Source organism: Sus scrofa, chromosome 18 (genome assembly GCF_000003025.6).
Source record: "Sus scrofa isolate TJ Tabasco breed Duroc chromosome 18, Sscrofa11.1, whole genome shotgun sequence".
In the NCBI taxonomy this organism is placed as follows: Eukaryota; Metazoa; Chordata; class Mammalia; order Artiodactyla; family Suidae; genus Sus; species Sus scrofa.
Window position 1 is genome coordinate 51,864,766 of NC_010460.4, and position 144,179 is coordinate 52,008,944.

General features: G+C 43.4%; 3 protein-coding genes across 9 annotated transcripts; 2 read left to right on the forward strand and 1 right to left on the reverse strand.

The window, feature by feature from the left end:
• Positions 312-44,526, reverse strand: MRPL32 (mitochondrial ribosomal protein L32). 4 transcript variants are annotated; one of them, XR_002340469.1, is made up of 4 exons: positions 44,358-44,524; positions 42,520-42,701; positions 39,246-40,064; positions 35,380-38,719 (listed from the first exon to the last, which is right to left on the reverse strand). XR_002340469.1 is itself a non-coding variant. In XM_021079164.1 (3 exons), the coding sequence occupies exons 1-3, from the start codon at positions 44,485-44,487 to the stop codon at positions 331-333; spliced, it is 582 nt and encodes a 193-aa protein (XP_020934823.1). In that variant the 5' UTR covers positions 44,488-44,526; the 3' UTR covers positions 312-330. The 4 variants fall into 4 exon arrangements, 2 of the variants coding, with proteins under 2 accessions (XP_020934823.1, XP_003360256.3); XR_002340468.1 differs by having other exon boundaries at positions 35,774-39,137; XM_021079164.1 differs by lacking the exons at positions 35,380-38,719; positions 39,246-40,064 and adding an exon at positions 312-600 and having other exon boundaries at positions 44,358-44,526.
• PSMA2 (proteasome subunit alpha 2) lies at positions 44,634-55,094 on the forward strand. The gene is made up of 8 exons (XM_003360207.5): positions 44,634-44,764; positions 48,298-48,374; positions 49,096-49,228; positions 50,567-50,689; positions 51,689-51,770; positions 53,515-53,588; positions 54,666-54,723; positions 54,809-55,094. The coding sequence occupies exons 1-8, from the start codon at positions 44,724-44,726 to the stop codon at positions 54,923-54,925; spliced, it is 705 nt and encodes a 234-aa protein (XP_003360255.2). The 5' UTR covers positions 44,634-44,723; the 3' UTR covers positions 54,926-55,094.
• Positions 59,520-63,389, forward strand: C18H7orf25 (chromosome 18 C7orf25 homolog). Of its 4 annotated transcripts, none has more exons than XM_003360210.4 (3): positions 59,521-59,779; positions 60,359-60,462; positions 60,635-63,389. In XM_003360210.4, exon 3 carries the CDS (start codon positions 60,656-60,658, stop codon positions 61,919-61,921), a length of 1,266 nt encoding a protein of 421 aa, XP_003360258.1. In that variant the 5' UTR covers positions 59,521-59,779; positions 60,359-60,462; positions 60,635-60,655; the 3' UTR covers positions 61,922-63,389. The 4 variants fall into 4 exon arrangements, with proteins under 4 accessions (XP_005673410.1, XP_003360258.1, XP_003360257.1 ...); XM_003360209.4 differs by having other exon boundaries at positions 59,622-59,779; positions 60,291-60,462; XM_013985837.2 differs by having other exon boundaries at positions 59,645-59,779; positions 60,329-60,462.

A 144,179-nucleotide genomic window follows, 5' to 3' on the forward strand; every position in this document is an offset into this window, starting at 1 on the left:
CTGGCTCAAAGTTTCTGATTAAACAGAGTCAATGTGATGGACATTTGCAACCCGCTGACCAAAGCACAGCTGGGCCAAGTCCAGATCACATGTCCTTCTCTCCAGGGATGTAGGGCAGATCATTTAGCACAGGGTGGGGATGCATAATCTGATTTCAGAGAAAGAGCAAATATTTGGAAACAATGATATAGGGAATATAGATTAGGGGACGGACGAGGAAGAAAGAGTTTCAGTTACTAGAGTGGGGTACAAAGTAGGGTCTTGTCCACAAGGAATGGACAATAACTCAATTAATAATTTTCACACACATATGCACACACATATCTTTCATTACAAGCAATAGACACCTAATACAAATAGGCTTTCCCACAAGTAAAAGTCCAGACAGGGTTGAGGCATGCCAGCTCTGTGCTCGCAAAGCGGGTTACTAACCTGACTAGTATCTATGAGGATGCCGGTGTGATCCCTGGCCTTGCTCGGTGGGTTAAGGATCTGGTATTGCCGTGAGCTGTGTTCCAGGTTGCAGATGCAGTTCGAATCTGACGAAAGATCTTGACAAGCCACCGCATTGTGTGAGCAGCTCCTCCAAGGTGCCCTTGCCTGTTTGTGTAGGAATAGAACCTTACTTCCAAACCCTTTTGTTTCCTAAAGCATTTTTTTCTTTCTCATGCTTTCAAAAAGCAATCAACACAATCAATTTAAGGGCTAATGGCAGAAGCAATGAGACTCTTTTCTCCATTTTTCCAGTGTCTCTCTGGAAGGGGGCCCTATGTGAGGCAATCACAGGCCTTGATTGTTGACAGTAATGAATTGATGAATTTTACCTGAAAGAAAGATCCAGCATTAAAAGCATTCTTTTAAAGAGAGAGGAATTTTTAAAAGATGTTTTCCTAGGAGTTCCCGTCATGGCGCAGTGGTTAACGAATCTGACTAGGAACCATGAGGTTGCGGGTTCGATCCCTGGCCTTGCACAGTGGGTTAAGGATCTGGCGTTGCCGTGAGCTGTGGTGTAGGTTGCAGATGCAGCTCGGATCCCGCGTTGCTGTGGCTCTGGTGTAGGCCAGTGGCTACAGCTCCGATTAGACCCCTAGCCTGGGAACTTCCATATGCCGCGGGAGCGGCCCAAAGAAATAGCAAAAAGACAAAAAAAAAAAAGATGTTTTCCTAGTGTTTAATGATAGGGTTATGTATTTGTGAGTAAATTAGGTTCAAATTTACAAAACCCCCAAAAAATGCACATAATTCTTCAAAGTTCTCCTCATCTTTGCATATAGGACTCATTGTACTGGTCCTGTCCTCATTCTGGTGCACTCAACAGGCTGAGTCAGCACCTCGTGTTTACTGTATTCTGCTAATGTGTGCACTGCTTGGCACCTGTTCTCTTTCTAATAAGGGCACAAAGAGGAGCTTAATCTTCCCTGTGCACTGTGCACACATATCCTGTTTGCAGAGGCAGAGCTGGAGGCCGGTTTCCTTCCCCATCCAAAACTGATCAAAGAAATCATATTCTCTTTCCACTGTGATCATCAGTAAGACTGATAGGCTGTTTTTCAAAGGTAAAAGTAGAATAGGCATCTGTTGAAAGAATTGACAAGACTGCTTATTTTATCTTCCAGCCAAAAACGAGAGGTCATACATGCTGGCACATGTTTGGTTTGGAGCATCATTAGGATAGTTTAGTTTTGTTTTTGTCTTGTGATCTCTCCACCAGATGTCTACTGCACATCCACCTGTCTGATAGTGCACATGCCTCTTCTACAGTATTGAGAATGCATTGGAACCCCAATTCCTAGGCTCTGCTGGCCTAGGGAAATGTGAAAGAAAAGAAGAAAAAATCAATAGAAATAATAGAACTACCAAGTACTATATACAGTTTATATAATATAAATATTTCACAAGAAGTCCATTGTAAATATTAGAAACTACTTTGATCAGCTACGGCTGGGATTAGAGGAAGGTTTGCTTGAATGGACTGAGAATTCTTGAGGTTGACCAGATGTCTGTGATCCCAGCCAGGAGCAATGCTGTTGCTCTCCTTTCTCTCCAGGTGGAGATGGAAGGATGCCTGAAGATGGGTTGTGGTGTCAAAGAGTCACAAGAAGGTATGACCCACTATTCTTAGCCTTTCTGGCTTCCACGAGGAGAGATATTTCTCTGCCTCAGCCCAAGCCTCACCAGCAGAGAAGCCAACCACCATTCAAATACTCATTGTCAGAACTTGGGCAAATTCTGTTTCCTTTAAGCCTGGGTCTCCTCCTCTGCAGGATGAGTAGGTTTTCCCCTGTGATCTCTAAAGCCCCTTCTAGTTCTAGAATTTGATTATTCTTTTTATCTAGGGACTTGCCCTCTAAAATAGTTTTTCATACCCCATGAGAAATGAAGGACAATTATGGTTCACCCTCCTCAAGGATGAATAAAGAAAGAAGAAGGAATTAATTTTTTTACTTTATACGTAATAACATAGCATTAATGAAATAACCAGAAATAGATTACAAGTCCACAGATGACTTGACTTCAAGTCAGGTTAGCATCTAGCTTTAGTAAAGTGCATGCTATGAAAGATGAGGACAGAGGTCAGAGGTAGACAGGCAGGAACCTGAATTCCAGTCCCACCTCCATGTGAGCTCAGCTTACTTTCCTCCTTGTTTGGAAAAAGAGAGACTCTATGCAACTCAGAGTTTTTTGCAGAACTGAAATTATTAAGCTATGTAACTAGTATGATGTCTGGTGTGCAGTAGTTCTCCCATTATCACCCTCCATTTTTCTGTTTAACTTCATTTCACTACATTTTCTAGGGGCTTATCCAGGAAAACCTTTCATTTTTGTAATAGTCTTTGTCCATTATTACGTGCTGACTATGTGCCTGACACCATGCTAATCCTTTACCTGAATTTCCTCTTTTAATATTTACAAAAACTCCCTGAGGTAGACACTGTTCTTATTACCAACATTTCCTAAATAAAGCAGCTCTGTGTTTCAAGATGTATTATTCCCCAAGGTCACACAACTAGTGGGTCCGGGAATTTGAAAAAATTCACTTAAGTACCAAAGTACATGCATTCAGCCACTACAGTGTAATTTATTATTTCCTATCTTGAGAGGCATGGAATGAGAGACCTTCGTTCTTTTTCCTAGTGGAAAAAAATATCAAATTAGTAATCAACTGCACTGTCAGCTTTGGTTTTGTAATGTAAAACTAAGAAGGTTTTAGTTTAGACATTAAATATTCATGAGTGAAAAATGTCCAGATAATTTTCTGGTTCTTGACTTTTAGGTCATATTTCCAGTGGCTGTAGTCACTGGACAAAGTACATGCATTCCAAGGGTTAACTGTTATCATTCAACTAAGAGAAATACAAAAAATAAAAATAATAAATTTTTTTTAAAAAGACATAATAGAAAAAAGGGGGGTGGTAATAGGAGTTCTCTTGTGGTGCAGTAGGTTAAGGATCTGGCATTGTCTTTGCAGTGGCTCAGGTCACTGCTGTGGCAGGGGTTCGATCCCTGGCCTGAGAACATTTATATGCTGCAGTCACAGCCAAAAAAAAAAAAAAAAAAGACTTAATAAAAGAAATACACATTTCTTTTAAAGACAAAGAGAGAGATAGAAAGAGGTTACAATATAATTAGTAATTCTGCCAGATAGAGACTCTTTGAAAACTGGCTGCATACTGAGTTTAATAAACAGTTATGCACTTTCTATTACTGGTATTATTTTAAGTAATAATTCTTACATGCAGAAATGAATGTGTAAAACACATGTGAGTTGAAAGATTTTTTTCTGAGATGTGCATTATTACCTGAGGACACTGGAGTAAGTTTCCTTCTTTACCAGGAAAAACATTAAAATGGTTTGATTTTGCCTAAGGCTGTTCTGCATTAAATTAATGGATGTATTTTCCTTAAATGTAACCTTTGCTTAATTAGAGGAGAAACTGTCTTATAAGGGCAAGCATATCATGGTATATGCCATGATAATGTGTGCCTTAGTATCAGACAAATGTAGTTTCACCCCCTACTTATTGAGTGGCCATGAAATTTCATATATAAAATTAGCACAATTATTCTTAGTGTTATTGGGAGGAAAAAAAGGGCTTCAGGTTGAATTTGGGAGCTTAGGCACACATCACCTACTCTCTCCTGTGACCCCATCAAAATGGGAGCAATAGAGAAAAATCGCACAAACCCTCAAGGGAAAAGAGAATGAGAAATGGAAGGATAGCAGATGAGGGATATCAACACATTTTCTGGAAGATGAAAAGCGGATGAAAAGGTGGCAAATTACAAGCAGAGAAAGTTAAATCCTACATGTTCAAAGAAGGGTGAGAAGCAAGCGGACTGTGTCACAGAACTCCAGAAAGACCCAGGAACTGGAGGCACAGTTGGGGACTGTGCTAAACGCAAGATGATGTATTAGGAACCTTTTCAAGGAACACCTAGACCCATAAATCTAACTTCTACCCCTGCATGGTGAGGTGACTTCCTTCTCCTACCTCATCATGAGAAGAGAAATATCTTCTCTAATGGAATTGAGCACAGGTGGTGAGGACCTCAGAAGCAACAGGTGTGGCAGGAGATAACTGCAAGGAACACAGGTAAGCAGGAAGGTTAAGGGAAAGTCTACTTACTAAATGGTGACACCAGCATGACTGATGTAAAGATAGACACAGTTAGAGAATGTAAAGTTTCATTTACCGTTTGGCAAATATTAAAAAAATAGGAAGAGAATTACATGAGCAGAGGACAATATAGCATGAGTCCAGATGGAAACAAAGGCATCTTGGGATGCCTACATGCTCTGTAAAAGGTCACAAGCAGCTGCTGCTATCATTTTCCAAGTGTAAAGGAAGGACAATCCAGTTCTCCTAGTGGGGTTTACCCTCCATATAACCTCGTTCTACTTCAAAGTTCTGCAAATGGCTCGCAAATCCACATGGTCATGGTATATAAGCGAATACCAAAAAGAAAATCCAATTATCTCCCTGAAGTTTTACTAGAACTGGATGGACTGAAGGTCAGTTGTCCAGTCAGAGCACACCTCAGCCTATGAGGTTCTTTTTGAAGCCACCTTCCATAAAACTGAAAATTTCCCTCCAGATTACTCCACTTAGAAACTCACAAATGACAAGATATGACCACATAGAAATTGTAATCAGTTTTTAACTGCTTTACTCTTAAATAATAATGCACAATCCAAGAGTTCCCTGGTGGTCTATCAGTTAAGGATCTGGTGTTTTCACTGCCGTGGCTCTGGTCACTGCTATGGTGCAGGTTCAATCCCTGGCCCTGGAGCTTCTGCATACTGCAGGTACAGCTAAAAATACAAAAAATGCACAGTCCAGAAGAATTAGTCATATGAAAAAATTGTCTAATTAAAAACAGACTAATTTTTAAAAATAAAGAAAATCAGAGACAAAAAAACAAACAAAACAATAAATAATGACAACACAAAGAACACAAGAAAGTTACATAAAATGTATGTACATATATGTGTATATATGCAAATATGTGTGTTCCAGACAGAAACTTAATAAAAGATCATGGAACATCAATAAGGTGCTGTATAAAAAAAGAAAAATTAGAGGTCAAACTCTTACCCCAAAAGAATTAGAATGCTAAAAAAGAAGTATATAAAATCTGCTTGTGTGAACCAAGAAGGTGAAATACTTATACACCGAGAACTATAAAACATTGCTGAAATAAATTAAAGAAGACTAAATAAATGGAAAGGCATCCTACATTAATGGGATGGAAGACTTAATACTGTTAAAATGCAATACTACCCAAAGCAGTTTCTAGATTTTATGCAATCTATCAAAATCTCAATGACTTTTTTTTTAAGAGAAAGAAAATCCACCTAAAATTCATGTGGAATCTCAAAGGATCTTCAAATAGCAAAAACAACCTTGAAAACAAAGAAAAAATTTGGAGAGCCCACACTTCCTGATTTCAAAATTTACTGTAAAGCTATAGTAATCAAAACAGTGTGGTACTGACATAAAGACAGATATATAGATCAATGGAATTTAATAGAGAGCCTCAAAACAAACCCTCACCCACAATGGTTTTTGAAAAGGGTGCCATGATCATTCAATGGTGAAAGAGCAGTGTTTCAACAAGTGGTGTTGAGAAAATTGGGTATCCACATAAAAAAAATAATGAAATTGAGCCCTTACCTTACACCATATCCAAAATGAATCAAAGATCAAAAGTAACAGCTAAAACTGTAAAACTCTTAGAAAAACCAACAGTATTTCCCAACACATGGGGGAAAATTTCATGACTTTGGATTTGACAATAATTTCTTTTTTATGACAGTAAAACACAGGCAACAAAAGAAAAAATAGACAAAATGGACTTTGTCAAATTAAAAAAAAACCTTTTATGTATCAAAGGACACCATTACAGAGTAAAAAGTCAACCCACAAAAATGTGAGTAAATATTTGCAAGTCACAGATATAATAAGGAATTAATAACTAGAATATATAAAGAACTTCTAAAACAACAAAAAACAAGCAACCCAATTAAAAAAGGGCAAATGACTTGAATAGACATTTCTCCAAAGAAGATATACACTTGGCCAATAAGCACACGAAAAGATACACAACATCATTAATCATTAGAGAAATGCAAATGAGAACCCCAAAGGTGTACCATTTCACACCTATTTGAACAGCTGTGACTTAAAACAAAACAAAAAAAAACCACAAAAAAAACAGAAAACAAATGCTGGGAGGATGTGATGATATCAAAACTCTTATGTGCTGTGGACAGGCATGTAAAGTGGTGCAGCCACTGTAGAACACAATACAGGAATTCCTCAAAAACTAACATAAAACTACTACATGATCCAGCAAGTCTGTTTCCAGGTATATCCCCCAAATAACTGAAAGAATGGTCTTCACCAGATATTTATGCCCTCATTTTCATGGCAGCATTATTCATAACTGCTATGGTAGAAGAAAGCCATGTGTCCACTGATGGATGAATGGATAAACAGATTATGGTATACATGCAATAGAATATCATCCAAGTTACCTCTATGGAATTTTTTTTATTTATTTATTTATTTTTTTTATTTTCCCACTGTACAGCAAGGGGGTCAGGTTATCCTTACATGTATACATTGCAATTACATTTTTCCCCCACCCTTTCTTCTGTTGCAACATGAGTATCTAGACAAAGTTCTCAATGCTATTCAGCAGGATCTCCTTGTAAATCTATTCTAAGTTGTGTCTGATAAGCCCAAGCTCCCGATCCCTCCCACTCCCTCCCCCTCCCATCGCTATGGAATTTTTAAATACAACTCTTGGAATTCCTGCTCTCCCACCAGAAAAAAAGGAAGAGAGAAGGAAGGAAGGAAGGAGGGAAGGAAGGAAGAGAAAGAAAGAAAAAAGAAAGAGAAAGAAAAGAAGGAAGCAAGCAAGTCACAATAGGAGCCAATACTCACAGACTTGTGGTTGCCAGGGTGGGCGGAGGAAATGGGTGGGATACACTGAGAGGTTGGGTTAGTAGATGCAAACTATTACATTTAGAATGGAAGAATAATAAGGTCCTTGTGTATAGCACAGGGAACCATATCCAATCCCCTGAGATAGACCATGATGGAAAATAACATTAAAAAAAGAATGTATGTATAAATAGGATTGAGTCACTTTGCTGTCCAGCAGAAATGGCACAATACTGTAAATCAACTACATTTTAAGAACAAAGAAAAAAACAATAAGAATCAATACTATATAAAAGAGAATCAGCAGAAACATCAGACAGTAGAAACAGCTCTGTAGCTCCAGACATTGCAATTATTAGACATAGATTTTAAAATAACTGCTCTTATTATGGTCTAGGAGCTAAACCACAAGATTGACTATTTGCGCAGAACTGGAAAACAAAAAAATAAATCTTTAAAAAGAACATTTAATTATAGAAAAAATTAAAATATAATAACTAAAATTAAGAACTCAATGTTAGGTTTTACAAAATGTTAGAATAACTTGAAGAGAAAATTAGTGAATCAGATAGAAGATCAGGAGGGATACATCCAGAAGAAAACATAAAAGAATGAAAAACACTAAAGAGAAGGTTAGACAACACTGGGAAAACTGTTACAAGTCATAACATACATAATGGCTCTGAACTTTCCAAGATGAATGGAAAGCATCAACTCACAGACGCAAAAGTTCCGAAGAAAATCCAAGACAAAAAGCCAAAAAGAAACCCACACCTTAAAATACCAGAGTAACACTGGGGGCAGAGGAAGAGAGGGATAGAGAGAGAAGGGATAATAAAAGGCAAAAAGAAGAAATCATAGAAGCAATCAGAAAAATTACTTTCAAAAGAACAACGAAGCTTAAAGTTAATGGGGTAATATCTTCAATGTTCTAAATCCTGTTCTGTAGCAAAAACATCCTTCAAAAATGAAGGTGAATTAAATATACTTTTAGACAAACAAAAACTGAAATAATATATTACTAGCAGACCCGACTTACAGAGAAAACTTAAGGATATTCTTTGTGCAGGAGACTTATTCCAGAGAGAAAGTTTAAGATGCAGGAAGAAATGAAAATAATAAATACATAGATAAATCAAAATAAATATTGACTGTATGTTTTTATTTTCAGAAGGTTTATGTTGTAGGCAGAATTAAAATTGCAGATGAGAATAAACTAAAGTATTCAAATGTCCTTGTGATGCCCAGGAAGAAGGTAAATGAGTCAGGATGCATGCTGTGATTTCAGGAAGAACTGCTAAGAGTGCATACCTTCTACACTGCCAAAAAAAGTGAAATAATTTTTTAATTCAAAAAAAGTTGAGAGATAAAGATTATGGAATAAGTAAGAAAATAGATATTAAATAGGCTATAGAATTATACTCAAATGTAATATTTGTATGTTGTAGTCAATATAAAAGAATAATAACTCGAAAAGACAATGCTTATAAGTATGATAAAAAGTCTATGCAATTTAGGGAAGACACATCTAAAACACAAGGATACAGAGAAATTGAAAGTAAATTAATATAAAAATATTTCATGTAAACACAAGCTAAAATGAAATAGGAATATTAACATCAAAGTAGAATTCAAGACATTAGCATTACTAGATAGGAGGAGAAGCACTTTAAAATAATAAAATATATGATTTACCCAGAATATATACTAAGTCGACACATGTATGTATCTAAGAACATAGCATTACAACACATATAAGAAAAAGTGGGAGAAATATAAGGAGAATTAGACAATCGGGGTAAATGATAAAACGAACAGACTAAATACCAACAAAGATTTAGATTTGAATACACACTCAGCAAATCAGATCTAAAGAATGTCTATAGAGTACTGCATCCAACAGCTGCACAGGGAGCATCATTTTCAAGGGCAGATGGACCACTTAGCAAATATTGATCATATATTGAGTCATAAAGAACAAGCCTCTACAAATTGCAAAAGATTAAAAGCATACAGTGTCTTCTCTGACCACAAAGCAATTAAGATAGGAATACATTTTAAAATAGTTATCAAAGCATTGTATGTTTTGAAATAAAGTTTGTAAATATCTAAAGGTTAAAAAAAAAAAGAAATGCGGTAAGGAATTAAAATAACGTTGAAATTCAAGAGAAAAGAAAATTAAAAATCAGGAGTTCCCATCGTGGCTCAGTGGTTAACGAATCCAACTAAGAACCATGAGGTTGCAGGTTCGATCCCTGGCTTTGCTCAGTGGGTTAAGTATCCGGCGTTGCCTTGAGCTGTGGTGTAGGTCGCAGATGCGGCTTGGATCCCACGTTGCTGTGGCTCTGGCGTAGGCCGGCGGCTACAGCTCCAATTCGACCCCTAGCCTGGGAACCTCCATATGCTGCAGGAGCAGCCCTAGAAAAGGCAAAAAGCAAAAAAAAAAGAAAAAAAGAAAAAAAAGAAGAAGAAAAATCAGAAAATATTTCAAGCTAAATGTTAATGAAATATTCCATATCAAAACTTGTGAGAAAAGAAGATACACATAACACAAAATTTTCAGCTCTAAATGCTATAAATTAATAAGTAGTGACATCAATAAATCAGAAAAATAACAACAAAATGCACAAAAGTGGAAAAGGCGTAATAAAAAGCAAAAATCAGCAAAATAAAAAATAATATACAAATAGATTCAACAAGCCCAATGTTGTTTTCAAGCTGATTTTTAGTAAAGCATATTGTACATGCAGAAAAGCTCACACATGAGTGAGTGTACGGCTCAATGGACTTTCACAAAGTGAACATCCTTGTAAGCCACACCCCGATCAAGAGAGTACTCTCAGCACATACGATGCCGTACTATGCTCCCAACCCTTACTACGCCCTCACGAGAAACTGCTGGCCTCATCTCTGACAACATGAATTATCACAGATTAATGGATATGGATTTTTATTTATATTAATGGATAACAATTCATTTCTTCAAGATGAATAAAATTGACATATCCCTGGGGGAGGGTTATCAAATTAGAAAAAAAAGAGTAAGTACAAAAATGTCAAGAATGGGAAAATCAACATCATCATAAATCCCACAAAATAAGGTAGTAAGTTAATATTATTAAAGTCTTGCATGGGATAGGAAATTATTTTTTCAGTTCCATCTTAAGAAAACAGAAACAAGGAAGAAGAGAAATCTGAATAATTCTTTAACTATGAATGAAATCGAATATGAAATTTAAAACTTTCATGACAAATCTCAAGGGCCATACGACTTCAAAGGGAATTCTTCAAACATTTATGGATGGAATAAGTTCCAATCTTATGTAAACTCTTTCAAAATATAGGGGAAGAGGAAATAGTCTCCCATTTATTTTATAAATAAAACTAAACTATGTTACCAAAACTTGACAAGGATATTATTAGAAAGAAAATGTATTAGCTAATGTCATCATGTTCATCAGTGCAAAAATCCTAAATACAATATTAGCAAACCATATTCAGTGAAGTATAAAAAGATGATAATACAACAAAATTAATTTTATTTTTTCCACGAATACAAAGTTGAACAATAGAAAAATCAATTTTATTTGCACAAAATCATGTAATAATAGCAGTAAATGAATATAGTCGATTGACTCATTGACCTCAATTCTTTACTCATCTATTAGGACTAGCACACATCTACATTTTTGCCATTGCCACACTGAACTCAGCCTTGTGACTTATTTTGACCAATAAGATATTAGTACATGTGATATAAGAAAATACTTAAAATGTGCTTGAATAGTTGGACTAGCCTTCCTGCATATCTGCCATCATCATGTTCCGAATGTGTCCCCAAGAAGCTTGCTGGTCCCAGAATGGAAACATGAGGAACAGACTCGAGCTTAGTCCGTATGTAGTTAGTTCTGAGACCAATAAAGCCCAGCAGGGCCCAATCTAGATCAGCTGTTCGGTTGTCATAAGCCACCGAGTTTCGAGTTTTGTTGTGGTTTGTCCCTACACTGCACTATTACGACAATGACTGATGGATACAACACATGAAAGGATTTGGTAAAATCCAACATTTTGTTATAATAAGAACTCTTAGCACACTAAAAGTTGTAGAGAAGTTTCTTAATTTGACAAAGAACACCTACAGACTCCTAGAGCTAATATTATACTTAATGATATGTAGAAAATCCAGAACCATCTATAGATAAATGACTAGAATCAATGATGAATTTGGAAAGATTGCTGGATACAAGGCCACTCTACAAAAACAAATTATATTTCCTTATACTAGCAGCCCGGGTAGAAAATATATGTAACATCAATACCATATACTAGCAATAGCTTTAGAAAGATAAATTTTTAACAAGAGATTATTTGCAACAGCATCAAAATAGTTATTGGGAATTAATCTTTTAAAATAGTTTTTAAGACTTCTAAAAAAAAATTTAATAATACCATGTTGAGAAGGATAATGAGACCTAAATAAAGAGATCAGATGGTGTTCATGAAATGGAAGACTCAATATTGCAAATATCTTACCCAAACTGATATATAGATTCACTGCAAACCCATAAGAACTCCAAGATACTGTTTTTGTGTTTATGCATGTGTGAAGCATACTTCGAAATGGCTATTGCAAGAAGAATTGGGGAATATTTGCTCCATTGAATACAAAGACACAATAAAGTTGTGTTGATTAAGATAGAGTAGAATTGCTGCATGGAAAGACAAACAGACCAGTGCAACAGGATCAGAAGCCCAGAAGCAGAAACATGTATGCATGAGCACTTGAATTATAATGAAAGTAACACTACAGAGAAGAGAATAAGGACAGATTTCAATGACTGACTCTGCTATAATCATATATTCTCATTTTAAAAAACTTGGCCTTGCCCTCACATCATCTATAGTATCCAATTCTAGCGAATTTTAACCTAAATGTGAACAAAACCTAATCAATCACAAATCAATCACAATCATTTGTCCTTAAGAAAATAACATGTAGGAGTTCCCGTCGTGGCGCAGTGGTTAGCGAATCCGACTAGGAACCATGAGGTTGCGGGTTCGGTCCCTGCCCTTGCTCAGTGGGTTAACGATCTGGCGTTGCCGTGAGCTGCGGTGTAGGTCGCAGACGCGGCTCGGATCCCGCGTTGCTGTGGCTCTGGCGTAGGCCAGGGGCTACAGCTCTGATTCGACCCCTAGCCTGGGAACCTCCATATGCTGCGGGAGCGGCCCAAGAAATAGCAAAAAGACAAAAAAATAAGTAAATAAATAAATAAAAAGAAAATAACATGTAAACCACAATAAATTACCATTGTACACCCCTAGAATGGATACATTTAGAAAGAAAGGTCTAAGTGGTTTTTTTTACGTTTTTGTTTGTTTTTGTCTTTTTGCCTTTTCTAAGGCCACTCCCACAGCATATGGAGGTGTTGCTGCCTACGCCACAGCCACAGCAACACCAGATCCGAGCCACATCTGTGACCTACACCACAGCTCAAGGCAACGCCGGATCCTTAACCCACTGGGTGAGGCCAGGGATTGAACCCGTAACCTCATGGTTCCTAGTCGGATTCGTTAACCACTGAGCCATGACGGGAACTCTAGGTCTGAGTGTTGATGAGGAGCAACTGGAACCCTCACGCTGCTGGATGGAGTGAGAATTGAGGCAACGTGTTGGCAAACACTGATATTCATTACTCAAGTGAAGCTATGCTGACCCTATGATGCAGAAATTACTCATCGGTATATGTGTAACGTAAATATCCATCGACAGTAAAAGGGTTCACACGTTGTAGCATATTTATACAATAGAATGCCGTAAAGAATAAAAACGAACTTATATGCAGCGGATGAATTTGTCAAATATAATGTCGAGCAAAAGACTAAAAATGACATCCACAGTATAATTCCAGCTATAATTTTTTTTTTAAAAAAAGGCAAAACTTAGCTGTAGTTTTAAAGAATGTGTGATGTATAACCGTAAAGAAAGCAAGGACATGGCCATCTCCAAGGTCGGAGAGTAGTTACATTTACAGTGTGAGGAGCAGCTGTGTCCGGGGAGGAGAATCTATGCGGGTATTGGGGCAGCTGGCATTGTTCTATTTATTATCTAGACTGGTGGGTACAGGGAGCTTAATAATTCATTAAGATGGACATTTATTATTTATAAACTTATTCTCATGTGTTGTTTTACAATTCTCTAAAAAGTTTAAAAAAGGAAAAAGTGGAGTTCCCATTTGTGGCTCAGAGGTTAACGAACCTGACTAGTATCCATAAGGACGTGGGTTTGATTCCTGGCCTCGCTCAGCAGGTTAAAGGATACGGCATCCACGAGCTGTGGTGTAGGCCACAGACATGGCTCAGATCGGCTTGCATCCCGAGTTGCTGTGGCTGTGGTAGTCTGGCAGCTACAGCTCCGATTTGACCCCCAGGCTGGGAACTTACATATGCTGTGGGTGCAGCCCTAAATTAAAAATAACAAAAACAAAAACAAAAACAAACAAACCCTAAAAGCTAAAGTATAAAACTTCCAAAAGAAAGTATAATAGGAAATCTCTACAACTTTAGAATAGGCAATTTCTTCGACAGTACAAGCTATTAAAAAAAACTTGATAAATTGGGCTGCAATAATTTTGGCTAAATTCATATTGCTCTGATTACCTAGCTTCATAGTAACTCATAAAGTAATGGAGTGTTAAGTTTTTCTCTTCTGTTTTTTTTTTTCCCCAAGATTGCCTTGGATAGTCTAGGTCCTTTGCGTTTCTGGAGTCATTTTAGAGTCAACTTGTTACTCTCTACCAAAACAGCCTGCTGAGATTTTGACGATTTATTTTACTAAAAATATATCGAAGCTCTTGAGAATTAGCCATAAACCCCCAAAGTTTCGTGTCTGAATTCTGCTGTTAACTAGGTATGTACTTGTGAATTGAAGGTGCGGCTTCGTGGTTAGGATCCGAGTGCCAAGCTAGAGGCTCCAGATCCAAATGCAGGCTCTGCCATTTACTAGCTGTGCGATACCCACATGGGCTGAACTCTCTGTGTCTCCAATGCCTAATCTGTAAAAACAAGGATAATAATTGTACCTAGTTCAAGAAGCAGTAGCAAGGTAAATGTGCTAATGTATAGAAAAGCCTTAGGTCAGGGACTGGCATGTATCAAGTACTATGTAAATGTTTACTCTTATTTTTATTTATTTTTTTGGGTCTTTTTAGGGCCACACCTGCGGCATAGGGAAGTTCCCAGACTAAGGCTTGAGTCCGATGATGCAGCAGCTGCTGGCCTACACCATAGCTCACAGCAACACTGAATCCTTAACCCACTGAGCAAGGCCAGGGATCGAACCCCCACATCCTCAGGGATACCAGTTGGGTTCATTTCCACTGAGCCACAATGGGAACTCCTGTTTGCTCTTATAATTATATACTGTATATATTTTTTTCCTTACCTCACTGCAAAATTTGTTTAAGGTGGCTTACCATGGTACATAAAACATCAATGTAGCTTCAATTAAAAGTTAGGACAAAAGCAAAGAGTAAATAACTTGCGCTGATTCTGGGTTTTTTTCCATATTTTCCAAAAGTTCTCATTAAAGATACTTTTTCTCTCTTGTGGGCATTATTTTTAACAGGAATTATGGCTATTATGGCTTTAGATACATGGATATGAGAGAAAGTAGATCCAAAAGAAACAAAAATGTGAGCAAAGCCTCAAGGAGGCCTGTGGCCGAACAGAGCCAGCAGACCAGCCAGGGAAACAATGCTCGTGAGTGATGGGCAGGGAGAGGAGCTCCCTGGAGTCACTCGACAAAGAGTGTGGAGCTCAGGCTGAGGAATCCCACCCAGGGGAAGAGAAAGTGAAGGCTTTTGAGGAAGGAGCTGGCATCACTCAAGGAGTGTCTCACAATATTAATCTGACTTTGGTCCTTATTAATTTCATAATCTGACGTGTAAGAGTCATCATGGCAAAATCCAAACTGTTTTAGTGAAAGGCAGCAGAAATATGAAATAAAGTAAAAGTAAGGAGATCCAGTTCTGCTGGCCACAGGATGGACCGTGCGGAGCAGGCTGGCCATCACTCATCTTCAGAAACCCGGGTCTAAAATGCTTGTGTCCTTTGGGTAACTTTGCTAAGCATCAGAGGGAAATATTTCAGGACCTCAGAGTTCTTGACTCATTTTTCATATCGTTTCCCAAGCTGCAAATAAATTTAATGAAAAGAGAGAGAGCCAGTGTTCCTGAGAAATGGCTTTCCTTTTTCACCCCTCTTGCAATTAACGTTGAAGTCACCTGGAAGGCATTAACCCTGGAGGTTCCAGTGACCTGGGGCTCTCACTGGTCCACCTAGTCCTGGGCAGCTGGTTCCGTTTACACTTTGCTATAACATCACACCCAGCACGGGAACAGAAAACCCCTGACCACCCCGAGGGGGGATTTCCTCTGTCCCTAATTTCCTAGGGGTAAACAGGGAAGTGATGGTAGCTAAAACCTCAGCACGGAGGGGCAATACTCTTTTTTTTTTTTTAATTTTCTTTTCTATAAAATTCTCCGGAGAGTCACAAAGTTACAGAAGCATCAGAGGCTTGATTAGACAACCTAGAAAAAAAGACATTCCCAATGGCTGATATGAAACCAAAAATATTTTATTTTTTATTTAAAAAAATTTTTTATTAAAGTATAATTGATTTACAATGTTGTGTCAAATACTTTCAATGTAGGAAATATAAAAGAGAACAGAAAGGAAGTGGTGTAAGGTCCAGTTCTAATATCTGCATCCAAACCTACAGATTAGGGGAACTCTAACTATACAACTAAACGGATGCATGTTTGTTGATTTAAAAACAGAGGGCAGTTAAAGATAAATAAGATTGGCTAAGAGACTCTATCCCACCTTAAGGTGAATTTTAACTTGGACCGAAATAGTACATGCCCTTCCTCCAGAAAGTCATTTCATAGATTTCCTTCTGAGAGGAGAACAATTTTTTCTTCTTCTGGAAATAACAAGCATGTCTTTTATTTTTCATAGAATTCCTCACTTGAATGCCTGAGCTACATCCTATGCTTTCCGAGTCAGAATCCCGAGGCGAAGGGATTTCTCCCCAAAACTGATTCGTGGGGCTTCTCCAACAACATTCCAGGGTTGGCTGAGAACATCCTAAGGGCTGCATCTGATTTTCAGGCTCTAAAAGCCTGTTTCGTTTTTTAGCCAATACTTTCCCTCCCCTCTAACCTACAAAAGAATCTGCTTTTCTCTCTCCAATTTCACCTGGATATTTTTCAAAAGCAAATGCGCTCTGAGGCAGGAGAGGAACCGAAGGGGATGAGATTCAGTGAAAGGGTTTTATCGGCCTGGTGAACGTTAATTTCAAGGTAAGATTTCAGAGGAGAGTAAGAGCATTTCTCTTGCTGTACGGTAGGACCTCATTTCATATTTCATTTATTTGGGTTCACTCTCTCTTCTTGGTGAGCCTGGCCAGAGCTTTGTCAGTTTTGCTTACCCATTCAAAGAACTGGATCACTATACCATAGAGCAGAAATTGACGCAACATTGTAAATCAACTATACTTTAAAAAACATTTCTAATATGAAAACTAAAAAAATAAAAATGGAAATAAAAAGAATTTATTCTATCCAGTTTCTTCCAGAGGTGGGAAGAAAATTGAACAGCTCTTAAAAACAAAAAACCAAACAAAGCAAAAAAAAAAAAAAATCAAAACCAAAAAACATTTCCTGACATGCTGAAGCACTGTAAGTAGACATTTCATTGTAAATACATTTTGCATCTTTTGGTGACATTTACAGAAATAAAGAAAAGGGAAGCTGTGTGACTCCTAGATCTCAACTTAGCTTGCTGTACAATGAAAGGCGGAACGTGGGGGAAGTGTGTTGACGTTGGAAACCTATTACTAATTCAGGAGCAAATGCATGAGGAGGCGTTTCAGTGCTGCGGTCCCATCAGATACTATCAAAGAGCTGCACAAGGAGACAGTCTCTTCATAGCTCATGGGGCAATTCCATGTTCTTTGCGGGGGAGAAGGTTTCTTATCAACAGAAGTGTGCCCTTGTGAGTGAATTGTGAGGAATAGCAATTATGTGCTGGACTACTTAATTCTGCAGATATTCTTAGTGAGGTTGTGAAAGTGTGTAGCTAATCAAAATCAGATTTCAGCGTCTTCTTGCAGTGTCATTCTTCAGTAGCCCCAGTCTTGCTAGCCTGGCTTAATGCAAAGTAAAGTTTATTAGGAATTTTTTCTTTGATGTTCAAATTAGCACTAAGACCCATCCAAAAGAATCACTGAAGTATCAGTGCTTCAGCCACTCGCCCCCACCCCCTCAGAATACTTCTAACTTTGATACAAGAAATGCAGCATTTATTTTTTATTTAGTATTTAATGTTCTCTTTTCTTGACTTAACAATAAAAATAATGTCCAGCTAATAGTGCTGATGAAATCAAGTAAATTCTCGTACAATTGTCTATGTATTTAAAGATGTTAAAAAGAACAAAGACTTGGGTTTTAGATGGAGACTTATTGCCCATATATACATCTTAATGACTATGCGGTTTCTAAAAAAATGTTTTCCATCTACTGCTGAGAGTGACTGAGCTTGAAGTGTACACTTGCTGGAATTCAGCTCAGTACTTGCAGCATCTAAGCACATAGTCTCATATAACTTAGTTCGGTTCACAGGGCAAAAAAAGTAAAACCCTTAATTGTCAGACAATGAAAAGTCTACATAATCTCTGAGATTTTTTAAAAACCCTAAATATTAGATCCCCTGCTAATTGTAAGATAAAAGGACTTATTCCTTTTCTCAATGTAGGAATAATTCTAGGAAATCAAAAAGAGCTTTGAAAAGAAGATGCTTAATGGAAAATAGTCTTCCCAAAATTCATTTTGGGGAATATTTTACTGGGACATACCCAAATATCTTTTTATTTCCAAGAATGTATATTTTAGATTTCTAAAATAAGAATGTTTTAGAAACAGATGTCAAAATCAATGAGTGTGATATACAGTCACCAGAAAAATGAGGTCTCTAAGATTTATTTACACTCTGAGAACTGAAAAGCAGGCATGAAATAAGAGGAAGTTTGGGACATAGCTTTTTTGTTGGGGGGGGGCAGGGGTGTGACCTAGAAATGGCCAAAGCATAGGACCCATGGATTTGGGGGAGAGAGATTTCCCAGGTAAATGGAAACTAGCAGAGCCTACTTTTCTACCAAAAACACAGAAAGAATCAAGATCCTGCTGTTACGCAAGAGGGCAGATGCCAGCGTCCCAGAAGAAACTGCAGATTTAGGAAGAGATTCCCCATGATTGACATGGGTGTAGTTCACTGTCCAAGTCTAAGAAGCCCCTGGAAAAGCTGAGCCTGACTAGGGGGTGACTGGTCTGGAGATGGAGCCACGGCAGTAGAGCAGATCTTAGGCTGGGACGCGTTAGGGAGAGGACCAGAGATTCAAGACCTGGATGTGGGATGTATCCAATTTTACAGTAAAAGGAAGGTGGAGGGACCTAGTGCCAGAAACAGGCTTACCCATGGATTTTAATTCAGTGCCCATTTAATTCTCTGTATAGAGATTTATTTAGAAAGTTGGGTGAGTTTCTCGATATTGGGTAGGGAGAATTTCTAAGGTTTGTGTTCATCTCTAAATTGCTTTAGGCTTCCAAATAACATGACATTTCACACAGACTCCCATTGCATGAGCTCAGTGTAGTAAATAATGGAATGCTGTTCACCCAGGCAGGGTTTTGTTGTTTTTTTTTAATTGAAGTACACTTGATTTACAATATTATATATGTTTCAGGTGTACAAGACAGTGATTTGAAATTCTGAAAGCTTATATTCCATTTACAGTTATTACAAAATATTGGCGATATGCTCTGCAGTAGATCCTTATGGCTTGTATACTGACACCTAGTAGTCTGTAGGAGTCTAGCAGTCTCAATGTTCTAGCCTTACCTTACTCTTCACACCTTCCCTCTCCCCACTGAGAGCCACTATTTTTTTTTTTTTTATATCTGTGGGTTTGTGTCTTTTTTGCTATATTCACTGGTTTGTTTTACTTTTAAAATTCTACATATACATGATATCATATGGTATTTTTCTTTCTCTACCTGACTTACTTCATTGAGCATAATACCCTCCAAGTCCATCCATGCTGTTGCAAATGGTAAAATTTCCTTCTTTTTTTTTATCAGCCAGACAGTTTTCCCCCTCTACTCATTATCACTTCTAACGTTGAGCACTAATTTCTTCCCAAGGCAAGATTATCCTCTATTTCTTTATCTTCCTCACAGGTTTTGAGAATAGAATTAATTCTTAAAATTGAAACAGTCAAAGATTGCTGACTTGATACAGTTTTGTGTGTTTGGGTTGTAATGGTATTGGTTCCTCCAAGAGATTTTCTGCGTCTGATTGAAGATAAGTTCATGGCTCAGTTAATATTACCAGATTCTCATAGAATGCCTTTTTATAATCCGAAACCCTCAAAGGACAATGTGATTTCAAATCCCATATTTAAGACTTGGTTAAGAAATAAAAATCATCCAAATCCCTAATAAGGTGATTGCCCTTGTGGCCTTACACTCACGTGGCCACAGCAATAAATCAAAGGCAATTTCACCGCTTGGGGATGGAAGGCTAGTTTTACTCTGTTTGTACCGAACACGACAGATAGTCGCCTCTATCCGAGCCCTGGAAGAGATGATTCTCTCTGAAGGAAGACGCCAGAGGAGTCATGTGGCTGGAGAGAGGTTGGGTGTCTCAGATGGGGGACAGGAAATTGCCGCCTGGGAGAAAGGGGGAAAGTGGAGAATGGAGTAGTTGGCAAATCCAGAATCCATAAAGGAAATGTGGGGTCAAATGCTTGTGGGGGGGATGGAGGGGGTTGGATAGTGGAGGTAAAAGTGGAGCCCAGTCAAGATGCAAGCTGAAATTTGAGCTTGGGAGGTAAAAGGATGTGAATGAAAGATCAGACAAAGGGGTCCCAAGCTGCTTTCTGGAAAATTGATTTCTGGAAGTCTCCTTTGACTTCTCTAGCCAGGTCTCCTCCTTTAAACCCCCCTATTAGAATCTTTTCATGGCACAACTAGTTCTGTGCTTTGATCTCCTCAGGGTGTATTCACCTCGCCAAGTTTGCAGGGTCTGTCACCCTGTATCTTGATAAGGTAATAAGGAGATAAGAAAATGGGCATTTATGGATAATAAGGAGATAAGAAAATAGGCGTTTACTGCCTGCTAGGCTGTAGGTGCCAATAGCCTTTATGCATTATTTTTTTCTATCTTTCTTTTCTTTTTTTCTTTTTAGAGTCTCACATGGCATATGGAAGTTGCCAGGCTAGGGGTCAAATCGGAGCTGGAGCTGCCGGCCTACTCCACAGCCACAGCAAAGCGGGATCCAAGCCACATCTGCAACCTTCACCCCAGTTCACGGCAACACCAGATCTATAACCCACTGAGCGAGGCCAGGGGTCGAACTTGCTTCCTCATGGATACTAGTCAGATTCGTTTCCACTGAGCCACGACAGCAACTCCCTATGCATTATGTCTTTAAACAATTTATATAATCAACACATAAGGAAATTGAGACTCATGATCATTGAACAAACAATCCAGGGAGGAGCCAGGACTGAGTTCACACCCCACCCCCGTGGTCTGCTTCTCACAGCATCATCAGCCTGCTGGCCATGGATGAGCGATCCCTGTTTGGGGATCCTCTCTGTTCAGGCTCCTGAAACAAGAAGAGACCCTCAAGCCACACCTAACTCCTGCATGCTCCAGGGCAAATGCTCCAGCTTGTGCATTATTCAACCCTGGCTTCTTCATTTACCTCTTCTCAGAGTTTTGATTCTCTTATTCCATCTTTACTGTGATCTTCACCCAGGAAAGCCAAGGCAAGACCAAGGAAGGAGAACTCTGTTGTGGATTTTACTCTTGTTGGAAGCCCTGGAGAAATTTTGCAAATAGAAAGTATTTGCTTAAGCTAGTTTTATAGAGTAAATTTCTGGCCTCAGAGAAGTTTTGAATTTCCTATTTTGAAGGAGACTAAGAGATCATCTGTAGTATCCATTTTCCCAGTTCTCAGAACAGATTAAGGTGACTAATGAGCATTCTCTGGAGATCACTGGGGTTAGAAGCCTTTTATTATCTATTGCAGAGAATATCCCGTGATTATTAGTTTTAGAAATCTCTCTGTCATCTTAATAAAGAAATGGGGGAAAAGCAAAGTATCTACAATACCTTCCTTTTTGACTGTTGAACCTCAGGAGGTAGGTAATTAGCAAGGAATCTGCTAAACTACAGACTAATTCCCTCCAACTTTGGTTAAACTTCTGACCCTTCTATCAAAACCTCTAAATGCAAAGTCCTCAGAAACATTCATTCCTAAGCGGAACCCCTGATAGTCGTGTTTGGGGCACAAAGGGCCTGTGCACAAGACGTGCAGCATCATTGAGAACCTTTTTGAACTTCTCATTCTAAAAGATACTTTCTCTTTGTGGCTTCCATTATTATTATCTGACCGCAGGCTCTGTCTCCTCTGTAACTTCTCAGGCAAGTAAAACCCACACTGTTGTCTTTGAATGCCAGGAAATGAAATGAAAAGTAATGAGGCATTTCTGCCAGAGAGGTTTTGTTTTGATGCTTTCTTCCACCTTCCTTTACCTCCCCTGTAGGGAAAATTAAGACAATGTATTTATCGGCTTTCATTACCTTGATTTATAACCTTAGGTCACAATTAGTAGGTAAAACATAAAGGCACAGATTTAAATGGTGTCAGCTGCGCCCTCTCCATTTCATTCTTTTCTCCCTTTTGCCAGAAATGAGATTCCGCCTTCCCTGTAGTGGTAGATACATCTGCCAGTGTGGAGAATGCATCCTTTCTCCCTTGTCTTTGCTTAATAGTATGCTTTTCTGCATTAACCCGCACACTGTGCATGTGTGTCACTATGTGTTTGTTTTGTACCCATTCAATTAGATGTAAAATGTGTCTCCCATAGTTTAATAAGTTGATTATGACAAGAGTTGTGATGGATGACATTCGGTGGCTTCAACTGATCATCAAGAAATTCCCATTTGCCACCATCAATCAGGGAATTAAAAGAATAGGTAGTAAATGGACCTATCGTGAGTCTTCATTCTTTTGTGCATCATTTTACATTCATTATGGTTCAGAGTACGGAACGACAGCATTCATCCAATCATTCACTCATTCAGACAAGGTTCGCTGAGTGTCTCCTATGTGCCAGATACCAGTCAATGTTCAGGGTCACCCCTGAGTGGCAGTCATGTGGCTGATAAGTGAGGGGCAGGAAAGATAACAGACCAATGAACAGTCTGTTTGTAACACATTCAGAGGGATGACAATGGGCAAAGAGCTCATGAGGCAGGGAAGCATATTCACCAAAATTTTAACATTGGTTAACAATGATTAATTCTGATTGATAGGATTGTAATAAACTCATATTTTACTTGTTCCTTTTCTCTAATTTCTCAGTGATAAATGCATATTGTTCATTTTATAAAATAGGTACTTTCAAGGAAGAAAGCCTAGGGATAGGAGAAATAATATAAACTGGAAAATATGGGTACTTAAGTTATTATGCTAGTATCAAATGACAACACTAAAATAATTTAGTGATGAGTTTGATGCCTTTTATTCAAGAGAAGGCAATCCATGTATTGGGGGAGTACAGTGCCCAGAACTCCCCAGTCTCTGGAACTGTGAGAAATACATCTCTTGTTTATAAGCCACCCTGTCTAGTCTGTGGTATTTTGCTATAGTAGTCTGAGAGGACTAAGACTATACATATATATATATATATATATACACACACACACACATATATATACACACATATATATATATATAGAGAGAGAGAGCAAAAGGGGGTGGGGAGGGAGTAGAGAGAAAGAGAGAAAGAGGGAGATTAATCTCAGAAATCCCACTCCTGGGCATATATCTGGACCAAACTTTCACTGAAAAATATACATGCACCCCTGTGCTCACTGCAACACTATTCACAGTAGCCAAGACATGGAAACAAACTAAAAGTCCATCAACAGATGAATGGATTAAGATGTGGTATATATACACAATGGAATACTACTCAACCATAAAAAGAACAAAAGAATGCCATTTGCAGAACATGGATGGAACTAGAGACTCTCATACTAAGTAAAGTAAGTCAGAAAGAGAAATACAAATATCATATGATATCACTTATACCTGGAATCTAGTCTATGGCACAAATGAACCTATCTACAGAAAAGAAACAAACCCATGGACTTGGAGAAAAGACTTGTGGTTGCCAAGGGGGAAGGGAGGGAGTGGGATAGACTGGGAATTTGAGGTTTGTAGGTGCAAACTATGACATCTGGAGTAGATAAGCAATGAGATCCTGCTGTATAGACAGGGAGCTAGAGCTAGTCACTTATGATGGAACATGATAGAGGATAATGTGAGAAAAAGAATGTATACATGTATGTGTGTGTATGTGTATGAATGGGTCACTTTATGTACAGCAGAAATTGACAGAACATTGTAAATCAACTGTAATAGAAAAAATAAAAATAAAAAAAAAAGAATTGGCTCCCACAATTATGAAGCCTGGCACACCCCAAATGTGCAGAATCATCGTATGTCCCAGTTCAGGTTTAAAGGTTGGCTGTAGAACCAAGAAGAGCTGCTGCCCTAGTCAATGGTCTTCAGGTTGGAGAAATTCTCTTCCTTGGGGAAGGGCCAGCCTTTTGTTTTATTTAAGACTTCAGCTGACCATATGGAGTCAGGAAAGGCCTCATGGACAAACAGGCTTTTGAAACATACATTTCAACTGCAGGTGGGCTACAGATTGTGGAAAGCCCTGAAAAAAGGACAAGCTTTTATGCATGAATATGCCTTTTTTATGCCCTCACCTGCAGCGTGTGGAAGTTCCTGGGCCAGGGATCTAAACCACAGCTGCAGCAATGCCAGATTCTTAACCCACTATGCCACAGGGGAACTTCTTTCTTCTTATGGCCACACCCATGGCATATGGAGTACCTAGGTTAGGGGTCGAATCAGAGCTGCAGCTGCAGGTCTATGCCACAGCCACAGCAACACTGGATCCAAGCCACATCTATGACCTATGCTTGTGGCAACACTGGATCTTTAACCCACTAAGCAAGGCCAGGGATCAAACCCACATCCTCACAGAGACAACATCGTGTCTTTGAGCCACAATAGAAACTCCCGCACAGGAACTTCTGATGAATGTCTTAATCGGAGCTCCAGATACTAGAAGTTCGACCAGAGAGAGAGTGAGGAAAGGGAAACCAAATGGAGCGATTATGGCTGGGTCCAAAGGAAGGTAAACGGGATCCAATGTGGCTCCAACTGTGGGAACAGAAAGGAGCTGGTCAATTTAGGAGGCACCAGGGAGTGAACTGACAGGATTTAGAAGCTGGCTGGATGGAGTGAAGACAGACTCAAAGGATTTTAAAGGGTTTCTAGGGGTTTTAGTTTGAGAGGCTTGAAGGATAGTGTCCATTTAAAGGAAAGACAAAAATAACAGCAGACGTGGAGAAGAAGAAAATGTTAAGTTTACGTTACCCTCAAACTGTTCTGGACGGAGCATCTGGAAGGCCTTGGGAAACACACACATGCTATTTGGGAGGGTGCCTCTGATTAGAGATGCAGATGTCAGAATCCTTGTCAAGGCTGGGAAACAGCTGGAGTCCTGGGTGTAGAAGAGACCGCCGAGGAATGAGGAGGGCGGGGGCTGAGGGTGGTGCCGGAGGAGGACACTAGTTGCAAAGGGGCGGGGGCAGGAGGAATGCCCTGAAACCAGAGAACTTCAGGAGGTCAGAGGAGACCTGCAAAAGAGCATGTGGCTGATGCTCACTCAGCACCGCCCTCCACCTTCTTGAAGAAAGGAAGCAAAAAGAGAAACAATAGACCCGCACGATGTACTGTAACTGATACGTCTAAACCCAAACGTCAGGAAAGAAGGTGCACGGCCTCTTGGGAAGTTCTTCACCTCAAGTAAAAATGACCATTGACGTATGGTTAAAAAGCTGAAGGCAAAAGCAGCTATGATTTTGAGGAGAGGGCAGCTGTTGACGTAAAGAAGCGAAGATTATAATAATAATTTCAACCTAAAAGTTTCAAATAAAAGGAACAAAGATTGACTCATTGGACTCATGGTACATTTACATTTATTCTTATTTGAAGAATAAGCAGAAGTTATTGTTTTATCCTGTTTAGCATATAAACTTATCATCCACTTGATACCCTTAGAAGTAAACGGTATTAAACTTAAATGTTTAAGGCATGATTTCTAACATCTACACTACTTCAAAAGAGAACATAAATGAAGCATAGCCTATGTTAGAGAGAAAACACATTACAGGAGTTCCTACCGTGGCTCAGCAGTAATGAACCCAACTAGTATCTGTGAGGATGCGGATTCGATCCCTGCTCTTGCTTAGTGGGTTAAGGATCTGGCGTTGCCACGAGCTGTAGTGTAGGTCGCACACACCACTCTATCCTGCATTGCTGTGACTGTAGTGTAGGCTGGCAGCTGTAACTCCAATTTGATCCCTAGCCTGGGAAGCAAAAAGAAAACAAAGAAAACAAAGAACAAAGGAAGGAAGCAAGGAAGGAAGGAAGGAAGGAAGGAAGGAAGGAAGGAAGGAAGGAAGGAAAAGAGGCAAAAACAAGCAAACAAAAAATAATGGCCCAGGGAGTCCCAGCAGAGGGCAGAGCAGCTCTGGTCAAGAAACATCCCCCGGGAGGAGGTCCTCACGGGAGCTTCCCCGTGGGGTTTCAGAGATGCTCTGAGGTTGCTATGTCCCTTGCATTCGTTCACTTTCCAAAGGGGAATGCCCACTATGATGACCAAAGTCCATCCCCCCGCTGCATGCTGAGCATTCGGAGGAGCAAGTAGAGGATTGGATATCTTGTCTTTTGGGTTCATAACTCTCTGGGTCAAGGAAAACATAGCAAATGTGAATAGATACAACCACGTTAGAAAACTGTTTACTGGAGTTCCCATCATGGTGCAGGGGTTAACGAATCGACTAGGAACCAGGAGGTTACGGGTTCGATCCCTGGCCTTGCTCAGTGGGTTGAGGATCTGGCATTGCCGTGAGCTGTGGTGTAGGTTGCAGACGCAGCTCGGATCCTGCATTGCTGTGGCTGTGGCATAGGTCGGTGGCCATAGCTCTGATTAGGCTCCTACCTTGGGAACCTCCACATGCCAAAAATCAAAGAAAAACTGTTTACTAGCTAAGCAGAAATACAATACAGATTATTGAAAACCAAATCTATTTCAACCCCTAACCTAGCAAATTTTCTCCTAGATAAAAAATATAACCATCAAAAGACAGGTACAAAAATATTCACAGGATCTTTATCCACGATAATCTCAAGTAAGAAACAGTCCAAATGCCCATCAATAGCAGAAAAAATAAATAAACTGTGGTGTTTATACAATAAGATAGTGTTCAACACTGTACAGGAATGAGCTCTTACTACATAAAAACATGGATAAATTTCACAGCTATGATATTGAGTGAAAAAATCCAAACTTAAAAAAATTGTGTACTGGAAGTTTCCATTGTGGCTCAGTGGGTTACAAACCTGACTAATATTCATAAGGATGTGTGTTCAATCCCTGGCCTCGCTCAGTGGGTTAAGGATTCAGCATTGCCATGAGCTGTGGTGTAGTTCACAGATGTGGCTCAGATCCAGCATTGCTGTGGCTGTGGTGTAGGCTGGTAGCTGCAGCTCCAATTCGACCTCTAGCCTGGGAACTTCCATATGCCACAGGTGTGGCCCTAAAAAGACAAAAAAGCGAAAGCAAAAGCAAAAAAAAAAAAAAATGTACACCGTATGAATCTATTTTTTTTCCTTTTATGGCCCAGGCTAGGGGTTGGATTGGAGCTGCAGCTGCTGGCCTATGCCACAGCCAGAGTAACAGCAGGTCCAAGCTGTGTCTGTGACTGACACTGGCAGCTCACAGCAAGCACTGGATCCTTAACCCACTGAGTGAGGCCAGGGATCAAACTCACATCCTCATGGATATTAGTCAGGTTCTTAACCTGCTGAGCCACAATGAGAACTCCCGTTTGAAAGCTGATGTTCTGGTTTTGATATTATACCATAGTCTTACAAATGTTACCATTAGAGGAAAATTAGTAAAGTGTATGCGTAGTCTCTCTATAGTATTCTTACCATGTGAAAAATAGCCTATCATCACAAGAAATTTTTAAATTTTCAAAACACAAGGAGAAAACTTCAGAAAGTCAACCATGTATCATGGAAAGCTGTGACACATCACCCCTAGCCTCTGTTCACTGCAGCTCTATTCACAATAGCCAAGATATGGAAACAACCCAAATGTCCATCAACGGATGATTGGATTAGGAAGATATGGTATATATACACAATGGAATACTACTCAGCCATAAAAAAGAATGAAATAATGCCATTTGCAGCAACTTGGATGGAACTACTTCATACTAAGTGAAGTAAGTCAGAAAGAGAAAGACAAATACCATATGATAGCACCTATATCTGGTATCTAATATACAGCACAAATGAACCTTTCCACAGAAAAGAAAATCATGGACTTGGAGAATAGACTTGTGGTTGCCCGGGGGAGGGGGAGGGAGTGGGATGGATTGGGAGCTTGGGGTTAATGGATGCAAACTATTTCTTTTAGAATGGATTAGCAATGAGGTCCTGCTGTGTAGCCCTGGGAACTATGTCTAGTTACTTATGACGGCACATGATATAACAGGAGAAAAAAGAATGTATACAAGTATGTGTAACTGGATCACCATGCAGTACACTGGGAAAAAAACTGTGTTGGGGAAATAACAATTTAAAAAAGGAATAAAAGAAAAACATATTTAGAGACTAATTTTATTATGGTTTATGAAATAATAAGGGCAAAATGCTGATTCATGAGTTGAGGGTAAAATTAATTTATAAATAAGCATAGAAATTGCTTCTTTTGAAGTAAGCATAATGCAATAGAAACACATCTGTAAATGTATTCAGGTTGGTGATGTCATAGTGAGATGGATTTTCATATATAAACCTGGGGAATATTAAATTATCATTCATTTAACTATTATTGGCTTATGTATAAAATACAGGAATGAGTACAGTAAGGACAGGTCGAAGATCGTCAGGGGAATATTCAAGGTGAACTCCATTAACTCCATTTAATTCCTGCCCAGACCAGCTCAGCAGGTGAGGGCTGAAGAATGGGTGCTGTGAGACTTAAGAAAAAGTCGACATAAAACAAGACACAGGGACATTTATCTTAATTAAAGGTGGGAACCGGGGGACTCAAGGTCTCAGGGACCAAGAGCGCTGCCTCATGACACCACACTGCTTTTATTGTGCTCTTTAGGATTATGTCAAATGAGGAGGGGGTCGTAGGTGCAGGATATAGTTCTTTTATTGTTTTAGAAGTCACACGGCTGGTAGCTGGTTCAGCTTTTATTCTGACCTTTAGGCATTTAACAATCATTAGCATTGAGGAAGCTTGGTGTTAGCTGTCCATGCATAGCATCTAGAGAATCACCATTGTGCTTCCGCAGGCGTGCCTATCTGCAGCAACCGGCGTGCCTAGGTTTCCACCTTGTTCTCCTTGCTAAGGCACATCCTGCTAATGACCCCGCCTAAACCCCATGGGGCCAGGAGGCTCCTCTTTCTCTTATTTTAACAGGACATATCTTGCTGTGCAAACGGCGGCGTGCCAATCTGCACAGGTCCGGTGTGCCTAGACCAACGCATTATGTCCTCATTCGGCTGACCACATGAATAACGTACGCCTTTAGGTCTTTGTTCTTAAGCTTAAGTCATTTGCCAGCACTGCGACTGTTTTTCAAGCAGGAAGATGGGGTAAAGTAAAGCAGGACAAGATGGAGCTTTCAGCAGAGAAAATAGCCGCAGAGGGGTTAAGAAAAGACTGTAGAAACGTCTCTCCCGACAAGTCCTTGATCAATATTCTGCAGAGCGAGGCTGTCCCCCAGGCCTTTCTGAGATACTGGAAATGTTCTCGTCTGTATAATTCAACATGGTGTTAGACGGAAAGCATACTTGCTACTTTTTGTATAAACTGGTATCATAGCCATGGGAAAAGAAGTATTGTTACCTCCAGCAGTTACAATGAGAATGTGTCATTATCTCAGTTTTCGATGATACTTGATATTTATGTTATTAAAAGAATAAATATTTTAAAAGTCAAGAATGGCTGAGATTATGGTCCAGGTACTAAACCCATCTCTAACATTCACTAGCTTTATAGTCTTGGGTAAGTCCAAACTTAAATTTCCTGAGTTCCAAATGAAGCCACTGGACTACATCATTGCCTTTCAAGTTTGAACAATCTATTCTACTATAAATATCCATATGCCATCTGGGAGGCTGGCCAACTTTTGTTCTATAGAATTAAACGCTGTAGCCTGAAGACGAGCACACAGAGATGCTGTGGGGGCCGTGAGGCTCACAGGAACCGGAGCCCAGGTGGCCTCAGACACTAGCTCCCTGCGTGAGCTCCAGGATGGGGCCGAGTATGTGTCACATTCACGGTCTACAAACCCTATGGCACTATCACGGTGACAGCGCCTTGGATTTCAGATTTAGAATCAGCTTAGGCCCCAATCCTAACCCCTTTGCTGGTCTGATATTAGCCAGGGCTTACTTCTGCGCAGGGTGGCAGGCTCCACGCCATCAGAGGACAGACCCAGCTGCCAGTTCAGGGTTCATAGGTCCCACTCTCCCCGACCACACACATGCACACCCCCACCACACACAGCACCCTGCCCTGTCCAGGAATGCCTTTCCTTTTTTTCTCTTTAGATTTTGGAGGGTTTACCTGGTAACAAGAGAGAGGACATGGGGCTCTCGGTGTCCACTGAGAAGCCATCATCCTGTGTGGCCCCTGGTTTTCTGTCCTTGCTACCTGGAGTGTCACCTTTGGTTCCTGCCAGCAAGAACCATCAGGACCAGACATTCTGTGGTTCTTCACCCCTCTGTGATACTGCAAAAGGCCCATCTGCCTAAAAATACTACATGGCCACTTCTTGCTGGAGTCTTTCTGCCTTCCCGAGGCTGGACCCAAGAAGCAAAACTCCAGCCTTCCCTCCAAGGGTAGAGTTAGATTGCAGACTGCGTGGGGCTGGCAGGGCACGGGGAACTTCCTCAGATGCCTATTCTTTGGCCCAGGACATTTATCAAGTCCTTGGGGTAAGGAATCCTGTTTACTGGCCTGTGCCTTCCCTAAGACTTTTGTCCTTTGCTTTCTCCCTTAGAGGCCAAGATTTATAAATGCCTGGCATATAACAGATGTTCAGTAAATGACCCCCATCATATTGAAGAAAAATGCGTGTAAGTTTAACATAAAGACTAATTCTGCTTTTGAATGATGGAGTTAACTGGAAATAATAATTTTCTTGGGGAATTTGTCTCTCCTGGTGCTCACATTACCTCCTATCAACCGCATCCTGCGCTGGCTCCACGTGTGCACTTAGATGTCCCTGGCCTTCCTATTCTCGAAGGTTGTATCAGCAAAAATAGCCACTAAGCCTCTGGAATGACACGTGACACATAACACCGGCCATTAAAGCATCAATATATTGGACCAAATGGAATTATTTGCTTCATCTAAGCCTAATGGCAGGAAAATGGGAAAAGCAACATTATAGATTGGGCTGTTGTGAGGGCAGATTCAGACTTCTAGGCATTTTCCAGAAAAGTATGAAAATGAATCGGACTTCTCAGATTTCTTTTGGCTTAGAGGGCTACTTTGTCTGAAGGAGGTGGAAGCCATGCTGGCTAATCAGATGCCATCTCCCCTCTGCTGCCAATGGTTTGGGTCAAGGGCATTGAGCAGACCCTTGCAAGGAATGCATGCAATCTGTATGAGGAAAACCAGAGAATCTTAATTAAGACAAAATAGAGAAAAACATCATGTTACTATACAGAAAGACTAAATAGGCCAAATTTATTAAATTTAAGGATTAACTCTGTTCCAAGCAAAATCTCAATGAATATAATGTTGGATCAAATGATTCTAAGGTCCATTCTGAAAAATTAATTATAGAGCAATTTTTTTTTAAAACAAAGAGAAGGAGATATCTCCTTTACCATGCAGTAAAATGCATTATAATGTTTCAGTCATTAAAATGGCATTGTCCTGGTTCAGGAGCAGAAGTGGGAAGGAATAGCATAAGACAGACTCTAGCATATATAAGAATTTATAATGCAAATGTATGTAAATGGTAAACAGTACTAGGGAAATCAGTGATATACCTGAGGGTTTAAAAAAAAAATCATGTTAGATTTCATCCATATCAAAATTAATTCCAGATGGATTAAAGCTTTGCATGTAAAAAAAAAATCAAATCATAGAAAAATCAAATAAATTTTTTTTGTTAATCTGGAAACATGGAATAAGGTTATAAAGCATAACACTAAAACCAAAGAAAAGTTATTATACATCTGGCCCCCACCCTGGGGATTCAAAAGAGTTAGGTTGAATCTGATTTCTTTTTTTTTTTTAATTTTTTTCTTTTGTCTTTTTTTTTTTTTTTTTTTTTTTTTTTTTGCTATTTCTTGGGCCGCTCTCGCGGCATGTGGAGGTTCCCAGGCTAGGGGTCGAATTGGAGCTGTAGCCACCGGCCTATGCCAGAGCCACAGCAACGTGGGATCTGAGCCGCGTCTGCAACCTATACCACAGCTCACGGCAACGCTGGATCCTCAACCCACTAAGCAAGGGCAGGGACCGAACCCGCAACCTCATGGTTCCTAGTCGGATTCGTTAACCACTGCGCCACGACGGGAACTCCTGAATCTGTGATTTCTTTTTCAAAACCAACTTTTAGTTTCTCCCCATAAATACTACAACAACTCTCTACTTATTATTTTTAATGAGCAAAATCATTTCCTTACAAACTTGGTGCAGCCTTGTCCCAGGTCTTCCTCCTGGTTGAATCTTTAGGTGTCAGGTTAGAGGCTCACACAGAGTGAGCCTTGGGTCTGAACCCCCCCCCCCTTAAACACAGCTCCCTCTGTCTGGCTGTCTGGCTGTCTGGCTGTTTTCTCTCCATCATTTTGCCAAGAGTCTCCTCTTTTACTGGAAAATTCCCATGAGTATAGATATAAGTTTGCTCTCTCAGTTTGCAACACACACACATGCACACACCCAAACACACACAAACACATGGTGGCCCCTCCATCCCCTACCCCCCTCCAGCTATCACCTCACTTCTCTCCTCTCCTGCAGAGGAAATCTTTCGGAAAGAACTGTCTAGGCATGCTGCCTCCACCTCCTCAGTTCGTCTATTTTTCATCCCACTCCAATCTGGCTTCTGCCACCAACACACACATGAAATCACTTTTGTCATGTCACAAACCAACCGAATCCACTTGCGACAATCATTGGCCCCTTTTCGGTCCTCATTCCAGCCACATTTGGCAGGATGGATGGCTTCCTATCTTGACACACTCTCCTCACTTGGAATCTGTGGGGGGACATCTCCTGATTTTTCTCTTCAGTTTAGGTTTTTTTTTCTCCCCCTGGATAACCCCATCATTTCCATGGCTTTAAAAACCTTCCATCCACTGACTGTTTCTGAATTTACCCACTTGCATGTCCAGTAGCTACCTTGCCTTCTCAGCTTGGATGTCCAATGGTATTTCAAGCAAAAGTCGTTGAGAAAGAGTATCTTCAGTTTTCCTCATCACCTGCCCTCATCTCACACAGGCTTCCTAATCACCTCTCCTGCATTGCTCAAGCTAGAAACTTGGGAATCATTCTTGATTTGTAATCACAAAGTCCCACCTCTTCTGCTTCCAGAATATATTTAAACTTCCTCGAGTTCTATGTCCAGGGCCACCATCCTGGTCTGTGCTGTATCATCTTTAACGTAGATGACCGCCAGAGACCCTTGGTCTGTCTCCCTAGACCCACTCTTGCCCTGCCCTAACTACTCTCTTTGTATCCCTGCCTATGGTTCCACATCAATTGCCTTGGGTCTCAGACGTTATAGGGGTAAACTCGAGGAGTTGCTTTTGAATTGTATGTCTGATGGGAAGGAAAGAGAAAAATCAAGAATGACTAGGGTTTTCTCCAGCAGCTTGGTAAGAAGGAATAGCTTTGATCAAGGGGGGAAAGTGTGGGTCAGGCACAGGTTTGACTGATGGGGATGGGCTGGAAAGACGATCGATAATTTTCCACGTGCTGACTCTGAAATGTCAATTTGCCAAGCAGCAGTGTGCTAGAGGTGGGAAGAAATATTAGACATGATAGCTGTTTGTTGAATGAATAAGTGAACCAAACTATACTTCCAGAGAAGCCAATTCAGGGGGAAAGATTTGGAAGTTGTTAGGCTTTGAGCTGACATCCTAATGGATATCTCTGGTGTTATTTGCATATATGGGTCTGGAGATCAATAGGAAAATTAGAGGAAAATCTGGAGATCAATAGGAAAATTAGATCAATAGGAGGCTTAGCCCTGAGGCTCACCTTGAGAGTTTAAACTATGGAAAATATAAGATTGCAGTGAAACTTCTAGAAAACCTAAGCATTTTATTTTCACGTATTTTATTCAAAATAAAAGGTTTTATTGAGTTGGATGGAGAAATGTTTAGTGTCTTCCCTGTCTTCTACCCACTAGAAGCCAGTAACACTCCTCTGCCCTGAGACTGCAAGTTGTGCTAACCAAAATGTCCCTAGACACTTCCCATCCCCGGGGGTGGGGGGAGAGAATCACCCCTGGTGAGAATTGCAGGATTAGAGCAATGGCGATGAGAAAACCAGTACTTTTTTTGGCAACGGAAATGTTAATGTTTGAGAATACTGGAGAAATGGCTGCAAAGTAGTAGCATTCTGAGCTTTTACCCTGCAAAAAAGCTTTTGGAAAGAATCTGATCTTTAAGCAGACTCCTTGCACCGCGAGGGTGTTGGGTAGGGGAAGAAGAGGGTGGAGGAAAGTCGCCCCCACCGCATCCCCCCCCCCCCCCCCCGGGGAGAGAATCATTGAAGTCAGCATCTGGCCTCAGCGTTGCAGACTGCCCTGACTCCCCTGCAGTAATCCTGTCTGCTCTCCACGCGCAGAAGGCTCTGGTAGAAACTGATGAAATGTTCCCAGCACTGCTGGACGGGGTTTTATCTCTTCGGAGATGACCTCAGGGCAGTTCGCCTGCTGCCCCCTAGCGAGGCGCCTCGGGATCGCGTGGTAAATTGTGGCCCTTCTCGAATTTGCTGTCCAGGCTGAACTGTCAAGCTGGCTCTGAGACTGTTCACGACAGGTCCGGGAGAGAACAGGTTGCCCGTCTAGCTTTCCTCCCATTTTTGCTCCACATGGCATCCCTAACACTCACTAGCAACTTCACAAAGGTGGCAAAAGGGAAGGCACACGACGTCAATGGGACAGGAGACCGGCAGGGGCGGGTGATATCACAAGTGTTTCCAACTGGGTAAACCTATCCTGGTGAAAACAGGGGAGCGCGGCAGCCCCTAGAGCATCAGGAACAGGCTCTCGGTTGCCCTCTGCTGTAGAAACGAGTGAAGAGACACCGTTCTGTTCCAGAGGCACAAATAAAGATGCTATGCACCAATATAGGCCACGGGATGACACTGCTTTTTACCAGCTGCAGCTAAAGACAGAGCATCTATTTTGGTGTGTGTGCCAGGAAAAGAAACACTAATCATAGACAGCAGAGTTCCTCAGCACTGCTTTAGAAAGACTGAAGGACCAATCCCGTCCCAATCCCCTGAAACGTAACGACTGAACAGGGGAGGGTAGTGGTAGGGACAAGAATTCATTCTGAGGGGATCCTTAAAGTCATCCCCATATCAGGGACGTTTGAGAGGCCCCTACTCTTTGTACTTCTTGGGTCTAAAAGTCACGTCACACACCTTGTGAAAAAAATCGTTCATACATTTAATAGATTTATCACAATTTCGAGTAGAGGTCATTGGTAGCATACATAAAATATTTTTGAGTTACCCAAATGCAGTTTATTCATAAGGAATATGTACATATACATGTATGTCAATCACATAAGGCAAAAATTCTCATGCATGGAACTGCATGTTTCATCTAAGGTTTTGAATAAAGGAATTTGAAGAGAGGAGAGACACAGCTTGACCTCTTATGAAAGGATCCTGGCTGCAGCATTGGGAAAAGACTATAGGAGACCAAGGCGGTAGCAGCGAGACCAGTTAGTGGGGTACTTTGATATTCTAGGCAAGACGATGGCATCTGTGTTTAGGGTGGCAGTGGCGCAGGTGGTGAGGAATGGTCAGATCAAAGGATGCTTATTTTCCTTCATTTTTTAAAGTTTCATTGACACAGAGTTGATTTAGAATGGTGTGACAACTTCTGCCATAGAACAAAGTGACTCAGTTATACGTGTACACACATTCATTCTTTTTCAGATTATTTTCCCACATGGATTTCCTGGAATACTGGGTGGAGTTCTCCATGCTGTACAGCAGGTCCCTACTGGCCAGTCTGCCTACGCCAATAGATGCCAATCCCCAACCCCCAGTCCACCCCCCCACCTCCCAACCTGTCCCTTTTGGCAACATAAGTTTTCAAAGTCTGTTTCTGTTCTGCAAATAAGTTCGTTTGAATCCTGTTTTTAGATTCCACATATAAGTGATGTCCCATGTTTGTCTTCCACTAACTTTACTTAGTGTGATAATCTCTAGGCCCATCCATGTTCCTGCAAATGGCATTATTTCATTCTTTTTTATAGCTGAGTAGTATTCCACTGTGTATACATACCACTTCTTTATCCATTCCTCTGCGGATGGATATTTAGGTTGCTTCCATGTCTTGGCTATGGTGAATAATGCTGCAGTGAACATTGGGGTGCATGCATCTTTTTGAATTATGGTTTTCTTCAGACAGACGCTTAGAAGTGGGATGGCTGGATCCCATGGTAGTTATATTTTTAGTTTTTGCGGAACCTCCATATTATTCTCCATAGTGGTTGTACTCTACCAGTCTACATTCCCACCAACAATGTAAGAGGGCTCCCTTTTCTCCAAACCCTCTCCAGAATTTACTGTTTATAGCATTTTTGATGACAGCCGTTCTGGCTGGTGTAACATAATGCTCATAATAGTTTTGATTTGCATTTCTCTAATAATTAGGATGTTGAGCATCTTTTCCTATAGAATCTATTTCAAATGTGGAACCAGGGCGACCTGCGGCTGCACTTATAGATGGTGTGTGAGAAAAACAAAGAGAGAGAGACAGAGAGTCATCCAGAGTCAAGGATGACTGAGCAACTAGAATGGAGTGGCCACGGACTGAGATGGAGGAGACCGGGGTGGGGGGCGGGGCGAGGGGCAGGAGGGCTGGGAGCGAGGAGATTCTGAGTGGGGATGCCGAGTTAAGACATTGGTTAGACATCTGAATATGAGTCTGGATTTCGGGGGAGAAGCCCAAGCCAGAAATACCAAATTGCAAGACACCAAGATAGAGCTGCTACTCAAAGCCGTAACAGTGTATGAGGCTCCCCCAAGGATGGAGCGCTAGGCACTCTAGAGGTTGGGGGGAAGGGGAGGAGTCAGAAGGAGACTCGGGGAGGAAGGACAGAGGGAAGCCGAGTGGGGACAGTGAGAGTTGTGATGCAGGCTGAGAAGGTGTCGGTCACATCTCTGCCCCAGGTGGTTATGACTCCAGCCACCTGGGGGCGGCGTGTGCACCGCACTGAGGGGCAGGTGGCTACGCAGACCTGTACAGATCCTGAGAGCACCGGAGAGGGTTAGTTAGGAGCCGGTTTTCATCGAGAAGTGACATGATCAGAATTGTTTCAGAAACCATTGCGTGGCTATACAGCATTTAGAAGTATACACCCCGCGGTGGTGTGACAGGTGTGGTGACAGAAACCCAGGTCTGAAGTGTTCACTTACGTACTTTGTATTGCTTCGTTACCTAGCGTGAGGTATTATTTTTGTAAGTTACAAACTACTAAAGAAGATAAATGAGAAATAAAAGACTGGAAACATAATTGCAACGTGCACTGCAGCAGCTCAAGAAAGAGATGAACAGAATTCCTGAGGACTCTCTGCAGGGAAATGCACTGAAGTCAGACATAGTCTCAGAACCTGGCAGTCTGCTAGGAACTGGCTATAAAGGAGCCTGGGAAGTGGAGGGGAGAGCTCCCAACCAGAGGGGGACAGCGCTTCCTCACCCACCCTCCCAACCACAACTGGAACCCCACCCTCCACAAGCAACTCTCTCAACATCTAGATGGGGGGGGGGACGAGGGTCATTTCCAACGTTCAGAACATGAATGAATTGGTTCCATATATGATTTAATTCAAACTCATGACGCCCTTTTTTTTTCTTCCAGACAGTAAAAATTGGAGGTATTAAGCCATAGAATCTATTGTAAAGGTAACTTTGTGGGGCCAACCTCTTTTTAAAAAGTGACACGCTTCCTCCTTTATGACATGCTTTGCTGATGTGAACTAAGTATCTGGTTTTGCCAATTTGGGGATGCATTTTATAACATTTATCTGTCTAGAAGAGCAAACAGAAGGGACCCTGCCCAAACATTCTCACTAGGTGTATCTGTGTAGCTGTCTGCTATGTCAACCACATAACCCAGACACACACTTCACAACCTGACAGTCAACTGAGGTGCCAAGGATGCAGGTGCCAAGATTCAGGTGTGTACCTAGTTCGCCGTAACTTTCAGGAATCACTGATTCTACCTCAAGTAAAGGTGAACACTGCACTTTTAAAGCTTGTCAGAGTAAAACTTAAGTATCTGCAGAGGTCTGTCTTAGTAAGAATATGAAGATAACGGATTACTCTAGAATCAGTGTGTGGGTCAAGCTAAGTCTTCGGAGAGCTATTTACTGGGACTCCAGTACTTCGGAAGTTTTAAGCATTTGCTTTCACTGAAACGCATTCTAACACATCACCAGTCTACACTGTACTGCTTGAAATTGGTCATTTTACTTCTAGGAACGTGAACACGGATTACGCCCGTGTAAAACTTATCTCGGGCCTTCGTACCATGACAGAGGCACTCAATTATATGCCTTGACTGTGGAGACTTATCCACAGACATCCTTTTCTTTTTGTGGCTGCCCTGCAGGGACCAGATCTGAGTTACCTATGCCACAGCTGCAGCAGCACTGGATCCTTGACCCACCGTGCTGGGCCTGAGAGCGAACCTCCGTCCTGACGCTGCAGATACATGCTGATCCCATTCTGCCACAGCAGGAACTCCCAGGGACGTCCTTTTCAAGGGAAATAAAGTTCAGGCTTGAATTCACTACCTAATTCTTGTAAGTATTCAGGCTACTGTAGCATGTGATTTGTTTTAAACATATCCCTGAGCTTTATCTAATGTTGTCTATTGATTTTCCATTCAACTGTAATTCTCCTTGTGTTTTAACAAACTATCTCGCTTTTATTATTTTTTTGAATGAGGCAGGAAACAGCAAATCTTGGACTCAGGGTAGACACAGGAATGGGGGAGGGAGAGGGAAAGATGAAATGAATTACGTTCAAAGTAAAAAGCCCATGGCGATGGAAATAAAAAAAATGATAAAAAGAAAAATCAACTAAAAGGAAATGTAAAATAAACTAGAAGGAAAACGCAAGGGAAATCCCCTCAGTATATTTTCTGTGTGCTACCGGATTCACTGACTTCTCCTTAAAAAAAAAAAAAAAAAACTCTCAAAACTTTAAGTTCAAATCTCATGAACCATCTAATGAATTCTGAACGTCATTCTGATTTAACATAAAATGTCGAGGACTCACCTCTAAGTCAATTAACGTTCATATAAAGTGCCATATATGAAGGCAATGTTGATTCGCTGAAACAAAAAAACAAACAGAACAAACTTTTTCTGACTGCTACAACTGTCATCTTAAAAAAACCGTTATCTAGAATTTAAATAACTCATTTCTAGATGTAACCAAACAAAAGCATTTGTGTTAAGTATTCTTGTGCAGAAGAACGACTGGCAAACAAAACCAGAGCCCGAATGTGTGATGCGGGCTATGAATTTTAAATAGCTTCATTTTTCTATCCTGGAAATGTTTTGTTTGTTTTATAAAACTTTATAGTATAATAGAAACAGACACACAGACCCACTGAGCCTCTGCATCAATACCTGCAAACATTACTCCTGATATAAGCTTCAAATTCCCCACAAAAGACGACCTGCTTATAAAGAATGTTTTCAACTATATTGATGATTTAAAAACAAGCATAAAAATGAAGAATAGCCAAGAAAACCGCATAACCAACAAAGAATCTTTCTTTTTTTTTTTCGGGAGCAATGTCTTATGTGACGTTATCCTCTTGAAACATGGCTGGTGTCAGTTCTGGGTAAACCAGGACGGCCGCTTCCGCTCTCGCTCAATGATCCTCTTGCCCTGATCCTGCTCTGAGGGTGTCTCCCCTGAGTACAGCACCACGGTCTCCGTGGTAGGAGCCCTGAAAGGGCCCCCTTCCTGCTTCCCCATCTGTCGTCTGATTTCCGCTGTCTCCTTGCGCACCTTCTCATAGCAATAGCCACAGAGGATGTGTTTCTGTTTCAGGTGTCCACATTCAGGACAAACATCTATATTGTTCTTAAAAACAAACAAACAAAAACATTTAAACAAGAGGCAACATAATGCACAAATCACCTCCGATGGGGTGGGGCTCATATGTGAACTGTCTTGGAATGTTCACACCCCACCGAGTTCAACCCCATCTTTATAAGGGAACAAGGACATATGCTGATCTGAATTCGTAGAAAAACTGGGAGTAGAACTCAGACTTTCAACCTCGTATACCTTTTTTTTGGCCAGGCCTGCAGCACATGGAAGTTCCAGGCCAGGGATCGAACCTGTGCCACAGCAGTGACAATGCCAGATCCTTAACCTGCTGAGCCACCAGGAGACTCCATGAGTCTGGTACACTTTTCCTTAAATACAGTAGTCATTTTATGTGAAATGATACTCCATTCCCCCATCTTCAAAAGCTAAACATCTGATAAAGAGCCCATCAACACAACAGGCTGATTCACATGGCCAGCATCTTAAATAAGACCAAGGAAAAGGGAATTCACTTTTTCTTTCAACCCATCCTGGGACGAACAAGATGCTAAATGCATTACGACCTGGCTTCCTCTGAACATCACAGTCTAATTCAAATTCCTGTATGAAGTATAGTTGGTATACGGTGTCATTTTTCTTCCTATAAATGAACACTGATTATTCCTTAATGTAAAACACCCCATAAATTATAATTTGAGGGTATTTTAATGGGTTTTTCTATGTCTATCCAACTTTAGTAAGACAATTCTAACCTCTAAAGAGGTTCTTTTCAATGTGTTCCAAAGGTAGATTTGAAATATAAAGAAAAATAGTTAACAGCAGCATCAAAGAAACTCTAAACACCTGCTAAGACTAATAAACATGTATGGGGTAGATGACAAAAGAATCTCATTTTTCTGAGAAACAAAAAAACCTGTAAATTACCCACCCACCCCCAGCTTCTCACTCTGCTCTGGTACCTAGAAAACTGGATTGCACTTCCCACTCGAGGTATGGAAAAGATACCCAGTCAGTTGGTGCCCTTTTCCTAACAAAGAGCTCAGCATAATATTCTGTATGAAGCAGAAAACAAGCCCGTAAGAAAATGAATCCGCAGAACAGGAGCTCCTCTTTTCCCTCAGATAAAACCAAGTCAGGGAAACCATGGGATAGAGCTCATTCCTAAAATCTTACATGCCCTCAACCAAATGATACGGGTTACTGCTACCTTAATTAATGGAGTATTTTTCAGTTACACATTTTAGGTCTGGTCCCAACCATGGCTCAGTGATACTTTTGGGCTGAGCGCTGCGCCTGCTATACTGACTGAGTAGGCTTGTGAAAGTCAATGCTCTGCTCCTGAGTTCCATCTGCACCGCCCTGCTGCTGGGGAGAATGCCCTGGAGTAAACAGGAACTCAAATTGCGGCTGTAAAAGCCATAAATTAGCAGATGAAAGGTAGCAAACATTATGATTTCTGTTACTAGATCAATGAAGAAAGTGTACCCACTGGAGATGAGGAGGAGAAGGAGCACTGAGATCAAGAACTGCCCGAGGACAGGAACACACGCACACAGTTTCAAGAGGGGATGTGAGCCCAAAAGGGAGACTGCCGGGGATCAGCTTCTGGCTCCCCCACGTAAGTTTGTGACCAAAGGCAAATTCCCTTTGCCTGAGTTTCTTTATCTTAGAACTGAGCAAAACAGTATTTACTCTGGAGGGTTGGTGTGAGGCTATGATAAGATAGTTCACAAAAAGTGCTCAGATACATCTTAGGCGCTAATAGATATTAGCTATGTTTATTACTTACCTGAGGATTTTCCTTCATGGTAATTTACTGGATACAGTGAAGAATAGAATAAATCTGTTAGGGCTAGTAAAACCCAATATCCCATAGATCTTGGGATTTTAACTTTAGACTCTGCATAGTTAAAAATGTTTATTCAGGAGTTCCTGTTGTGGCACAGCAGAAACCAATCCAACTAGGAACCATGAGGTTTCAGGTTCGATCCCTGGCCTTGCTCAGTGGGTTAAGGATCTGGCGTTGCTGTGAGCTGTGGTGTAGGTCGCAGATGCAGCTCGGATCCGGTGTCGCTGTGGCTATGGTGTAGGCTGGCGGCTACAGCTCCCATTAGACCCCTATCCTGGGAACCTCCATATGCCGTGGGTACGGCCCTCAAAAAGCCAAGGACAAAAAAAAAAAGGTTTATTCATACGTGGTTCAAAGGCACACAGCTCAGGACTGGCATAACTCACAAGACAAACGTCAAGTAGACTCTTTACAACCCATTCCTATCCAGACTCCAAACTTTCTCTTTGACTGTGTTGCTAGTATTTAGGCTACAGGACAGTGGGCACACATAATAAGAATATTGTATTTAATTTAGGTCAGAGAACAGGAGACATATAAGATCCAAAAATAATTTACTCATAGGCTATCTGGATAAACTGAGAGAAAATGCAGTGTAGAGGAGAAACAGCACATCAACAAAAATCATCGTGTTACCTTAACTTTAATAAGCTTCTGAGGGTTTCTTCTTCTACACCGGTTAACTTCAATGCTACGTCTGTTTTTGGGAGCTGCCATCCAAAAGACACTATCCAAAAGGCTGGAAATCGCCTTGCTTCCGTTGGTATCATTTGCTGGTTCTGTACATATAGCTGGACCTTGGACTGCCAATGCTGGTCCTACAAAATAAAACATGGAGATACAGAATCAGTTTCTAGTTTCTAAATGACTATTTACAGATATCACTCTCCTTAACAATCAACAGTGATATATCAACAGGCACATACATAGATAAAATATTACAGTCAACAGACATTTAACAGGAAACCTTAGCAGCCATTACAATATACTAAAGCTCATACATGAAGTCATTTTAAAGAACACAGAATTTTTCTTAGCAGCACCTGCTTAAATCAATCAGTGAAATTTTACCAAAAGTTTCTCGTCTTGTAATACAGAACTCAGGGGGTGAGTAGTAAACATGAAAAAAGTCTGAGAGGCACCCAACACAAGACCGAAAAAAAAATTTACTCAGTTGTCCACATTCTACTTGGTGGGCAGTACCTAGTTACTTTGCAAGGACATCTATGCTTTCCACTGGCCCTGAGATAAATGTTGACTGGTCCTTTATTAGATTCAAACTGCGTTAGCGCCTCTGTCCTGGCAGACACTTTAAGTCACTTAGCTCTTCATGATATTTAATCTTGATCCATGTCAATTCTCCAAGGAAAAGAACTAGCTCCTCATTCTTTGTAAGATATTAATTATTTAGGTGATCCCCAACGTTTCACTCTTGTTTTTCTAAATTGTTTATAAAACCAAAGAGATTCCTTCACCCTCTCCTGGCTAAATTCTTCAGACCTAAAATACTTCTTGATCTTAGAAACTTTTAAAAGTATACAAAGATGTCTAACACTTAACAACTGGTATTCCTTTTCAGTTTATCTAAAAGTATTGCTAAGCCCAGACAAGTGGTTAAGAGCACAGGCTCTGGACGGCCTGTGTCACTTTGGTTCCCTTCTGAGCCTACATCTGTAGAAAAGTGCAGACACCTAATGGGACAGTTGTGGAGATTTATCCCAGGAAGCACATATAAATTTTGACATACTACCTGGGTATTATCACTTCCATGTTCTGGATACCTTCAAAATCGAGGAGAATGTAAATGTGGAATCAATGACATCCAAGATGCTTCCATTTAAAAGTAGTTTCTGTTGGGAGTTCCCGTCTTGGGGCTGCAGACATGAATCCGACTAATATCCATGAGGATGTGGGTTCAATCCCTGGCCTCGCTCAGTGGGTCAAAATCCAGCACTGCAGTGAGCTGTGGTGTAGGTCCCAGATGCGGCTGGGATCCAGCATTGCTGTGGCTGTGGCGCAGGCCCGAAGCGGTAGCTCCGATTTGACCCCTAGCCTGGGAACTTCCGTACGCCTGGGGCTGAGGCCCTAAAAAGCAAAACTTAGTTGCCATGGGAAACAGAGGATCAGGATTCAACTGCACAGAGCTCAAACACCGGAAGGCAAATTGCTTTAGGAAGTGGAACGAAAGGAAAGACAAGAGGATCGAAACAGCAGCTCGGCGTGGTGCCAAGCTAATGCCCTTCAGCCCCTAGGCACGAATGGGACAAGTGCAGGGCCTTTTTCCTTTTTTGCAGGGGACTGGGGAGCAAAAATTGCTGTCTCTTGCTTCTAAGTAAATGAAGGTCCAGGACAATGTCCTCTACGCTCTGCGGGAGATCAGACCGCGGGAGGAGGGCAGAGCAGGAGCGGGGTCCACAACCATGCCTGGGGTCCCCGGGCCCAAACCGCTCTCCACGGAGGTTTTCTTTACCTACCCCAAGGATGAAGGGGAAGGCCTAGCCGGTTGTGCTGAAGCTTCCGTTGCAGTTGTTCCCACCAATTCCGGAGAAGTCCCCGGGCTGCGGGCCACGGCGGAACCACCAGCACCAGCATGGCGGACGCCATGTTGCTCGCCCAAAAACCACGCCCATCGGGCCGGGGGCCCACCCCTACCTCGAGCATGCGCACAGATCAGAGTCGGCCAACGTCTCGTTTAGAACTACAATGCCCAGCATGCCTCTGGAGCGGCTCTGATTCTTCTCCAATCAGAGAGAGAGAAAGGAAGGCGCGGGGAGGGGAAATGAGAAGAAACGGGCTTCAGTGCGCATGTGTGCGGCTGTGCCTTGGATCTTCGGGTAAAGATGGCGGAGCGTGGTTACAGCTTTTCGCTGACTACATTCAGGTAGGGAAGGGGTCTCCGAGGTCCTCCATGTAGCTGAGGTTGCAGGAGCTCAGCCGACCCGGTTTTTCCCATCCTGGTCTCTGGCCTGGTGCTTTCAGAAGGCCCAGGAGGGCTTGGGGGTGGAAATGCGACTTTGCAAAGTCATTTGCGGGGCCCTCCCGCGGCCTGGGGAGCATTGGTGTCGGGGGGCTGTGGGGACGCGAGTCCGGGGATCCCGGGCGACCTTGGCGCTGCGGGAGGTGGAGGCCCTCACCGAGGTGTTTTCTTTGGCTTTGGGCACTAGAAAAGGCAGCTTTGGGTTCGCTGTCTCTGAGTGTCCCGTTCAGAACTCACAGTTTTGGTTTTTTTTACCCAAGTAGGCCTGATTTCGGGAGCTTCCGGAGCGCGGAATCTTGGTCAAATCTATGGGGTTCCTTTTCTCGGAAAGGCCAACTTTCCAGTTTGGTCCGAGTCTTAGACTGCATTTGGCATTAATGTCTTTCGAAAGCTCTTCCCGCTTTCGGTTTCCTTGGTGCTCCCACCGGAAGTTTAAGGACTGAAAATGAAAGCGGTAATCTTTCTGCCCCCTGGTTTGAGGACTCCAAACTCCTCGGCTGCATTTGCGCTTTTTGGCTGTTGTATTGGGAGGGGGATTTTTTGTTTGTTTGTAGAAAGGTTGTAGGCCTTTTTTAGAGTAAATATATAAGTATATTTTTCAAAATAAATTTGAAATGAATTGTCATCATTTCCAGTGTAAGAAAATCATCATTGAAAGATTTAATAATCGAGCGGGGGAATGGTTCAGTTTGATCATTTTCCTATAGATCAGTGATGCCTCGTTTAACATATATTCTTATTTTGACTGCTGAAAGCAGGCGAGGTCTAACTTGTTGAGTACTTTATGTGGGTGCAGCTTACTGCATCTCTTTCTGCCTCCATGTGTGGTAAATGTTATCGCAGCGCTTTACAGATGAGCTAATTACCACCGCTCAGACCAATTAAATAACTCGTCCAGTGGTCATAGATGAATAGCTGAGTTAACGTTCCAGCCGAGTTTTTTTCTGACGACAAAATTAATACTTTACATTATTGTATGATGTCTTCTTAAAATACTGAAACACCTTCTTTTTAATAAAAGATCTTATCATATACAGAGATAGAAAACAGTATTTGCCAAGTAGTCACTGTTCATATTCATGAGCAGAACAAACCTGGACTTTTATCTGTAACGAAGAGTGATCCTAGGGGAGCTGAAACATAAAACAGCCGTTCGTTATCAGGGGCTGAATCTTTCTATGATAAGTTTCTTTATTAAAATACACTCTTGTTCTTTAACATGACGGTGCAGTTCTGTTTTAGTTAAAACATTTGTTTCTAGCCGGTTGTAATACCGTATTAGACTATTAATGATGGAAGTGACCAGAGACTGAACTATAGGCTGCAGGGGTGTTTTTGAAGATTACATTGAGTTGGGGATATTGATAATAAGCGAGTAAACAAATTGGTACCTACTAATGCACTCTGAAGAATGTTTTTTCCCGACTTAGGAATTTTTATCAAGAGAAGCAGAAAGAAGAAACATAACTTTAGATTGGATAGTCTGGGAAGGCCAGTGTTGGGGCTGATTTTGGGCACTGGAAGATGAAAGGGAGCCAACTATTTGAAGATTTAGGGGTAGAGTGAATTGTAGACAGAGGGAAAAAGCATGTATGAAAGTGCTGAGCTTGAACTCTTAAATTCATATAAGGCCAGTGAGTTAAGAGTGAGCAGGGAGGCAGCATGGGGCAGGGGCCATCTTCCAGGGCCCTGTAGGAGTTTTTATTGTAAGTGAACCAAGAAATTATTACAGGATTTAAGTGGAGAGAGAGGGGGTGACACAGTACAAAGATAACTGGCTAGGGGTATGGAAGTAAGAGTAGAAAAGAGGAAAACTAGTTAGAAGGCTTCTTCAGTTATCCCTGTGCTTTGGAGCCGAATACTGGCCTGATTGAATACAAAGTTGGTTGAGTAGCTCAGTGAGTGTGTATGTGTGATTACGGCAACAGAAGAAAAGGTAACTTTAAATTTACCTAATCTTTTAAAATGTCCCCAGAAGTATTTAAATTCGGTATTGAAGAATAACTGAAAGCTGGATGGGCCCAGAAGGTCATGATATGATTATTAAAATAATGACCATTAAAGGGGAAACAAGAACAGTTTAATTTTAAAGATTTAAATGTTTATCAGTGTTATTCTGCTCAGGTCACCTAATTTTGTCCTTTAATAGTTTTTAAACTGCTGGCCCTAGGCTTATTCCCTAAAGAGGTCTAGATGAGTGTCTGTCTGTTAGTCAAATGATTGTGGACTCCGGGTCCTAGGTTATGTGCTGAAGAACTGACTGAACCGAGCTTATGCTTTATAAGTAGTGCAAAAATAATTGAAGGATGATGAATCTTAGCCAGAGAGGAAGCATGAGACATTACAGGTCTGAGTGCATGGGATTCAGCCTGATCTGAGTGGTTAGGGCAGCTTCCCTGAGGACGGGCGTTTCTAAGGATGGCCAGAAAGAGTCCACCAGATAATGATGAAGTGCACTGCAGACAGTGGGATTAGCTTGTCCAAGAGTTTTTTTATTTCTAAGAGTAGTTGTGTATCTGGAGCAAGGTGGGATGGTGTGAGTTGAGTGACAGAGTATCTATAATTTTATGAAGATGAAACAGATGACCTTCTGAAATTCAAGACCATCTTTGCGGTAGTAGACTGGAGATAGACTGGTAGTAGACTAGCTGTGTGCCACTTTGGACAAATTGCTTTGATTCAAGGACTCTGTTTATATAATAGAAAGGTTGGTGATGTTTATGGTGATTGTTCTAACTCAACAACTAGATCAAATAAAGTATGACCTAAAAAGCCAGTTTGGGCCTAGCATTTGGCTACCAAACTCAAAAACCAATTAGGTTAAGTATAACCAGCTCATAGCTTCTAGAAGTAGCTCTGTGTTATATAACAAACACCTTGTTGCGACTAATATGGAGGTCTTATGTCTCAGGCCATGTCTACTTTACAAAATGTTTAACCCACACACATGGAATAATATGGTGTTACTTGGTATTTAACAGACACATACATGTTCTTGATAACATTACTATTGGGTGTTTACTCACTGCTGATTTTGTGCCAGGAACACAAGGCATCACTTCATTTAATCTTCACAACCTTTGAAATAAGTAAACTACCACTACTGTTACCCCATTTTACAGAAAACTGGGACACAGAGAGGTTAAGTAACTTGCCCAAAGTCACACAGTCGGTCAGTGGTGAAAGGCAACATAATGATGCTGCTTTAAGTGGCAGAAAAAAAAAAAAACAACCAAAGGAAAGAGATAAGAGCTTCACTATGAATGTGTTCAATACCTAGTAAACTTAGCTTCTGTTCAACTTCATGATAATTTTCAAATCCCAGCTATTCCTTGGTGCTTGGACTTGGCCTATATGTGTGGCCTTTCTCAGAGATGTTCTTATAATAAATACTTGAGAATGTGTGGATTTAGCGTATACCTTTGTTTCTTTTTAAGCCCATCTGGTAAACTTGTACAGATTGAATATGCTTTGGCTGCTGTAGCTGGAGGAGCCCCTTCAGTGGGAATTAAAGGTAATTAAATGCTTCATTTCAGATTCCTGTTTTTGTTGTTCTAATGTTCTTCTGGAATTAATTAGTAATTAATGTAAAAATAAATACCTGTAGCGGCATAATTTTTAACGGTTCTTTTTGTTAATCTACAGTATTTTGAAGTTTAAAGAGAAATAAGCCAATAAGCCAAAGAAGACGATTAAATTAAAAAAAAAAAAAAAACCTTTGTCTATTTAGTTGTGGTAACCTACAAGTAGTCTTTCCTATTCAGAAAACTGAGTGGTCTTTTGTTTTTCCACTGATTATATATATCACTATTCTTTGGCAGTTTTTATTCTTTCTATAACTTAGAAAGGGTTAATTATAAAACTTAAAGATATCTTGCAAAAAAAATGTATCGTTGATTTTTAAATTTTAAATTATATGTGCGATGAGCCAAGTAAGGAGAATTCCATTATTTTAAAACTCTGGACTCTCAGGTGTCCTAGAATACTTTAAAGAAAGTTGTGTGATGCCTCTAGCCCAGGGATTTCTTCGTGCAATACAGATGACCCTGGAGGGAAAGCTGATTTACCGTTCCTTGGGTGGTTTTAATATAGAAATCCAGAAGGAAAGTTTTTATAAGTAAGAAGAAATAAAGGAGTTTGGCGGAGATGCTTGCATAATTAGAAAACTGTTGATGTAGAGTCTTTAAATAGGTAAACATTTAGGTCTTTTTTTTCTTTTTTCTTTTTTTTTAAAGCTGCAAATGGTGTGGTCTTAGCAACTGAGAAGAAACAGAAATCCATCCTGTATGACGAGCGAAGTGTCCACAAAGTGGAGCCCATCACCAAGCACATAGGTTTGGTGTATAGCGGCATGGGCCCAGACTACAGGTACCTGCTGCCCCTCGTCCCTTCCTCGCCACCTCTGACTTGCCTGTCATCTCTGCTCTGAGGAGAAAAGTCAGAGGGTGCTGCTCCTTGAATCTCCCAACTTGTCGGTTTTGCTTAGTTTAGCGACGGCAGCCTCCTCGTCCGTGGCAGGGGGACAGGCGGGGGTTACCTGAGGGAGGAGAAGCTGTGCGAGGAGACAGGTGCAGTGCTTTCTGCCGTCCCCTCTGATCATAGTCCCTCTTCTGCCATCCCAGGGCTCGGCTTCAAGGCCTTTGCTGTTCTCTCATGTATTTTAAAATCCATGAAAGCAATACATGTTATAATAAACTATATTTTTAAAAAGTGGTCAGATGGCAAAAGAAAGCATACCATCCAGAGTTAACCTCCTTTGACTTATTTCTGTTTTCAGCAAACAGACAACATTCTCAAAAGGCCACTGAAAGTTGTGGAATGTGGCGGCCAGACAGGATCTAGCTATTGACACACTCATTCCTTTGATATTTCACGGGAAAGAGAGTAATCCTGTTGCATCAGGTACCAGCAGGATGAAAGAGATTGACAGCTTTCTTTGCCATTTGTCAAGTAAAAAGAGTATTATTACTTCATTCTTTATTTCGTGGGGCAAGATAGGCAAAGCCAAAATTTCCCTTTGATGAGTCAGAAAAAGCATCAGTGTCACTGGCGCGTGGCCAGGCTTCCCTGTTAGCACTGTATGGAAAGGCTCCCGCAGGGGACTCGCACTCACGGAATAAACTAAGACGTGATGGCTGTTGTTCAGAGGGATGACGGGCAGGTAAAGGTAAATCCTGTTTGTCTCGCTAATATATTTGATTGTTATACTTCTGACAGATTTTCCATAAGTAGGTTCATGCTGTTCATTAATCTCTGAAGGGTACTCTTTGAAATCCTGTCTGTGGAAGAGATTGAGGCAGAGTGAGAAAAATGTGCTTAAATTTGTGTGTGTGTGTTCCATGCCTGTACATATTAGTGTGTTGCCTGGAGTTAGATATAAAAAGACAAGGTACCTGCCCTTGGGGTAAGCCACCCCTGGGGGAGACAGCTCTCCTTGTACACACTAAAGCTGTCATGGCCAGGCTGATTGGACCCCTGGTCCACAGGTTTCTTCTTTTTGCCGTTTAGCTCCTCTGCGATGCTCTGGATTTTGTAAATTAACCAGAGTCAGAGGTAAGAACAAGATTGGCTTTGGGCTGAGAGCTGCTGTTAAGGAGATGGGGGTCAGACTTGTGCTGTAGGTTTATTCCTATAGAGGTAGAACGGGTCTCTAGATAGTAGAGCATCTTAATTTCAATTACATCTTCTTTCTTTTCTGTCTGTCAGAGTGCTTGTGCACAGGGCTCGAAAACTAGCTCAGCAATACTATCTCGTTTACCAAGAACCCATTCCCACAGCTCAGCTGGTACAGAGAGTAGCTTCCGTGATGCAAGAATACACCCAGTCAGGGTAAGTCGATTTTACTACTTGAAATGTATCATGAATTGGAAGAAAGGTCATTTTATAAGATTAGACATATTTTTTAAATAAAAGAGGACTCGGTATTCCCATGTCTCCTTAATCTGTGGAGAAAATCACTGTGATGAATTATTTCTGTTCTTAACTGGATCTGTAACATTTTCTTAACAAGGAAGTGGGAATGGTTTTTTGCTGTCCGTGTAACAGCAGAAAGCAGCTTCTAGCTAAAGGCCTTTGGCGAGTGATTGAAACATTTCTTTATGGGCAGTCACGGCTGCTTCCAAATTGATCTTCTAACCAGCAATGATCATCAGCCCATAATGAAAGCAGTAACTCTAACACATCTGTATTCATTTTAACGCCGCTGTCCTCGAGTGTGGGTGTGACATGGACGAAGTAGTGCAGAGGTGGTTGCTGATGTGTAAAGCCAGCGGAAAAGCTGCATTTGTTGAAACCTGTCATTTTTTTAGAACATGAAGTGTTGTTACTCCACACTTACTAACCCCCAAATGTATTTCAGTACCTTTATCAAAATGATCTGACTATTGTTCCTCAGTACCAGCTTCATTTTGAATTTATTTAGAAGGTGCTAAATGCTTTTATTTTTCTTTTTATGGCCGCACCGGCCGCACCTGCCACACGTGGAAGTTCCTGGGCCAGGGGTTAAATCCACCTGCCAGCCTACATCACAGCCAGAACAACACCAGATCCAAGCCTCAAGTGGGACCTACACTGCAACTTGCGACAATGCTGGATCCTTACTCCACTGAGCAAGGCCAGGGATCAGACCCGCATCCTCACAGAGACGGTGTCAGGTCCTTAACTCACTGAGCCACAACGGGAACTCCTTAAATACTTTTTAATGAGCTTAGAAGTCTCATTCGGTTTACTTTATAATTTGCTTTACTTGAGAGTATTAATAAGTTCTTACCTTAGGTTGACTTAAAGACCATGAAGATGCCAAGTTATTCTCACTTTTTCTTTCTTCAGTGGTGTTCGTCCATTTGGAGTGTCTTTGCTTATTTGTGGTTGGAATGAGGGACGACCGTATTTATTTCAGTCAGATCCATCTGTAAGTATCGTTAGGTATATCTGAGGGATTTGTCGAAGCGCTCTTTGACTATCGAATAATAATAGAAGCCATAAAAAGCTTAAAAATTAGAATATTTTGTTTTTCATTTAGGGCCGTCGAAGCAGTACATACTCACTTACACATTAAAGTGCTGGTAATTCACAGTCTTCAGTTAAGGGAGCTCCTTTAGTTCTGTGCTCTGTTCTTCTGTTGTGTTAACGTCACATACTTTGGTTGAAATAGTTGTTATCAAATCTCAAGTCTGGAATTCTTTTAAAAAATTGTAAGCAGAGATTAAAGGGTCTAGGGGGCAGTGCTCTTTGCCCTCAGTTTACTCTTAGGTCTGACTGGAGTGTGACTCCTGCGTAAACATTGCTGTTACTGTCTTGAATTCAATGGTCTGCGAGATGGATGCGTGGTCTGCTCTAAAGCAGGAGATCGGTGTCCGAGTCGGCTGGGGTCTGTAGAGGGTACCATTCTTCCACGTGTGTCGCGTGTCTGTCACTCACGTTTGCTGTGAGGAGACCCAGAATTAAAAACTCGTGCTCAAAAACTGATCTTGCGTAGCTTATAGGTCGTTAGATAAAGGCAGGTTCACTCAGTCCAAAACTTCTGGTCTAGCTTTGTAATCTGAAAGGGCAAAAAAAAAAAAAAATTGGTTGTCTGTTACTTAAGTCATAAAAGTAAGTATTTTGTTATTCTGTATCTGAGCTTCTGAAGCTAAAAGCCTTCTAACCTTTCTTCCTGGTGGGTATCAGAGCCACTGGCACTGGCATCCAGCTTTCATCTTTGCCCTTTTTGCCCCTGTTGTATCCAAAAAGCAGTTCTTTCTTTTAAAATATGTGTGGTGTGTTTCTTTCAGTGTCTGTGTGTGTGGGTGTGTATATATTTTTTCAGCAGATGAGGTCATGTTGTATATGACATACTGCTGGCTGCTTTTGCTTAATGTTAGATTTCAAAATATCAACACCTTTGCAAATTTTTAATGCAAAACTGTGTCTTTTTAACATAGTCACCAAAGACGATGGCAAGTTGGTCACCATTTTTTAGATACATATGACAGACTTTTGGAGCCCTTCAGTTCTAGTAAGCCTAAAATATTACTTTCCATTATTGGCTCTGAGTTAACCTCAGTTTCTTTCTTTTTTTTAACATAAATTTTGTACAATAAATTGCACATATTTAAAGTGTGCAGTTTGATGAGCTTTTGATGTATGTAAATACCTGAGAAAACCATCCCCACAATCAAGATGCTGAACTTCCCCATAGCCTCCAAAAGTCTCTTCATGCCTCTTTGTCATTTACCCTGCTAATAACCTTTCAAAAAAATAAATAAATGAAAGGAGTTCCCATCGTGATTCAGCAGTTAACGAACCTTCCTAACATCCATGAGGACGCAGGTTCCATCCCTGGCTTCACTTGCTGGATTAAGGATCCGGTGTTGCCATGAGCTATGGTGTAGGTGGCAGATGCGGCTCAGATCTGTTGCTGCTGTGGCTGTGGTGTAGGCCAGTGGCTACAGCTCTGATTCGATCCCTAGCTTGGGAACCTCCATATGCCGTGGGTACAGCCCTAAAAAAACAAAAAAATAAAACCCCATATTTTGTGACATACTCCATTGCATCTCGATAAAAATTCCGTGACCTTAGACGTTAGAGACAAATTATTGAACCAAGAAATAAATGTCAAGGCATATATAATAATGATTTAAAATATGATTTTTCCTCTTCCCTTCCTGATTAAGGGAGCCTACTTTGCTTGGAAAGCCACTGCAATGGGAAAGAACTATGTGAATGGGAAAACGTTCCTTGAGAAAAGGTAGGCTCATAAAACTAGAATCATTAGCGAACATACTTTAAATTTCAGCTCTTTAAATAACCAGGAATCTGAATAAATTTGTTGTGTTCCTGTGTATGGGAGTCTAGTTATTGATGGAACAGCAAACGTCTCCCTATCCCAGCTCCTAGCTTTCACTGTGGTAAGTGGTAATGTTCATTTCTTAAGAACTTCTCTTTCTGCATTCTCATTTTTTTTCCTAAATGTTGTGGGTTTTTTTTATTTTACTTTTTCCTTAAAAAAAGTCCCCACCAAAAAAAAAAAAAAAAAAAAAAAAGATTGGATTTGGAGTAAAAATTTGGGGAGGAAAACTTAACAGTTTACATTTTGACAATTACAGAAAAAAATCTTGGAGCCAACTACCTGGTGTTGAAGGTGGATTAAAGCTGGGATTTATGTGCTTGGTGAAATGTGGGATGCATAAAAATCTGCCCCTGCCTAGCATGGCAAACTGCTCTCACCTCCTTGCAGCTCTCTTCTAGACTCCGCATGGCTGTCGTCCATCAAAAAGTGTCCCGCGTTTTGAAAGAAAAATGTTTGTAATTGATCACAGCTAACAAATGAAACTTCTCAGTACATTTTCAATAATGTTTAAATTACTAGAATCTGAGACCTATGATTAGTTGGTAAACTTAGGATCTTAAAGCACTTTCTTTTTCCTTTTACATGTTATTATGAGTCTTCCAAACATTATAAGAACAGACATAGGAAATTTTAGCAAGGGTCTGATTCTCTGCCTTACTTTTGTAAATTATTATAATATCGCCACCACACTCTGAATCCATTAAAATTTTTACACTTAAAGGAAGTTTCCTAAAATAAACTCATGTTAGGGTTACATTCTTCATGATGGGACTGCACACCCAGTGTGCACATCAAGAAGCGACTGTCAGCTTCTTGTCTGGGGACAGCCAGCTCCGTGAGGCGACTGAAATAATTAATCTGTAACTTAATATTTTTAAGAGTGTTTTGGATTTATACTGTTGCTATCATTGCATTTGCAAGTCATAAATAATGTTAATAGGGCCATAAAACACTGTTTATCAACAAATTTTTTAGATACAATGAAGATCTGGAACTTGAAGATGCCATTCACACAGCCATATTAACCCTAAAGGTTAGTTCAATACCCACCAATGGGACTGGTAATGATTTTACAATTAACTGCTGGGAAATTGACCTTTTCCCTCCCTCTTCATCAGGAGAGCTTTGAAGGGCAAATGACAGAAGATAACATAGAAGTTGGCATCTGCAATGAAGCCGGATTTAGGAGGCTTACTCCCACCGAAGTTAAGGATTACCTGGCTGCCATTGCATAATAACGAAGTGACTGAAAATCCTGAATTTCAGATCTCTCTCTACTTAAACATGTTTAAAGTATGTTTTGTTTTGCAGACTTTTTGCATACTTATTTCTACATGGTTTAATGGACTGATGTTTTTAAAATGAGACTTATAAATCATAATAAACTGTTAAATTCAACTTCCAGCCTTTTAGGAGTTTAGTAAACTTTTAACACAGTTACTTCCTGCTTTTTATCACCGCTGATTTCTAGAAGCCACATTACAAAGCAGAACAGTGAACTCACTCTTTAGGCTTCATGCAGGTCTGGTTAAGTCTCGTTCCCTCTTTCCTGTCAGATGTTGTCTGTGCTGCAGTAAAGCAGACTGCCTGTTTCAGTACACATCACTGCTGGTAGAGCTGGGAGAATCTGAGACGGGGCGGGAAGCATAGATGTTTTTCAGGCACCATTAACTGGATCCGTGAGACCCTGGGATGTTCTGAGATGGCGCTGGAGCTGCCTAGGGCGCCCAGCCAAATGGTCTCCCCTAGGAGATAGATTATGGAAATAGAGAAAAAAATGGTGTGCCAGTTACCGTGGATTTCTCCATCACAAGTAGGTAAATGTATTTAAAAAGAGCCCCCTAGAGTCTACTAGCTCTTTTAAATCCAGGATGAACAAGTGCTGGAAATAAAATACTGATACTTAAATGTCAAATTATGGCTTAAGTCTCTCCCTCATTCATGTAATCTCAGTGTAATCAGAACCCTCTCTGCAGGTTACGGCTCATGTGAGCAAGCAAATAATGGGTCTCTGACCTCAGTTTTCATCCTGTGTGAAGGCGTAGTACTGAGTTTTCTTTGTCTTTTGAGGCATCAAATAGGATAAGAGAAACCATGTCATTATTCTTGCTCCGGAACAGAGTTTTTGAATGTCACTGATCTGACAGCTGAGAGATAGTGGGCATTTCTATGATTAAATGTAGCTCAAAAGATTTTGATGACGATTTAGCCAAGTTTGGGGGAGCATTTCTGCCAGGATTCCCAGTTCTACCCACTATTGGTGTAACACCCTGTCTCCTTATGGTAGCAGAAGTGTAGTGATGAGTGATGGGAGATGCCAGCTTGACCTGTTTTTAGACATTTGCCTCGAAGGCCTCATTTGATGTAACAGTCTCTCCTGTGGGCTCTCGGTATGTACATTGTGAGTCTAGCACATTAGAAAGAGAACTATGTGACAATAAGGAGTGGTTTTTGGAATCCGGTCTCCACTTTCTCACTTCACTGGCCGAGTGACTGCCTGCCAAGGGAATTAATCTCAGGGTTTTCTCAGGACTAAACTTAATCATGCAAGTGAAAGGGCTGGCACATTCGTAGTGCAGTAGTTTGTAAGTTTTAGCCCCTTTGAATTTGCTTAGTCCCCCTCTAATGTCCATCATTAAGAAATCAAAGGAATGCCAAAATTCTACAAATCAAAGAAGGGACGAGTTAAGGCACTTATATTTAAGACAAAAGGAAAGCTTGTGGAGGTTCTTAGGGCTGCTAACAGAGTAAGTCCTACGAATAAAGACGGGAAACGTTGGCTGAAGCAGACCTGTGTCCAGAGTTCATTCTCTGCCTCTTTCCCAGTAAGTGCAAAGCCCAGTTGAACGGAATCGACCTAGCACACTCCTCCCTTGGTTCTCACTTAGTTCTTGTCGTTGACCTCAATTTTAAGTTGTTCTCTTTTGTTGTAGTTCTTGGAAAGCTCAGTTTTTTGGTCTGGGAACCCCCTGTCTGCATCCCTGAACATGCCCAAGCGCCTCAGTTATGTCCAGCCTGTGGATTTTATGTCCATGGTCCCAAACTGCCAGCTCTGAGTCCTTAACCTCCTCTTTATCAGGTTTTTCCTAGCTAGTGTAGGCAAGCTCCGAGCCCCTGCTATAAAGAAACGCAAACTGATAATTCAGTGAATTGCCCAGGAACATGTAAGAGTTGGTAGTATCTCCTTTGCTCTAGACCCCTAATGTCCTGAAACCCAGTCCAGTGGGTTTCATGTAAGAGTTGGTAGTAGCTCCTTTGCTCTAGACCCCTAATGTCCTGAAACCCAGTCCAGTGGGTTTCATGTAAGAGTTGGTAGTAGCTCCTTTGCTCTAGACCCCTAATGTCCTGAAACCCAGTCCAGTGGCCCTGCATTAGTGGCAGCATTGCCTCCGACAAGTTAGGGTTAGGGTTGGGGTTGCCTCAGACAAGTTCCTTGAGTTCAGACTCCTCCCTTGACCCTGCTCTCAAGGACCACATAAAACCAGAATACCTGGCTGACTAGTAAGTGATCACTTCCTAAGCACAAGGGAGATAACGTTAGCCCTTTTTCGAAGGCCTTAAAGTCCCCAAGTTTCCTTAATTTTCACTTTTAGGTATTCTATCAGGTACTGCCACATTTCAAAAGAGCAGGCTTATGGGGTTATTTCTGAATCCCTGAAGGTTCTCGATCATACAGATGTTTTATTCTGCAAGATGAGAACTCAAGAGCTCCGTACTGCCCTCACTGCTCCACCGCTTCAGTTTAATTAGATCACTGTGTTTAGTTGAGAAGACTTTTATTACAGGCATGTAAGTATATACTATGATTGCTTTTCCTCACATTTCTCTTTGCTCTGTTTTCCTTATAGCGGTCATTAATTCTTGCCAGTCCCCCCCAACACACTCTTTTCCTCTGGTCAGATACCAGGGAACCCAGCCTTTCACACCCCTTCTCTCCCAGCACGGGTTCCAAGAAGTACCTTGGAGCCCTCTTCCTGCTCTATTTCAGCCCAGTTGCGTGTTTGACACTTCATTCTCCTCTATCTCGTGATTGGCTGGGTTTAAAATTTTTAGGTTAGAAAGACCTCCGCATTTCGAAAGCATTTCTTCATGGCCTTCTAGATTCCAGTGTTGTTGACGAGAAGCATAATGCTGTTGCCACATCCTTTGTTTTTACCTTTGCCTCCTCTGTGGCTCTTAAGATCTTTTACCTGCAGTGTTCGGAGATCTCACAACGAGGTACCTTTTTGTGGGTTTCTTAACATTCATTGTGTTGAACACTCAGTAGGTCCTTGATTGTAGAAACATCTTTCAGTTTTCCTAAATTTTATAGCATTTCTTTGAGAAATTGCCTCTTCGTTGTCTTTGGTTTTGTTTCTAAAGCTCGTATTTGAACTCTTCCATGCTCCGTTACCTCCCCTTAAAAAAAAATCCTTCTCTTGACTCATGACTGAAGGAAGTATCTTTTCTCTGAGAATGCTAGTTAAGGATATTTTTTTAAAAAGCAAACAAACATTTTTTTCTGCTTTCTGTTTTCTTCAGATTCCAAACTAAAAAATGTTTGGAAGTGCTGTGTTTGTGAGTCCCAAACCTACTCACAAAGCGGTGGAGGAGAGACGCTCGATGTGGGCACCTCTAAACCATTTCTCTGTGGTCTTTCATTTGCTCTGTTTCTCCAGAGGAAAATCAGGGTTGGGGGAAGGGGGTCGTAAGGGCGGTGGGACAGGAGCGCCAGCATTCTGGAAGGCGCAGGGAAGGGGCGGACAGCGTTTTGCGATGCAGTATGAAATTTTCTTTTCATGGTGTGTCTGGAACCCATCGCAAACTCTAGGCTTCTGCCTGGGGAACAATGGGTAACCGTCCCAGCTTCACAGGACTTGCTTTAAAAACTTGTAAGCAGTAAGCACGGCCCAGGTTCAGTCCTGCCTCACTGCTCCCCTCCTTGCCTTCCTCGGTAGTTCCAGAGCCTTTCTGGGTTCTGCCTTGTGAACCACTTGAGGCAGTTTTCTCTCAGCTAACTACCTACCCCATCCGCAAAGAGGCTTCCTGGGTTCAAATAACCTCTCTCTGGCAGACTTAATGCTAAAATATATCTTTTAGGCTAAATTAATATGTGAACAAACACTTAGAACAATATCTGCCACATAGTAAGCCCTGAGGAAGTGTTGTCATTGTTCTTTGTCTTCCAGAAATGTGTTGACAATTTTTTTTAGTCTTTGGAGTTTATTCCTTCTTCATTGCTTTACTGTCATTTCAGTTGGGTTTAGGAAAGGATTAACTTAAAGTGCTCTTTAATCTTTAAAATCAGCCTCTGGACATTACTAAGCTAATAGCAATTCTCCAGCCCTTCAGAAGCCACCGGTCATTTGTCCTTTTAAGAAACGCAGCACATCCCTAATAGCACACTTTCTATGGAGAGCTCAGGATGGTGCAGGTGTAAAGTGCTTTGGCTCCGAGTTAGAAATCCCAGCTCCAGCACCTGCCAGCTGTGTAACCTTTGACAAGCCTCTCCAGCCTGTTTTCTCTTCTGTTAAAATAAGCCACATTTTTTTTCTAAGACAACAACCATTGTCGAGCGCTTGTAGGCCTTTGAACTTGACAGCAAAATGGTGCACTCGGCCTGATTGGGGGAGTTAGGCGCCGCCAGGACGTTTGCTTCATCAAAAACCACCGCCCCCCGCCGGAGAGAAGGCTAACCTTGACCAGCGAGACTGCTGGCACCCGGGGGACCGAGCAGCCGGCGCCGCAGCCGGGGAGAGGCGTGGCCCCAGAGCTCCGCCCCCGCCTCTTTCCCGGGGCGAGGCGGCCCCACGTCCCCAGGCCCGCCCCGCGGCGGGCGTGGGCGACGTCGCTGCCCTCAGCAAACATGGCCGCCGCTCTGGCGTCAGCCCTGCTCAGGAGGCCGCGCTGCCGTCTGGGAATCGCGGGCCCGGCGTCACCCGGCGCGGGGCCACGTGACGCGCTAGGCGCCCGAGGTGGCGGGGCTTGCGCAGGCGGAGCAGCCGCGGAGGCCTGAGTGGGGTGGGGGCTGCTGGGCGAGGTTTCCTGGCGGGTCCGAGCCTCGCCCGCACGTGCCTGCCTGCTCGCGCTCGCGGTCCTGGGCGCTGCCGGTGAGGAGCTGGGGAAGGGGCGAGGGGATGGGAGGGGCGCGCCCCTTCCGCGGCCGAGGCGGGGCTGGGCCCGGCCGGCCTGGCGGGGAGGGCGGTGGACGCGGGGCCCTGGCGCCGGCCGCGGGGGCTGTTGGAGCCCGAGCCGGACCTGCGGGGCCAGCGGTGCAGGTGAAGCTGGAAGGCTGGATGCCCTCCCGAAGGCCCAGGCCCGTCCGCCCGGGCCGCCACGGGCTGCACCCGTGGAGTTTATCTTCCAGGCTTTTTCCCTTCAAGTGGGACCAGGAGCCAAGTTGGTGGGCTCCTAAAACCTTTAAACATCCGCTGGGTTGATGTCACATTCAGGGACCGGGCACTCTTGATTCCTTGGCGTGCGTACCGTGTGCCCCTGGGAAATCCCGAGGCAGCTGGTTGAAGGAGCCCCATTCATGAAAGGCTTAGCGTGGCCAATGGAGAGACTCTTGTTCTGGACAGTTCGTTAACCAGCTAGTCTGTGTGGATAATTTTATTTCAGTCTTTTTATCTTGACCTTCTCTACAACCAAACGGTAAGGCCTGCTGATGAGGGAATTCCCTAACGCAGCAGGTTGCCAACCCCCTGCGTTTTATCCTAACCCGGGCATGTTGAGGACGCCGTGACCTTCAGGCTGAAGAAATGAGGGCCTAAAGCGTGTGGATCCAGCATAGGTAAGGAGGAGTTCACGGGCACAGCTGTTATCTTTCCTTAGCAATTTGGGAGGGAGTCGCTCTGGAATCACACATGCAGACGCCCTGGCCTCCATCGTCTCTGTTAGATTGAAGTCTCAGAATCCTGCGTGAAGCCTTGATTGCCATTGATTTGTTTCTTTTCTTCTCATAGGAAAGGAATAATGCTGTCAGCATGTCTGCACATTCCATGCTCTGTGAACGAATCGCTATAGCCAAGGAGCTGATCAAGAGAGCAGAATCACTTTCTAGATCACGAAAAGGTGGCATAGAAGGTGGTGCAAAGCTGTGCAGCAAATTGAAGGCAGAGTTAAAATTCTTACAGAAAGTAGAAGCTGGGAAGGTAGCTATTAAAGAGTCCCACTTACAGAGCACTAACCTAACCCATCTGAGAGCCATCGTGGAATCGGCAGAAAACCTGGAAGAGGTGGTCAGTGTCCTTCATGTCTTCGGTTACACAGACGCCTTGGGAGAAAAGCAGACCCTCGTGGTAGATGTGGTTGCAAATGGCGGTCACACTTGGGTGAAAGCCATTGGCCGAAAGGCCGAAGCGCTGCATAACATTTGGCTGGGCAGGGGTCAGTATGGGGACAAGAGCATCATTGAGCAGGCTGAAGACTTCCTGCAGGCCAGTCACCAGCAGCCAGTGCAGTACAGCAACCCTCACATCATCTTTGCGTTTTACAACAGCGTCTCCAGCCCCATGGCAGAGAAGCTGAGAGAAATGGGCATATCTGTAAGAGGAGACATAGTGGCGGTGAACTCCCTGTTAGATCACCCTGAAGAGCTCCAGCTGAGTGAGAGGGAATCGGATGACGAGGGCCCTGAACTTCTGCAGGTGACCAGAGTAGACCGAGAAAACATCCTGGCTCGTGTTGCCTTTCCGACGGAGATCAAGGTGGACGTGTGCAAAAGAGTGAATTTGGACATCACCACTCTAATCACATATGTATCTGCCCTCAGCTATGGAGGCTGCCACTTTGTCTTCAAAGAAAAAGTGCTCACAGAACAAGCAGAGCAAGAGAGGAAAGAGCAGGTTCTGCCGGAGCTGGAGGCATTCATGAAGGACAAGGAGCTGTTTGCTTGCGAATCTGCCGTCAAGGATTTTCAGTCCATTCTAGATACCTTAGGAGGACCAGGGGAGAGAGAGAGGGCCGCACTGCTGATTAAGCGAATTAATGTGGTCCCAGACCAGCCTTCTGAGCGTGCCTTGAGACTAGTGGCCAGTTCAAAAATCAACAGCCGCTCATTAACGATTTTTGGGACGGGAGACACCCTAAAAGCCATCACAATGACTGCCAATAGTGGTTTTGTTAGAGCTGCCAACAACCAGGGTGTTAAATTTAGTGTGTTTATCCACCAGCCCAGAGCACTTACTGAGAGCAAAGAGGCCCTAGCTACCCCCTTACCCAAAGACTGCACCACTGACAGCAAACACTAATGACATCCTTTAAATATTGTCATGGAAATAAGTTATTTATACCAAAGGCTGGGTCTTGCCATCTTCACTGGAGACAAAAAGAGGTCCATAGTAAAAATAATCCTCAGGACCCTTAAACCAGTAAAGTTGATTGTGTGTCTCATCTATAAAGTTTATAACCTAAAGTAGAAAAAGCACAAGAGGCAGCCTTATTTATCAAACTGGCTACATTATAATTAGAACAGAACTGTGTAAGGCTTTTAGCTGTATCACAATACCAATATCCCACAATCCAGTAGGGCTACAGTTTCCCTAATGGTAATTGCATTTCTTGGACTGTGGCTACGTTGCATCTTGCATTAAATACCTGGAGAAAACTCTGCAGCTTGTTTTTCATTGTATTGATTTATCAGCTGATACGGGTTGAGGCTTGGAGGTAATAGTTTATAATTAAGTTTAGATTTCAAAATGATGACTGTTACTAATGAAAAGAAACTTTCTTGATTGCTCCCTTTCAGGTGCAGTCTGGTGGGTATGTTTACAAAAAGTACATTAATACAGAAGGAAATAAAGTGAATTCTGATCCCAGGAGTCCCATGAACCTCTTGATACACCATCGTGAAAAGATAGACAGCAGTCACAATGCTACAAGCCTAAGATGTCTAAATATTAATTTGAATATATTGAAAAAGAATTATGTGAAATAGTTCAGATTTTACTTTTCAGTGTAAGCAGCCCCCACATTGCCAGGATTCAGATCGAGAACACTCCTTGTTTTTGCAAGCGGCAAGGGACAACTGCATTATCTTGTTAACGTCTCCCGTGAAATAGTGTCAAGGAGATTCCGTGCCAGTTATATGACAAACGGTTGTAATTAAAAAGAAATGTTTATGTCCATGTTGTGGTAGGTGTCTTATTAATGTGCAGTGAAGATACACTAGCAAAGTCAATATGTGTTCCCTCCATTTGAATTGAGTCTTAATGCTTAAGTGCTAATTTGTGCTACATATAGGAGCCAGTAATGGAACTTGATTTTGTGTCCCCGCAGCCTGACCTTTCTACTGTGTAGGCCTGTTTAGTGGGTGGAGGAGCCTTTGGTTTCCAGCCACAGCGTTGAGTAGGTGGACTTTGATCATCGGGGCCCATGAGCCCTGAAATGAAGCGCAGAGTGGAGGGGGTGTTTCTCTTGGGAGAGATGCTGCCACTAACCCAACACATTTCCTAGGCTGTGACCTGGCTTTTCCATTTAGTATAAAGAAGCAGATTCAACTTTCACTGCAACGGAAATTGTCTACGGTTAGAAGCTGGACTTAGGCTTTTTCAAGCACCTATGGAAATTACTAAAGTACTTGGTACTATGATGTACTGAGCATTGTTGTAACAGTTATTGGTACCAAAGATGAATACTGCTCTTTGCTGTTAGAATTCGTAGTCTGAAATGGAGGTAAACAGTTGAAGTATAATAAATGTACTAAATTTTCTAAAAGAATGATGTGTACCATTCTGTGGGAACAGAGTAAGGGAGAAGTTTTGCTGTGGGGTCAGGAAGTGGCCTTTGAGAGGGTTGGGTGTGATGTGAGATTTTACGGATACAGAGAGTGAACTGGAAAGGTCCTGAAGTGTGAATACGAGGCCTGTTCAGAGTCCAGGCTCGTGTGGATGAAAGGACGTGAAGCTAGAAAAGCAGGCGAGGTTCTCTGAAGAGTTAGATGTTAACCACTGGCCATTTTCAGGAAGGACAGGTCTTGATCAGATCTCTTAGGAAAAGAACAAAACTGTAGTGTGAAGGAAGCATTCAAGGACTTAAAGACGGGCTTGTGTTGGTGGCCTTGTCTGCAGCAACGTGGTGGGTGTAGTCATGAATACGTGTTGGACTTGTTCAAGGCAGACTTGACCTGATACTTACGTCATAAACGTTCATCAAGTGCCTGTCGTGTCAGTATGCCACTGAAAAATAGAGCAAGGTAATTTGGGGTGTCAAACGGAATATAACGGATACTAGAAGTTAAAGGAAGCTGAATCACCTTCAAATGAGGGGCGGAGATGGAGAATAAATGTGATCCATGGAAGAGTCAACAAGTCACAAGAATCCTCAAGGAAAGCCCAGAAACCAAAAAGTGTAACGCAAGAGCTATGAGACCAGGAGAAGAGCTGAGAGAAGGATATGAAACAGCTTCGGAGGAAAATACACAACAGCTATGTACTAGTTTGATAAGTTTAAAATCTGAATGACAACAGATGATTTCCTTAGGAAATATGAGTTCGAATTAACTAGAAAACCTATTTAATCTGTAGTCATTGAGAAGATTGCTAAAATAGTTGATGGCCTCCAGAAAACGTTCAAGTCCAGTTAACTTCCTAACGTTAAGCTTTGCTAACTTTTAAATATGAAATAATGTCCTTACTCTGAAAAATAACATGGGAGTTCCTGTCGTGGCACAGCAGAAATGAATCTGATTGGCATCCATGAGGACGCAGGCTTTATCCCTGGCCTTGCTCAGTGGGCTAAGAATGTGATGGTGCCATGAGCTGTGGTGTAGGTCACAGACATGGCTTGGATTTGGTGTGGCTGTGGCCGTGGTATACACCAGCGGCTATAGCTCTGATTTGACCCCTAGCCTGGGAACCCCATATGCCGCGGGTGTGGCCCTAAAAAGGCAAAATAATAATAAAAATAATAATAATTTGGGCATACTGTGTCTGACACAGGACAGGCACTTGGTAAGTCTTTGTAAGTAGGTCAGTTCTGGCTTGAACGACTTGGGGTGATGAAAATGTTTTGGAAGTACATTGAGGTAGTTGTTATACAGCATTATGAATGTACTACAGCCACTGAATTTTTCACTTTTAAATCAGTTTCATGTTTTGTGACTTTCAGCTCAATTTAAAAAAAAAATAGTACCCTACAAGTGGGGTGGAAATATTTAACATGGTAAGATGTGTTCCGTCTCTTTGCCCTCCCCCTTCCCCAGATGCGAATGTTGGCAGCTCCTGCTTGGGGTCAAGGCCCTGGTAAAGCCTGGAGCTCGAGGGCTGTATCTTAATTTGTATAATTGCAGGCCAGTCGTCTCGGATCGTTACTGTATTGGGAATGTTTTCAAATTCAGTTTTTGGAACAGAAGCGTGACTCATACCAAAACAAGATATCCTAAAAAAAAAAAAAAAAAAAATGAGAGCTGCCTAAAATGTCCCTTTAAAGAATGGAGACACAAACATCCCAGATAAAATGGATTCCAGGCGAAGAACACGAACCCCTGTGGGCATCTTGTTTCCCAGAGGATATAAGGCAGCGATGAACCCCCAGCCTGAATGTTAGGGACCTGGGGATTAACCTCTCTGCTGGGTTAGAATTAGAGGCATAAGACCTACTTTGAGGTAGAGAGGTAATCCCAAGAGCCCAGACTTTGGAAAGGCTAGATGCATTCCCTGAGAAAAAGGATCCTGTAAACTTTGCCCAGGTGACAGCAAGAAGGTGTGACTCCAGTGGCTCCAAGTGGAAGAAAATAAGCTTGAGAGACATCAGACCCAGCCTGTGCTCTACTAGTAGCTTTGCAGGGTGGGCCCAGGAGTGTGAAATTAGTATAAAGATGGGTCTCAGGGAAGCACCATCTTTCAGATACAGGACAGAAGCAGGCATGGCATATCCTTTATGACCTGGGGATCCTTCCATTCCCCAAGCGTCACAGAGTCCAGGGGAAAGGAAACTTTGCCTCGATGAGCTTTCAGGGAGAGATTGTGAAAACCTCCGAGAAAATCTTCCGCCACCAGTGAGTTAGCAGCACAAAGTGCTACAAGAACTTAAGCTAATGGTGGGAGTTTCTGTCATGGTGCAGTGGAAACGAATCCGATGAGGATTCGATCCCTGGCTTCACTCAGTGTGTGAAGGATCCGGCGTTACCGCGAGCTGTGGTGTAGGTCACAGACGAGGCTCAGATCTGGCGTTGCTGTGGCTCTGGCATAGGCCGGCAGCTACAGCTCCGATTAGACCCCTATCCTGGGAACCTCCATATGCCGAGGGTGCAGCCCTAAAAAGACAAAAAAAAAAAAAAAAAAAAAGAACTTAAGATAATAGCAAAATAATTTGATAAATAATATAAACTACATGTTGGGGTCTTTGGGCTGTTCCCCACATATGTTCTAAAAAAAAAAAAATTGGGATGAATCAGAGGCAGGTGGAGGCTAAAATAGCATTTGTTGACAAAACATGGCATGTGGTGAAGATGGAGTATGTGGTTTATGTCTGTAGCAAGTGGCCTGAACCCCAGAACTAAGCAGACACTACCCACTCAGGCGCAGGTAGTGCTGGGCCTGTGATGTGATGAGCAGCTTGTCTGGTGCGGAGAACACCTCTTTCATAGGAGCCTTATTCTCAAAAGGAGATGAGTAGAGATGAGCCAGCATGCCAGGTATCCAGTAAATGACTGTGTTCCCAGAGGGGAGAAGGGCCAGGCGTGCACTGGGAGGAAGCCCCCACCACGGCCCCCGTCCCTGACATCAAGGAATCAGAAGTCCATCTCCGCATGAATAAAACATGTTTAAAGAAATTATAAAGTATAGAAACCTTAAGGAGAGAAGATCAGGACTTGGGTAGTAGTAGAAAAAGTCTCCCTACAGTTGAAAGTTCTGATACAAACTTAAAAAAAGTCAACCAGACAAAACTAAATAAAAACCTCTGAACTGCAATGGAGCTCTTAATAAATTTCCCAGAATTCAGCAAAGCAGTGAAAGGATGGACAATCCGAGAGGCTGAGACCTGGAGGACAAACAGTGAGGTCCCAAAGGGTCACCGCGACAGCCGGCCTGGCACAGGGAGCCTGGTCCTGTTCTCCCTCCTGCAGGGGCTGCAAACATGCAGATCCTTGCTCCCCACCTTGCCTGCATCAGGGAGTGGCCAGATTCCTGGCCAATTAGTCTGTAAGTGCTGCCCCCTCCTCCCACCTCGGTTTAATGTGGGCCATGGCCAGGCCTGCGGTGGAGCAGGGGTGGCCAGCGTGTAGAGGAACCGGAGAGTGGAGGAAGTGACCGTGTCACCATTCGGAATAAAATGACATCATGAGGGAGTTCCCCCTGTGGCTCAGCGGTAACAAACCCAACTAGTATCCATGAGGACGCAAGTTCAATCCCTGGCCTCTCTCAGTGGTTTAGGGATCCTGTGTTGCCGTGAGCTTCCATGTAGGTCGCAGACTTGGCTTGGATCTGGCGGATCCCACGTGGCTGTGGCTGTGGTGTAGGCCGGCAGCTACAGCTCCGATTTGACCCCTAGCCTGGGAATTTCCATATGCCATGGGTGCGACCCTAAAAAGACCAAAAAAAAAAAAAAAAAAAAAAGCAAACTGACTTTATGAGGATGAGAGGAATGTGGAGGGAATGCCATAGTCGCTGGTGCTGAGAAAAAAAAAAAAAAAAAAAAAAAAAGCCCAGGTTTATTTAAGCCACTGTAGTTGGCTTTTCATTACGTGTATTAGAAAATATTTCTGGAGTTGCCGTCATGGTGCAATGGAAACGACTCCAACTAGGAACCATGAGATTGCGGGTTCAATCCCCGGCCTCGCTCAGTGGGTTAAGGATCCGTCGTTGCCCTGAGCTCTGGTGTAGGTTGCAGATGCGGCTCGAATCCCGAGTTGCTGTGGCTGTGGTGTAGGCCGGTGGCTACAGCTCCAATTAGACCCCTAGCCTGGGAACCTCCACATGCCATGGGTGCAGCCCTAAAAAGCAAAAAAAAAGAAAGAAAATATTTCTGACATTAAGGTTTATTTGTCCCCCAAAGGATGAATGGCCGAAATGGGACACGAAACAATAAATGCAGTCGTGCAGAGTGCTTGAACCCTTTCCCAAAGTGACTGGACACAGTGACACAGTCAGAAGCAGTGTGAGAGTTTCAGTATTTACATTACTACCCAACACCTGGTATTTCCACTCCTATTTTAGCCACTCGGCTGAATGGAAGGTGTTGTCTCCTTACACTTTTCATTCGTAATTCTCTGCTTACTGATGACACTGAGCGACTTTCTTGTCGACCTTGGCCACTTTACTCTTCTTTTACGGTGCAGTGCAAATGTTTTGCCTACCATTTAACCGGGGTGCCTAGGTCTCTTCATTAATTTGTAGGAATTCTTTGTATATTCTGAATATGAGTCTGCTGTTAAAACGCGTATTCTCCCTCTGTGGTTTCTTTTTTCACTGTCTTGTGAGATTTCATGACTAAATGTTGTTGATTGTGACCAATTTAATTACCTTTTTATTAGTAGGTTTTGTTGTGGCTTAAGAAGGATTTGCCTGTTCTTAGGAAGATAGTCTCCTAGATTTCTTTTTAAACGTGATTTTGCATTAACTTCTATATTGAGGTTGGCATAAGTAGGGGGTCAACGTTTATTTTTTCCGTATAGTTGTCCAAATGACCAGCCGCATATACCTTTTTCCACTGAATTGCAGCTTTTGCTTCCCCAAATAAGAGGTGGGAGATTTTTGCATCTATTCTGGACTCTTATTTCTATTATATTGGTCTACCTGCGTGTTCTAGTAACAGTACTGCCCTGTCTTAATTTCTGTAGTTTTCTAGTATGTTTTGTATCTGGTGGGTTAAATGCGCTTGCTTTGTTCTATTTATTCAGTGTCTCCTTGGGCATTTTAGATCCTTTGCCCTTCCATAATAAACCTTAGAATCAGCTTATCCATTTTTTACCCCACTCCCACGCAAAAAAGAAAAACCATTAGGATTTTATTTCTATTGGAATTACACTGAATCCATAAATCCATTTTGGGAGACTTGATGTCTTAACAACATTGAGTTTCCCAGTCAGTGATTAGAGTGCACCCTTCTATTTACTAAAGAAATTTGACAGTTCTCAGTGTAGATATTTTATATATATGCCATTAGATTGTTTATAGTATGTTATGTTTTGATGCTATGGTACATGGTAATTGCAGATTTATTTTCTGCTGATTTGTGGCTCTCATAGAAATGTCACTGATTTTGTATAGTGACCTTGGATCCAGCACCCTTGATAAATTATTTTTTATTAATACTCTGTTTGTAGGTTTATTTGAATTTTGATGTTGCCAGTCGATTTTTCTCATTAATTTTGTTGATGTTCATTACATTGGCTTTACTTTTATTTCTGAAATGACTCCCATTTGGTCAAAGCTATATGACTCTTTTACACAAACATGCATTTGAGTTGCTGAAGTTTTGTTGTACGTTCACGAAATGTATTGGCCTATGGTTTCCCTTTTTCACGATGTACTTATAGGTTTAGGAAGCAACATTCTGATGGCTTCATAAAATGGGGTGGAATGGGTTCCCTCTTTTGATTCTCTCTGTCTTTTAAGGGTTTGGTTATGATTGATCTGATTTTTTTCTTCAATGTTTGAGCAAATTCACCAGGGAGGCCTCTTCTTTCTGAGAGGGTTCTTTTAATGAATGTATTTATTATTACAGATTCAGTATTATTCACATTTTCTATTTTATCTTGTGCCAGTTATGGTAAATTAGGATTTCAACTTTTACTCACGTCATCTAATTTATTGACATAAAAAATGCACATTTATTGGCACGAGGCTTTTCGCAGCATCTTTTTCGTCTTTCTTAATCTCCGTGAGATGGTGTGATGTCTCCTGTTTGTGCCTGATACTTGTCACTTGTGCCTTTCTCCTCTTCTTCCCTCGGTCGGTCTGGCTACAGGTTATTGATTTGGGTGCATTTTCTCTAAGAAGCAAATTTTGGGTTTGTTGATGTTCTACATTATATTTCGTTGATTTTTGCTTCTACGCTTATTATTTCCTGCCTTTTCTTATTTTTGTGTTTCACTTGCTGCTTTTTTCCGCAGTGCTTGAACTGGAGACTTAGATAAGTGATTTTCAATCTTTTTATATGTATTTAAGAGCATTAATATTCCTTCGTTGCTGCATCCCATAAGTTTTGGTTCATTACATTTTCTTTCAGCTCAAAATATTTTCTAATTCCCAAGGGTTGCTTTTCTGTATCTATGTATCCTTCCGTTACTGAGTACTCATTGAATTCCTTCATGGTGAAAGAACATGTAATATCTGATTTAAATCATGAAATTTGTCGAGACCGGTTATATGAGACTAGGATATAGTCTGAGGTTAAGGTCCTATGTGTAATTTATCTGCATGTGGATGAATATATCCAAAAAGATATATTCAAAATAAAGGAAGGGAAACACACACACATACCATTTACAGACATATGATACATTCCTTATATTTCAATTCATTAAAGATATTTTTTCTTTAACTTCTTCTCTAAATCCTTATCTGCTCACTCCCAAATCTGGACCTTCTATTGATGTGTTTCTATTGACTCTTTTTTTCCTCAAGTATCTGTAGCTTCTTCTTGCTTCTTCATTTGCCTTAGTAGTTACTGTTTTTTTGTTTTTTTTTTTTTTTTTTGCTAGACATTGTAGACAATAAGTTATAGAATTTCTTCCTCTAAAGACTGTCCAGTTTTGTTTTGGTAGGCAGTTCATTTACTTGTGCATTAGCCTTGATCCTGTCCACATTTGGCTGTTGGTTTGCTGTATTGCTTTCTGTTTTGCTCCTATTTCTGGGGCATAGCCCTTCTTCTTCGGGTGTGGTTCTATTCCAGCTCGTGGCCTGAGAGAGCAGCTGAAGGCCTTTGGTGGTAAGGCAGGTTTCTTTTCTCTCAGGGGCGTCATCTCCAGCCTCCTACTCCCAAACTGCGTGTTGCCTCTGATCATTCCGCTCAGCTTTCCTGCTCTGCAGCCATTATTCTTTCTCTCTCTTTTTAATTAAAGTACCGGTTATTTACAATGTTTTATATATATACACACACACACATATACCTATATATATATATTACATATACATACACATATTCTTTTTAAAAATATTCTTTTCCATTATGAGTTATCATCGTATATTGAATATAGTTCCCTGTGCTCTACAGTAGGAACTTATTGTTTATTGCCTCCATGGAGAATAGCTTGCATCTGCTAACGTCTAATGCCCAATCCAGCCCTCCCCCAACCCCTTCCACTGTGGCAACAACAAGTCTTTTCTCTATGTCCATGAATCTGTTTCAGTTTCACAGGTAAGTTCATTTGTGTCATATTTTAATTTCGTTTTGTTTTTAGCTGCGCCTGCAGCATGTGGAATTTCCTGGGCCAGGGATTGGACCCATGATCTGAGCCACAGCAGTGACAATGCCGGTGCGACACAAGAGAACTCCGTGTGCCATGTTTTAGCTTCTACATATAAGTGATATTATATGGTACTTGTCTTTCTTTTTCTTACTTTGCTTAATATGAGAATCTCTAGTTGCATCCATGTTGCTGCAAATGGCATTATTTCATTCTTTTTTACGGCTGAATAATATTCTACTGTATATATGTACACCTGTTGATGGACATTTAGGTTGTTTCCATTTCTTACATGGCCATTATTCTCTGATAGACCTCTTAAATGATGGCTCAGCTTATACTCAGCATAAGAGCAGCCAAGATCTTGAACAGACTGTTTAGGCAGATTTTCGGAGCCCTCTTTTTTCTGGGCTGCCTTTTCTCTGAACCCTGTCCCAAAATTCTCATGGCCGAGACAGCCCCACTCTCCAGCCACCCTCCCCGTGACAATGCAGGCCTTTCTTGACTCTATTTCCTATTTCCTAAATGGTGGTGTGAAAATGACCCCCGAAAGAAAGCTGCATCCAGCAGGTGGCGTATTTGTGTTTTCCCTTTGCTGTTTGATGCCTTCTAATAGGCGGATCCTCAGTCCGCTGAGTGAGGTGAAGGAATCCAACCCGCATTCTCACAGAGACTATGTTGGGTTCTTAAGGCACTGAGCCACAATAGGAACTCCAATAAGTAATCTTTAACTTAGGGTTTAGCTCTATTTTTTCCCCATTTTCTCTTTTTTTCCCCCAAGAAAAACAAGTGTGGAGATGGTTTAATGGCCTTATATAGATCCCTGAGGATGCACTCGACATTTTTAAGCCCCTCTGGAGTGAAAGACAATTGTTCCTGATGTTGGGAATTCAAAAGTGACAAGGATTAGTCATAATATATAATTTATAAATTCCGGACTGAATGAATTGCTATCAGTTTGGTCATGAGGTCAGGAAACTTAAGAATCCATTTGATATGTGGGCATATTTTCCCATCTCTGGTGCAATGAAGAATGTTGCATAAAAAAAAAAAAAAAAAAAGGACTTTGGAGGGAGTTCCCATTGTGGCTCAGTGTGTTAGGTATCCAGCTAGTATCCATGAGGATGTGAGTTCCATCCCTGGCCTTGCTCAGTGGGTTAAGGATCCGGAGTTGCCATGAACTGTGGTGTAGGTTGCAAACACAGCTCCGATCCCGAGTTGCTGTTGCTGTGGTATAGGCTGGCAGCTGCAGCTCCAATTTGACCCCTAGTCAGGGAATTTCCTTGTGCTGCAAGTGCGGCACTAAAAAGAAAAAAAAAAAAAAAAGGATTTTGGAGATCATCTTTGTCCAACCCACCTCATGTTGTAGCTGGAAACAGAGTTTAAGAAAATGAAGGAAAAACAGCTAAAATTCAGGTTTGCCAATTACCATCTCTTGCCACTGGGAGGCAGCACAGCGTAATGGTCGGGCCTTGCCCCGGAGGCAGGCAGGCCCTTATCTGATTCCTCATTTTGCCACTCTGAGCCCTGGGCAAGTGATTTCACTTTATCAAGCTTTAGTTTTTTTCTTCTGTAAAATAAGAATAGTTATCTATTTTATAGGGTTGTTATCAGGATTAAAATAAAACACTGTACAGATAGCATTGAAAGCAGAATCTGGCACATCCTAAAGCCTAGCAACTGTCACTTCTTGCTAGTTATAGTTTCTGTACCTTTTCCGTATGTTTGCCTTTAATTTCCACGCCAATTACTTCATTCTGGAATAACTTGTAGATGTTTATTGTATATGCGACACCCACAAACTTTTGGGTCCTTTCTTTTGCATCCCTCAACCCTTTCTTATTTTGCAGCTCAACCACATTGCATTTTGGGAATTCCGATTCCTGCTCATTTTTGTTTGTCTCCTAAAAAATTTACTGCCCCCCCCCTTTTCCTTAACTCCTGGTAAAAATTTCTGGCAATCACTCAGACATGGCAGGTAGAGGACTCTGTGACTGGCACCCCATGACCTCCCCCGCCCCCCCCACCAGGATGGGTATTGTTAGGGTATCCTGACGATTTTAATGAGGGTTATCTTCCATTTCCGTGGGTTTGGGGTAACTCTCCGATATGTCTGTGTATCTCTGGGGGTGTGGGGTGTGAAGTCGGGGGGAGGTGGAGACTTGTGAGCAGGTCAGCTCTGTGTGGGAGTGGGGGCCTTTCAGCACTGATGGCAGACAATTCAAAGACTGGAACCACAGGGCGTTAATTCCCCAGGACCTATTTCAATTCCTGTTCTAGTCAAGTTCTGGCCCTTTTCTCTTCTCACTTCCAATCCTTTTCCAGATTAAAAGGGTGGCACAAGTAAAATAAGCTCCTACTAAATATCCTGTGATGGTGATAACCATCAATGCATTATTTCAAGGCATGTGTGACGAGAAGGGGTGAATCGTACCTTGTCACCAGCAGAGCATTTTTGGAGGTGATGGGTAATTCCGTATTCCGAGTGTCATACCATGAATAATGTGAGAGAAATGAAAATATTTGGCAACAGGCAGAATCTGGGAGGTGGGAGCCATCCCACAGGATGTAGGTCCTTTGTGTCACTTTCAGACTTGATGTCTTTGTCATCAGTTCTAGTGTGCTCCATTATTAATGCCACCATCTGGTGAATTCTAGCCCTCTTGGCATTTCTTCTATTGAGGATTCTTATGATCTTAGTCTATAAAAGAAAAACAAACGTGCACTCTGTGGGCTGGGACCGGAAAGTGAGTTTAGTTCTGCCCCTTAAGAAGGTGTCTGTGCATCTCGGCCCTGCTCCTCTCTTTCTGACTTGCAGAACGTATATTTAGCGCAAGGAACATATGTTCTTCCTGCGTGATTTCTAGAATATAGCACATTGGTTCAAAAGAAAAAAATGGGACAGTGGGACAAGTTTATAACCCTAAAGAAAATTCTGAGAGTTCCCACTGTGGCTCAGCGGGTTAAGGACCCGACATTGTGAGGATGTGGGTTCCATCCCTGGTCTTGCTCAGTGGGTTAAGACTCTTTCAGCGTTGTTGCAAGCTGTGGTGTAGGTCACAGATGTGGCTCAGATCTGGATTGTCTGTGGCTGTGGTGTAGGCCAGCAGCTGCCATATTCAACTCCTAGCCTGGGAACCTCCATATGCCGCAGATGCAGCCCTAGAAATGGCAAAAAGACAAAAATAAATAAATAAATAAAAATTTTAAAAAATACAAATGAGTTTATTTACAAAGCAGAACCAGACTCACAGACATAGAAAACAAACTTATGGTTACCAAAGGGGGAAGGGGCAGGCGGAGGGAGTTTGGGATTATAGATACACACTACTATATATCAAATAAATAAACCACAAGGATTTACTATATGGCATAGAGAACTATATTAACGATCTTGTAATAATGTATAATGGAAAGAATCTTACAAGTAATATATAACTGAATCACTTTGCTGTATACCTGAAACTAGCACAATATTGTAAATCAACTACACTTCAATGATTAAAAAAAAAAAAATCATGCCCACATCATGGTCCAGTCGGTGGACGCCCTCCTCCACTCCCTTCGGCAAGAGCTGCTCTTGGACTTTAAATGTTGATGCAAGTGATCAGATAACCAGGTCTGAAAGTAACGGATTTACCAAGTTTGTACATGGTAAGGCATTGGGTATGTTAAATCAAGGCAGTATCTTTCCCAAACTCCAGCACGGCTGTTTGAATGGATCCTAGGCAGGGAAATCGTCCTTCTTATAACTGGAAATCAGAAGGACCACGTAATTGTCAACCCAGTATCCTTAATTTCAAAATAATTTCTCTTACCATCCTTGCTCTTCTTGCCCAAATCTACTCGGTGATTTCGATATCTGAGGTGTTCTATATACCTAGCCAAGGATGGGAGGGTTGCAAGCCAGCAACAGAGAATAAACTCTGTATTCAAGAAGAGTCTTTTCACTAAGGAAGATACAAAGTCAAATTGAACAAATTCTCTTTCTTCTTCTTCTTTTTTTAATCCTTTTAGGGCCACACCCGCGGCATATGGAGGTTCCCAGGCTAGGGGTCTAATCGGAGCTATAGCTGCCAGCCTGCACCACAGCCACAGCAACACCAGATCTGAGCCACGTCTATGACGTACACCACAGCTCACAGCAGTGCTGGATCCTTAACCCACTGAGCGAGGCCAGGGATGGCAACCTCATGGTTCCTGGTTGGATTCGTCTCTACTGCACCAGGACGGGAACAACATGAACAAATTTTCTTATCAATGTACTCCTGAGTTGGAAAATATAGGACAAAAAAGGCTCTGGGGAGTTCCTGCTGCGGCTCAGTGGGTTAAGGACCTGACATGGTCTCTGCGAGGATGCAGATTCAATCTCTGGCCTCGATCATTGGGTTAAGGATCCAGTGTTGCTGGCAGCTGTGGTATAAGTCACAAATGCATCTTAGATCACATATTGCTATGGCTGTGGTATAGGCCAGCAGTTGCAGCTCTGATTTGACCCCTAGTCTAGGGATTTCCATGTGCCGCAGGTGAGGCCATAAAAAGAAAAAAAAAAAAATTAAAACGGCTTTCAACTTCAGAATCACTGTAGCAGAATACAAGCAAAATACATGCTAAGATGTCTGGCTGCCAAAAACCAACTAGAGTATAAAAGCACTACATTTTTTAAAAGACTCGAACATAAATTCATTTGCCCTGAAATTGTCAGCTTCTTTAAAAGGTTCACGCGGTGACTAGGAAATAAAAAATACAAATTAGGGGAGTTCCCTGGTGGTGCACCAGGTTAAGGATCTAGCAGTGTCATTGCTGTGGCTCCGGTTGCTGTGGCTTGGGTTCAGGCCCTGGCCCTGGAACTTCCACTTGCTGTGGGCACAGCCAAAGAAAAAAATTCAGATTGGGGAGCAACTAAATAATGTAGACAGCAAATGCAGGCGGGAGGGGTTGCTGCCCTGAGTTCTCCTGCTCCAGCAACTGACAATTAATACTGTGTTTCATTCATAATATCTGTGACTTCAGCCAGCCCAGGCAATCATGGGTCACCCACCTTGCCTTCCATCTTTCCTTAGGGGGAACGGCAGAGCCACCTCTGAATTTATCCTGAAAGTGGTGTTCGGAAGGCAGAGGCATGAGGGAGAAAGGTGAGGCGTGTCTCCAGAGCTCACACTCCATTCCCGTTTCTTCCCAAGTCTAGTCCATGGCTTCTCCTGCCCGAGTACACTCCTGAGGCCACCTGGGGTCTGGCCACTTCCCTGCGCTCAGAGCATTTTCTCAACTGCAGCCACTGGGCCGCCCTCCCAGGACACAGCAGGCTCGTCCTCCTGTGTGCCTGCCCCCTGCCCCCTTCCTGGGTCCTAGTTGGACCAGGCTGCCTCTGTCACCCAGGTGACACTGTGGCCCAGGCTCGGAGGAACTCTAGGCTTTAAGAAGTGTAATTCGGAGTTCCCGTCGTGGCGCAGCGGTTAACGAATCCGACTAGGAACCATGAGGTTGCGGGTTCGGTCCCTGCCCTTGCTCAGTGGGTTAATGATCCGGCGTTGCCGTGAGCTGTGGTGTAGGTTGCAGACGAGGCTCGGATCCCGCGTTGCTGTGGCTCTGGCGTAGGCCGGTGGCTACAGCTCCGATTCGACCCCTAGCCTGGGAACCTCCATATGCCGCGGGAGCGGCCCAAGAAATAGCAACAACGAAAACAACAACAACAACAACAAAAGACAAAAAATTTAAAAAAAAAATTTAAAAAAAAAAAAAAGAAGTGTAATTCGATGGGGCAGAAGTGGGAGCTTTAGAGAACCCTGGAACATAAGACCCTCTTAGTCTCACCCTCAAGGATGCGCCCTGTCAGCAGTGTGGCTGGTCATCTCAGATGCTCCGTTATCATTACAAACAGGGACCTTCCCACGTTGCTTAGGAATTGGCTTCCCCTCCACTGTCCCCATGAACTGAACATGTGGCTTGGGCTTTAATCATTTTAGCTGTGAAAACCTGTCTGCAGGCATCTAGAGCAAAGGGCCAGTGTCTTCAGAGGAAAAAATGATTGATTTCTTCATTTTTATTTTTGCGCCTGTGGAAGTTCACGCCACAGCTGTGACCTGAGCTGTTGCAGGGACAACGCCGGGTCCTTAACCTGCTGCGCCACAAGGGAAGTCCCAGTTTGTTTGTTTTCTATAGAAATGCAGCTTTTCCTTGTTTATTCTTATTTTTTCTCTAGAAATGTCCCTTTTCCTTTTCAGAGGAGCTTTTTACATTATGTCACAGAATAGTTGTAGGCAGTTTCATCATTTCATGATGCCAAGTGAGGACATGGGGGGCCTGCCTTTTATCTCCATGAGAATGAGGCGGAAACAGCGATAAAGCAAGTCTTTCCAAAGACACATCCCACCACCGTCCTTTGAACGAGTGAGGGAGTTTTCTTTCTTGGAAATTTTAGAGCACCATTCAAGATTTAGAAATATTGCAGGCTCGTCTCAAAGCAGCCATCTATTTCCAATAACATTTGTGATATTAATTAAGAAGCATTTTGGGTGATCATGAAAGAGTTTTTCATGTTACCAAACAGGACGCAAGAATCCCAGACTGCTTTGTCACATACATGAAAATAAATCCATCAGAATTTATTTAGAACGAACTGAAAATCATGGTTCTACCCAAATCATTTTTGGGGTCCTTGCTGAAGCTTTTGTTCTCCTTTCTACCCAGTCTTTCTGTCCCCTTGCCTGGGAGATTGTTACTTGATCCTGCTGATTTTGTTGGAGAAAACCTCTCCTGAGGGAGATTATTCAAGACATCTTTAAATAAACAAAAGGGAAGTCAAAAGGGCAGGGAGCCGGGGTGCTGTGGAATGGCTCACCAATTAGCCATCTGGGTTGGATATTCAGGAAATGTGAGTGAGGGAATTTGGTTTGCGAGCTCTTTATTTTTCCTTTGAAAGATGTTGCTTGGCATCCGCAGGCCCTAATGTGCATCCGATCCTCTACAGGGTCTCAGTTGTTTGGGGATTTGTCTTGCTCTGTAGACATAATAGCCACCTTTTAACCCTTTGGTTGGGACGCCCCTGCCATGACCAGCCCTGAGTGCCCCATAGAAAGGTTTCACGTTTCTCTTTGCTCTAATCCCATCTTGCACCTGGGAAAATACACACCACCTACGTCCCAGAGCTCCCTACTGGTGGCTTTCTTCCCACAATATTTTAGCAGAGCGTCTGGGGAACCAGGCATAGGACCTCTGGATCTTCATCTACGACCATGAACCTGGGACTCCTCACATCCTGAGAGGATGTGTTAATTTCTTTCTTTCTACACACCTTCTTGACGTTTGGAAAGAAGATGTGCAGGACCATTAAAGGCCATTCTTTGATGATTTCATTTTTGTAAAATTCAAGTTTTTGTTTTTTATTGAGTCATTTTTTTTTTAGTGGCCCCCCCCATGGCATATGGAAGTTCAGGCTAGGAGTCGAATCAGAGCTGCAGCTGCTGGCCTACACCACAGCCACAGCCACAGCCATGCTGGATGGAAGCCACATCTACAAACTCCACCATGGCTTGTGGCAATGCTGGACCCTTAACCCACTGAACCAGGCCAGGGATTGAACCCACATCCTCAAGGACACTATATCAGATTCTTTATCTGCTGAGTCACAACTGGAACTCCAATTTCTTTCTTTTCTTTTTTAAAATTTTATGGCTGCACCCGCAGCGTATGGAAGTTCCCAGGCCAGGGATCAAATCCGAGCTCCACCTGCAACCTGCCCCGCAGCTGTGGCAACTGTGGATCTCTTAACCCACTGCCCTGGTCCTGGGATTGAACCTGCACCTCCCAAGCGACCCGAGGTGCTGCAGTTGGATTCTTAATCCATTGCGCCATGGGGGTAACTGCAATGTTGTATTAATTTCTGCACCACGGCAAAGAATGAATGTACACATTCTTCTCATGTTCTTTTCCATTATGATTTATCCCAGGATAGGGCATATAGTTCCCAGTGCTCTAGAGTAGGGCCTTGTTGTTTACGTATGCGCAATAGTTTGCACCGAGCTGATCTCTAAGATGTCCAGCAAGGAGCCTCCCCAGCCCCTGCTCTGTCCTTGTCCTGAACAGCATGGCCTGCCCTCGCGCACGGCTGGTCTTAACGGGGACTGCTTGGTGCCATGCTGTCCCTTTCTTCCTTCAACTGCCCACGGCTTTGGGAAAGGAGACGCTCAAACGTTCCTCAAGGACCTTTTTCCTCTCTCCAGTTCCTCCAGTTGCATCCACCAAAGCCCCCTGTACCCATGACTTTAGCGCCTGTGACTCCTCTTATTTCTGTGCTCTGAAGCTTTTTCCCAAAGCTTGTGGAGAGGGCTGTCTGCTCTCTGGGCCTCTGCAGGCCCCCTAGAACTGTTCACTTCCCCGAGGAGAAGGACAGAGGTGTTACGGCTTCATCAGAGGTCGCCTGTTCAGATGGTTCCCCGAGGCAGGCTTGGGACTCACAGCAACGCACAGAGGTGTTCAGTATCATCGACTCAATTTTCAGGCGAGGAAGCCGGGGCTCTGGGTGGGGGACTGACAGACCCACAGTGACAGGGTCCTTGGTCATGTGGCTGAAACAAGGGGCCAGTCTCCTGCTTCATTTCTGCTCACTCCTATTCTCACCGTCTGCCGCAAACACAGCTCGGCTGAAAACAGATATAACCAAGCCGATGGGAAGTCCTGTGCTGTGGAGGATTTTGAGTTAGAAACACATGATGTGCATTTTAGAGATGGTGGAAATGTGCATGAGCCTTTAACTCAGGAAATTCACCAAGAATGTCAGACTTCCAGCGGCACTTCCTATGACTGGAGATATGCATCAAGAGAGGGTTTGTTTCTCTAAGAATTCATAGACTTTTTTTCTTACTGCAGATAATCCCTGGAAAGATAGCTTTTCTTTAATCTCTTAATTATAGCTTCCGACTGCTCCGACAGTTTCTAAATTCCTGTCGTATTTAAAAGCATTGTGATAGCAATCGATATCCTTGTGTTTGAAAGATCCAAATTTGCAAAATTTTTTTCTAAAGGTGCCCCTGTTCATTTGTTTTAACCAGGATTTCCTTGTTAATAGGCATTTATATATGAAAACATTTGAGGATGTTTATTTTTATTTTTCTAATTATAAAAGTATTATGTGTATGAACAAGAACTTTGGAAATCACAGAAAGTAGAAAAGATTTGAAAGTACTCCCTAATTCTACTCCCATAGCTAACAGTTCATACCCTGGTATAGTTTAATATCATGGTATTAAACATAGTTAATACCTTAGTATAGTTTAATACCATAGTATTAAGGCGTCGTTTAATACCTTCTTCCAGTCTTTCCATGTCATTTTGGGGGTGATGTTTAATATTAGATGTATATAAAATATATATTGTATGAAATATACATAAATTGTTATTTGCACATTTATATGTATGAATATACATATGCAAATTTTATATATATGAAGATTACTGTGTTTTATGTATACATATATGTATGATAATTTGAACATTTGTAATAGTAAGAACATTAACCAAAAAATTATCCAAATGTTATTATAAAAATGTAGATAGCAAAGAGAGGTTTTTTTCCTTGGCTACACTGAAGTTTCATGGAAGTTCCCAGGCTGGGGGTCAAATCAGAGCTGCAGCTGCCGACCTACACCACAGCCACGGCAACACTGGATCTAGCCACATCTGCGACCTACACCACAGCTCACCAAAACACTGGATCCTTAACCCACTGAGTGAGACCAGGGACCGAACCTACATCCTCATGGATACTAGCAGGATTCGTTTTTGTTGAGCCACAGTGGGAACTCCCTCAGAGAATTGGTTTTCAGAAATCTGGAATATGGTTAAAATGATGGAGCCCACCTTCGAATGTAAATAATTAACACGGAGGGACTCCAATAGCTGTAATAGCAGGAGAATGGGAGCATGGAAGTGTAAAAAGATGCATGTCAGAAGTTAAGGACGAATAAAAATTGTGCCTGTTTACAAAGCACCTTGTTCCACAAGGCCCCTTGCAGACTGTGCTGGGAGACGGGCACCGAGAGCCAGAGGACACCCTCGACCCGTGCTGGGCATGGAACTCCTCAGAGGGGCGGGCATGTTCACTGGTTGAGGGTCCCAGGGAGGGCTGGGCCGGGCAGGGCTCCCGAGCTGTAAGTGAGGGGCAGGCAGATGGGGCTGCAGAGAGCGGGGCTGGGGGAGTTTCTGCTGTGGGTCTTTCCTATTTACCTTCCTCCCTCTTCCTCGGGCTGCTGCCAAGGACGGCCCTGAAGTGGGGGTCGGAGAAGGGGAGGGATGAGGGCCTCCCTTCCCTCTCTCCTGTCATCACTCCTCCCTGTCCTCCTCTCCCCTCTCTCTTCCGGACGTGCCTTTGGGAGACTAGGAGCGCCTGGCCCAGAACCAGGCCACCAGAGCCAAAGAAGAATGAAGGCAGTGACAGGGTGGGCTTGCGCCTGCAGGTGGGTAGGTGAGCAGAGGGTGGGACAAGCAGGAGCCCTCTGTGGCTTTGGGGGGATATTAACGGCTGTGTGTATATACGTATGCAAGCAGCCACTGGTCTGCAAAGGGCATGAGCAAGCTGTGGACAGTCCAACAGAATCACCTCCAAATCCTGGTGATTAGTCAGCAGGGAAGTCAGCAGGGACAGCTGGCTCACGGAAGTCAAAAGAAAGAAAAGAAGAAGCGAATTCTCCAAGGAACAGGGAGGCAGGAGATCAACTTCATCAAAACGTTGAGGAGGATCCCCTGTGGCCCCGGGACCGGCACTGGCTCCCTGAGGACTCAGGTTGGATCCCTGGCCTCGCTCAGTGGAGTAAGGATCCAGCGTTGCTGCAAGCCGCAGGGTAGGTCCCATACGCAGCTCCTATCCAGTGTTGCTGTGGCTGCGGCGTATGTCGGTAGCTGCAGTTCCGATTTGATTGCTGGCCCGGGACCTTCCATATGCTGCAGGTGCAACTGTGAAAAGAAAGAAAAGAGAAGCTGAGTGCAAATGGCAAGTTTTGCAAGTTTAGAAGAAAGTGGCTCACACTGTACGTACGTGCATATGAACTTGGGGAATTTTAGCATTGGTTCTTCCTCAATGGTTCTGATACTGCCAACCCGCATGAACTTTCTTGTGAGAAGTTCTGGTATCTTCCTCAGTTTTTACCTTCTTATTCGTAGCTGCGTATTGTCACGTTGGCCCAAATGACACCATGTAATTCAGTTTATCCAGCTCCACCATCACAGAGGGCGTAGGTGGTCCACCCTTAAGATGCACCAAGCATCAGAAAAAAAGTCATAGTAGGGGGAAGAAAGTTAAACAAAACAGTGTATTATTTCCAGATCATCTCGAGGGTAGAAGGAAGGCAGGGGACAGGGGGTGATACGGCCAAGCAGTAAAATTACAGTGTTTGGGGGAAAGAGGTTTACTTGCAGAGTTGAATTGGGACAGACATGGAAAATGGGAAAATAATCGAAATCAGGCATAAACAGCCAATAACTGTTTATTAAGTGCCCACGATGTGATGAATGTTCCAAGGGAAGGAGCGCCAGCGTGCAGAATTATCCCAAGTACATCTTTCTAAACGATTTGGTTGGTTAAATGATGGGCGAAAGAAAAAAGGCCTGGCATCTTTGCTGAGTCGCAGTTCTGAGCCCAGCAGCCTTTGTTCTTGGCTGGAAAACTGAAGTGAGTAAGTCAAGTTCTAAAACGCTAAGACCCCGAGAAAGGCCTGGGGGCGGGGACTGAAAAATCCGACAAAGGTGGGTTGTTTCCAATTGCCGCAGAGGAGACAGCCTGGCCCCTGGGGGCAGCTGCCACAGCCCCTCAGGGGGGTCTCAATACCGTAAATCTAAATTCCGTCTCATCCTTGGCAAGGGCGAGGGGGCAAGCAGGATTGCCATTAGCAAGATGCTGAAGACAACAATGGCAGACACAGAATCTCTGGTATTAGTCTTTAGCAAAGCCTGTGACAGTCCTGCAGCCAGAAACACTTTTGTCAGCTGATCGTATGGGATCAGGGAGGCCATGACCCTTAGAAGTCACCTACAGTCCAGGGCACCTGAGTCAGCTGGACCCTTGTAGTGGCTCTTCCCCTCCCCGAAGGGTATGGGAGACAGATCCCGGGCCCTGACCTCGTTTCCACATTTCAAGGCTTTAGGTCTTCAAACTCATGAGAGAGTCTGTTTTCTTCTCTGTTTGGTCATTCCTTTCATTTCTTAGCCTCGTTTCTCCTGATTCTGCTTGGGAGGTGGCAGGCTTTTCAAAGGTATGTTTGAAAAGATCTGTACTGTTTTACTAGTTAGCTCTCAGAGCAGGGGCTGGGCATGCTTCGTCTACCCCCCAGGAGGGGCCATGAGAAGCACTGTCACAGAGCGTCCTTGGAGGAGGTACCCTCTTCTCTAAAGGCGAAAAGTGGACTGAGCGGGGCTCAGGTTTACTTCTGTGCTGCTCAGGGTGCTTATGAATTTCTAGAAAATGTGACTAACACTCTGTGAAGCTCTTGTTTCACGCCTGCTGTTTGAACAACCATCCATGTTGCTTTAGTTGTCTTTGGGTTATTGCTTCTAGTGCATCTTTCATATTATCTATTCTCCGACGGACCTCTGGGGGCTTCCAACTTTCCATGACTGCAAATAACCCTGGGATGAAAATCCCAGTGTCCTTGAGAACCGGTCCATGAGAGTTTCTTGGGACACATCTCAGAAGTGGGTTTCCAGCTCGTGGAAAATGAGCATATGTATGCTCCAGATCTGGGGATTCTTGCTAAAACTGGGTTTTATAAGGAAGTGCACAGAGGAGCCTAGGAGCCTGACTCAAGTTTGGTTGAACAAAGAATGTGTGTTACTCACAGCCCTCCAACACACAGCATTTGGGGAATAAGCGTGACAGCCCTAGGGGGACCTGGCGGCGCCCACAACCCACGACCAGTGCTGCTCATCCCAGCATTAACCATGTCAGTATTTACTAAGTGAATCCAAGGCAGAGAACACGACGTCTGCAATGGCCAAGGGAACATCGCAAGCCTGGGGAGGTGAAATAGCAGGGGGCTGGGATGGCGTGGGAGCATCGGGAAAACCCAAGGAACAAGTGTTGGGAGGGCCAACATTCACTGTTTGGCATGTGTATGGTCAGAATTTTGGCACTGGTCGCAAAACTAGGAAAGTGGCTACCGAACAGGCTTTTCCTAATCTTAGGTTCTAAGCACCTTTTGGTATCTTTTTTCTTTTCTTTTCTTTTCTTTTTTCTTTTTCTTATAGCTGCACTCATGGCACATGGGAGTTCCCCGGGGCCAGGGATTGATTCCCAGCCCAGCTGCGACCTATGACACCACAGCTGCAACAATGCTGGATCCTTAACCCACGGTGCCAGGCCAGGGATCAAACCTGGGCCTCCACAGCAACCTGAGCCACTGCAGTTGCATTCGTAACACACTCTGCCATGGCAGGAGCTCTTCAGTTTCAATCTTTAGAGAAATGGTAAAGGTTTGGTCTTAGAAGGGAATGATCCTCTAGCCTAATGCCCTAATTTTGCAGAATGGAGGCAAAATGGCATAACCTGCTCAAGGCCTTACGGTCAAGGTGAGCTTCCCAGGCAGTAAATGCAGACAGGACGTGCCTGGGGTGAGGCAAGCCGGGCTGGCATGTCCACTCTGCCACGTGTTCCTAGGCGAGCCATGTCCCTGCTGTACCACACAGGCGGAAACATAGGGCCCTGGAGCTGCCGTGGGGACTGACTCCAAAGGGGCCAGTTTCTTTCCTGTTAATTCCCAGGCTGTGCTCCTGATTCTGCCCGAGGCTGCCCCACTCATTGACGGGAATGGAGTGCCCTCCAGGAGAAAGTCAGATCCTTTGCGTTTTTATTTTTTAGGATTCTTCTCTATTTGGACCCACTAATAATTCACCATAAAGCGGAACAAAGTGTCTACACCCTTTCATATGCCAAAGGGTTTAGTGGAAATCCCCAAAGGCATTTGCAGAAGCTGAGGCGGATCCTAAACACACAGAACATCCCAACTTTTTAGAAACACCGTGATTGAAGATTGTTGGATTGTTGTTCTCTTCCAAGAAAAGGTAATTTATTTTTGATTATGATTAGGATGGGAGACCTGGATTAACATTTAAGCGTGTAGCAGACCTGGCAAAGTGAGTGCCCTTATAAGATCTCTGGCTGTATCTGCTGCCTTAAAACAGAAAGGGGTTAAGGAGGCATCCAGCCACTTTTACGCATTAAAAAAGGCATGGCCTTAGTATGATAATCTCTAGATTCATTCATGTGGCTGAAAATAGCATTATTTCATTCTTTTTTCAGACAGGGAAAGACAAATATGATATTACTGGTATGTGGAATTTAAAAAAGGATACAAATGAACTTACTGGCAGAACAGAAACAGACTCACAGCCTTTGAAAACAAACATGGTTATCACCAAATGGGACAGGTGGGTGGAGAGGGATGGACTCGGGATTTGGGACTGGCATAGGCACGCTCGGGTACATGGAAAGACTGGCCAAAGGGCACCTGCTGTGCAGCACAGGGTCCTCTACTAGCATTTGGTGATAATGCGGGAAAAGAATCTGAAAGAGAATGGATGTGTATACATTTATAACTGAATCACTTTGTTGTACAGAGGAAATTATCACAACATTGTAAATCAACTGTATTTCACTAAAAATTTTAAAAACGGGAAAAAAAAAAAAAAAGGCATGGCTTGTTTTAACCTGTACTGGCCACACGGGGGAGCTTTAGGCCTTTTCGGCCTGGTCTAGTCGCCCGCCTAACAACCAATGGACGCAGCTCCAGCGCCAGAACCAAGTTTCAACCAAGTGGGGGACCCCTTTTCTGAAAAGACCCCCAAGTCTGATCATTTGAGGTGGTCTGTGTCTCTAAAATTTGTGTCAATGTAAAGACACACGGGACGCCAACGCAGACATTGCCAGGTGGCCTCATGGAAGTCTCCTGAGGGTAACGGGTCCTCTTTGAAGCTGGAGAAAATGGAATTTGCAAATGAGGCCTAGACTGCATGTGTTCTCTTTTATAGGATCAGTAAATATCGTCTGTTGCCGAGTTTGGAAGGGGACAACGAGCTGTTTTAGAGGGGTTCTCGAGCTCTTTGAAAACCTTTTTGTTATTGAAATTTTCAAACCTATAGGGAGAAAATAGTACCTGACCCTGCTGGATCATTATTTATTCGTGCATATCGTCCACAACTGTAATTATCATACCTGGGCAAGCTTGTTTCAACTATACTTTCTTCAGTGTTATTGAACCCAAACCTTCTCCTTGCATCTGAATACTTGATTATGTACTTAAGAGAGGCATAATACTCTTATCCTATACGAGCCAAGTGATTAGCATTAATCCCTTAATATTCCTGGATATCACATATTTAGTCGGCGTTCACAGTTTCCTGGCTGTTTTGTAAGCTTTTATTTTTCTGGCTGCCCTGCGGCATATGGCGTTCCCAGGCCAGGGGTCAGCTCTGAGCCTCAGGGGTCGAACATGCATCCTGGCGCTGCAGAGAGGCGGCAGATCCCTTTGAGCCACAGCAGGAATTCCTTGTACATTTTTTTTTTTTTTTAGAGTTTGTTTTCATCACAACCGAGATTTAGATCATACATCGTGGTATATTGATGTTTCTCTTATGTCGCTTGTGATCCAGATATTCTTTCTGCTGCTGTTGAATAAACGGGAGGCTTTGGCCCTGGAGGAGTTCCCTCAGTTTTGATTTTACTGTTGGCTTCTGGTAGTATTGTTTGGCATGTTTTCCTATCCCTGTAATTCCTGTTGGGAGTTTAGAGTTATAGGCTTGGTGAAGTGCAAATTATCTATCTGATCATGGCCCGGATTCATTAACACGGAGCAGGTGCAAAATAGCGGTACGCCACAGTTCTTTTTCTGTGTATGAGCGGGAAATACTTCTGTAAAGAGACTGTGCCCTCATCATGGATGGCTTTGGTTCAGATCATGCAGAACAGACCGGGTAAGTGGTGGATTTCTCTTTGTGTATCAGTTTTCTCAAGACTATATGTTGATTCCTTGGTGTCCAACAAAGGTGACCAGTAAGGCTTAGGTTGTTGCATCACTGCGAACGATGGCTTTTTAAAGCATATTTGATGTTTCAATTCATTGCAGTTATTATCTTTGCCACGTGGGGGCTCATTCAAGTTGACTTCTGAGTCCTTCTGTCAGAATCCCCGTAGTGACCAAGTACGTTTTTGCTCTTTGATAAGACACGATGTCTCCTGGTTCCTTGCGTGAGACGTGATGTTTAAGGAGCGTAAGCTGGGTGTGCCAGACTTCTTATGCTTGTCCTCTCCTTAGAGTCATGACGGGCAGAGGACCAGGCATCACCCACCCACTTGAGATGGCGAGATGCGGCAGCAGTATGCCTTGTGCTGTCCTGACCATCTTTTTCTTTACACAGACAGCTAATGCTGCTGCGACAGTGTGGTCAGCAAGGGGCTGGGCACTGCTGCTGGTCAGCTCAGCCCAGGTAGCAGGTACTTGTTTCCTCCTGGAACCTAAGGGGAGACCCTCTCTACCACGGATGGTGGGAAGAAGCAAGGCTGTCAGGCTCACCAAAAACCCAAGTCCAAGTCATGGGCAGCCACCTACTTGCTCTGTGCTCTGTGCCACAGCCAAGTTACTTAAACTCTGGCGCCTCAGTCTCTTAATCTGTAAAATGGAATGAATAATCTATCAAACACATTTTTAAATGGAGATTAAAGTGGATGATGTTTTCCAGCTTGATGACAACCTGTAAAAGAGCCGAGCCCAGGACCAGATACGCACGATCACCTTACATCCTAAAATGGTAAATTGGGGATGATCTCTTTAGCCCTAGGTAGTATTTAGATACTCCTAATTAAATCAAGCATCATGCTTCTGCGCAAATAAACAAACCTCAAGGAAGAAGTCCGAACAAGGAAGCAGGTGAGCTGTTTGCTGGCTTGGTTTTATCCGTTAGAGTAAATTCTAGGAGTTCCCATTGTGGCTCATTGGAAACAAATCTGACTGGCATCCATGAGGACGCAGGTTGAATCCCTGGCTTCACTCAGTGGGTTAAGGATCTGGCATTCCTGTGAGCTGTGGGGTAGGTCGCAGACGTGGCTGGGATCTGGTGTTGCTGTGGCTGTGATGTAGGCCAGTGGCTACAGCTCTGTTTGGACCCCTAACCTGGGAAACCTCCATATGCCTCAGGTGTGGCCCTAAAAAGACAAAAAAAAAAAAAAAAAAGATTAAAATCTAAAATACTTTCTGTCTTTAGATAAATTTGTTAAGGTGAGCACCTTCCCACTTCTCATCTATCAATAAAATGGGGGCAAGCGTATCCTAAACTTCGATTTACGAAGTCAATCAGGACCCCATTTCAGAAGCATTAAGCTAAAAAGGCCCCGCCCAGATGGAAAGACACCGCAGACCTCCTGGTCCCCCAGGGTCTCCAACGTGCTGCCATCTTTGTTCCTTGTGGTCACGCTTATTCCTTTCTGGGGAGGTACCTTATTCATTCCTGTTTTCCCTCCTCGGGTTGGCCCAGGCCAGTGATTCCTTCCTTTCCAAAGTCCTGTTCTTTGACTCTATTTCTCACACTCATAAAAATCCACAGATACTGGAGTTCCCGTCATGGCACAGCAGAAACGAATCTGACTAGGAACTTCCATGAGGTTGCAGGTTCGATCCCTGGCCTCACTCAGCGGGTTAAGGATCTGGCCTTGCTGTGAGCTGTGGTGTAGGTCGCAGACATGGCTTTTTTGATGTTTTAGTGCTAGTTGTTTCTTTAGGTTATAGAATGATGGATTTTGACTAGATCTTACCAATCATCTGCTCTGGTGTCCTTCAATTTTTTTTTAACAAATGGTAGTATGCATTTTTTGAAGGAAAACACACTCCAGTCTCTAGAGCAGCTACAAATACAAGTGCTCTGGTTGGTGTGCGACTGGAAGGTCCCGTAAGCCCAACCTCGACTTTCCTTCAACCCAAGAGACTAGTCTCTGAAACCCTAGGCTTCTGCAAAGGAGTTTGCAAATCACTGATTTGCTTCTAGCATGGTCTTACCTCTTTAGTCGGTGGTATCCTGCTAAATCCTTGTCGAGGGAACTTGCTGACCTGTGGAATCATAGCCCCTGTGACGGGAAGGAGCAAAGCACTATGATGCCTGCCAAGCACCCTTCACAAAACCCCTTTGGGCAGGAAGGCAAAGAGTGGTTTTGCAGACGTGTGTGTGTGTGTGGGGCGGGGGGGGTGACGGTGCTGGGACTGTTTCTGCTGAGATGTCACCTTTCTCTAAGACAGCCTTTTCCACTACTGAACAGTACACCTAACATTGGTATCTAAACATTTACTGCACAAAGTTGAAAACAATGAAGGGCGTAATGACTCACAAGACAAAAGGACCGCAGGGTCTCTTTAAGTGGCATCTTCTTCAAAGCTTATGTGCGGATCATTAAATCCTTAATAGAGGGAGAAAGACATAATTGATATGTTCTGAGCCACTGGCGTTTAAGTAGCAGTCAGATATAAAAACAAAGCGAATCTGAAGTTACACGGATTTACATGTCTGATGTTGAAGTATTGCCTTTATCTGGCCAGGGAGCAAAGAGTGAAACCATGCAATTTAACATCTAGAGACCTGCCCATTAAAAGGTGTCTCTCGCATCCATATGCACCTGCTGGTATTGCCTATGCAGGGTATTTCAATGTGCACCCCAGCCTCCCGAGGAATCTTGTTAAAATGCACATACAGATTCCAGCCCTGGGGAGGAGATGGGGCATCTTCGTTTCTGACGAACTCCCAGGTGATACCAAGGGTGTCGCTTTCTGGACCACACTTTGAGGGATGAGAGTCTAGGGAACCTTTCAACAGTAAGAGAGTCAACGTTTCTTCCGTCATTCCTCTCTTGGAACAAATTAGGACCACATTTTTTTTTTTCCCCATGCAGGTAATAGCATTCACAAATTAGAATCATTCACTCTTTGAGTGAATATTATGCATGGTATTAAACAGATACTACTTACTAACTGATCAATAAACTAACCAAGCAGACACCCCGGGAAGTTTTCCTGCTCCTTTTAATGCGCTCGTGCTTGTCTTCAAATCCCACTTTCATAACTTGTCATCTCTTCACCTCCTCACGTGGGTTAAACACAAGCAACCCGCAGAGCACATGCTGAGGACAGTGTGTGGTGCTGGGGTTTCTCAAGCTTTGGGACTGGGTTGGCCTTTGCTGTGAAGGGTCATCTTTAGGAGCATCCTTGGCCTCTGCTCACTAGATGGCAGTAATATTCCACCTCCCCCCAGCTGAGCCTGTTGATGGCAAGTCCAAAATGACCCCTCGGCAGGCGGGGAATTGAGAACCACTGCCCTAGACCGTAGGGGGCTTGGGGAACAAAGAGAAAAGACTTGAGCGCCTCAAGGAAGAGAACAACATTTTTTTGCATATGGAAGTGGGCCAGGGATCGGACTCACACCACAGCAGCCACCTGAACTGCTGCAGGGACAATGCCAGATCCTTAACCCAGATCTCTTGCTGTGCCACAAGAGAACTCTGAAAGCAACATTTTTGGTTTTCGGTTTTTTTTGTCTTTTTAGGGCTACACCTGCGGCATGTGGAGGTTCCCAGCTAGGGGTCTAATCGGAGCTGTAGCTGCTGGCCTACACCACCGCCACAGCAATGCCAGATCCTTAGCCCACTGAGCGAGGCCAGGGATCAAACCTGCAACCTCATGGTTCCCAGTTAGATTCGTTTCCGCTGCGCCACAACAGGAACGCCTGAAAGCAACATTTTTGATTCTCAGCCTCAGCATCAACATGGTCAGGACCGGATGCTGGGCTGCTTCAGCCTGAGGACTTGGCTGCACCTTTCAAACTTTGTATGGATGTGTCCCACCGGGACCAGGCAAATTGCTTGCTGAGCCCTACTTGCAAGGGCATTCAGGCAATGCAGTGCTTAGCTTTCCCCTCTGCTGTCGCTAGAAGACTTTGGAATGAATGAAGAGAGTACCTGTCCACAGCTCCACCCTTCCTTAAGCCTCAGGCTTCCCAGGTAGTAAACACACCTGGAGAAACTAAACTTCAGCAAAACCCAAAGGCCCATGAGGATTTTTTTAAACAGCGGGGCCATTCTCCTGAATAGCTTTAACCCGATTGTTTGCTTTCCTCTACCAACATATTTATGGTTCAGTAAGATTAATGTAAGCAGAGAAATATACGAGGCCTATACAAGACACCTCTCCCCAGGCCTGTCTTATGGCTGATTGTTCATGGTTACAGAATGGGCAGGTGCTTCATCAACAGAGTGGCCCTGCGTCCTAGGACTGCAGGAAGATGAACAGTTGCACCTGCTGCTCATAGAAACGCCTCTGTGCCAGGGGCTATTTTAAGGGCTTTTTTTTTTTTTTTTTCCTGTATTAACTTATTTAAACCTCACAAGAATCCCCCAAGAGTAGCTTTTACACAGGAGAAAACTAAGGCCCTGAGGCCTAAAGTGTCTTTTGCCCAAGGTCACCCAACCAAGAAATCTCAGGGCTGGGATTCCAACTCATGGAAATCTGGTTGCAAAAGCTGTTTTGTATAACTACACAAGAACTGGGATCCAATCTAATCCTATTTGATGCAGTCTTATTATTTATAAAGGTAATGTGGTCCTAACAGGGAGATTATGAAAAAACAAGCACCAAGTACATCAGTTCAAGGTCTTTAACAGCTTGTGAAAAGACATTTAAATATTGTATGCAGGGAAGAGGTGGATAATTCAGCTAAGTGATAAAGCAGCATGAATGAGAGTAGCAGATTTTCACTGAGAAGAATTCAGTTGGATGTAACCTGACTCTAAGAGACATAGGCTTCCTGTCACGCCAACCCCTTAACTATGCTACGAAGTCCCTGTTATAGTCTGTACATACGGTTAAAGATGGCTAGAATTTAGTCAACTTCTTGCCTGATACCCACAGAAACCTGCAAATCCCCAACTGCAAATCATTGAAGAAACAGCAAAAAGCTTCTCGGTGTAACTAACAGGAAGGCAGATGGATTTAACAAAAGGCAGAGGCAACCCATACTCCATCCCTAAATTAGGAGCCTAAGTTTCTCAATATGAAATTTTAAAAAAATCAAATGGACTATTTCGATCCATAATATATTTCAACACTTTTGCATTTCATTTTTGCTCTCTTCTTTCAGAAAATTTTGAGTGAGTTTCCCCTTTCAAAAATCAAAACAGTCAAGCAACTCTTAAAAGCAATTATGACTTTGATGTGTTTCACAATAGACTATTTAGGGCTGGCTGTAAATACTTCTCGGACATTTCCTAATTTACTTATGCAAAGGAAGGCCTTCAACTTTGCAAACTTCAATCACGGGGACAGGACCAGATCAATATATTGCTCATGAAAAATTCAGAGTAAGACTATTCACTTGGATTGGAATGTCATCTTTTTTTAAAATAATTGATTCGTATTTATTTTATAGATTCTAACCGTAGAACTTGTTTTTATGAGCAAAACAAGCACATGCATTCATTGGAAGAAACTAAATGATATAATTAAAATGCCGATATGAGTACTCTTGTTATAAAGATTAACGTAATTACGGATTCATCTGTACAAAAACGTGCCTCTTGAACCTGAAAATTCATGTCTTCCATGCATTTGCCTGTAGGTTTCTTTCCCAGAGTCAGGGCTGCTCTTGGTCTGGGCTTTAGCGGGGGTGGGGGTGGGTGGTGTGTTGAACACCTCGAGTCTTCTGCCCCATCTGGGTTTTGGAGTCTTCCTCTTTAAAGGGAGATTAAAGACGACCTCGAAAGGATGTCCTGGCCTTCACAGGATATTGTTCTCGGTTTAAAACCTGATTTACTATTCAGGGATTGTCCTTGGTGGTGGTAAAAGCAGTGGAAAAACTGCAATGACTCCATTCAAGGCCATCTGAGCAGCCACCCTCGGGGCATCTAGACCTTTCCTCAGAGCAATGCTACCTAACCCGGATAAGAGGTCGAGCCTTCGTTTTCTGTCCGTGAGATGGCAGGATTCATTGTTTCTCACAGGATTCAGGGATCAGGAAATTAGCACTCCCAGCACAGCGCTGGGCACCGCGGCAACACACAGAGCTCCGGCTGATCATCAATACCAGGACAGCGCATCCTGGCTCAGCGAGCCTGCAAGGTGATCAGGGGCTCGGTTAGCAACGTCCTGGCCCTCCCTTCCAGAGGTCTTGCCCCACCTGGGGTTGTCACCCCCTCTCAACTGCTCTCTGGATTAGATGCTCACTCTCTTGGGTCCATTTCTTCCCTGGCTGCTCCCACCCCCTTCGTAGAGAATCTTGTGGCTTCTCTCTCGTACTCGAAGCATCGTTTTGGACAACGGTCCCCGGTCACTATAACTGCCCGTAACTGCATCATCCAGGGCACTTAGGAAATCCAAGGTCCTCAGCTTCAGCTAAGACTTGGGCCAGGTTCTTCTATTAACAAACGCTTCTTACTTTATTTTTTAAGTTAAATTTTTACTTTTTAAATTGAAATAGAGCTCATCGACAATGCTGTGTTCGTTCCAGGCGTACAACACGGAATCCATACATCCATATAGCCATTCTTTTTCGGGTTCTTTCCCGAAATATTGAGGAGAATCCCCGTGCTCTTGTGGGGTGTCTGCTTTCCATACGGGAGTGTGTACATTTCACAAGCTCTTGAGCTGGTTGTTAGCGCCCCAAACGTCAAGATTCAATGCTCTTAGGCACGAATGATTTCTCAATTTTCAATGTTAAAAAAATTACCTAAAAGGGATACCTGGCTTAAAAAAAAAGTGGAGCTTACATTTCGTATTTCAGACATTGAGAGGAAAGCCGGAGAGGGAGGAGAGTGTTTGAGATACTTGTTGGATCTCTGGAAATTCTACCCAAGTCGTTATTCACCTTCTCCGCCGACTTGCAAAACTGTTTCGCTAGACTCTGCAGTGATCCCTGGCGCCCTCCTCCCCCAACGAGCCGCTTCTGAGGTTAGCGTGACCTCTTTAAAAATGAGTTACTCAAAGTGACAAATATTTCAAAAGGCATAATTCAAACTCTTCGGGCAGGGATGGGGTGTGGAGTAATTACCAGACTGAATCCTGTTGTTTTTTCTCTTTTTTTGGGGGGGGGGTATATCTGGGGCATATGGAAGTTCCCAGACTAAGGGTGGAATCAGAGCTGCAGCTGCCGGCCTACACCACACCTCATGGCAATGCTGGTTCTTTAACCCACTGAGCAAGGCCAGGGATCGAATCTGAATCCTCATGGATGCTAGGTGGGTTTGTTACCACTGAGCCACTATGGGAACTCATAAATCCTAATTTTTAATTGGAGCATGCTAACTTTAAAGTTTTGGGAAATAAGGTGCTCAGTTGTGTGTGTGTCTGTGTGCATGTGTGTATGAGGGATTGGTGTGAATATGAGTGTGTGATACGTGGGACTGTGCGCCTACTGTATGTGGGGTGTGTATGTGGCTCCGTATGTGCGTGTGTGTGGGGAGCATGTTTTGACTTCTGCTGAAACAGCAGTTCAGGTGATGGAAGCCTCCTGTTCAACCATAAGACAGATTGTTTTCGTCTAAATCCCTTGGACGTGGCCGGAGCGCCGAGCCAGGATCACTCTCCCCACTGCGATAAACGCTGTAAGGCTAACAGATTCCTGAAATGAACTTTAGCTTGGGCTCCTATTTATTCCAAGTTCCCAAGAAAATTACTGGAGAACATAATCCGTGCTCCAAACACCTCAGCTGATGTATGTTGTAGGATGGAAGAGATGATTTGAGTGTTAAATCTGTGAAAATACTGTATCGTCTTTTTTTTTTTAAGATTTTTTGGAAGCCGCTCTGGCTACATCCGTAGCATTGACCAAAGTGCACTTGCTTCTTTTTCCTTTGGCTTTTCTCTCTGATCCATCGCGGTCGCTCCGGGAATTGCTAATCCAAGCGCACACTTGCTGTCCTAACGAGCCCGCGGACCAGAGCGGACCCTCCAGGTGGAACGGAAGGGCGTCTCAGCGAAGGATGCGGAGCCTCGGGCCAGCAGAGGGCGCTTTCTATCCAAATTGGAAGGGCCTCGGGCCGTGCAGCCTGGATTCCTAGTCTCTCCTTTTTATGAAACCAACTCACAGATTTCAAAACCAGTCTTAGGGTTACCATAGGGGAAGCCGTCGGCGGGGGGAAGGGAGGATGGGAGCAACATACTCAATACTGTATAAAATAGACAATTAACAGGGACCTACCGTATGGTGCAGGAAGGCCCACTCAATACCTTTAATAACCTACGTGGAAGAAAAGAGCGGGTTATAGATCCATATATATCCATATTCAGATATATTCATCCATACATATCCATCCATATCCACGGATATATCCAAATATATGTATAAAACTGATTCCCTTTCTGTACTCCTGAAGGCAGTACAACATTGTGAGTCAACTTCGCTCCGAGAACATTTTTTTTCTTTTCTTAGGGCCGCACCCGTGGCACATGGAGGTTCCCAGAATAGGGGTCGAATCCGAGCTGCAGCTGCCAGCCCACACCACAGCCACAACAACTCAGAATCTGAGCTGTGTCTGTGACCTGCACCACAGCTCGTGGCAACGCCAGATCCTTAACCCACTGAGCAAGGCCAGGGATTGAACCCACAACCTCATGGTTCCTAGTCGGATTCATGTCTGTTGTGCCGCAACGGGAACCCCCCTTTTTTAAATAACATTTTTTTAAAATTAAAACTTCAGAAGAAATTTTCAGGCAGCCTCGCTGAACTTGAAACCCCAGCGTGTCTTGGCGCCTGTGTAGTTCCAGAGCCGAGGCCTGTGTGCGAAGCTTCTCCGGGCCCGTCCATGTGGCGGGTTGACGGAGGGAGAGCTCCCAGGACCGTCCCTGTGCTGGCTTCAGGTGAGCCTTCCGAATCCTGTTTCACGTCCTGCCCTCGTCATAAACCCGCAATGTGCGGTTGGACTCTCCATGAACTTTCTCGTTCCTTGTTCCTTCATTTATAAAACGAGCCCACGACAGCCCTGTGGTAAGATAAACAGTGAGCTCAGCTGTATAATACGACTCAGGGCTAGAGCGAAAACCAGGCTCAAAGGAAGCTGGACAGAGATGGGGATGGGGTGGGGGCCTTGATCTGCCCCCATCTGAGGGGGCAGGACAGCTTCTGGGATGGGAGGGAGGTTTTCGCCTGGCAGCTGGCCCGGGACTTGGGATCCAGCCTATTGTCGTCCAGGACCTTGGGTTCCTGCAGCCTCGTGTGTGTGAGTTGAAGGAGCCACAGGTTTTGACGGCCGGGGGAAAATGAGCTCTCTGATGTGGCTGGTGCGCACCCCCCACGTCCTCCCATGGGCACCATGTCAACCTTTCTCTCCTCTGACTCCATCTGCAGAATTCTCTTGCTTTCTGGGTTCATTCGTTCCACAAGCACTTTCGAGTTCTTCCTGAGTATCAGTTACTGGGCTACCTGGTGGGGCTGTCACCACCAGACGTGACTGCCTCTGCACAGCTGACAAAGAAAGCTGGGGTGGCTGCAGCCTGCCCGACCTTCCTCTGCGCTCTCCCGCTTCCACGGCCATGGCTGTGGGGTTCTGCCCGAATCTCCATGCCGCACCTTGATGCCTACTCTTCCATTTATTTTCCACGATGCCATTTCATGCAATTCATGGAGTATTCCTGACTCTTTGCCTTGCAGGCCCGTGTGTGGTTTGCACATCGTCTGAGCCCTTCGGTCTTGGGGGGAGCCGTGTGACTAGTCCTGGCCAGACCTGTGAGTGCCGTGGGTTTTGCTTCTAGGTCAGAGCATTTGTTATGGGTTCCAGGCCCTCCAAACAAGAGTTCTGGAGAAGGGGTGTCAGCTGCTCCTCAGCCTGGTGTCCTAAGTGACCGTGATGAGCAGAGCCGCCCACTGACACTCAAGGACCACATGTTGGGAGTGAGAAAAAAACAACCCCTGGGCTGTTTCTCAACCAAGATCCTATCCCAACTGATGTCTCTCTTGCAGAAGAAGCAAGTTGGGTTCCTGTTTTCCCAGGGCTCATCAACGGGATAAATTCATTTATCTAGTCATTAATTCACGCATGGGTATCGGGCACCTCCTGGTGTGTCAGATGCATTTCAGGGGATGCAGTGTGAACACAAAGCTTGCAACTGGCCCCTCACAGGAGCGCACCTTCTGGTGGCGAAGAAGCAGCTCACCATAACCTCCAGATAACAACAGAAACACAAAGCCTGTTGGGCTTTTCAGTGAACAAGACTGTTGCTGAGAACTCCTGGCGTCTCAGAGTGTTGAGCTCAAGATGCGTGGATGACAACACCCGCGGCCCCTGAACTGTCGTCCGAGTGGACTGTGTTCAAAAGAAATCTCACAAAAGACTAGGTCCCCCAGAGAACGGGAACGTGCTGGGTGCTACTGACCGGTGCTTCCGGTGGCAGGTCAGGTGAGGAACCCCCCCGCCAGCACCCCAAATCGGTCTCATGAATTCCAAGACTGAGGAGATTCGCCCCGTTCCCCCGCCTCCCCACCCCTGCTCCCACTCACCTCCATCTAGCCTCTTCTTCTGCCACGTGGGCGGGGTCAGGAGTTGGTAGGAAACAGAAACAGAGTCTATGGGGGGGGGTCCCTCCCCTTCCTTCAGACCAAAGGGGAGAGTCAGGCTCGCAGAGAACGATCGTTGCTGTTGTTTAGAATCACCTGCAGGCGGAATCCTAACCCTCTGCTGTGTCCCAGTCTCGGCGACCTTGGCAGGTTATCTACCCTCTTGGAGCCTCAATTCGCTCCTCTAACATGGGGATGCTGGCGACCTTTGGGTATCCCTGTGAAGGTGGGAAGCCATGGGAAGCAGTGGGAACGGCGCCCGAGCCCACACAAAGCACTCACTGTAAGCCATTGTTTTAGGAAGGTAGAGGGTTTTTCTCTTGTTTCCTTTCTTACGTTTTCATTCAAAAAGATGCGTGCACCCTTATATTCATTGCAGCACTATTCACAATAGCCAAGACATGGAAATAACCCAAATGTCCACTGACAGATGAATAGATTAAGAAGATGTGGTACATAGACACAATGGAGTATTACTCGGCCACAAAAAAGAACAAAATAATGCCATTTGGAGCAACATGGATGTAACTAGAGATTCTCATACTGAGTGAAGTAAGTCAGAAAGAGAAAGACAAATACTATATGATGTCACCTAAATGTGGACTATGCACAAACAAACCTATCTCACAAAATAGAAAAAGACTTCCAGACATAGAGAACAGACTTGTGGCTGCCACAGGGGAAAGGGGAAGAGGTAGGATGGACTGGGAGTTTGAGGTTGTAGGTGCAAACTATTACATTGAGAATGGATAAGCAAGGAGGTCCTGCTGTTCCTGACACATGGGACGATACCCAGTCTCTTGGGATAGACCATAATGGAAGATACTGTGAGGAAAAAAAAACGTATATATGCACATGCGTGGGTCACTATGCTGTACCGTAGAAATGGACTCAACACTGTAAACAACTATACCCTGAAAAAAAATTTGAAAATAGCTTTATTGAGGTAAATTGACCTACTGTGCACATCGGAGGTGTACAGTTTCATGGGTGTTGACACAGGTGTGTGTGTTGACGTAGGTGTCAGTGTTGACACAGGTGTACACTCACGGAGCCATCACCACAGTGAAGTAAGCGAGTGGGTTCATCTGCCCCAGTCTTCCTCTCTAGACCTTTGCCCCTCGGTACGTGACCCCTGGTCCCACAGCACTCCTGAGGAGGATGGCGGCGAGGTACTCGGGTTGGGACTCCCCCAAATGAGAAAGATGCTCATGGCCCACAGAGTGCTAGCTCCTTCTTATTAGGTCATTGCGGTTCTTTCTTGAGATAGCTGCTTTTACTGAACTTCAACTTTTCCATTTCCAACAAAGAAACATCTGCAAGGGCGACGTCTGATTGAGCACAGAAGGACTGAGCCTTTAAATACCTGGATCGAGGGTTCTGAATGCCAAGTTCTGGGTTGTATTTGCAACTCACGAATTAAGACCTACCTCTTATGAGCATGACTCAATGCATGAGTTGGCACCTGAGGGAGCTTAACATCTAGTACGAGGATTTAGACCTATTTAGTGGCTGTGGACTCCTAGGAAGTGACATAGCCTAGAAGCAACTGCCCACCTATGCTGCTGAACCTGTGGTTGGCCCTTTCTCAAGAACTCAAATTGGTTCTTGTTTATTTGGTGTGGGAGAGACCTGAGGCTTCAAGTCCTTATGCAAGCATCCACCTGATTAGAGTTGATGGTAGTTTATGCATGAAAGCAACCTGGACCATCCGATTTTTCCCTTTGAAGTGTTGGTTAAAGAATGATGGTACTTCTTCCTTCTTTTACATGTGCCTTGAGACCATGTGTAGGTGTTGGCCTTGGGTATTTCACATGATGCAGAATCGTCTAAATCAATCATAAGATATGCTAAATCAAATCAATGCTTTTTGTTGTCACTCTACTGGAGTTTTGGACATTATTGCTCTAATGCCCTTAGAATAACAGAGTGAAAAATAAAAAACCCTTTTTCGGTCCAACTACAGCCAGTTAACTTCCTTGCATAAAGATGTAGGTTCTTTTTTTTTTATTGGGCTATAAAACTATTTCAAGCAAATGGAAACCAAATGTATACCTTAAAAGCGCATGTGTATTTTCAAATGTGTACATCGGTGGTTCACGCCTTGGGCTCTGGAGCAAAGAGCAGCCAAGTCTTTGTCTTTGCTTTGTGCCTTGAGCAGGGAATCAAATACATAGCTGTTGAGAACACGCTTGTGTCATTACATCAAATAAATCCTGTATTAAAATAGCCCCAAGCATTTTGAACAGAACCATTCAATTGTTTGGCTAAAAGCTACCAAATAATAAATACTGGATCATTAAGCGCCAAATACTTACTATGGGAGGGAACATTTCTTTATAGAGATTAATCTTATTTTTAATAGTCCTGAAATTTGAATATCTCTGATTTCTTGAAGTCTGTTGAGCAAGGGCCTGTGAGTCTCTACATCACCAACGCTAACGAAGCTTAATTCTCTAAAATGACAATTCCTACTTCAAATTAAAAGGAGCATACCACAAAAGTCTGTGGGGAACGAAATGGATGAGAATCTGACTGGAAGAACAAGCAATCGAGGAAAACCATTAGATGCTACAGATGCATACCCACGGTCAAACCACAGCCCCAAGCTCAGATCTCCAACTTATAAGGCTAAATTTAGTTCACGGCGAGCATCAGTAACAAATATTTTATTGCCAAAATTGAGAAAAGTGGTATTCTGTGGAAAATGTTTTGAAGACAGTATCTTTAGTTCCCGTGTATATTAGTCCTTGAGCCCTCTCTGCTCTATTTTACAACACCGGATTCACAAAATATTATCTTCTTGGCAAGCTAGGCCACTGTGGCACACACGGTGCAATCAATAAACAAGCAATTAAATGCCCTGTTCGAGGGAAGCAGGCCTGGCCACAGTCCAGCAAGAGCCTTCCCTGTCCTCTGTATTTACAGGACTTCTCATTACTCTTGTTCACATGAGGCTTAATAAAGGCTAAAAGAGGTGCCAAAGAACGGATTTGTTGAATTCTCGACGCCTGTTTTTCTCGCCACTAAAGCATCAGTTCTGATTCAGGAAGAACACTGACTCCGGCAGGACCCCGAGCTGGAAGTAGCATTCGGTGGGGGCGAGTTCAAGGGCGCAGATGTGATCTTTAAACAACAGAAAATCAGATGAGCTGAAGTTGGACCAAACCAGATGTAGAGCCTCCAAGCTCCACCAAATGAGCTGTCAAGAAGCAGTTGTTCTGCTGAGGCAGAGTGATCCAAAAGTTATCCATTTGATGGCGAATTTAATAGGACTTTCCCAGCCTACTCCATGCATCACGTTGAGTGAACATCCCTTCCCCTGGCGATGAGGAAATCATCTCAGCATGGGCGCCGTAAAGGGATGCCAAGAAGACGCCCGTCTGCCAGAGCCTCACAGACGCAGCAGCTCGACGGTCCGAGGTCTGGGGCGGGGGACCCTCATGACCCAGGCTCCTCCCCCCCGTTCATCAGTTCACTCAGAGGTGGCACAATTCAAGGGAAGTGATGCTGTCCCCAGATCTGAATGTTTTCCCAGTGGCGTCCACTCCACCGCTTTCTTGGTATGACTGTACCTAGGGAACCAAATGTGTTTTCAAGGGATCGCTCACTAAGCCTCAGAATGGTGCAGATGCTTTGAGGACTCTGTCCTACGGAGCCTTGTGAATTGCTCCCTCCGCCACCATAGCCTGCAGCTTTCTGGGGAACAGCCTGGGAGGCCCCAAGGTCTGTCTCACTTGACTGTCTTGTGGACTTGAGTTGTAACACCACTGACACAACTTCCCCTGGGTCCTTCCATACGGTCCATGAAGAAAGCCCACAGTCCTGCCTGGCCCCTCTGGAGTTTTTTTTTAGTTCAGTTTGCTTTTATGGCATGTCTTGGTGGGTGTCTGTTTGGGTTTATCTTGTTAGGGACCTTCTATGCTTCCCATACCTGATATCTCTTTCCTTCTTCAGTTTGGGAAGTTTACAGCCATGATTTCATCAAATGTAGTTTTTTCTTGCGTTTTTTTTTTTGGAGGGGGGGCTGCACCCACAGCATGTGGAAGTTCCCAGGCTAGGAGTTGAGTAGGAGCTGCTGGCATACGCCACAGCCACCGCAATTCCAGATCTGAGCCCCGTCTGCAACCTATACCATAGCTCACGGCACGGAACGAACCCGCATCCTCATGGCTACTAGTTGGGTTTATTTCCATTGAGGCACAGTGGGAACGCCCACATCGAATGTACTTTCAACCTCCGTTTTTCTCTTTTCTCCTTCTGGGACCCCTGCAACATGAATGTTGCTCCTTTAAACTGTTCTCTTTATTTTTTTTCTCTTTTCTGCTCTGACTGGGTGATTTCCTTATTACTTACACCTTCTTCTGCGTCACCTAGTCTGCTTTTAATTCCTTCTAGTATGTTTTTCATGTCAGTTACTGTATTCTTCAGTTCTGTTTCTTTTTTATATTTTCTATTTTCCTTGTTGAAATTCTCACTTTGCTCATCTATTCTCTTCCCTAATTCAGTTAGCATTCTTATTACTAATACTTTGATTTTTTTTATGTGGTAAATTGTTTTTTCTGCATTATCAGTTGTTCCCCCCCCACCAGGGGTTTATACTTTCTTTTTCAATAAAATTAATACCTCTGTCTTTTCGTTTTCTTAACTTTTTTTTGTCTGTATAAAATTAGATGGGGAGTTCCCTGGTGGCCTAGCAGATTAAGGATCCAGCGTTGTCTCTGTTGTGGCTTGGGTTGCTGCTGTGGTGTGAGTTTGACTCCTGGCCCAGGAGATTCCACATGCCATGGGCATGCCCAAAAGGAAGAAAGAAGGAAAGAAATTAGGTAGAAAAGGCCTTATTGTGATCTTGAAGTGTTGTCCTTACGTGGAGGGTGGGGAGTCCCTATACAGCCTGTGTGTGCCCCGTGCCTTTGATGAGAGAGCTGGATTTGTTGTGAACACAAGTTAGGTCTTTCCCCAGGGTATGCTGGCAGCTATCACCTTGATAGTAGGTGAGGTGGGTCTAGCGATGGAGGGGTTAGGGCCAGAGCCAGGTGTGAGCTGGGGCCTCTCTGTTCAGTGGCCATCACTGCCCTCTTTGGGGATGGGATGGTTCCAAGCTGCTTGAGTAGAAGCCCTGAGGGTGGGGTCTGAGCTAGCCAAGTGTGTGTCCCACCCCCCGGCATAAGCACCCTTGCCCCATAGGGGAGCGGTGTTGGAGCAAGAGGGGCTGGTGCAGGCACTTGGCACAGGTCTGGGAGTGGGCTGTGGTGGTCCAGCTGCAGTCAGAGACTCAGATGGCTCCTGATGCTCTGCCGGTTTAAGTATGGGTAATGGTTGCCTCCGTCCTACTCTGATGCCACTTCAGGTCTGAGCCACCTTTGAGCCTTACACCTGAGTTTTCTCCTTGGTGGCTGCACTGGGAAGCAGGTGGGGCTGGGGAGGGTGCTGCGTTCAGGCTGGGCATGTGCGGTAGCGGTTGGGGGAAGCTGGCCAGCAACCTATGTGGTTTCAGTGCTCCCTCTGACCTGTTGTAGGAATAAGCAAGCAGGTGTGCACTCTCCTTGCAAGTAGACTCCTGATCATCCCACCAGCCCTCCAACCCAACCTAGGGAACTTGTCTGCCCAGGGTTGAACCCCAGGGCTGGGGTGCCCAATCTGTGGCTTGAACCTCTCTCCCCAGCAGGTTCTCTGCCCTTGTAATCTCCTCCGCCTCCTCTTCCTCTCCCAGGGGCACAGGTCCTGACCAGATTCCTTCTGTCGCCCCCCTACCTGGTTCTCTGTGGATCTTTCTTACATCCTTGCTTTTACAGGACGCTTTCTGCCAGTTTTTCTACCGTTAGTTTTTCGTGAACAATGTTCCACACACAGATATATTTTTGAAGTGTTCTTGGTGAATTCTATGTCCTCCTACTCTGTCATCTTGAGTTAATAATTTTTATGAATTCTCTCACTCTGGCCCTCCTGTTCTGGATATGTCCATGCATTGTTTTGTTAATGTGAGGTTTTAAATTTATTTTTACATTTTTTTTTCCTTAGGGATAGTCCCAGTCAAGAGATACTGAAGGTCACCTGACTGTATCCAAAAGTGATTTTGTGCAGAAGATTAGAACCCAGGCTCTGCTGGAAGAAACTCTAGTAGGAAATAGGATAGCAGGCTACAATAGGAAGGTTCAAATTTTGCTGCCAAAGGGGTGATAAGTGGAAAGAGCAGAGATAAAAAGAAACTAAATGCTACCAAAGCTTAATATCCCATAGGAATACCTGGCTGAAATTCAGGCTTGATCTCTAGGTAAAATTGCAAGATTTAGCATATAAAAACACAAGATTTCAACTGTTTCATGTGACAGTCCATATATTAAAAAACTCATTGTTTAGCTCAAATTTGAATGTACCTGGGACTCCTCTTCTAAATTCTAGAGATAAGGTTGTTGCTGTGGGGGAGGGTTAAATTAGGAGTTTGAGATTAGTGCATATAAAGTACTGTATATAAACCAGATAAACAACAAGGTCCTATTATATAGCACAGAGAACTATATTCAAATATGTTCACTATCCTATAATAAACCACAGTAGAAACAGCCCAGCTTTGGAGTGCGTGTGTGTGTGTGTGTGTGTGTGTGTGTGTTGCATATGGGACTCTGTGTGTGTGTGTAGGGCATGCAGGTTGGGGAGGAAGAAGTGGGGAGAGAGAGGTTTCTTGAGGTTTCTCCCTTGAGGGATCATGCACACCCACATAAAATCCAAATATAATAAATTTTGGAATGCAACACAGATTATCCATCTAGCTGCAGAGGTGGAAGGCTGCCTTCAGACATGGAAAATGACAGATAATTACCCAGTCTTTTGACAGCATGTCTGCTACCTAATAATTCAAACTACTGGTATGAAGAAGAAAGCCAAGAATCTTGATGAAGTTGGAAGAGGAGCCTAACAATTTGCCTCCACCTTCTGCATTGGCGTCTATTCTTCTATATTTAGCTGCAAGAGTGATGAAAGGTGGCCACGCAGAGAACAGCTCAGAGGCTTAGGAGGGCTGCAGGTTTACCTTTCAGTTCACGTGTGGGGTCTTTTTCTGCAAATGGTCTTTGGTAAGACCCCAAAGAATAACAGAATAAGAGCAGTCCTTCCATTTGCAGAGTGCTTCAGAAGTTAGAAGAGACCTCACTTCTTTCTTAGAACAACCCTATGGGGAGGCCAGGTGGGCACTGTTGTTTCTTTTTTTATAGGTGAGGACCCTAATGGCCCCCAGTTCAGCTCATAACAATTCATGTCCCTGATGCCTTGTCCACACCTCCTGTTTTTAAATTAAAATTCAGTACTCCTTTTCTTTTTTCTTTTTTTTTTGGTCTTTTTGCCATTTATTGGGCCGCTCTCATGGCATATGGAGTTCCTAGGCTAGGGGTCGAATCGGAGCTGTAGCCGCCGGCCTACGCCAGAGCCACAGCAACGCGGGATCCGAGCCGTGTCTGCAACCTACACCACAGCTCACGGCAACGCCGGATCTTTAACCCACTGAGCAAGGCCAGGGATTGAACCTGCAACCTCATGGTTCCTAGTGGGATTCGTTAACCACTGTGCCACGACGGGAACTCCCAGTACTCCTTTTCTATTCATGGGGTTGGGGTTTTACTCAGGGGCCCTCAAGATAGTGCACGAGCCACTGTATTTGGAGTAATTCGGTCTTTGCAGGTTGAGTTCACAAACTCCTCTTTCATCCAAAGGAATTTTCGAGGAAAGAGTTACACAGGAAGATGTCTCGAATCTTCACTCTTGCATTTACTCACACATTCTTTATCAGCTTCCTTTCCTACATACGATCTGACTTAACACACTTTGGAATGATGCCTAAGTGACTATTGTCAGCATCATCAACCTTGTCAAGAACTGGAGCCCATCTGGAACCACCAATGCACTGCGACGTTCCCATCTCGTTCGTTATCTAGTTAAGGTCCCCAGACTGAAATGTGTCATTAAACTGTATGATGAACATTCTTCAGATGTATTTTCGATAATTGTTAAAGTGTAAATGTGCAAGTGTGTGCATATGTGTTCACGCGTGTGTGTGTGCACACACACGTTCCTGAGTTACTTAGGCATGTTGAATAGGGGCTTATAACACAGGTTTCATGGTACCGGAAAACTAAAAATGTTTTCCTGGGTCCCAGCTGAGCCCCTCTAGAATAATGTGTAACTGAAACTCAGTGCCTTATAATTTCCCTCATGGGAAAACCACATAATTATTCAAGAAACTAGAAGGAATGTATGAAAATTCTTTCAAAACCATTTTTATTGAGTTTTTTATACTAAGTATCAAAGTCCTTTCCCCCTTCTTGGTTGAGATGAATATAAACAATAATACCCAGACGGATTTCTCTTTTTTGCAATTGATGACATCGCCATCTCTGGGGCAGAAGGAAAGAGAAAAGTTTCCTAAATTCTTCTCCACACCATTTCCCTTCACATGGTTTGAATGAGCTGAAGCTGGTCTTCTCAATGCTTTGAGAAACAGCCAAGACTTTTGGGAAAGTCATCAGGCATCACTGCTGGGGATGCGGCTGCATTTGGGCAGCGAAGCATCCCCAAGGTCACGTTCAGCCTCTCGGGCCTCATCATTTATTGGAGGTGAAATCAGTGAAGAACGGGGGACTCCCTTTAATCCTCCCTTTCCCAGGACTCGGAGGACAGCCTTGAACCACCCAGGGCTCGCAGGCAGTTCTGAGGAAATCCCCCCCCATCCGTGGGTGAGAAGAGGGAGAACTTAATGAGGATAAAGCATGGCAGGGTCTGGAGCCAGTCATGGAACCTCTGGTCCAGGGTCTGCCTGCGCTTTGTTCTTTCTCACCGACTTGCTTTTACGGCTCGTCATCTGAAGTTCTCTTCCTCTCATCCCTCCTCCTGCTGCCAGCTTGTGATGCTCTCTCTGCAAGTCCTGGGGACCAAGCGTCATCTATGCCAGCACATCTGGGAGGAGGATTTTCCCAGAGGCTGAAATAGCTTCTAGGTGGAGCCCAGGGCAAAGTTGATGTAACTGTCATTTAATGAAATAAGCTGGGGACCTACAGAGGCATCAGCTTTTTAAAAAATTTAATCAAAGTACAGTTCGTGTACAACGTTGTGTTCATTTCTGCTGTATAGCAAAATGATTCAGCTATATATCTATACACACACGCACGTTCTTTTTCATGTGGTTTATCACAGGATATTGAATATAGTTCCCTGAACTGTACAGTAGGAGCTTGCTGTTTATCCATTCTAGGTATAATGGTTTGCACATGCTAACCCCAAATTCCCAGTCCATCCCACTCCCCCCGCCCCCTCGGGAACCACAAATCCGTTCTCAATGTCTGTGAGTGTGTTTTTGTTTCGTGATAGGTTCGTTTGTGTCGCATTTTAGGTTCCATATATAGGTGATAACACATGATATTTGTCTTTCTTTTTCTGCCTAACTTTGCTTGGTACGATAATCTCTAGGTGCATCCATGTTGCTGAGAATGGAATTATTTTGCTCTTTTTATGGCTGAGGAGCCTTCCATTGTACCACATCTTTATCCATTCATCTTTCATGTCTTGGCTATTGTAAATAGTGCGGCTATGCAAATAGGGGGCATCAGCTTTTCTTAATCCCAAATTCCATTTGGAACTGCAACCCTGGTCAGTCCCCCAGGCCCCCAATCCCACCAGGCTTTGCCTGTGCCCCAAAGACACCCTGTTTATCTTTTCTAAGGCGTCAGAGCCCCCTTTCCAACCTCCCTTCTCACTCCCACCTTCCTTCCAAACTCTCCCTGCTGCCCTCTCTCACCTCTGTTCCAATGGCAACAAACTCCCTTGCTGCCTGCTAACACTTCATTGTCATTGGCTCTCCCCAAGGACATTGCTTCCTCTGCTGATTTTTTGGGGGGCCTCACCTCCCCTCATCTAGCACAGTAAGAGGTCAGGAGGGAAGATGGTAGAGCTCACCTTGCCGTTGTAGCCAGAATGCATCGCTCCGCTAATGCATTGGTCACCCACCCTCCAACCTCCACCCTGCCGTCATCCAGGGCAACTCCAATGGCCAGTGGGTGACCTAGGCAGCCACTTGGCAGCAGGGAGCCACACTGAACTTTGCCTTCATTTCAGCTGCCCATAACCTTGGCCTCATCCTGGGTCTGGAAAGCAGGTCAACATTTAGTATTAGTGTCCAGCACTCTGAATGCAGTGTCTCACGGTTCAAACTCTCCTTATTCCTTTCTCCCCGTCACACCCCCCTGGCGACTTCATGAGCATGTCCCCTTTAACCCTGCAAGTCTCAGACTTTAATCATGGTAACGATCACCCCGGGGGTGTGTCAAAATGCAGTTCCCTAAAGCCGTTCCCCTAGAGTGCCATCGCCTAGGTAAGGGGGCCGCGCCTAGAATCTGTACCTCATGAGCATCCTGGGTGATTCAGCTGCGAGTCCCACAGACAACTTTGCGAAGCTGCTCGAGCCCGTTACTTTTTCCCTTGGGGTGTCAGTCTTCTCCCGCTGCACTTCCACCTGTAATCGGTGTAGGCTTTTACCTGTCATTTCAATCCCTCTTTTATGACCACCCTTGTGATGGTGAATTTGATGTGTCAACTTGACGAGGCTCTGATATTTGCTCAAACAGCAGTCTAGATGTTGCTGTGAAGATTTTTCTCCTAATAACTTTATTTTTTACCTCTTCTCTTTTAAAATCTCTTTGAGAGTTTTTTACCTGAACTATAAGTGATTAACAATGTTGCGTTAGTTTCAGGTACCAGCAAGGTGATTCGGTTTTGTATACAGGGGTCCTTGTTGCTTTCCTACTCCATATACAGCAGTGTGTATAGTTTAATCCCAAACTCCTAATTTAGCCCTCCCCCCACTCCTTTCCCCTTTGGTAAGCATAAATTTGTTTTCTATGTCTGCGACTCTAATTCTGTTGTGTAAATCCGTTTATTTGTGTCATTTTTAATATTCTGCATATAATTGATATCATATGATACTTGTCTTTCCCTGTATGACTAGGAAATGTATTTTTAGATGACGTGAACATTTAAATTAGTAGACTTTGAGTGAAGCCGAAGACCCTCCAGGGTGTGGGTGGGCCTCACCAATCAGTTGAAGGATTTTAAAGAAAAAGACGGAGGACCCCAAGGAAGAAGGAATTCTACTGCTAGATGACCTTCAGGCTGGAGCCGAAACATTACCTCTTCCCTGCCTTTCTAACCTGTTGGCCTGCTCTGCAAAATGTGGTCTCTGTTTTACACACACACACACACACAATTGGTTCTGTTTTTCTGGAGAACCCTGACTAATACAACCATATATTTTGATCTCATTTGAATATGTGCATCTTTTAGGAGTCTAAGCATCTGCCTCTGGGACTGAGGCCACCAGGACATCACATGCGTCAGCTCTGGGATCTTGGTGCTTCCTGGTCGTCTTTCCGTGCAGCTGTACATTCTGCATCACTGAGTTCCCATCAGTGCTTCTTCAAACCTCACTGCTGTTCTTAAAGCTCTGTTTTTAGTCATCTCTGCTGTAGATGTTGACCGATGACGGCTCTCCTACTTTCCTGAGAAAATAGAAGTCAGGTTAGGAACTTTCTCTATTTCTCACCCACCCGCGGTTCCTCCATGTACATCTATCATTTGGTCTGGTGTTTGCGGACAAGGTGGGTCCGAGATGGATGACTTTCATTTCGGATTCCATCCTTTTGCTCTTCCTCGAAGGGCCTCTTCCACTCTGTTAATGGCCCACACTCCTCTACTGGCTCCATTTCCGCTGCCCTCTTCTTCTTTGGCACATCCAGTTGGCACCATCTGACACAAGTGGGCGAGACTTGCCCCCTTGATCCATGTTCCCTGCTAGCTACTACCACTTCTCCTCCTTTTCAACTCACAATCACATAACAGTGCCCCCGATGTGCCTACAGCCCCCATCATTTTACTAACGTTGCCTTTGTCAAAGTCTCCTTCCAGCTGCTGGACTCAGAGAATATTTTCAGCCGTTCTCTGGCTCAATATCTCTGCCCTATTTTGCACTGTTGGCCAATTTCTCCATGAAACTCTATCTTTCCTCTTTCCCTTCTCCAAGACACTAGACTCTGTGGATTCTCTCCTACCATCAGGCGTTTCCTTCTCTCTTAGCTTAGTTTTTCTCTCTAAGACTTTGAGACAGGTAACTTTGGGGTGGGAGGAGGGAGAAGGCTGGTAGTCTATTTGGGAAGTGATCCCAGGAAGTGCAAATCAGGAACTGGGAAATGAGAAATAAGACAATAAAAGGTGCGTGAGTGGTCAGCTTCGGACCATGGGCACCACAGGCCTTGGATGAACCCTGTGGAACACACCTCAGAATCCATCCAAAAATGGGAAAGCTGGGTTATTTTTATACTTGAGTTCATTAAGTTCTCAGCGCCTGTGAGATGCCCTGTGCTTGCTGAGTCAGTTCTCCTGGCACCAGAGAGGACCTTCAGAGAGTGAAGCTGAGAGGTGGCAAGAGATGAGCTCAGCAGGAAGATGGACTCAGATGTGGGCAGGCAGGAGAAGGGGCAGCACCAACAGTCTCAGAATCCTTTGTGAGCCCTTCTCTCTCTCCCCGTCCTTGCTGGTTTACCAATGTTTGGTCTGGGCTCCATTTCCCTCTCTCTCTCCACATGCCTCCCAGGAGTGCTTATCCCCCTTCTTGCCTTCCGTCACCTCTGGATGCTGAAGGATATACTTTCTACACCGACCTGTCTCTTGAGTTCTAGGCACACACATCCAGGTGACTGTGGCAGTCTCCTCCTGTGTGTCCTCTGGGCATCTCTCCCTCCACAAGGTCGAACCCGTTATGTCCGTGGACACTCCTTCTGCATCCCTAGACTCCAAATTCATTCCTGCTCCATGATTCGCTTTTGGAGAGTGGCACAAATAGGCATCCAGTTGCCAAAGTGAGACGACCTCAAGAGAAGCCATACAATTCTCGAAGCCACCACAATCTCTGTTATAGCATCATATCCACTGCCGAGCTGGTATCCAGGTCAGCTGTCCTGAGCCTGACCCTTCCTCTGCTCTCCAGAAGGCATTAGTTCAAGCTCTTATCAATAATGCCTCATCCCCAATAGGTCTTCCTCCTGTGGGGTCTTACTCACTCCCACATAAATCTGACTTTTCTCCCAGGCAGGTTGTAATACACTTAAAAGCAGGGGCCTATTTTTTTTTTTTCTGTCTTTTTGGGCTGCACCTGTGGATATGGAAGTTCCCAGGCTAGGGGTTGAATGGGAACTGCAACTGCAAGTCTACACCACAGCTCATGGCAACACCAGATCCTTAATCCACTGGGTGAGGCCAGGGATCAAACCTGCATGGATACTAACCCCCTGAGCCACAACAAGCACTCCCAGTAGAGACCTAATATTAACTGACAGCTCACATACATGGAAGATTTAGAAATATTTTCAATTTCCTTTCCTCTTCACTTCCTCTGTGCCACCAATGATCAAGGCCAGGTCCAGAGGTGTTTTGCAAAGCCTCTATCAGTGAAGTTGCACTCAGAGCCCTGGTCCCATGTCCTATTACAGTCCCAGGTGACTGGACCCCAACCATGGAAAGGGCATCTTTACTGAATCCCCGAACGGCCAGAAAGTAGGAGGGCAACTCCATTAATACTGACGGAAGTTGGGAGACTGTTTATTCCTATCTTGATTCCAAAAAGGATTTAAAGAAAACTATGGAATTGGTTCTTTCATAAGAGAACAATAAGTAGCAAATATTAAAAGAGAAGATGCAGTCTTGTGACGGATCTCCCAAGCGTAAATAAAATCAGTGACATAAGCATGGCTGGTTATGGACAGAGCAAGGCCCTGCCGCCATTCCACGCAATACCGGTATGTGTTTCCTATCTTAATAGCTAGCTTAACATTTATAAAATAAAATGGAAAACAGACAAAGTCCATAAATCCAGGTGAACCCAAGGAATTCCTAGGGGAAAATGCACTCCACTTGTAAATAATTCTTATTTAAACCTTGTAACTTGGAAAGGCTGAAACCCACAATCATTAAAACGATATTTCCTGCATTTTTATCATTTTGGTAGGAATGTCAGTAGTCGCCGTATTAAAGATCCCTAGGGGAGAAGATTAGTAGGAGGGTAGACGGATCCTGTAATATTCAGGAAGCATAAATCCAAAAGGCAGCCTCACAACACTAACGCTAAGGAGAATGGTTTTTTGGAAAATTCAGTTTCATGTTTAATTATGTTGAGACCTTTGGCAAGCCTCTCACTACATGTATAAAATTCAGCTAATGTTTACAAAAATAGCTCAAGTCACTGGTAGAGTAGGACATCCAATTTCTCTGTATTTAAAAAAAAAAAATTCCAAAGGTTTTCATTGATTGTTAAACAGAGTTACATGCTCCGTAAACGGTAAATTTCCTGATGTTATAATTAGATATCAAATATCCAATAAATGTCTGCCCCTTGAATAAAGTTTTTCCATACTAAAAATTCCAAACGCTTTCAAGATTGTAGTGGTTTCTTGCTCAGAAATATTCCATGGCTCCCTATTGTTTAGAGCAAAACTGTCCAGTGTGGTAGCCAAAAGCCACATGTGGTTATGAACACTTGAGATGTGGCCAGTCTAGACTGAGGTGAGCTGTAAGTGTCAAAACACAGACTGGATCGTGAAGACTCAGCGTGAGAAAAAGAACGCAAAGAGTTAATCAATCCTTGCTATATTCATCATCAATGGAAACAGTAATAGTTTAGATATATTGAATTAAATAACGTCATTCATGTAATTTAACTTTTTACTTTGTGTTTTAAGTTTGGCTATTAGATCATTTAAAAATACTTTTGTGGCTTGGATTTGTGGCTCATGGTGTATTTCTATTGGACACTACTGGTAGAGAGACCAAACTCTCTTTTTTTCCTCTATACTTAACTTCCAAACCTTATTTCCTGCTTTCTTCCTTGTTTTCTCTCCTCTTTTTGTTCCTTTGAAGGACGGACCCCCTTTAGGATCCAGCTAAAATCCCCCCTTATTTATGAAGACTGTGGGGTTCCTCGCCAGAAGCATTTTTTTTTCCTCCTCTAAACTCCTAAAACCCTCTATTTATAGCTTTTTTATGGCACCAATCAGTATTATAGGTATTTGTGCATATGTATTTCCTCGCTAAGTTGTGAGTCTTGAAGGAATGGGGCACTTTTAATTGTGCTTCAAATCCCTCCAACTGGGCAAAGACACCAGGGTATCTGTCATAAGCCACACGAGCTGTTTTAACAGAAATTGCTTAAAGCAGGGAAGTGGTTGAACAGGTACGGGAAAGGTAAGAAGTGAAAAAGGGAATATCAAGGCAATGCAGAGGTAGTAACGGCAAAAAGCAGCTACCAGCCTTAAATCAGCAGAGGGCCACGGGAGTGATGGAAGGATCAGAGCTAGGAGCTGGGAGAAGGGGCTGGTAAAGCTGGAACTCAGACTTCTGAAGAGGTACGCTCCGGGCTGTGTTTGGTGGAAGGCCTTCATGGAGCTAGAGTTCCAGCCTCTGATGGGAGGATGCTGCCCTGCTGGTGTTGGTACCTATGAGGAGGTGTGATGAGACTGGTTCTGGGAGTATAAAAACATCTGGAGACTGTAAGTAACTGCGACTCGTTCTAACTGCTGCTTCCAAGATGGACAGCCACAGCTGCAGGGACAACTAATAGGAATAGTGGGAGACAGAAAGATAAAATTCTTTCCCTCTTCCTGCCTTCCTGCCTCCTCTAAGACCCCATATTGATGGCCCTTACCAGGCACCAGCTGACCATGAAGAAATGGAGAGTCCGAGCCTGGGGTAGGAGCTCCTGACATGGCTCCCAATGCCACCTGTCTCCGGTGGTCAGCCTTTGTATAATCTCTTCTCCTTGAGTGTGGCTGGAACTGGTGATTTGCTAGAACATGGCAAGAGTTATAGGGTATCATTTTTGTGTGACTTCCATCTCGCGGGCTTATTCTATCTTGGTTTTCGTACTCTGATGAAAGAAAACTTTCATACTTTAATAAAGAAAAACGCCACGTGAGAGAAACTCACACGTCAAATAACGGGGTGGTTGCCATCCAAGAGTATGTGAGGGGACCTAAGGTCTGCAGTTCAACAGCCTGTGAGAAATGGAGTGCTGCTAACTACCACTGAACACTTGGAAGTGGACCTTGCTCCAGTTGAGCCACGAAATGAGACCACAGACATTGAGCTGACACGTTGACAGCAGCTTTGTGAGAGATGGTGAAACAAGGGATACAGTTCAGCTATGCCTGGATTCTCCATCAACAGAAACTGGAAGATAATGGAATTCATTGTTTAAAATGGCTAAATTTTAGAGTGATCTGTTACATGGTGATAGGTAAATGAATACATAGCTCTAGAATCACAGAGCAAGTATAAAAAGACAGCTTTGAAAATGAGAGATGATAGCTTAATAACTGGCAAAACTAGTACTTAGAATATCTCTTGGAGATAGAGCCACTATGGATCAGTGAGTTAAGGATCCAGCATTGTCTCTACAGTGGCTCAGGTCACTGCTGAGGCCCGGGTTCGATCTCTCACCCAAGAACTTGCATATATCACGGGTGTGGACATAAAAAAAAGACCTCTCTCTCTGTATACTTACACAGAGATATCAATATCTATCATCTATAAAGCAATACATCAATTATCCGTAGTTCTTATAAATTCATAAGCAATAAATATCAACAATCCAATAGAAATATTGACAACAGATCAAACAAGCCCTAACAAAAGAGAGAACATGGGACCAATAAGCATATGGCAAGAAACGCAATGTCATTAGTAACCAGACAAATAGAAATTAAAGCCACAGAGAGAAACACGGTTATATACTTACTGCTTGTGCAAGAGATTTAAAAGATTGACAATACCAAGGTGAGGTTGGGAAGCAATGGAAGCTCTGATCCATTGAAATTCTGCCCAGAAGAATAGATCTTAGAGACCTTCTTGTCCTCATAGGCCAGAGACTGCTCAAAACGTCCATGGAAGCATGATTTGTATTAGCCAAAAAATGGAAAATCCAAACGACCATAATCAGAAGAATGGAAAAATACACTGTAACCTTTCCATATAATGGAATAATATACAACAGCAAAAATGAACACCTAACAGCTATCCATATAAATGTACATAAATCTTGGCGTTATGATACTGAGCAAGCTATAAACTAATGCATACAGTTTAGATTCCTTGCACATTGTTTTCAAATCAGGCAAACCTAAGTAGGTATTGTTTAGAGATGCTCCCATAGACAGCAAAACAAGGAAATTATTATTGCAAAGGTCATATAGGTGATGTGAATGTGATCCTGGGAGCCTCACAGAGAGTTTTAAATTTCCTAACCTGGGTGATATCACATGGTTATCCACAGATGTATAATTCTTGTAAATATACAGATTAATTTTATATGTTTCATTTTCAAAAATTTATCTGAGGTTCCTTTAGAATCCTCTTAGATTCCTTTAGACTCATCTTATTTTATTTTTTAAATTAAAGTATAGTTGATTTGCTCTGTTGTGCCAAATTCTGAGGTACAGCAAAGCGACTCAGTAATATATGTATATGTCTACTTATATGTCGTTTCTCCCCTTTAGAATCATTTCAGTTCCTCCTTTTTTTCTGTTAAATTTGAGGAAATTAAATGAAATGTTACATGCACATAAAAATAGCCTGATTCTCATTCCTCCAGCCAGATATCCATCATATTCTCCTGGGTAGGTATCTAGAAGGACGTTTGCCCAATTTGTTTGAGTAGCAGAAGGTCATTGTAGTACAACTGAAAACACTTCCATGTCTTTACGTTGATCAAGGATAGCCATACACAAAACGTTAATATTTAGATATTGTAATCTCAAGTTGAGTTTATAAAGTACTTTAAATATTCACATGTGGGGATACAAGATGTTGAGAAAATTCAGATTCACACAAACTAGTCAAAAAATCGTACGGCTTTTCAACTTCTCGCCTTTGAGCGTGGGATGTTCTTCATTCAATTAACCAGTGATGGCAGAAGCAACTTCCCTCTTTACTCTGAGAAAAATCCAGTTCACTTACCTAAATGGTCGCAGGCAGGTAAATCTCCAAGCTGGCTTTTTAAAATGACCATTCTAAAAAAATGGAAAAATTTTAAAAGTGAAATTTGAATCAAGTCTTTCGGAAAGTCCTTCTGTGGACCATGACTGACAATGGTATTCATTGAAAACTACTGCACTGGGCATTGTGACAGATTTTGCTCTGAACATAAGTTAGCAACTTCGCAACTCTTTTGTGAAGTCAATCGATGGAGCCAGCCAATTTAGATTAAAGCCAATGCTGTTTTGTTTTTTCTTTTCTTTTTTCTGGGCAAATAATTGAGTAATAAATAACTTAAATCATTCAGTAAAAAAAACCCAACAAGCTGTTCATGTAGACCTAGAATGTTCACCAAATTTTAGCACAGGTCATTTCCGTATGGTAAGACTTTGGGTGATGTGTTGCTTTATTTTTGAAGTTTTCTTTGTTGCTTGAAATGGATGTAACAAGCACAAACAATTTTTATAAAAATAATCATGAAATTATTAAAAACAAAGAAAAAGAATTTTTTCTTTTTTTTGGTCTTTTTAGGGCTGCACCCATGGCACATGGAGGTTCCCAGGCTAGGGATCCAATTGGAGCTGTAGCTACCAGCTTGTGTCAGAGCCACAGCAACGCCAGCCAGACCCAAGATGCCTCTGCAACCTATGCCACAACTCACAGCAACACTGAATCCTTAACCCGCTGAGCAAGGCCAGGGATACAAACCCGCAACCTCATGGTTCCTAGTCGGGTTTGTTCACTGCTGAGCCACGGAGCCACGACAGGAACTCCTCAGTAACAGCATTTTTATTCATTGCCTCAGTGGAGCCTCAGGATAATCATGTGAAATTTACACTAGATAAGGTAACGTGCCCAAGGTCAGACAGTTAGAGGCTGGCAGCATCAGATCTGGAATTTCTTTGGCCGGATATTTGAACTCTGGTGCCCACAGGGAACAGCTGGATGTCCTGCCTACAATCCTGACTCATGACGCTCAGCTCCCTAAAATCGTTGATACCAGGCAGCCGCTCCATTAGTCACTTCAGAGATTGCATGGCTCGGCCACGCGGCTACAACCATTTGCCTCTACTTCGCTGTCTTCCAAACACTTTGTAAACATTTAAATCTATAGCCAAGTGCACGTGCACCAATTAATTCTCTGTCTGATCACTTCTTCCATTTCATCATGCGGAGAAGGTGACTTGTCAGGTCGGCAGCACAGCCCTCAGAACGATGATGCAATGGAAACGGCGCCGCAGCCTCTCCTTGAGTGAATCAATCCGTCTCTTTTCCTCCGTTCATTGCAGGTGTCTCAATTCCCGCAAGTGAAATCAAATTTTCCATGTTTGGACCAAATTTCTCAAAGGTCCTACTGGCAGGGGGTAGAGCTCTAATTAGTTCATGTGTGCCAGCTAATTTGGTAAGAGGTTAGTTTGCTAAGACTCTCCTGCAAGCCGTAACCTGGGGTCAGTGTGACTGTATTTGAATCAGAAGCTCCATGTTCGTGTTCCTGCTCTATTGACAAAATGACAGAACGGTCATTTCGTTTAGAAAAAGAAACAAATGGAAATTATGATGTTTTCCTATGACTCAAACCAACGTCAAGCACAACTTGGCAGCGTCCACGTCAGTCCCCAGTTGCGCCAGTTGACACTCCAGGCTGTGCCTGTGGGCTTTTCTCTTACCCAGAAATTTCCCTCTTGCTTTTTTCTCTCCGAAGTGTCTCTTAGAAAATGAACTGGTAAACTTACTCATTCAAAGGGATAAATGACTGTTGCTCCCAGTGCCACCTTCACTTTATGACAGGATAAATCCTTTAGCCAAACGGACACATGTCTAATGACAACTTCAGATTTGAGCCACATTTATTTATTTACTTACTTAGTGTTTTTTTAGGGCCGGGTCTGCGGCATATGGAAGCTTCCAGGCTAGGGGTCGAATCAAAGCTGTAGCTGCTGGCCTACACCACGACCACAGCAACTCGGGATCCGAGCCGCGTCTGTGACCTACACCACAGCTCACGGCAACGAGGAATCCTTAACCCACAGAGCGAGGCCAGGTATCGAACCTGCGTCCTCATGGATCCTAGTCATGGATCCTAGCCACGACAGGAACTCCATTAAGCCGCATTTATAAAACAAAATTAGTTTCTGGGTAATTGTGAATTTGTATGATCAGTTTTTATATGGAAGACCATAAGAACAGGTTATTCGTTTCTTACCCAGGAAGCCGTCGGACAAATGTTGTTCTATTCAGCTCTGTGGTGACGTCACTGACCATAGATTCCATTAATTTGGTCCACGTCCTTATTAAGAGCAAACTGATTACATGTGCACACGGCTGTCTACACAACCACAGACCATCAGCTCTGGATGTGCTATTCATGGTCATCGGACTTTATTTCTTTATCTCAGAGAGGAAAAGACAGATATCCATAAAAGCAAACTTGACAGGCCCCAGAACACAGCTGGTTAGTGGCTACGCAGGGATTAGAACCCAAGTTGCAGCCAAAGGAGAGCTGGGTTCCAGGGTGGAGCTTGATACCTTCCACAGTTCCCAAGATCCGTTGTGGAAGGAACCTTGTACAGACCATCTGATACTCAAAAAAGGAAGCGAAGCATATATTTAAAACTTGCCATCACTCTGGGTTTCATCCAGCATTCAAAGGAGCAGCAGTGCTGTGTGTGCGCAGTCCAAGGGGCAAGTTCAGAACTTGCAGGGCTAAAAAGGATGCTGCAAGGTCCCCACCTAGGCGACATCAAATGACTCTGCTGTATGAATAATCATTTTAGGAAGGCATCAACATTTTAAAAGTTAATGTAAAAATAGAAATATTGGGAGCTAACTCTGATATGTGAGTCAGCCAATGCCCCCCTGCACAACTGCATTTGTGATTTAAACTCTTGGCCTCGGAATGCAGTGAGGGTCTTTACCTCGTTGGCGTTAATGAGGTGGGTCACGGGTGTCAGCGGTCCTGGCAGGTCCTTGTACATAGGGCGACAATTTTTATTCACAGAAGAGATTTGCAGAAAGTTGCCTCCTCCACTGGAAGAGTGGAGAACGGATATGGCTGGGGAGTGCGTCCCAAGGATTGAGTTCTGGAATTCATTCTCCTTAAAAACAGGTCAACTCTTGTTTTCCCTAGGAAGTCCCCTGGGCAAAGACCCCCACCTCCTGCACTCTTTCGAATATAAATTGACCCTGACAGTGAAACAACTTCCAACTTTTGCAACTCCCTTTGGGGAAGGGCTTTAAATACTCCTCACCCTGCAAGTTTAGAAATGACCTTGGTGCTCTGGGGAGCTTGGGCTCGAGGCTGTAACCTTTCTTGGGCCCTGGGGCTTAGAAATCCGGTGACCAAAAGACTAGAAAATAGACTCCCACTGGCCTGCATTTTCTTCCTGGACAGGGTTGAAAGTACGCATATTCTGACTTCCTGCAGGAGCAATGCTTTTCCTTCTCTGGGCTTAGGGTCTCACATATCTGATGCTATCCAGACAACACCAACCTCTGGACTCCATGAACAGCCTTTTAACTAATCATTCCTCAATAGTTAAGTTGTCCAGAAGACACAGACTGAACTGATCTGAATAGCTTTGGTTTTTGGTTTCTTTTGAAAATTTTTTTTGTCTCTTTGTGGAAAATGAACTCTTTTAAATAGATGTTCCTTTATTGTTGAGAATTATGGGAGTGGGGAAGTTACAAGAAATCATTCGTCCTTTGGCTAATGAAGGAACATGTTAAGAATCTCAGAAACAGGAATGCATTGTTGGAAAATATTGGTTAGTAAATGCAAATTGTCTTCTTGTAACAAAAACCCGCCTCATTCCACACTTTGCCGTTGTGGTTGTAAGACACACTGTGTTCAAATTTGATGATTTACAGAATCAAAGGACACATGTCAAATTCAGCCTGGGCAAAGGCCCTTCTGTTTGTGTTTTTAAACCAGATCAAAGGCACCCTTTATTTAAAACAATGACTGTAACCCTCAGCTTGTGTCCAGACACCCGTGACCCAGCCTCTTGGGAAAAGAGAGAAATGGTGTTGAAAGTTTTTGGTCTGCTTCTCAGACGTTCTTCCAGATAAAAGGAGGCTCTTTTATGAGGTTCTGGCAGCTCAGTGTGGCAAGAGCTGTTCTTCAGGGCTGGTTCACAGGGAATCTTTGGTGGGTGGGAAAATTGTTGAAGCCCCTTGAGGATAACACCCCTCAACGTTTTTCTCCTTGGCCCGGGTGTATATATAGAAGAAAATCTGCATAGATGTAAAGACCGAGAGAGATTGCTAAGATGTTTACACAAAGAATAAACAAACAAAAAAAAACATCAACGCTAGTTTCTAATGAATTAAGTCCCTTTATGTACCAATCAAATTGAAAGCCATAACCTTGCCTTGAACATCACAACATCTAAACACACTATACTGGCAGAGTCAAAGACGGAACTGAAAAGTGAAAAACAAACAACCCCCCCCCAAAATCCAGAAACCTACAAAGTGACTTTAGCAATGTGATAATCATGGGTGATTGACGGATCGTAGTGAAAGTCATAGTAAAATCTAATTGATGTGCCTAATTTGGAATCTGTGGATACTGGGGAAGGAGAGGTATTTAACTCTGCTACATCCTATAGCAGAAATATTGAAGAAGATTCTAGGAATCCGTCATTGGGCCCCCTGGGTACCAGGGTTCATTCACTTACTCATTTGATGATATCGATGGAGCTCTCGTTACGTGCCAGGTACCGTCCTGGGGACTTGTGAACCATGCGGACAAAATGCCCTGCTGTCACGGTGCTCATGCTAGTGAATGTTGTGGGCCCGAAAATAAAATAAATACGTTGGCGTTCCCGTCGTGGTGCAGCGGAAGTGGATCCGACTAGGAACCACGAGGTTGTGGGTTTGATCCCTGGCCTCGCTCACTGGGTTAAGGATCTGGAGCTGTCATGAGCTGTGGTGCTTCAGGAGGGGAAAGGTGTTTCAGGAGGGAGGAACAGCCTGTGCAAAGACCTCTGGTGGGAGCCTACAAGGAAGACATGGAGGCGAAAAGGCTGGAGAGACAGTGGGGGAGGAGACTGCAAAGGGCTCTGGGAGCCGTGGTAGTGATTGTCCACCCTGAGGAGTGTCTCGCCCTGAGTGAAATGGGGCATGACCTGACCTGACTCGTACTTAGCGTGACTACCCTGGAGGCTGTGCGAATCGATTGTACGGGGCGAGGGTGGAAACAACACAACCAGTCATCAAGGAGAGCAGTGATGGAGGCTGGGGCCATTGGGAATGGGGTGGAGGGGGGGATAAAGCGTTACTTCTCAATAGTTTGAAGGTAGGGGCAGAGTTTCCTGTGTGAGTGGATGGGTGCTCAGCAGAGCTGCGTCTAGGACTCAACGGGCCAGAGGTTATACGATTTGAGGGCAGAGACCGGCGGGATGCTCACCCATCTATCACTCCCTCTTGAGTACCCAGGACTTCATTTCCCAACCTTCCTTGTGGTTGTGTTGGACCACGTGACTCTGTTACGGCCAATGGGAAAGGGAAAGGAAGTGACGTGCCACTTCCAGTCTGAGGCAGGTGTGTGGGCGTGTCCTCTTCACTCTCTGACCTGTGTAGCTGGAAGTGAAGGATTCTAAGATGGTACGATTATCAAGCGCCAGCAGCTGAGCAGCTGAATCACCACGTGGAGGTAAGCAGTGTAGAAAGCCACCAGCGCCATATGCAAGATGGAGATGTGAACGAGAAACCAACTTTTATTAGTAAGCCCTTGAAACTGAGGGATTTATGATGTATTGCAGCATAGTAGTATTTTCCTGACTGATACAGTCCAACTTTGAAAAGACAGGAACATAATCTAATAAGGAGAAAATGTATACATATGTGGGTATGTGTATACATGTATTTCCATAACCTTAGTTCAGTGGTTCATGATTAACAAGGGGAGCTAACTTTGACCCTAGCACTGTAATGTTCCACACATACTTTCTGATGGGGTCTTAGAGGGCATGAAAAAGGAAACATCAAAGTCAAAAGAACAACAGTATTTTATAATTTCCTCAAGGTTATATGATTTATGCTTGACCTAAAGAGCTCAATTTTTTTTTTCTTTTGAGGGCAGCACCAGTGGCATATGGAAGTTCCCAGGCTAGGGGTTGAATCGGAGCTACAGCTGCCAGCCTACACCACAGCCACAGCCACACAAGAACTGAGCCACAAGCTCCAATGCCGGATGCCCCACCCACTGAGCGAGGCCACGGATCAAACCCACATCCTCATGGATACTAATCAAATTCGTTTCTGCTGAGCCATGACAGGAACTCCCAGGAGCTCAAATTTTTGAGGCGAAGTGTTCTCTAGTTTAGAAATTGCAGCATGAGGGGCAGGATCGGTATTGAGGAGGAGAGCATTGGGCTGAGCACAGGCAGGCAGGGAGGTAAGAGTGACCTCGGAGCAAGTGTGAGAGCCACCCCAAGAAAGGGGAGCATCTGAAGGGCTTGGAACGCGGATTTTGCCATGCGCAGAGCTACCTGTGCTAGACAGTGGCCAGCGATGAGTGCTTAAGCGTAAATCATCATGTGGGTTGCACAGGACTCTACAGATCAGATGGCACAGCTAACTGCTTCCTGGACGGGTCATATGATCCAAAGGTGGTTGCACAAGGAGTACGAGCTTTGGGATCAGATTGTCGGAGTAACTAACTTATTAGCTCAAAGACTTGGCTTCATTTTCCATAAAAAGAGGCTAATACTTAGCACATTATCCTGCCCATGGTACAAGGTCGGAACATTGCATTAGTGCTATTATCATCCTTTTCATCATCATTGTCATTTTTCATCCACCAAAGATCTGCACATCTTGATGTGAGAGTCTTTGATGGAGCAAATGGTGCTAATGCTAGAGAATTAGCACAGAGTGTTGATCAATAGGGTCCCATGCTAATCACCCTCTGGTTGATGGGTAGGGCGTAACTGGACTTTGCTCTGAACTCTAGTTCAGCCCTTACAAGGTCAAGTTGCTTGGCTGAGGTGAAGTTCCTTGAGTTCCCTCTGGGGTTTCTACCCTCATTTCCACTTATAAACTGCATATGCAACCCCATTATTTGCTTAACCTCAAGGAAATCCCTGAACTGACCTGTTCTCCCCCAGCCCTTGGGATACAGAGTCCCTTTTCCTGCTCCAGAGTTGTTCCCTCACATATAAAATTAGAGCATTGTGCTGGACCTATTCCTTTGGCACTGGCTAATGGGAAAGGCATGTCCTTGACAAAACCTCTTAAACTGGGTGGGGAGCCTTTGTGGGTTTCATGCCACCACATTTACACAGCAGTCATCATTGATTCTCATGATAACCTAGCCAAGGAGCCACCTGATAATATTAGCCACAATGAAAAGAGTCCAGTTTATGACTGGAATTGAGTTAGTCTTTCTGTGATCCTCAAAGTAGTCGGCTCTCCAGGATTATCTTTAAAGCCAAGTTCTTGGCTTGCAAGGAAATCTAATTGTCTTATTCACAGAAGCACAGGGAGCAGAATGTCCCTTGAACATGGCAGCCTATGGTCTGTCCCAGCGATCACAACGTCACCATGAGAAAATCACTCCTTTCTTTTTGGAGCTCTTCCTGTCTTTAAGAGAATCGTCGTACGAACTGAGCAGAGAAGAGGAAAAGGATCCAAGAATGGCACTGGAGTAGCAGGAAAGGAAAGACTCCGTCTTCCTTTATCCTTGTTTTAGTCTCAGTTCTGTCAGTACATTTTGTTCTCATTACCAGACTTTTTGCCCCTTTCTGCAGTCATCTCTTGGTTTAAATCCTATAGTAAAGTTGTCAGGAAGGGCCTATGAGGGCAGTATTCTCTGAGTTCTTGCAGATTAAAGCTCTTTTTCTATACCCTTGGTCCTTGAAGGAAAAGTTGAGCAGACACAAGGTCATGGAACTTAGGCTCTAAAATCTTGAGTTTTTCAAAACTGTTGGTACAGATTTGTCTTGCAGACACGTTGCTGCCAAGAAGCCTGAGACCCACGTAATTTCTTCCCTATGTGAGGTAGCCTTTTATGCTTGAAGATTATTTTTAATAAAAAGTTAAATTTTGTTTAAGAAAATATAATGTCGAAAGTCTTAAACACCTTAATTTTATAGTTGGCAATAATGAATACATTGTAGGCATTTTCACTGTGACCATTCAATTCTTTTATCTTTAATAAGCAGTTTTTGGGGGGACGGCCTACATCCATGGCCTGTGAAAGTTCCCAGGCCAGGGGTTGAAACTTTGCCCCAGCACTAGAGCCATGGCAGTGACGATGCCAGATCCTTAACCTGCTGAGCCACCAGGGAACTCCTTTAGAAAGCTGTTTTGAATTGTAGTTCTAAGTATGCTCAGATTAAGTACATGATGGCTCTTCTTTGTAATTTTCTCCCTCATCTTTTTTAAAAAAATGATGTATTTGCTTAGCCATTCCTCTCTTCAATGTCTCTGACCACGTTTTTATCCAATTCCCTTTTCCTTGTAATTTGGCATTCATTTCTGAGACGATTTTTAAAAGTTCATTTCCTTTGCTGTGTTTGATCAACTCATTTCACCTCTTTGTAGATTTTGCGTTGTTCATTTCTTGAGTTTTGAATCTCTGATTTGAGATATTCTTTCATTAAATCACTAACCAATAGTTGTAAAATAGTATTTAATTCTTGTTGGAATGCAGTGTTAAATTTCTTATATTTTTCCCTGGGTCAGCCAGTATAGGTGTTAGCTGTAATAGGAATAGGAGAGGCAGCTGGGTGTTTTACTAAGTGTCTTGATCTGAAAGCCTGTTGGTCCAGTAAAATGATATTTCTTCAGTAAATGATGACTCTTGGGAGAGGGGGGTGGGAAATTTGGTGTGTTTTTGTGGTTTTACTTTGATTTTTATTCTCTAGCAATTGCCTTTTTCTTATCCTTCACCCCCAGGCTCCCAAGGGCTACCACTCCCCCAGCCCCTCCTTATGAGTGTGCTCTCCCTGAATCTGTGTCTTTCTAAGACTGCCCTCTCTCGTCAGAAACACCTGCAAGCACTTTCTCTCAGATTCTTAGTGGCTGTGACTCTGCTTTACCACCAGTGGCCAGAAATGTTTTTGCCTCTTTTTTTGGGGGGGGGGTGATTGTGTCTTTATTCTGCCATTGATAGGCTCTTATCTACCTGCTGTGGATTGAATATTTATGTCTTCCCAACATTCATACGTTGGAGCCCTAACCCACAATGGGATGGTGTTGGGGGGCCTTTGGGGAGGTGCTTCAGTCACGAGGGTGAGGCCCTCCTGAATGCGATTAGAGCCCTTATAAAAGAGACGGTACAGCACTCCCTCAGCTCATTAGCCATGTAAGGACACAAGGAGCAGATAACCCTCTCTGAATACAAGGCAAGCCCCCACCAGACACCGAATCTGCTGTCACCTTGATCTTGGACTTCTCAGCCTCCAGAACTGTGGGAAATAAATTTCTGTTGTTCATAAGCCACCCAGTCTGTAGTGTTCTGTAATGGCAGCCTGAGTGGACGAAGCCACTCTCTTTCCGGATTTCTGCAGTCAGTCCCTGTCGGGATCTCCACTCCAGGGTGGGCTTCAGAAACTAGCTCAGATGGTCCAGAAAGTTTATTTCCTCATTTTCATGAAAGTAGAGCTTGTAGTAGTCTCGGTCTTAAGTAAGTATAGGCAAAGGAGTAGGTATAGCTAGTATGATTTGCCTCTTTTTTGATGTCTCTGATTTTGTAGTGTCATAACATTTGGCTTTAGGGAATTCCATCATCCCATGAAAACTGGCAGCCCGAGGATAGCCTTGGTTCTGGAGGTCTTTATTAAAAAGGGAGAAGGCTTAGAGAATGACTCCTTTCATTTAGTGTCTATTATGCAGGTCATTTACGACCACATTTCCAAGTCTGAGTAAAGTTTGGTTCATGATGGGTATTTATTAACTACTGATGAATTAAAATGTACCAGACACTTATATAATATTTACATTACATCTGATTCTATATGGTGCTGCCATTGTCACCAGTTGATGGAGGTGGAATCGAGGCTAAGGAAAGGCGAATAATCTCTGGGCTAAACAGCTAGGCAGGAGTAGAGCCAGAGTTTGAGTTTAGCTCTCTCTGACCCCAAACTGCACAACCTTTCATTCTTACAGGCTGCCTTGGGGCCTTAGGGAGGAGATGCTGGATGAAGATCAGGAAGAGAGCTCTGGGAGCGCAGAGAAAGGAGAAAGAGGAGGCTAGATGAAAAGGAACAAGAGCTTTCAGGAGAACAACACGGATAAAATGAATCAGGAAGTAGTTATCCTTTTCTTCATCTTATCTTAATTATGCCAGAAAAGGGGACCCTGCAGAAAGGGTGGAGTTGCAGCTGCACTGTTTGTTGATGTGGTCACATATTATGTCTGTAAACTCCTAGACTGCTTCATCATACATGTCCTGGAGAACCCACCACTCTTCTGAAGACCACAGTGAAGGTAAAGCAAAAGCAGGAGAGAGAGGGACATGAAAATTTAGCCCTCGAAGTCCTCAGAAGGCATATGGAGCTGGGAGCCAGGTGGAATAAAATCGTAATTGCAGTATTTCATCTCTGCTACACGCTTTACAGTTTCCAAATCATTTTGGGTTTTTTGTTTTGTTTTGTTTTGCTTGTTTTTGTTTTTGATGGCCACATTTGTGGCATATGGAAGTTCCTAGGTCAGGGGTTTAATCCTGCTGAATCAGAGCTACAGCTGAGGCCACAGCCACAGCCATGGCCACAGCAACACTGGATCTGAGCTACATCTGTGACCTAGGTTGCAGCTTGCAGCAACACTGGATTTTTAACCCAGTGAGCATGGCCAGAGATTGAACCCGCATCCTCACTGAGACTACATTGGGTCCTTCACCGGCTGAGCCACAAGGTGAACTTCCCGAAGCGTTTTGCATACGTAATTGCTATCCTTACGTTCTGAAGGAGGTGGGACAGATGTTACCATAATTTTCAATATAGCGGGGCTAAAGTTTAGAGAAGTCTGGTAACTTATCCAAAGGTCCCAAAGAAGAAGGCAAATGGAGAGTTTAGATGTTCTGCTCCTTCAAGCAGACTTTCTCCCACAGACACACAGACAGAACAGAACAGTGAAAGGATCTATTGTCACTTTAATAACAAGCTTGATTTTTAAAAACATGGTGGGTCAATTCGGCACCTCCTTGGGGTGACCAGTCTTCCCTCTTGCCTGAAAGAGATTTGATTTCCCCCTTGTACGCTAAGATGAACGAGTTCCTGAAATGAGACAAAAAGTACTCTCCAAAAGAACCCAAAATAAATAGATTAACTTTGTTTTCCTTCTGGAAGCTGACAATGTCAATACAATTTGATTTGTTGATTTTACTGTGAACACTGCGATCTCCAGGACACGGGAGGGAGCCAATCTGAGCACAGAAAGGGTTTTTTGGTTCATGGAGATCTGGGTACTTGTCTAACTGTTTGCTTCCAATACAGAGATCAGCCAGTTTTCTACAACACTCTGGAGGTCAAATAGGGGTCAGAATAACAGCACAGAGAAGTGCATTTCTCTGGTTTTCACCTCCTCCTGCTACTGCAGGACTTTAACATGCTCCTCCAAGACCCCAGCTCTCTATTCTTCGTAGTTTTGAGATTGTCGCTGATGTACCCACGAATACATCCTCTCAGCTATCACAAGGAAGGCACCACTTAACTTCATGGGTTTGTTGAGACCTGCTTTTAGTGTCCCCGATCCCTGCAAAGCCGTCAGCATCCACCAGGGGTGCTAGGTTTTGGATCACAGCTCTTGGTGATACTCGTGTTCGCATTTGGGTGATGGATGCTTGCTTTCCAAGGCGCTGGTGTCTGTCCATCCCGAGGGGCTGCCAAGAGCTCCAAAAACCACAATTCCACAATGTTTGAGTCCGTCTCCCTGAATGTTATGCTACCAGATTCCAAGCAGGGCTTCCCGATGCTTCCAAAGTCTTCCAGACCCTCGACAGTCACAGTTCTGTCTGTTTTCACTCGCAAAGCCCAGCCCAGAGTGGGCCCACTCCTGCTCTGTCCACCCACCCTCACTGATGAGGAAGCATTGCTCTCCCATTCCACCTCCTCTTGCTCCACGGTCTGTTCTCCGCCAGGAGGCTCCTCAGAGCCTCCTGCAAACATCCTCAAGAAGCCCGCTTCCCAGGCTCCTCTTATTTTCCTCCTCTTTTCAGGGGATCCTTTGAATCGAGACATTTTTGAAAAGAATTCATATACAAACTTATGCTCCTTTTCAATAACTTCCTATAGGTCACTTTGAAGTTATCAGAATTATCATTATTTATCCCCCTTGGTTAGTTTTAAAAAATTAAGTTTTTACGCCCCCTGAAATTTAGCCCAGGGAGTTCAGTGGTTAGGGTATGACTCCACTGGGGGAACAAAAGGCACTTTTCCAATTAAAGTTAATAGTGGAATAACTTCAGACACACAAAGGGAGAAAAAGGCACTTATGAGTCAGGGCAAGTTCAAAGGGAAAGCGTGGAGGTGGAATCACAGAGCATCATGGGAAGGGCTATTCAAGCCACCATGTCAAAAAGGCTGATTAGCAGTCGTCCCCAGTCAGCTCATCACCAGGGAGTCTCGCTGATAAAATTATGTCCCCTCCAGAGAGAATCTCCCTGAACCGAATAAATGTTTCACTTCTGAATAGGATTCATGAAAAGGCAGGGGGATGGTGGCAGCGAGAAGAAAGAACCGCATTCACGGAGAGATTGAAACGTGTCACCTGATATTGTTTATCAGTCCTTGCCTCCTCAATGAAATAAAAATGTACACTTGTGTGAAGTCATTAGCATGCCAACTTTTCAAGTGTCTCTTTACAGATGCCTAATTAACGGTGAGGAGAGGCGAGTCTAGATTACTTAAAATATTTGATGGTCTCTCAACTGTTGAGTTGATATTTTCAATGATGTTGGTAAACTCTGCTCTGTAGGAAGCTTTGAACAGTTTTGACATTTTTGGTAGTAACTTGACAACATTTAGAATCTCTTATTAGAGATGTTTCTTCTTCCTTGGATCTCCGTGTTTTAATAGCTTTCTGTGCCTTATTTCTTTTACACAGGCCTTCATTCTTTTTCTCCCTAAAAAACAAGCAAGCAGTGTGCAGTGTACATAGGAAATGACACAAACCACAGGGTAAAAATGTACAGTCAGAAAGAAAGGTATTGGTATGCTCCATAGCATAGGAGCACATTATTCAACAGGGCGATATGCTCCTCCCGAAGACTATAAATATGTCATCACTCAAGTGAAATGATAATGAGGCACTTGTGACTGCATGTTTGCTGCCATGGAAACAAACCATGACATCATAAGCACAAATGATTGACATACTTCTAGGCGGCAGCTGGACGATGAAAGAAGAACTCTCATCTAGATCTAATTATTTCTGACCGCCACAGCTGAAACAACATTTTATAAAATTAAATGCAATAAAGTGTGACTTAGAAGAAAACATAATGATAGTCCATGGCTGCAGGTAAAATAAAGGACCCTCTCAAGGTTGACCAAGTATGAAATTCCTCTGCAAAGAAGGGCCACCTCACATAAACAGAGGTTTTGCCCAGGAATCCAACTCGAAAGCTGAAAACGATCTGTGGGACACCACCATTCGGGGGTTGTACAGAGACCAAGCTGGGAGATTTGGGCAGGAGCAGGAAAGGATAGCAGATGATTGGCTCTTAGCCATCAAAGCGAAGAGAGTTGCAGGTGTGTGTGTCTTGGGGTGGCCGGGGTGGCCAGTTGTGCGAAGAGCAGAAGGTCAGAGAAATGCACAGAACCTGGCTAAGGTGGGAATCTGCCGCCGTAGGGTGGTTGTGGATTGAAGAAAAGGACAAGAGGGTGGGAAGGAAGTGGATCTAGACCTCGGCTGGGGCCTCTTCTCCTTCTGGTGTCTAAGAGTAAAGTCTGAACACTGATATTGGAATCTTCTACACTGGTGACCCCCTCTTCCTAGTGCTAGCTCTTCTTGCCTCTTCTCAAAACCTTCACTCATTATTCCTCAGAGTTTCAGAGACAGGGTCACCTGAGTGCTGACAGAAATGTGCTTCTAGAAACTCCAGGTGGCTTGTGGCATTGCTTACCGCAGACTTGGAGGGCAGCCCTAAGAGACAGCAAGGTTGGTGGTGCATCAGTATGAGAGTAACAACCTGCCAGTTCCTGCCAACTCAACTCTTCTCCTGCAGCTGTGCCACTGTTTCCCCACAGTCCTCAGGGGTGCGATGCTGCCTGGCACAGCAAGGTGCCGGGGAGGAAAATGGCCCCACTCATGCTTAGGAACTTACCAAATCTCTCAAGAAAAAGGGCTGATATCCACTTTTCCAAAGTGTTCAGAATAGTCCAAAGTAGGGACAGATATGACATCATCTTACATTATCCTGCTTTCTCCCTCTTGCTTCTCTGGCACCCAGGTACAGACCTCTCCCCATTGAGGAGATGGGGAGAAAAAACATCCATTGCACACATCATCTAATATGTAGAGACGCAGACCTAGGGAGGGCGGGCGATTCGGTGAGGGTTGACCCTGTACCAACAAACCCAACCTTTGTTTAAGCATAGCTGTCTCCATGGCTACTTCAGTGTTTCATGCTTCGTCATCAAAGCAACTGATGCTTTCCTCAGCTGCAAGTCCTCGTGTGAAATTGGCTGTTGATTCTAATTCTATCCTCAATCCAAAGCTACTGTCATTCATTCCTGGAAAGCACCCTATTTTTCTTCCTTAGTCCTAAGTTATGGCAGCCACCTGGACCATGAATACACGGCTGCCCCTGGATGCTGCCTGCATATATTTTGTTAAATAGCTCTTGTGTCCTTCAGAGCACAGAACAACCCTCTTATGTTCCTTGAGCCTGATGCTCTCATGGATTTCTCATTCTTAGCTCCCAGTTTTCTCAAGATTGCTCAGCTCAATGAAACCCCACCTACCTCAGACTTCACATTAGGCATGTATCTTGGGCTTTTCACCTGGGACCAATGTGTTCCCTTCCCGGGGCAGTGGGGTGGGGGGCATACATCCTGGTTCCCATGTTATTTCTGTTCAAGTCAATGTGACTCTGGTGTTGCTTTGGGAAGTTACCGTGGAAATTTTACCCTCTGTCAGGTACCTTCCAATGCACCTCCTGTCTGGAAGTTTTTGCCCTCTGCCCAAGTTCTTTTCTTTCTTTCTTTTTTTTTTTTTTTTTGTCTTTTTGCCTTTTCTTGGGCCGCTCCCTCGGCATACGTAGCTGCCGGCCCACACCACAGCCACAGCAACACCAGGGATCGAACCCGCAACCTCATGGTTCCTAGTCGGATTCTTTAATCACTGAGCCATGACGGGAACTCCCCCAAGTTCTTATTAAATGAAGGATTTTTATATTGATTTCATAGATTTGCTTAAAGTCATCAAATCCTTTGAGAATTATGAGTTATCTTCTCAGAAAAACACACATATTCTCATAGTCAGACAACAGTGCATTTGATTTTACAAATGCCTCAAGTCCTTCCCTCTCTGCAGGTTAATTACCCCTGAATTGGGTCTTTTTCGGGAGTGAGGGTTTAAATTTTGCCTTCTCTCCTGCTTTCCCAGAGAGATCACTGATCCCTCAGGGCAGTGGTGAGTGCTGGCAGCATATACCCTGCTTTACATTCATTGGGGAAACAAAACAGCCCTGAACCAAATGTCAATGAAAAGGAAGAAAGACAATCATCAATTCAAAACATTGGATTATCTTAAAGATTCAGTTTTAGCAGACAATACCTTATTTTGCATACCTGAACTTGCCTTGAGCAAGGCTTTTAGTGAGTAAATAAAAAATGGGGCTCCATTTCCATAAATTGGCTTTCCAGTCCAATGGGCATAATGGGAGCCAGATTCAAGCAGTGTTTTTGTATGCTGATAATTCTAGGCAAGTTTTCAGACTCAGTGCTCACGTTAGGGCATCTGTGGAATCGTCATGCATGAATCTGCGAGGTCTTCTTCCTTGCTGGATACCTGGATATCTTTTTTTATTTGGGACATGTAGCCAGCTGGTCTTCTAGTTACAGACACCAGTGAAGCCTGCATTTAATGAAGTCAAGTCCTAGGATGCATTGACTGAGGCTCATATTATGAGCCCCACTGGGTTTGGTTTTCAAATTCTGGCCCAAGCAGTCAAAGGCAGATTGAGTACAGAGTGATTTGAAGTAAAGTACTGTTGGATATTCCTCCTTTCTGAGTCATTTCTGGGAATAAAGTCTAAAAATTTATTTAATGTCTGTTTCCCAGATAGCGATGCAAAATGACTCCCTTAATCCCAAGTCATGGTATATATGGATTAGTTTGGGAAAGGAGCCTAATCTTGTTTGGGCTTAAATTTTCCTCAAAAAGGCACAAATATTATAGGAAAAGTCCACTGTTCCCTTTCTGGGCCCTAATATAGATTAAAAACTCAGTGGCCCAGACATTGAATTCATCTGCCCCAGAGACCACAACAGAGGGCTGGCTTCTAGCCTGAGACTTTGGGGTGGAAACTTAAGGCTTCCTTAACTGTTTTCCCTGCTTCCTGCGGCTGGCAGGCTGGGTTTCATGGGAGCACCATGGACTGTCCAATCCCTCATTTTACAGCTGAGAAAACAGACGCTCAGTGGAGCGCCACAACTCGTCTCAGATGGCTGTGTTCCGCCTGAATCACACGCCCAGTGCTCAGAGGCTTGCCTCTTCTGCTCCTCTTCCTTTGGGGCAGCTCATCACATCCCCAAGCCCCCCGCCCCGCGCCCCGCCCGCCCCACTCGAATCAATTGAAACCCTGTTTCCTTTTCCTGCGTCTCTTTCCTGGCATGAATAGTCTTCATCACAAAGAGTTTATTTCAGGTCTGTGTAGCTAAGATATTCTCTGATAAACTAAATCTATATTTTTATCTTTGGAATTTTGGTGGTTGTTATTTTTCTATTTGTGCAAGTATGGGAATAAATGGAGTGGCCACTTCAGGAGCCAAGTCAAGAGGACTTCAATAACAATCAAGGAAAAAATTAAAAACCTGCCGTTTTCAACCATCGTCGTTACTAAAAAAAAATCCACATGCCGAGTCCTGCAAATAATTATATCACGTCTCTGCAAGGTTAACTAAGTGTTAGATGACCAACATCACCAAAAAAATTGCTTTCACAGACTGCCAAAACCAGCAGGGCACCAGTGGGCATGTGTGGCTCTCGACTTTGGAAAATATGGTTCAGACAGTGATGAAAATGTAAACCACACAAACCACTTGGTTTCTAAGAGAACAAATTTTGAAAAACCATGTTTTGGAAGAAAGCCTCAATTTTCCATTTCACAACAAAACTCTCCAAAGAAATTCTTTAAAATTATAAGGAATACTGAAGAAAGCATGAGTAGAGAAGGCTTGAAAAAAGAAAATAAAAACCTAGTTTAATCATGAAAGACTTGATTGCCCAACAAACAGAACTGGTATTTTAGTCTTCTTCCCTCATTCCTACTTCAAAACTTATTTTAAAAAAAAACAAACAAAAACAAACAAACCAAAAAACCCAACCCTCTGCCACAGCTTTTAAGTTAAAAGCTCCCTAAAATTGCATTCCTAGAGCTTAAGCTCCAGAACTCTATTAAAAGTGAAATTATGGTGGATAAGCAATTAGGACTTACTGTATAATACAGGGACTATATCCAGTCTCTGGGGATAGAACATGATGGAAGAGAGTATGAGAAAAAGAAGGTGTATATATGCATGACTGGGTCACTTTGCTGTACAGCAGAAATTGGCACAACACTGTAAATCAACTCGTACTTTAAAACAAACAAAAAAACCAAACCATTTAGGCGTACACCATACCCATTTCATAGCATTTGTTCAACATGCTTGAACTTTTTTTCCGATAAAGGTGAGAAATACAGAAAAGGACATGACCCTGAATGCAAAACGTTTGCTCAGCTCCTTAGAGGACACACACTGAGCTGTGATCTGCTGCAGACAGGTGACATCCCCACATCCTACATGTGTTCTTGAGATAGTGTAGGTGTGTTTAGCAGTGTCAGAAGGCAAACTGTGCCACATTCTGCATCCAGGTCAGTTCCTACACAGGCAGAAGACTATTGACAGAGGGTTCTATGGGGACCCGTATATGAATAACAGAGATGGAACCTGGTTGTTTAGCAACGTAGATACTGAGAGCAAAGCAAGGTAACCGAAAGACACCTCACAGCCATGCTTCTCCGCTTCACCTCTATCATATTGTACCCAAATGATTCTGTCTTCCCAGGAACCAACTTCAGTCTTGAACCGGGGTGCTTTGCAAACTCTGAGTCTGTCTGAGCATTTTCAAATCCACCTCAAGGAGTTCCAGGAAATTTTGTGTTGACTCGCGAGTTTTCCCAAGGTCGAGAACTCATTCCCAAGGTCAAGAACATTTGCAGTCTGATATACTCGATCGATTTGCTGACTTCCCTGTGGTTGGTTAAAGTCCGACTTGGTCAGTGCTTGGTTTTTCCTGACGAGCATCCCAAGTCGAGGGCAGCCAGCCTTCGTTACAATCACGCCCTTCCATTAAATCTTTCCTTTTTGTTTCCTCTGACTTTTTATAAGTGAACGGTGGGTTGACATTTAAAATTTGAGTTGGGGAAGAATGCGTATTTGCAGCTGCCTCCTGCCCTGGCGTGGATTTCTTTTATGAAATGTTTAAGGAAAGCCACAGCCATCACCAGGGGGAGTGTTCTGAAAACTCGTAGAAAGCAGCCTGTCTGAGCTGGAAGACATTTTAGAGTTTGGTCCAACTTCTCAGACTGGAAATAAAGCTCAGACAAGTGTTTGGACCAATAATTCAATGTCGCATGGTAGATAAAGGACATGAACCCAGATTTCCAGTGTTTTTGTGTGTTTGTTTTGTTTTTTAAATTTTCTTTTGGTCTGTTTAATGCCACATCCACAGCATATGGGAGTCCCCAGGCTAGGGGTCAAATCAGAGCTATAGCTGCTGGCCTGCACCACAGCCACAGCAATGCAGGTCTGAGTCACGTCTGCAACCTACACTGCAGCAGCTCTCAGCAACACCAGATCCTGAACCCGCTAAGCGAGGCCAGGGATAGAAACTGCGTCCTCAGGGATACCAGTCGGGCTCGTTACTTCTGAGCCACCATGAGAACGCCCCAGATTTCCAGTTCTTGGTCCTATAATTCCATTTAACCCCTCATAACTGATGAAGAGGTGGCGTGAATTATAAAGGCTCCATCTATTGCTTTCCATTGACTCTGAAATAGTAAGTTGTTTCTCCGGATAGCAGATGCTGTTGGCACGTCACCACATCTTTTCAGCATCACAGTTCTATACACACTGTGCTGTCCGCATCCCCCTGGAAGCATCTAGGACTCTCTGCTCAAAGGATTTCAGGAGATAACATCAAAACAGCCTTCGGGCCATGGGGTTGTCCGTTAGAATGCGACAGACAGCTCTGAAGTGAGTTCCACACGTCTCCCAGTTGTCCCAGTGGGGTTGAGCACCAGGTACTTATAATAGTGACCTGCTCACTAATGCACAGTCCATGGGCTTCCCTCTCTTCTTCACCGACGTATTGGTGATGTACAATATGGCATAAGTTGCAGGTGTACAATGGAGTGATCCATAATTTTTAAAGGTAATCTTCCATTTAAAGTTATTATAAAATATTGGCTATATTCCCTGTTTTGTACAATATAACCTTGCCCTTTATTTTATACCTAATAGTTTGTACCTCTTAATCCCCTATCCTTGGGTCACCCCTCCCCCTTCTCTTTCCCCGCTGGTCACCACTAGTCTGTTCTCCGTATCTGTACGTCTGTCTCTTTTTTGTTACAGTCACTAGTTTGTTGCATTTTTTAAATTCCACTTGGAAGCGATACCATACAGCAGTTGTCTTTCTCTGTCTTATTTCACTGAGCGCAATGCCCTCCAAATTCTTCCATGTCACCGCAGATGGCAAAAACCTCATTCTTTTTATGGCTGAGTAATATTCCATTTGTATAGGCACACTCTCTGGGATGCCATCCCTTTGGCACCTCACTTCCCCACTCCCTGTGGTGGGCAGAATGATGGCCCCAAAAGATGTTTTTAACCTAATCCCTGAAACCTACAATCATGTTATCTGACATGGAGAAGAGGAGTTTGCAGATGGGATTAAGATTATGGAATTTTAGACAGAGAGATTAGCCTGGTTCATCTAGGTGGGCTCAATCTAATGGCCTGGGTCTTTGAAAGCTGAGAAAATACCTCAACTGTGGTGAGAGAGACATGGGGGAGGATGAAAGGCCAGAGAGGCGGGTGATTGTTGGTTTTGGTGAGATGGTCTCCTTCGGGGGAAGAAGGGGGCCATGAACCAAGGAATGTGGGTTGTCTCTAAAATCTGGAAAATGGAAGGGCTACTGATACCTCGATTTTTCTTCAATAAGATCTGTCAGACTTCCCACCAGCAGAACTATAAATAATATATTTGTGCATATATTTTTTTTGGCCGTACTTGTGGCATGTGGAAGTTCCCGGACCAGGGATAGAAACTGCACCCCTGCAGAGACACTAACCAGAGACACTGCCGTGACAACACTGGATCCTTAACCCACTGAGCCACAAGGGAATTCCAGTTTGTGTTTGTTTAAGCCACTAAGTTTGTGATAATTTTTATGGCAGCAGTAGAAAACTGTCACTGCCCTGCTCATTCTAGAATTTATTCTGAAGTAAACCTCTTCCATTTAAACCTTTTTCTCCAGGTCAGTTTCTTGGGGCAATTCACTTTGCAAGGTGCCCTGTGGAGTCTTCTGTTGCCACCTATTCTTCCTAAGCCTGTGGTCCCCAGTCAGGAATTAGACCTTTGTGTTTCTTAGTGTGCCTTTTACTTCTTAGTATAACGTCCAGCAGTGAGCATGTACTTCATAAATATGTGTTGATTCAACTGAAGGAATAAAAACACCCATTAAGTTTAAGTTCAGCAACTATGTATGTAGCCATGTGCCAGGGTAGATGTGGATAGTAGGGAAATTCCACTTCAAATATGCTAGCAATGGCAACTGCCTTTCTCTTTGGGTCCTTCCAATAGCTCTGGGGTAGTGTCACCCTCTGGGTTGAAGCATTTAGTTCCCAGTGTGATGGACTCCCTGCATTTTTCTTTTTCATGATACTCAAGGACACGGGGCCTTCCAGATGGTGCACCTTCGGAAGGACATGGAACCACTGTCCACTTGGACAAGAGGGAAGCCCAGCGTTCTGAAAAGTAGGCTGTGTTTGCCGTAGGCTTCACATCAGAAAGACAGAAGCCATTTACGTGTTAAACCACTGAGACCTTGCAGGTGTTCCTCAGCCCCACCAAATTTATGTATTTATTTATTTTTGCTTTTTAGTGGCATATGGAAGTTCCCAGGCTAGGGGCTTAGTATTTGTCTTTCCAGGAGAAAATAACCACTGTTTAAGCACCTACTGGCTACTATTTTGCCCCTCCCCCATCATTTCTATGAGGCAAATAAACACCATTACAGCTTTTGGGTTAGGAAACCAAAATTCAAGAGGGAACCACAGAGCCAATGAGCAGAGGAACCAGCACCCAGACCAGAACTGTCTGACTCCACTGCCCATGCCCTCTCTGTGGTACCCGTGATCTCCCAGCTGCTTGGAATGAGTGACTCTCGCGAGAGCGTCTGGGTACAGGCCCTCTACCCAGCTGGCACTGCCCTGTGGAGCTCATCTGTGCTGCAGCTCTGGGTTGTTCGGTCCAGTCTCTCTGGACTCTGAGCCCTTCCCAACACTCTGCTGCTCTAACCTAGTCCAAGCCTTCCTCCCCTCTTGCCTGGGTTAGTAAGGCCCCCTAACTGGATCCTGCTTTGATCTTTTCCCCAGGAGGCTCGTTCTCAACGTGGCAGTGCTGTGATTCTGTGAAAGGCACACCATGTCTCTCCTTCGCTCAAAACCCACTGGCGCTGTCTAGCGGCACACGGCCCTCCCCGGCCCGGAAAGCATCTCTCTTTCGCAGCATTCGTCTCCACCTACCGCATCGGATCATTCATTCACCTTGTTTTGTTTCCTCACTGGTTCCTCACATCCTCCATCTCCTCCTCCTCACTAGACTCTAGGGTTCCTGAGATAGGGCTGTTAAAAAATTACGAGGCTTATTTTTTATGGGGGTTTGTAGGTTTACAAAAATATGGAGCGGCCAAGTCCCGTATTCTCCCTTACCTGCTCCCCCCGCCCCTGTTTCTGCTATTATTGACGTCTTGCATTCATGTAGGACATTTGTTACATTAGATGAGCCAATATTGGTACCTTATTAATAAAGTCCATGGTTTATGATAGGGTTCACGCCTTGTGCTGTATATTCTGTGGGTTTTGACAAACACATAACAACATGTATCCACCATCATATCACACAGAGTGGTTTCCTTTGGCCCCTGTATTCCATCTATTCATTCCCCCTCCCTTCCTCTTCACCTCTTTCTCCCTCTCTTTCCCTCCCCTCCAACTCCTGGTAACCACGGATCTTTTTACTGTTTATAGTTTTGCCTTTTGTAGAATGCCATATAGTTGGAATCATGCGGCATGCAGCTTTTACAGATTGGCTTGCTCCACTTAGTACCATGCACGTAAGTTTGCTCCATGTCTTTCCATGGCTTTATAGCTCATTTCTTTTTATGTAACAGTTTGTTTATCCATTCACCTATTGAAAGACATCTTCGATACTTGCAAGTTTTGGCAATTATGAATAATGCTGCTATAAATATTCATGTACAGGTTTTTGTGTGGACATATGTTTTCAATTCATTTGGGTAAATACCAAGGGCTGCCATTGTTGGATCACATGGTAAAGGTATGTTTCATTTCGTAGGAAACTGCCAAGCTGCCTTCCAAAGTGGCTGTACCATTTTGCACTTCCACCAGCCATTAATGAGTGTTCCCATTACTCTACATCCTTGCCAGCATTTGGTGTTGGCAGGTTTTTGGATTTTGTACATTCTGATAGATGTGTAGTGGTATCTCATTGTTGTTTTAACTTTCCTTTCCCTGATGACATATGATATGGAGCATCTTTTCATGTACTTGTCTGCCATCTGTGTATCTTCTTTGGTGAGGTACCAGTTCAGAACCTTTGCCTATTTTTTTAGTTGTGTTTGTTTTCTCATTATTGAATTTTAAAAGATCATTGTGTATTTTGGAAAACAGTCTTTTGGCAGATTTTTTTTTTTGCAAAGGTTTTCTGCCAATCTGTGAATTTCCTTTTTATTCTCTTTACAATGTCTTCCACAGAGAAGAAACTTTAAATTTTAATGAAGTCCAACTTCATTCAATTTTTTTCTTTCAATCTTTTTCTTTTAGGTATGAGGGTAGAATTTTTCACCTGTTTTTTTCATTGCTTTATCCTTAGCTCATAAAACATTTCTTGGCACCTAGTAAGGAACCAATAAATATTTGTTGGATGACCAAGTGCGGCTACCTTGGGGAATTATATGCTTTCCGTTTTGTTTTTTTCCCCCCCAAGGGAAGTATTCATTTCTTGCTTCACCCTTGAGAAGAAACCTCAGCTCAAAGCCCATGTATCCTGCCCAGAGGATCCATAATGCAGATGTGAACATCATCTATGAGCATGAAAGGGATGGTGGCCGTTTATAGAGTGCGTACATTTTTTCAGGATGATAAGGTTTTGGGTTACCCTATCACCTGAGCACCTTGGGTTAATGTGGGTCCTTCACACCCTCTCGAGTTTGGATAAGAATGAAAACATAGGGCTAGAATTTATGACATGCAGTATACCTAGTACATAAACCTAAAGCATGGATTGTCTTTATGAAAGAGAACATTCTTCTTTTGTGTCGGCTAGAATGAACACGATTCTGATTCTCTTAAAGAAGTATCTTTGCAGAGTTGAACTGTTAAGCAGAGTCAAGAAAAAATATCCCACCAAGGACTGAGCTGTCATCTACTGAAAGCAAGGGAACCTCCTTCCTCCCTTCCTCCCTCCCTCTCCTCCCTCCCTCTCCATCCTCCCTCCCCTTCCTCCCTCTCCTTCCTCCCTCTCCTTCCTCCCTCCTTCCTTCCTTCCCTCCTCCCTCCCTCCTTCCCTCCCTCTCTGCCTCCCTTCCTCCCTCCCTTTTCTCTCTTTTCTTTCTTCCATTCATGCATTCTTTCTCTCTCTTTTTCTTCTGGGAGAAAAAAACTTTCAATGTTTTGATTATATCATGCAGCAAGAAATGGAAAAAACTGATGCATAAATATATGAATATGGGTAAAAGTCAGTGGTGTAGGTGGAGAGTAATCGTTGTGGGAAAATATTTCTGAATTTGTTGTTTTTTGCTTTTTTTTTTTTTTTTGTCTTTTTTTAGGGTTGCACTTGCAGCATATGGAGGTTCCCAGGCTAAGGGTCTGATCGGAGCTGTTGCTGCTGGCCTATGTCAGAGCCACAGCAACGCCAGATCTGAGCAGCATCTGTGACCTACACCACAGCTCATGGCAACACCGGATCCTTAACCCACTGAGCAAGGCCAGGGATTGAACCCGCAACTTTGTGGTTCCTAGTTGGATTCCTTTCTGTTGCGCCTCAATGGTAATTCCAGAATTTGTTATTTCTGATGAAGCTGTGAAGAAGGAGATATGCAGGTATAATCTTTTGGAGAAAGAAGTGGGGAGAGAGGTCTCAAGAAGCAGCCTAATAAGTTTCATTATCTTTACCCATCAGAGGACTTTGAAAACTCTGGGTACATGGAAGTATCCTGGTGCTAGATCTTCAACTTTACATTTTTAGAATTTTTTTTTAAGGCAAGGATTCCTTTGCCTCGGGTATTAAAACATCTTTGGCTTTCCCCCATCTGCCCACCCCATCTATGGACAGACACACAGAGTCCTGGGAGATACTATGATGAGACAGTGAAAAGAAAATGTTCTTTCATTGGAACAGTTTCAATTTTGTTGTTGTAGAGAACAAGGCTCAAGTTGGCAGCAGCCTGCACAGCACACACCTGAGAGTGTGGCCTCCTGAGATGCTGGCCCTGGGCATCTGGGAGCCCACACCTGGGAGGTGGCTGGCAATACCACCACCACAGGGAGCGCTTGTGTTTAAGGCAGCTCTGGAGGTGCACAGGTTGGGTCCCCTCAAGGAAGAACTTACTGTTTGGCTGCAGGACAGGTAACAGCCTCCAGCTTCTAGAACGCTTGGGACCCACCCTGGCTTCCTGGGCAAGGTCACCTCTTCCTGGACAGGCTTCAGACAGGCTTGTCTCAGAGCTCCCACTGGGTTGGCCTTGGCTTGATCAGATCTGCCCTGTGGTCTGAAATGCTCTTACCCAGTCCTGCTTCCTCCTCCTTCCTGTCACCAGGAAAGATCTATCTTCCTGGGGGTGCTGAAGCCCATTAGCAGTTCTCCTCACCCCTATGTTCACAGCTCACCCTCCAACACATCACTGGCACCCTGATGTCTCAGGGTCTGCTTTCCAGAGGACCTAACTGACCCAATGAATTATCCATTTTTAAACATTCTGAAAAACTACCCGTATAAATCAAGTTTGTTTTAAAAGGCAGCCTAGATGTACCTGGTGCAGAGGTGGCTAAGCAGTAGAGAGAGAGTCACATCTGACACTCAGTGAGTTCTCCCCACTTCCAATTCCATTCCAATTCCATGCCTCCCAGAAGCCTTCATTGGTGTGTGTCCGTCTCCGCATTTATCCAGGTACATAACTATAGAGACAATTTTTGTATTACACAAGTAACTGCATGTTGCATATATTGTTTTGCACCTAGATTATTCTCTTTTTGGCCACACCCACAGCATGTGGACATTCCTTGCCCAGGGATCAAACCCACACCAGAGCTGTAACCAGAGCCACAGCAGTGACAATGCTGGATCCTTAACTCACTGAGTCATGAGGGAACTCCTAGATTATTTTTTATCTAGTAATATGTCTTAGAAATTTTCCCAGGCCAGGACAAGGACTATGCCTCCAACTTTTTGACAGCTGTCTAATATTCTATTGTGTGAAAATTCATGCATTTTTTTTCTTTCCACCCTTCTATGTCTTTGCTTTTTTTCTCCCAGATTTGTTTTATTGAAATGAAAAAAATTATAGAAATTGCACACAGTAACCCAAATTCAAATGATGTAAAATGAAAAGTAAATGCTACCATTCTGCACCTCTGTATGCAAATCCCACCCTCAGGAGACCACACCTTTTAATGGTTTTGGTGTTTTTTTTAAGTATAGTTGGTTTACAGTGTTTCTTCAATTTCTGTTGTACAGCAAAGTGACCCGACCACACACAGTTCTCTGTGCTGTACAGTAGGTGGCTTCCATTATAATTGAAGAGTTGTATTTTTATTTCTTTTCAGAGTTTTTATCAAAATAATAATTATCATAGCTGAGAAAGGAAATGGCAATAAGGACTTATAACGAGTAGCAGTAATTTCATGGGCACAGGAGGGAGCAAAGGCATGAACACATGCTCGGTTCACCATATTGAACCAACGTCTGACTGGGAAGGATGTTACTTAAGGCCATGCCAGTGGTCTGAGTTCCAGTCTCTCTCTGAAACCTCTGGCTGTGCAAACTTGGGCCCGATGTGCTTCATTTTCTTCAGTTCAACTATTAAAATGAGGAGTTCTCTTGTGATGCAGCAGGTTAAGGATGCGATTTTGTAACTGCAGCAGCTTGGGTTGCTGCTGTGGCGCAGGTTCCATCGTTGGCCTGGGAAATTCCACATGCCGCGGGTGCAGCCAAAATATAAATCAATCAATAAATGCGATAGGTCCTGCACGTGTAGGATTTCCATGAAGTAGAGAGAATGGCCTGTACCGTACGATATGGCAGGATGAGGATTGTACCTGGAGCCCGTGCTGACCCCAGGATGACCATCAGCTCAGACCCGTCTCAGGTATCAGTGTAAATGGGACTGCTCAGAGCTCCTCCCCGAGTTGGGTGAGGACTCAGTTAATGGAATAGGGCACGTGGTGGCCAGTTTCTCTCTCTTCTGTTAGGAGTGGACGATTGACTTGCACATGAGGATTTTCTACAGTTTTCTGTGGCAGCACCCACAGTCCCTGAGCGTCTCGATTGCTTAAAGAACGCTAGCGGGTGCTACAGTTGTTGCGTGCCCCTAAAAACTTCCTTCTTTGATAAGGAAAACCATTTCTAATTCTAACAATGACAGAGAAATGCAGGAGGATACAAATTTCTTCTATTTCAAATTCCTGTCTGATTATTGAATACCCAGGCACTTCTAGCTATAGGACAGCAGATCTGGTGGTTTAAGGACAGTTTCCTCCAGGTCACAAATGTGTGTCACTAGCATCAAAGCACACAGCAGCCAGGGGAGTGTATACGGAACTGGTACCAGGAAACAGGGAAACTGGTCAAGGAGCAGCATCTACATCTGGGCAAGGTTGTCAACATTCAGACTTGAAGTCTAAGCCAGTCTAGACCCATCACTGGCGTGAGAAAGAAAACTAGAGATGTTTTTGGTCATACATATGCAGCAGGGCAGAAAGAAAGCCTTGACGACTTAACACAGATTCACTATGAAATTTTCCATCTATTTGTGTTTTAAGTAGAGGCCAAAAGCCTCTGAAAAGATGACAATTTATGAGAATTCTTAGAACCAACATGACTTGGATTCACTTTTTCCCAAATGGTTTGCTGCTTAGTACACCTGCTTCTTCTTTTTATAGAGGTGGAGTCTAATCATACGATTCATATTCATGGAAAATCTGAGTCATGTATTCTGCTGGGTCGTCTAAGAAATATAAGCATTGTTTCATTTTAGTTCCTGATATGAATCAAGGAAAACCTGGGCTCCAAGGTCACATTGAGGTCACTAGACACAGATAATAAATTTAATTTCTTTTTTTTCCTTTTTGGGTTGTCCCAGCAGCACATGGAAGTTCCCAGGCCAGGGATAGAATGCAAGCTGCAGCTGAGACCTACGCCACAGCTGTGGCAATGCTGGATCCTTAACCCACTGTGCCAGGGCAGAGATTGAACCTTTTGTGTTGCAGAGACAATGCTGGAGCTTTAATCCACTGTGCCACAGTGGGAACTCCTGGGAACAGATTTCTAGGGTAGGAATGGGGAGATTGCAGCTAGAAGCAGACTAGGGAAAAGGAACTACTGCGATGTTTCTCGTGCTGAAGAGGTTGTGGACGCCTTGTGCTCCTGGGGTTTAGCAAAACAAAATTTAAAAACAACTGCATTGCCTTTTAAATAATATCACAGATTTTGCTCATACAAGCAGAAATGCAGGCGCTGAAATGAAGTGGAGACACACAGCTACAAAATGACCAGCAAGGACATTTAGAATATGTTTATGCTAATATTTGAGGTTATAGATGATATAAAATGGAAGAAACAGCTTTTATGGAAAAGGTCCATACATCTTATAATAAGTCTATAGACCCCAGAAGCCCAGTTTGAAAATCACATTCTCTTTGGCTTGAGTCTGCATTCTTCCCTCCCATGGGACTTGCTGTGATGAGAAGCCTGGTCTCTTCTAGAGGAGGCGTTTCTCCGGCCGGACCCACTCTCCTCCCCAACTTTAGAAGGTTATTTGGGGATGGGCTTGGGGCGAATCCGTTCGAGGCTAT

Bases quoted from the DNA above. Each gene is read 5' to 3' on its own strand.
- MRPL32 (XM_021079164.1), bottom strand. From the start codon at position 44,487: ATGGCGTCCGCCATGCTGGTGCTGGTGGTTCCGCCGTGGCCCGCAGCC. The intron at 42,702-44,357 runs GTAGGTAAAGAA...TTTATTTTGTAG, and splicing joins CCTTCCCCTTCATCCTTGGG to GACCAGCATTGGCAGTCCAA. The intron at 601-42,519 runs GTAACACGATGA...CTACACAAACAG, and splicing joins AGAAGCTTATTAAAGTTAAG to GCAAGGGCACCTTGGAGGAG.
- PSMA2 (XM_003360207.5), top strand. From the start codon at position 44,724: ATGGCGGAGCGTGGTTACAGCTTTTCGCTGACTACATTCAG. The intron at 44,765-48,297 runs GTAGGGAAGGGG...TTTCTTTTTAAG, and splicing joins TTTTCGCTGACTACATTCAG to CCCATCTGGTAAACTTGTAC. The intron at 48,375-49,095 runs GTAATTAAATGC...TTTTTTTTAAAG, and splicing joins CCCTTCAGTGGGAATTAAAG to CTGCAAATGGTGTGGTCTTA.
- C18H7orf25 (XM_005673353.3), top strand. From the start codon at position 60,656: ATGTCTGCACATTCCATGCTCTGTGAACGAATCGCTATAGCCAAGGAG.